Source organism: Esox lucius, chromosome 5 (genome assembly GCF_011004845.1).
Source record: "Esox lucius isolate fEsoLuc1 chromosome 5, fEsoLuc1.pri, whole genome shotgun sequence".
NCBI lineage: Eukaryota > Metazoa > Chordata > Actinopteri > Esociformes > Esocidae > Esox > Esox lucius.
The window spans coordinates 37,801,313-37,945,491 of record NC_047573.1 but is presented as its reverse complement, the minus strand read 5'-3'; the positions used below and the strand labels follow the sequence as shown (position 1 = coordinate 37,945,491).

The 144,179-nt window shown below is 42.2% G+C and overlaps 1 protein-coding gene across 4 annotated transcripts; it reads left to right on the top strand.

Annotated features, from left to right (window-relative positions):
* The first annotated feature begins 45,857 nt into the window (after positions 1-45,857).
* Positions 45,858-143,973, top strand: adgra1a (adhesion G protein-coupled receptor A1a). Of its 4 annotated transcripts, XM_034292051.1 has the most exons (8): positions 45,858-46,249; positions 46,746-46,933; positions 83,417-83,544; positions 102,374-102,497; positions 135,771-135,919; positions 137,537-137,632; positions 138,759-139,360; positions 139,441-139,648. In XM_034292051.1, the coding sequence occupies exons 2-8, from the start codon at positions 46,931-46,933 to the stop codon at positions 139,554-139,556; spliced, it is 1,218 nt and encodes a 405-aa protein (XP_034147942.1). In that variant the 5' UTR covers positions 45,858-46,249; positions 46,746-46,930; the 3' UTR covers positions 139,557-139,648. The 4 variants fall into 4 exon arrangements, with proteins under 4 accessions (XP_034147942.1, XP_034147941.1, XP_019900293.1 ...); XM_034292050.1 differs by having other exon boundaries at positions 45,858-46,115; positions 138,759-143,973; XM_020044734.3 differs by having other exon boundaries at positions 45,858-46,207; positions 138,759-143,973.
* The last annotated feature ends 206 nt before the right edge of the window (positions 143,974-144,179 follow it).

Below are 144,179 nucleotides of genomic sequence, written 5' to 3'. Positions count from 1 at the left end.
CTTCACCTTAATGTTACCTTAAATAGAAGCATTCATTTTAGGTTGGAAGAGTAAGTGCTTCTCTTTGGGGTAGTATTACTGTGCATTGCCACAAGGATGTGCTGTAGATTACCTAAAGCTAAAACACATTAGCTGCTCCCATGCTGTGTTTCTCTGTTTTTTACTTTTCTTGTAATAGAAACATGGATTTAGCTCCAGCAACCTGTTGCTCTTTGGGTTTTGCCTCTACTAAACATGTCACAATTGGTACCCTAACACGAGTATTGACTTGTCTATATAATGCAGTAAGTGCTACTTGTTGGGGTAGTTTGAAGTGACTTATTCTACAACAAATTATTGGATAATTCAAAAGTCATTGCAACTCAGTTTAAAACACATTCAGGTGTTTGAAACCATGAGTTGAGATCAATGCTTATGAATGCTACTCTGTGGGGTAGTGTTAACTTTGTAGCTTTGAGGTGATTTCACCTACTTGTTCTTTATTGTCTCTTTACATGTAATAACGACTGCACGAGATCCTTACCTAAGCATACTTACCTGTTTTGAAATGGAAAAAGTGCTTCTAAGTTGGGTCAACTGTTGGTATGTGTCACAGCTCACAAGGCAGAGGTACACATTGGGAGAAATCTTTCCAAACGTGCTTAATAATACTTCAACTTGAGCACCATTCTTTTATGAAGTCACAGAAAGTGCTATCAAGTTGTGGTATTATTCTGTACTGAATGTCAACAATTGTTTTATGAATAAACTCCTTTATTTAACTGTGGTTTTTAACACAGCAGCAATAAAACCATGAACTTTCACAGGACATTTATGCAGTAAATCATCAAGCTGGTGTAGCTGTTATTGGGCGGGTAGCAATTCAGTGTTTTCTGCGGGTCTGAAAAGCAAGTTTTCTCCAAGCCTCACATTATACTGAAAATGAAGTATTTGGATTTAGCTGGAAGATTGTCTTTCTGTTTGGGGAAATCATCACAGCATTTTGCCATCAGGACGTGCTGTTGATCATTTTGTTTGAGCACATTATGTGCTGTTTCGTGATTTCTTATTCAACCAGCCTAGCATCAGGATAATCTTTGTCCATGATCACAATGATGGCTCATCAGATTCAATCACAGGAGTCGTTAACAGGTTATTCACTTCAGCGCAAAGACCAAAACTGATCCCAATTGCTCTAGACGGGGGAATGGCTGTGAACGACACAGCTCTTAGTTTGCTGGACTTGACTATTTAAAACAAGCTCACCAGAGCTCAGTCTATTTCCTTGAAGGACTCCCAAGCAGTCAAAACAGGACCTCCAGTGAATAGAGAAATCCTGCAATAATTCGTAAGTGGTCTTTACTGGACATCTTCAGCATTTTCTCTTTTAGGAATGACATGACTCATACAACATTTAGTCTTTGGGAAATAAATTGTACTTCAGTTTGTGACACACTCGGAATAGTTCAAACAAAAGCATTATTTGAATGCGATGCTTATAATTGCTAATAATTGCTTTTCTTTTTAACCGTATAACTTTTAGCACACTTTTTTGTAATGGGTTCCGGTGGACATGGATCCGGGCAGACGCATATTTTCCCAAAACATGCTGAATTGTACTTCAACTTGAGCACCTTTCTTTTCCCAAGCCACAGAAAGTGCTATTAAGTTGGGGTATGGTTCTGTATTGAATCACAGCAAATATATACACCAATCAGCCCTTGTGTTGGTGGTGAAAATTGAAATTTAACAGAAAAGTATTGTGTGTAGTAATGTCTTATGTTGGGATAGGTTCAACATGCATTTTAGCAGGTTTGTTCATGATCTGGATCTTTTCCCATAACTTCACCTTAATGTTACCTTAAATAGAAGCATTCATTTTAGGTTGGAAGAGTAAGTGCTTCTCTTTGGGGTAGTATTACTGTGCATTGCCACAAGGATGTGCTGTAGATTACCTAAAGCTAAAACACATTAGCTGCTCCCATGCTGTGTTTCTCTGTTTTTTACTTTTCTTGTAATAGAAACATGGATTTAGCTCCAGCAACATGTTGCTCTTTGGGGTTTGCCTCTACTAAACATGTCACAATTGGTACCCTAACACGAGTATTGACTTGTCTATATAATGCAGTAAGTGCTACTTGTTGGGGTAGTTTGAAGTGACTTATTCTACAACAAATTATTGGATAATTCAAAAGTCATTGCAACTCAGTTTAAAACACATTCAGGTGTTTGAAACCATGAGTTGAGATCAATGCTTATGAATGCTACTCTGTGGGGTAGTGTTAACTTTGTAGCTTTGAGGTGATTTTACCTACTTGTTCTTTATTGTCTCTTTACATGTAATAACGACTGCACGAGATCCTTACCTAAGCATACTTACCTGTTTTGAAATGGAAAAAGTGCTTCTAAGTTGGGTCAACTGTTGGTATGTGTCACAGCTCACAAGGCAGAGGTACACATTGGGAGAAATCTTTCCAAACGTGCTGAATATTACTTCAACTTGAGCACCATTCTTTTATGAAGTCACAGAAAGTGCTATTAAGTTGTGGTATTATTCTGTACTGAATGTCAACAATTGTTTTATGAATAAACTCCTTTATTTAACTGTGGTTTTTAACACAGCAGCAATAAAACCATGAACTTTCACAGGACATTTATGCAGTAAATCATCAAGCTGGTGTAGCTGTTATTGGGCGGGTAGCAATTCAGTGTTTTCTGCGGGTCTGAAAAGCTTCTCCAAGCCTCACATTATACTGAAAAAGAAGTATTTGGATTTAGCTGGAAGGTTGTCTTTCTGTTTGGGGAAATCATCACAGCATTTTGCCATCAGGACGTGCTGTTGATCATTTTGTTTGAGCACATTATGTGCTGTTTCGTGATTTCTTATTCAACCAGCCTAGCATCAGGATAATCTTTGTCCATGATCACAATGATGGCTCATCAGATTCAATCACAGGAGTCGTTAACAGGTTATTCACTTCAGCGCAAAGACCAAAACTGATCCCAATTGCTCTAGACGGGGGAATGGCTGTGAACGACACAGCTCTTAGTTTGCTGGACTTGACTATTTAAAACAAGCTCACCAGAGCTCAGTCTATTTCCTTGAAGGACTCCCAAGCAGTCAAAACAGGACCTCCAGTGAATAGAGAAATCCTGCAATAATTCGTAAGTGGTCTTTACTGGACATCTTCAGCATTTTCTCTTTTAGGAATGACATGACTCATACAACATTTAGTCTTTGGGAAATAAATTGTACTTCAGTTTGTGACACACTCGGAATAGTTCAAACAAAAGCATTATTTGAATGCGATGCTTATAATTGCTAATAATTGCTTTTCTTTTTAACCGTATAACTTTTAGCACAATTTTTTGTAATGGGTTCCGTTGGACATGGATCCGGGCAGACATATTTTCCCAAAACATGCTGAATTGTACTTCAACTTGAGCACCTTTCTTTTCCCAAGCCACAGAAAGTGCTATTAAGTTGGGGTATGGTTTTGTATTGAATCACAGCAAATATATACACCAATCAGCCCTTGTGTTGGTGGTGAAATTTGAAATTTAACAGAAAAGTATTGTGTGTAGTAATGTCTTATGTTGGGATAGGTTCAACATGCATTTTAGCAGGTTTGTTCATGATCTGGATCTTTTCCCATAACTTCACCTTAATGTTACCTTAAATAGAAGCATTCATTTTAGGTTGGAAGAGTAAGTGCTTCTCTTTGGGGTAGTATTACTGTGCATTGCCACAAGGATGTGCTGTAGATTACCTAAAGCTAAAACACATTAGCTGCTCCCATGCTGTGTTTCTCTGTTTTTTACTTTTCTTGTAATAGAAACATGGATTTAGCTCCAGCAACATGTTGCTCTTTGGGTTTTGCCTCTACTAAACATGTCACAATTGGTACCCTAACACGAGTATTGACTTGTCTATATAATGCAGTAAGTGCTACTTGTTGGGGTAGTTTGAAGTGACTTATTCTACAACAAATTATTGGATAATTCAAAAGTCATTGCAACTCAGTTTAAAACACATTCAGGTGTTTGAAACCATGAGTTGAGATCAATGCTTATGAATGCTACTCTGTGGGGTAGTGTTAACTTTGTAGCTTTGAGGTGATTTCACCTACTTGTTCTTTATTGTCTCTTTACATGTAATAACGACTGCACGAGATCCTTACCTAAGCATACTTACCTGTTTTGAAATGGAAAAAGTGCTTCTAAGTTGGGTCAACTGTTGGTATGTGTCACAGCTCACAAGGCAGAGGTACACATTGGGAGAAATCTTTCCAAACGTGCTTAATAATACTTCAACTTGAGCACCATTCTTTTATGAAGTCACAGAAAGTGCTATTAAGTTGTGGTACTTATTCTGTACTGAATGTCAACAATTGTTTTATGAATAAACTCCTTTATTTAACTGTGGTTTTTAACACAGCAGCAATAAAACCATGAACTTTCACAGGACATTTATGCAGTAAATCATCAAGCTGGTGTAGCTGTTATTGGGCGGGTAGCAATTCAGTGTTTTCTGCGGGTCTGAAAAGCAAGTTTTCTCCAAGCCTCACATTATACTGAAAATGAAGTATTTGGATTTAGCTGGAAGATTGTCTTTCTGTTTGGGGAAATCATCACAGCATTTTGCCATCAGGACGTGCTGTTGATCATTTTGTTTGAGCACATTATGTGCTGTTTCGTGATTTCTTATTCAACCAGCCTAGCATCAGGATAATCTTTGTCCATGATCACAATGATGGCTCATCAGATTCAATCACAGGAGTCGTTAACAGGTTATTCACTTCAGCGCAAAGACCAAAACTGATCCCAATTGCTCTAGACGGGGGAATGGCTGTGAACGACACAGCTCTTAGTTTGCTGGACTTGACTATTTAAAACAAGCTCACCAGAGCTCAGTCTATTTCCTTGAAGGACTCCCAAGCAGTCAAAACAGGACCTCCAGTGAATAGAGAAATCCTGCAATAATTCGTAAGTGGTCTTTACTGGACATCTTCAGCATTTTCTCTTTTAGGAATGACATGACTCATACAACATTTAGTCTTTGGGAAATAAATTGTACTTCAGTTTGTGACACACTCGGAATAGTTCAAACAAAAGCATTATTTGAATGCGATGCTTATAATTGCTAATAATTGCTTTTCTTTTTAACCGTATAACTTTTAGCACACTTTTTTGTAATGGGTTCCGGTGGACATGGATCCGGGCAGACGCATATTTTCCCAAAACATGCTGAATTGTACTTCAACTTGAGCACCTTTCTTTTCCCAAGCCACAGAAAGTGCTATTAAGTTGGGGTATGGTTTTGTATTGAATCACAGCAAATATATACACCAATCAGCCCTTGTGTTGGTGGTGAAAATTGAAATTTAACAGAAAAGTATTGTGTGTAGTAATGTCTTATGTTGGGATAGGTTCAACATGCATTTTAGCAGGTTTGTTCATGATCTGGATCTTTTCCCATAACTTCACCTTAATGTTACCTTAAATAGAAGCATTCATTTTAGGTTGGAAGAGTAAGTGCTTCTCTTTGGGGTAGTATTACTGTGCATTGCCACAAGGATGTGCTGTAGATTACCTAAAGCTAAAACACATTAGCTGCTCCCATGCTGTGTTTCTCTGTTTTTTACTTTTCTTGTAATAGAAACATGGATTTAGCTCCAGCAACATGTTGCTCTTTGGGTTTTGCCTCTACTAAACATGTCACAATTGGTACCCTAACACGAGTATTGACTTGTCTATATAATGCAGTAAGTGCTACTTGTTGGGGTAGTTTGAAGTGACTTATTCTACAACAAATTATTGGATAATTCAAAAGTCATTGCAACTCAGTTTAAAACACATTCAGGTGTTTGAAACCATGAGTTGAGATCAATGCTTATGAATGCTACTCTGTGGGGTAGTGTTAACTTTGTAGCTTTGAGGTGATTTTACCTACTTGTTCTTTATTGTCTCTTTACATGTAATAACGACTGCACGAGATCCTTACCTAAGCATACTTACCTGTTTTGAAATGGAAAAAGTGCTTCTAAGTTGGGTCAACTGTTGGTATGTGTCACAGCTCACAAGGCAGAGGTACACATTGGGAGAAATCTTTCCAAACGTGCTGAATATTACTTCAACTTGAGCACCATTCTTTTATGAAGTCACAGAAAGTGCTATTAAGTTGTGGTATTATTCCGTACTGAATGTCAACAATTGTTTTATGAATAAACTCCTTTATTTAACTGTGGTTTTTAACACAGCAGCAATAAAACCATGAACTTTCACAGGACATTTATGCAGTAAATCATCAAGCTGGTGTAGCTGTTATTGGGCGGGTAGCAATTCAGTGTTTTCTGCGGGTCTGAAAAGCTTCTCCAAGCCTCACATTATACTGAAAAAGAAGTATTTGGATTTAGCTGGAAGGTTGTCTTTCTGTTTGGGGAAATCATCACAGCATTTTGCCATCAGGACGTGCTGTTGATCATTTTGTTTGAGCACATTATGTGCTGTTTCGTGATTTCTTATTCAACCAGCCTAGCATCAGGATAATCTTTGTCCATGATCACAATGATGGCTCATCAGATTCAATCACAGGAGTCGTTAACAGGTTATTCACTTCAGCGCAAAGACCAAAACTGATCCCAATTGCTCTAGACGGGGGAATGGCTGTGAACGACACAGCTCTTAGTTTGCTGGACTTGACTATTTAAAACAAGCTCACCAGAGCTCAGTCTATTTCCTTGAAGGACTCCCAAGCAGTCAAAACAGGACCTCCAGTGAATAGAGAAATCCTGCAATAATTCGTAAGTGGTCTTTACTGGACATCTTCAGCATTTTCTCTTTTAGGAATGACATGACTCATACAACATTTAGTCTTTGGGAAATAAATTGTACTTCAGTTTGTGACACACTCGGAATAGTTCAAACAAAAGCATTATTTGAATGCGATGCTTATAATTGCTAATAATTGCTTTTCTTTTTAACCGTATAACTTTTAGCACAATTTTTTGTAATGGGTTCCGTTGGACATGGATCCGGGCAGACATATTTTCCCAAAACATGCTGAATTGTACTTCAACTTGAGCACCTTTCTTTTCCCAAGCCTCAGAAAGTGCTATTAAGTTGGGGTATGGTTCTGTATTGAATCACAGCAAATATATACACCAATCAGCCCTTGTGTTGGTGGTGAAATTTGAAATTTAACAGAAAAGTATTGTGTGTAGTAATGTTTTATGTTGGGATAGGTTCAACATGCATTTTTAGCAGGTTTGTTCATGATCTGGATCTTTTCCCATAACTTCACCTTAATGTTACCTTAAATAGAAGCATTCATTTTAGGTTGGAAGAGTAAGTGCTTCTCTTTGGGGTAGTATTACTGTGCATTGCCACAAGGATGTGCTGTAGATTACCTAAAGCTAAAACACATTAGCTGCTCCCATGCTGTGTTTCTCTGTTTTTTACTTTTCTTGTAATAGAAACATGGATTTAGCTCCAGCAACATGTTGCTCTTTGGGGTTTGCCTCTACTAAACATGTCACAATTGGTACCCTAACACGAGTATTGACTTGTCTATATAATGCAGTAAGTGCTACTTGTTGGGGTAGTTTGAAGTGACTTATTCTACAACAAATTATTGGATAATTCAAAAGTCATTGCAACTCAGTTTAAAACACATTCAGGTGTTTGAAACCATGAGTTGAGATCAATGCTTATGAATGCTACTCTGTGGGGTAGTGTTAACTTTGTAGCTTTGAGGTGATTTCACCTACTTGTTCTTTATTGTCTCTTTACATGTAATAACGACTGCACGAGATCCTTACCTAAGCATACTTACCTGTTTTGAAATGGAAAAAGTGCTTCTAAGTTGGGTCAACTGTTGGTATGTGTCACAGCTCACAAGGCAGAGGTACACATTGGGAGAAATCTTTCCAAACGTGCTTAATAATACTTCAACTTGAGCACCATTCTTTTATGAAGTCACAGAAAGTGCTATCAAGTTGTGGTACTATTTTGTACTGAATGTCAACAATTGTTTTATGAATAAACTCCTTCATTTAACTGTGGTTTTTAACACAGCAGCAATAAAACCATGAACTTTCACAGGACATTTATGCAGTAAATCATCAAGCTGGTGTAGCTGTTATTGGGCGGGTAGCAATTCAGTGTTTTCTGCGGGTCTGAAAAGCAAGTTTCTCCAAGCCTCACATTATACTGAAAATGAAGTATTTGGATTTAGCTGGAAGATTGTCTTTCTGTTTGGGGAAATCATCACAGCATTTTGCCATCAGGACGTGCTGTTGATCATTTTGTTTGAGCACATTATGTGCTGTTTCGTGATTTCTTATTCAACCAGCCTAGCATCAGGATAATCTTTGTCCATGATCACAATGATGGCTCATCAGATTCAATCACAGGAGTCGTTAACAGGTTATTCACTTCAGCGCGAAGACCAAAACTGATCCCAATTGCTCTAGACGGGGGAATGGCTGTGAACGACACAGCTCTTAGTTTGCTGGACTTGACTATTTAAAACAAGCTCACCAGAGCTCAGTCTATTTCCTTGAAGGACTCCCAAGCAGTCAAAACAGGACCTCCAGTGAATAGAGAAATCCTGCAATAATTCGTAAGTGGTCTTTACTGGACATCTTCAGCATTTTCTCTTTTAGGAATGACATGACTCATACAACATTTAGTCTTTGGGAAATAAATTGTACTTCAGTTTGTGACACACTCGGAATAGTTCAAACAAAAGCATTATTTGAATGCGATGCTTATAATTGCTAATAATTGCTTTTCTTTTTAACCGTATAACTTTTAGCACACTTTTTTGTAATGGGTTCCGGTGGACATGGATCCGGGCAGACGCATATTTTCCCAAAACATGCTGAATTGTACTTCAACTTGAGCACCTTTCTTTTCCCAAGCCACAGAAAGTGCTATTAAGTTGGGGTATGGTTTTGTATTGAATCACAGCAAATATATACACCAATCAGCCCTTGTGTTGGTGGTGAAAATTGAAATTTAACAGAAAAGTATTGTGTGTAGTAATGTCTTATGTTGGGATAGGTTCAACATGCATTTTAGCAGGTTTGTTCATGATCTGGATCTTTTCCCATAACTTCACCTTAATGTTACCTTAAATAGAAGCATTCATTTTAGGTTGGAAGAGTAAGTGCTTCTCTTTGGGGTAGTATTACTGTGCATTGCCACAAGGATGTGCTGTAGATTACCTAAAGCTAAAACACATTAGCTGCTCCCATGCTGTGTTTCTCTGTTTTTTACTTTTCTTGTAATAGAAACATGGATTTAGCTCCAGCAACATGTTGCTCTTTGGGGTTTGCCTCTACTAAACATGTCACAATTGGTACCCTAACACGAGTATTGACTTGTCTATATAATGCAGTAAGTGCTACTTGTTGGGGTAGTTTGAAGTGACTTATTCTACAACAAATTATTGGATAATTCAAAAGTCATTGCAACTCAGTTTAAAACACATTCAGGTATTTGAAACCATGAGTTGAGATCAATGCTTATGAATGCTACTCTGTGTGGTAGTGTTAACTTTGTAGCTTTGAGGTGATTTCACCTACTTGTTCTTTATTGTCTCTTTACATGTAATAACGACTGCACAATATCCTTACCTAAGCATACTTACCTGTTTTGAAATGGAAAAAGTGCTTCTAAGTTGGGTCAACTGTTGGTATGTGTCACAGCTCACAAGGCAGAGGTACACATTGGGAGAAATCTTTCCAAACGTGCTTAATAATACTTCAACTTGAGCACCATTCTTTTATGAAGTCACAGAAAGTGCTATCAAGTTGTGGTACTATTTTGTACTGAATGTCAACAATTGTTTTATGAATAAACTCCTTTATTTAACTGTGGTTTTTAACACAGCAGCAATAAAACCATGAACTTTCACAGGACATTTATGCAGTAAATCATCAAGCTGGTGTAGCTGTTATTGGGCGGGTAGCAATTCAGTGTTTTCTGCGGGTCTGAAAAGCAAGTTTTCTCCAAGCCTCACATTATACTGAAAATGAAGTATTTGGATTTAGCTGGAAGATTGTCTTTCTGTTTGGGGAAATCATCACAGCATTTTGCCATCAGGACGTGCTGTTGATCATTTTGTTTGAGCACATTATGTGCTGTTTCATGATTTCTTATTCAACCAGCCTAGCATCAGGATAATCTTTGTCCATGATCACAATGATGGCTCATCAGATTCAATCACAGGAGTCGTTAACAGGTTATTCACTTCAGCGCAAAGACCAAAACTGATCCCAATTGCTCTAGACGGGGGAATGGCTGTGAACGACACAGCTCTTAGTTTGCTGGACTTGACTATTTAAAACAAGCTCACCAGAGCTCAGTCTATTTCCTTGAAGGACTCCCAAGCAGTCAAAACAGGACCTCCAGTGAATAGAGAAATCCTGCAATAGTTAGTAAGTGGTCTTTACTGGACATCTTCAGCATTTTCTCTTTTAGGAATGACATGACTCATACAACATTTAGTCTTTGGGAAATAAATTGTACTTCAGTTTGTGACACACTCGGAATAGTTCAAACAAAAGCATTATTTGAATGCGATGCTTATAATTGCTAATAATTGCTTTTCTTTTTAACCGTATAACTTTTAGCACACTTTTTTGTAATGGGTTCCGGTGGACATGGATCCGGGCAGACGCATATTTTCCCAAAACATGCTGAATTGTACTTCAACTTGAGCACCTTTCTTTTCCCAAGCCACAGAAAGTGCTATTAAGTTGGGGTATGGTTTTGTATTGAATCACAGCAAATATATACACCAATCAGCCCTTGTGTTGGTGGTGAAAATTGAAATTTAACAGAAAAGTATTGTGTGTAGTAATGTCTTATGTTGGGATAGGTTCAACATGCATTTTAGCAGGTTTGTTCATGATCTGGATCTTTTCCCATAACTTCACCTTAATGTTACCTTAAATAGAAGCATTCATTTTAGGTTGGAAGAGTAAGTGCTTCTCTTTGGGGTAGTATTACTGTGCATTGCCACAAGGATGTGCTGTAGATTACCTAAAGCTAAAACACATTAGCTGCTCCCATGCTGTGTTTCTCTGTTTTTTACTTTTCTTGTAATAGAAACATGGATTTAGCTCCAGCAACCTGTTGCTCTTTGGGTTTTGCCTCTACTAAACATGTCACAATTGGTACCCTAACACGAGTATTGACTTGTCTATATAATGCAGTAAGTGCTACTTGTTGGGGTAGTTTGAAGTGACTTATTCTACAACAAATTATTGGATAATTCAAAAGTCATTGCAACTCAGTTTAAAACACATTCAGGTGTTTGAAACCATGAGTTGAGATCAATGCTTATGAATGCTACTCTGTGGGGTAGTGTTAACTTTGTAGCTTTGAGGTGATTTTACCTACTTGTTCTTTATTGTCTCTTTACATGTAATAACGACTGCACGAGATCCTTACCTAAGCATACTTACCTGTTTTGAAATGGAAAAAGTGCTTCTAAGTTGGGTCAACTGTTGGTATGTGTCACAGCTCACAAGGCAGAGGTACACATTGGGAGAAATCTTTCCAAACGTGCTTAATAATACTTCAACTTGAGCACCATTCTTTTATGAAGTCACAGAAAGTGCTATCAAGTTGTGGTACTATTTTGTACTGAATGTCAACAATTGTTTTATGAATAAACTCCTTTATTTAACTGTGGTTTTTAACACAGCAGCAATAAAACCATGAACTTTCACAGGACATTTATGCAGTAAATCATCAAGCTGGTGTAGCTGTTATTGGGCGGGTAGCAATTCAGTGTTTTCTGTGGGTCTGAAAAGCAAGTTTTCTCCAAGCCTCACATTATACTGAAAAAGAAGTATAATTGCTCTTCTTTTTAACCGTATAACTTTTAGCACACCTTTTTGTAATGGGTTCCGTTCGACATGGATCCGGGCAGACACATATTTTCCCAAAACATGCTGAATTGTACTTCAACTTGAGCACCTTTCTTTTCCCAAGCCACAGAAAGTGCTATTAAGTTGGGGTATGGTTTTGTATTGAATCACAGCAAATATATACACCAATCAGCCCTTGTGTTGGTGGTGAAAATTGAAATTTAACAGAAAGGTATTGTGTGTAGTAATGTTTTATGTTGGGATAGGTTCAACATGCATTTTAGCAGGTTTGTTCATGATCTGGATCTTTTCCCATAACTTCACCTTAATGTTACCTTAAATAGAAGCATTCATTTTAGGTTGGAAGAGTAAGTGCTTCTCTTTGGGGTAGTATTACTGTGCATTGCCACAAGGATGTGCTGTAGATTACCTAAAGCTAAAACACATTAGCTGCTCCCATGCTGTGTTTCTCCGTTTTTTACTTTTCTTGTAATAGAAACATGGATTTAGCTCCAGCAACATGTTGCTCTTTGGGTGCAATAATCCTGCAATAATCAGTAAGAGTAGTTAATGTAGGATATAATGTGTCAGAATGGTGATTTATGGCCCTGGAGGGCGGGACTTTCACATTGATGTGATAGTTGGGCGGGACATCCGGTTTGTTGGGTTGGACATCCGTTGTGACGTATGTTAGGGTGGGACACATACAGGATATGACGTGTTTTCGGGCAGGACTTCAGGAGTGACATATGCATGTCCGGTGACTTACATTGCTGTCTCCATTGATGTGTGTTTGATGTTTTACAACTTCTGTTGAGCAAACCTGACTAGTGTTATAACAGGTGGGTTATCTATGACCCTGGTGTTTTATCTTCTGACCAGTGGTGCAACAGATGACCTACAACCGGTGGTTGTTAACCTTTCATGTTTTATGGGGTGATCTGTGTATTTTTATCACGCAGACATCGGTGATGGTCATTCAGTCTTGCCTGAACAAACTTACCTATACAATACAAAACATGGAGGATTGTGCTGCGATCAATGTTATGGTTGAAACACCGGTGAAAGCTAACATCTTAAATGCCGCCCATCGATTTGGTAAGAAATTACAAATGGACCTCAGAATAGGCCTGTAGCTATACATTTTAAAAGAAATAGAGTTATTGTTCATGATATAAATACACAATGTCAGCTGGATTGGTTGACATGAGTGCTTATAGTGTGGAAAACGATAACATGAAATTTATGTTAACATGCATAGATGTATTAAGCAAATACGCATGGATTCGCATGCTGAGAAATAAAAGCGCTATCGAGGTAAAGCAAGCATATGAAGACATATTAAAAGAAGGAAGAACACCACAAAAAGTCCAAACAGACAAGGGGAAGGAGTTTTTTAATTCACATTTTGAAATGTTAATGAAGAATTACAACATAAAATATTTTGCTACAGGAAATTATGTCAAATTGAGTATCGTTGAGAGATTTAATAAAACAATTAAATCACGAATGTGGAGGTATCTCACAGCTGCCAACACTCATCACTATGTTGAGGTTATTCAAGATTTAGTTCATGTATACAACCATAGCTACCATCGGTCTATTAAGATGAAGCCTGCTGATGTTTTATAAGAAAATGTTAGATTAGTTCTCAAGAATTATTGAAAATAAGTATAAAACTGGAAGCTGTTTTGGATGAGAAAGTACAGAAAAGGAAGAAAAAGAGTCTTGTGAAATGGCTTGGTTGGCCTGAGAAATTCAACAGCTGGATACCATCGGACCAAGTGCTTGACCTAGAAACAGGATAAAACTCCAGGATTTTCAAGATCAGGATCATTTACATTGACTGCGATCAGCATGGGTGAAGATGGCTTCTACATAACGATGCCCAGTAACTCATCGAGACATGCCTATCCAAGGAATACGAGTTCAAGCTATACCACAACATTTGCCAAAGGTATAGATTTGAAAGGTGATTGGGAAGTATCTTTGATAGAATTCCAATACCCGCATATGTGGAAGACTTTTACATGGGGTGAAAACGCATTTGAACTACATGACTCGAATAACGACAAAACTTGGAAATATGAACTCAACACCAGTATTACAGTGGCATAGTAAAACTAGTGACAGAGCTCAACAGTTATATAAAACCACATTGTGTATGGGCAGGGTATGGTGAATTTAAAAATAGATCGTTTCTAAAAGGTGAGCCCCATTTTTGTTTGAAATTTACAGAACAGATATTCGGCTTAAAACCAGGCGAGCTGTGGTACGCCCCATGGTACGGAACATTCCCCACAGAAATTCTGTCTGGGTTTAACACCCTATACATCTACACATATTTAATTGATTATTAACGTGTTGGTGACAGTCATGTCCCGCTGTTGCAAACTGTACATATTGCAGGGAAAATGAACGAAGTTGTCTCAGTGACGTACGACAAGCCACACTACATACCTCTTAGTAAGAGTCAGTTTGATGAGATCTGTACTGAAGTAAAATCTGATCAAAACCAGCTGGTTTAATTTGTAGTGGGGAAGGTGATTACAAAATTACACTTCAGACCTGTCAAACAATCTTTTAGATTGTAAGATGCAGCCTCATACCAGATAAGCGGATGAAGATGAAATGCAGCCTCAGAAACTCTATGATGATCCTGAAAGGTATGTTGAATACTACACAACACAGGCCGGTAACAGTTTTCCTGGGTATCATGGTAGCGCTGCAATGTATGGGGCCGGTCTAGGGGGTCTTTTCCAGGGGCTTTTCCGGATGGCAATACCGTAGTTGAAGTGCAGGTTCACAATAGCAAAACCACATCTGAAGAATGCGGCTAGGAATATAGTTGGCAATGTTTTCAACAGTGTTATGTCACAACAAACAAAACAGCAGGACGGTTATAGATTGACTGTTATGACTCGAGGTGTTAGAAAGAGACCACCAGGTAGGAGGAGCCTACCAAAGAGTAAAAAACGCAGGAATGAGACAAAAACAAGAGTCACGGTTAAAAGAAGACATGCAGCTCGAAGGTGTTGTGGAAATTTCTCTAACCAATGTATTCTCACTGATTAAACAACTGAGTTCCATTGTTCAAATTGGGAAAGGAATGTGGAAGTGGGGGATCTGGTATTTGCATAGGGGGCATCATTGACTGGTATCTGCAGATGAAATGGTTACTCTTTATCTGCGCATCTGTATAACTCATCAGGGCATCTGTTGTCTGTCCAGATGCTGTAAGAACTTTTAGAATTTAAGAAGCTACCTATGGGGGGAAGGAGAGCTTGTCCTTTGTGTGAAGCTTAGGTAGTAACATAACAAAGGGAATGTGTTTTATTGACATAGGACAGATGGGCAACAACTTACCACACCCCTTTTTCACTGTAATAAATACTGTTTGAATGACCTGTATTGAGTTAGACTCCTCGGACGATTATGTTTGTAAGCGTTTGACGCGTCTCTCTTATTTGCAAATAATAATAAAATGGTTAAATTGTGCCAAGAGAATTTTGTCTCTGTTTCTTACCACTTGACGCGTACGATCACACCAGTGTGATCAGGCTAGAGTGGTCCCTGAAACGCCAACAATAATACAAAAAACTAATTATATTAGCGACTACTGTAGAGCATCTTAACATTTCCTGGAAGAGCTGACAACCGATCAAAACCATTGTAAAAACCTTCTAGAAGTTACGTTACCCGTTGTATGCTTTTTATATAGTTTATTCATTTTCACTGCACTGAATTATTGGTCACGCTTTGTTAGCTAGCGGTTAGCTCTGCAAGCGGTTAGCTGACGTTTGCTAGCCAGCTACAGTTATACATCAACCAACTATTGCAGCTCTTAGAATTTGAGTAAACGAGAGAAACTTGCAATGTATGTAGTGTTCCTTACCTGGCAAGGTGACTGTTCAAATGCTGGAGTGAGTTCAAATGCTGGAGTGAGTACTGAAGTCACGCGCAAAAAAACTCACGCTGGGGGGGTCGGTAAGGAATATTTAAAACTCACACGTTAAACGGTTAAGAGTGTCAATCGATGGAATTGCCATCACAGAGGACACTCAAAGGGAACACAGCAAGACTGTGAAAGATGGCACTCCTACACCATATGTCTGGTGAATGTATGAAAACTGAGTTGGATATATTCACTGTTCCCTTCACACAGACATCTATTGAGAAAAATACATGCTTTGAAATACCAACCCTATCAGCAATATCAGACACAGCCCCTCTGGAGTTCTTTATTGCCGGGAATGGCGAAGACTACGTTGATCTAAACAATACTTTGTTGTACCTACGTGTAAAAGTCACTAAACCAGACGGAACTAATATTGATGCCGGAGCAAGTGTTGGGTTGGGTTATCAACTATCCGATAGCCACCCTATTTTCACAAGAGGATGTCTCTTTGGGTGATCGTTTAATTAGTCAGAGTAGCAACACATACCCCTACAGAGCATTCTGAATTATGGATGTAATACATTAAAGACAGTTTTCAGCTGGTTCAGACAATCACTACCCCACACAATTAATTTGGTTGTTTATTCAATCTTTGACTCTATTATCGAAGGGTCATGGTCAGTGTTGGTCAAGTTACTTTGAAAAAGTAATTAGTTACTGATTACTTATTACTTCTCCAAAAAGTTACTTTACTAGTTACTTTACTAAGTTACTTTTCAAAAACATGATGCACGACCTGAATACGCAATAAAGCAATACCTTTCAGCCAATTTCTATTATTTCTGCATATTCCATAATCTAAAATTGAAACAAATGAAACATTCTATTTTTTTTTACCTGTTTTATTAATTTCAATATTATGCACATTGCATCAAGCAAAAATTTAATGCAAGTCTCAGACTTGAAGTCTCAGACCACAGGTATGTCGCCCTTTCAGTGCCTCTATGGTTACCAACCACCACTTTTTCCATCCCAGGAGAAGGACCTGTCGGTACCCTCCGCCCAGGCACACATCCGCCGTTGCCACCGGACCTGGCACTGCGCCCGAGCCGCCCTGCTTTGTGCCTCTGGCCAATACCAGTGCCAGGCCAACCGCCGCTGCGCTCCTGCCCCGGCCTACGCCATTGGGGACAAAGTGTGGTTGGCCATGAAGAACCTGCCGCTATGGGCCGAGTCGAGAAAACTGTCCCCCAAGTTCATCGGGCCGTTTGTCATTGACAAGATCATCAACCCCATGGTGGTACAGTTTTCAGCTGGTTTGTTTTACAAGGACGCCGCAGGTCACACAGATGTTAGGGACCCTGACAGCGAGAACGATGGACTCACGAAAAGGGATGCCTATTCAGCGGATAGTACAACATTTGAAATGATTGGCCCTGTTCATAGCGATATCTTCTTTCAAGAGAAACTCATGTTAAACGTCGTTGACATAAAGGTTAGGATGGTCCGTGGTAAAGATGAGTTCTGCCTTATGGGGGCCTGGGATGTGCGTTATCGTTTGCATATATTATCTGCATCACTATTTGTCAAGAAAGTGTCTGTTTCGCCAGCTGTGAAACGTGGACACGCTCAAGCAATACTCTCAACCAATGCCAAGTACCCAATTGAAAGAGTGTGTATGAAGACATTTAGTTTACCGGCTGGGGGTTGCATTTGCAACCAGGAAAACCTATTTTTAGGACCTCTGCTAAAATGTATTGTCATCGGATTGGTGGACAATGACAGTTTTACAGGAAGTTACACAAAAAATCCATTTAATTTCAAACATTATAATTTGGAGTTTATGGCTATGTATGTAGATGGTCAACAATTTCCAAGCAAACCATTCCAACCAAATTACACAACAGGGTCAGCAGTGCGTGCATTTTACCAATTGGCCTTAGCTTCAGGAAAACACCTAAAGGACCAAGCCTTGGCTAATGACAAGTCAGACTTTTTACACGGCTATACCCTTTATGCATTCAACCGGACAAGGAAAGTGGTCAGCACCTATCCTTGATCAAGTCAGGGAATGTATGACTTGAGATGAGGTTCAGACAACCACTACCCCACGCAATTAATTTGGTTGTTTATTCAATCTTTGACTCTATTATCGAAGTGTCATGGTCAGTGTTGGTCAAGTTACTTGGAAAAAGTAATTAGTTACTGATTACTTATTACTTCTCCAGAAAGGTAACAAGTTACTTTTCAAAAACATGATGCACGACCTGAATATGCTATAAAGCAATACCTTTCAGCCTAATTCTATTATTTCTGCATATTCCATCATGTAAAATTGAATCAAATGAAACATTCTATTTATTTTTACTTGTTTTATTAATTTCAATATTATGCACATTGCATCAAGCATGGCTTCCAGTTCCATGTCGACTGGGAGGGTTACGGTCCTGAAGAGCGGTGCTGGGTCCCCAACGCCATGTCCTGGATCCTGCTCTGCGACTTCTTTCTTTGCCACTCCGACGCTCCGGGTGGTCTGCCCGGGGGTGTCCGTCAGGGGGGGTGCTGTCACTGTCCCTCCCCCGTGATTATGTGTGTGTGTGGATGCCCGTTCCCCTCTCTGTCTGTGTCTCTGTTTTGGTCGTCCTGGCAACCTATTAGGGGGCGTGGCGTCAACTCCGGGGTGATCCCAATTCCACCACTCACCGGCAGCATTTAAGCGGAGCTCTGACGTCTCGTCCCTGCCGGATCGTTAAGTTGTATCTTGTACATTCTGCTCGTTCAGCTCAGTCTGAAGTTCTGCCTAGTCACACTTAACTGCTTGTTTCGTGTTCTGACTCAACCTGTTCTCCGCTGTGTCACAGGATTCCGCATCTCCGTACACCTACCTGGATTCTGCCTCGACAACCGGACCATCTACTACATCCTGACCCACATTCTCCTTCCTGTCTGCCTGGACTCCTGGAACCCCCTTCACGCCATCTCCCCTACCTGCACTCTGTCCATACTCACCTCATACACTTTGCTGTTCGCTAATAAATCACCCTTCACGGTCTCTACTTGTCCGTGTCTGCTTTTGGGTTCCGCCCAGGCCCTGACACCCCGGGGTGATCAATCAATCAATCAAATTTATTTATAAAGCCCTTTTTACAACAGCAGTTGTCAAAAAGTGCTTTACAGAGACACCCGGCCTTAAACCCCAAGGAGCAAACAACAGTAGTGTTGAATTTCAGTGGCTAAGAAAAACTCCCTAAGAGGTCGAATTTTAGGAAGAAACCTAGAGAGGACCCAGGCTCAGAGGGGTGACCAGTCCTCTTCTGGGTGTGCCGGGTGAGATATTAAGAGTCCAATTGGAATAATAAATACATTTCTCTGGGCTAAATCCAGAGTCTATTTGATTTTAGACTGAGACTGAGAAAAGTTAGTAGTGCATTCTTCATATCCCCCAGCACAATAATATAGCAGCGTAAGTAGTTAGTGTAGGGTATAATGTGTCAGAATGGTGATTTATGGCCCTGGGGGGGCGGGACTTCCATATTGATGTGACAGGTGGGCGGGACATCCGGTTTGTAGGGTGGGACTTCCGGTATGACATATGTTAGGGTGGGACTTCCTGTATGACGTATGTTAGGGTGGGACTTCCAGTATGATGTATGTTAGGGTGAGACTTCAGGAGTGACGTATGCATGTCCGGTGACTTTGTGATTTATGATTACATTGATGTGTCAGTGTTTGATGTTTTACAACGCCTGATGAGCAAACCAGACTAGTGTTATAACAGGTGGGTTATGTTTGATGATTAACAAATGGGGCTTAGGGTTCCGGAATGTTAATTTCCCAGGCAGTAAATAAGTGTTGTGTCAGCGGTAAGGTGTTTGGTGTACCGCAAATGGTGTTCGACAAATATAAAACCCCGGTGTTTTATCTTCTGACAAGTGGTGCAACAGCTGGCATACAAACGGTGGTTGTTAACCTTTCATGTTTTATGGGTTGACTGGCGTGGTATGTGTATTTAAACCACGCAGACATCGGTGATGGTCAGTCAGTCTTGCCTGAGCGAACTTACCAACACATTACAAAACATGGAGGATTGTGCTGCTATCAATGTTTTGGGTGAAACACTGGTGAAAGCTAACAGCTTAAACGCAGCTCAGGGATTTGGTAAGAAATTGCAAATGGACTGCAGAGATGCAATCAACACGCCAGCCCAAAAGAAACCGATGCAGAGTTTAACCCGAATCCATCAACTACACCAGGGTATGTTGACACAGGAGTGGAAATTGGACAATGGTCGGATCGGGGGATACATCTTCAACCCAGAGCTACCGGAGGTTGCATTTTATGAATTACCCTAAGGCCAAGTGTTTAAGGCTGGTGTTACCGATCAAATGGTTTTTAATGGCAGTTTATGGGTCACCTTTCGAAAAGTGTTTTATTTGGGGCCAAAACAAGGCCCACATAATACAGTAGATGTACTGTTTAAAGTTGTCGAGGGGCTGAAAGAGTATGACTCTGTCAGATTGGAGTTATTTCCGGAAAATATCAGCGTGTCAGTTTGTGACTGCGGACTGATCGACTGACCTAAGACCCTGAAGCCCCGCCTTAAGCCAACACCTTCATCAGCACAGCATAAAAACTGACAGACCGCCGGTGACATTCAAGCAGTCGGAAGAATTTATGAAACATGTGTCAAGATTACAACCAAGCGGTGATTGAAGAACCCAAGGCTGAGGACTGGCTGTGTGACGCCTGGGATGACAACGCTGAAGCCTTCTACGGAACCCCTGACCCAGACAGCTTGATTCCACCGGCATACCCAACAAGGAACTACCATTGGATTGACAGGGTTGGTGATCAACTAGGTCCTCTTAACCTGTCATACCTTTCAAATGCTAACAAGAGTTATTACAAAATGGACAAACAACTTGCACCAAAAATTTTAAAGATCATCAAAGCAACAATGGGTATGATTCTGGAAAACGTTGTTGGGGCTATTCTACACAAAGCATGCATCGGATGCGAAGTGGACCACCCGAGCCAGACAAGACATTCATGTATTTTTTTGAGGCCCATTATGATGACATTGTGGCGACAGTTTTAACACCGCGACTGAAACATGTGTTGGTCAAGGCTTTGAACGCATCTGGTTTTCACACACCGATGACTGATGTTCACGAAGCCGCTGAGAACTTTCTGCACGAGCTCAAGTTGGAGCCGAACATCACACAGAGACTGAGGGAGAACAGGGATGAGTACATGGACAAATTTAATGAGGATGTTGTATGCAGCGGGGTCATGGTGTGATGAAAGCAAAGTTGTCTAAGGCCAGGGTAGCTTCAGTTCTCATATTAACATGTATATAAACAAAGACTATGAGAAATCTGAATGTTTGTGTAACTTTTCTGAATATATTGGTTGTGTAATTTCGAGAACTCAAATAAAACATTGTTAAACATGTATTAATTCTCATTATTGCTCGAACACTCTACGATGTCTGAACAGGTTATGAAAAGTATTTACTATGACCCGGCAAACCCTGGTGCTTATGTGGGTAGAGAGGGTTTGAAAAGAGCATACTTGGAAAAAACCGGGGAGATCTTCAAAAATGGTGAGGCCGATGACTGGCTGCTCGCCCAGGATACATACACGCTGCACAGGCCTGTAGCTATACATTTTAAAAGAAATAGTTATTGTTCATGATATAAATTCACAATTTCAGCTGGATTTGGTTGACATGAGTGCTTACAGTGTGGAAAACGATAACATGAAATTTATGTTAACATGCGTAGATGTCCATCCATCCATCTTCTTCCGCTTATCCGGGGCCGGGTCGCGGGGGCAGCAGTCTAAGCAGGGATGCCCAGACTTCCCTCTCCCCAAACACTTCCTCTAGCTCTTCCGGGGGGACACCGAGGCGTTCCCAGGCCAGCCGGGAGACATAGTCCCTCCAGCGTGTCCTAGGTCTTCCCCGGGGTCTCCTCCCGCCCAGGAAGGCGTTCCGGAGGCATCCGAAAAAGATGCCCAAGCCACCTCAGCTGACCCCTCTCGATGTGGAGGAGCAGTGGCTCTACTCTGAGCTCCTCCCGGGTGACCGAGCTTCTCACCCTATCTCTAAGGGATCGCCCAGCCACCCTGCGGAGAAAACTCATTTCGGCCGCCTGTATTCGGGATCTTGTCCTTTCGGTCATGACCCAAAGCTCATGACCATAGGTGAGAGTAGGAACGTAGATTGACTGGTAAATCGAGAGCTTCGCCTTGCGGCTCAGCTCTTTCTTCACCACGACAGACCGATACATTGACTGCATTACTGCAGAAGCTGCACCGATCCGTCTGTCAATCTCTCGTTCCATCCTTCCCTCACTCGTGAACAAGACCCCTAGATACTTAAACTCCTCCACTTGAGGCAGGCACTCTCCACCAACCTGAAGTGGGCAAGCCACCCTTTTCCGACTGAGGATCATGGCCTCGGATTTGGAGGTACTGATTTTCATCCCCACCGCTTCACACTCGGCTGCAAACCGTCCCAGTGCATGCTGAAGGTCCTGGTTAGAAGGGGCCAACACGACAACATCATCTGCAAAGAGTCCAACATGCACTGGGAACAAGTCTGACTTACTGCCGGCAATGCGGACCAAGCTCCTGCTTCGGTTGTATAGGGACCTGACAGCCCTTAGCAAAGGACCCAGGACCCCATATTCCCCAAGCACCCTCCACAAGATGCCGCGAGGGACACAGTCGAATGCCTTCTCCAAATCCACAAAACACATGTGGATTGGTTGGGCAAACTCCCATGAACCCTCCAACACCCCGTAGAGGGTATAGAGCTGGTCCAGTGTTCCACGGCCCGGACGAAAACCACACTGTTCATCCGAGGTTCTACTATCGGCCGTATTCTCCTCTCCAGAACCCTGGCATAGACTTTCCCGGGGAGGCTGAGAAGTGTGATCCCCCTATAGTTGGAACACACCCTCCGGTCCCCCTTCTTAAAAAGAGGGACCACCACCCCGGTCTGCCATCCCAGAGGCACTGTCCCCGACCGCCACGCGATGTTGCACAGGCGTGTCAACCAAGACAGCCCCACAACATCCAGAGACTCAGTTGACAGCTCCGCCCCTCTCTTCACCCGAGTGTCCAAGACATACGGCCGCAGGTCAGATGAGACGACAACAAAGTCGATCATCGACCTGCGGCCTAGGGTGTCCTGGTGCCACGTGCACTGATGGACACCCTTATGCTTGAACATGGTGTTCGTTATGGACAAACTGTGACTAGCACAGAAGTCCAATAACTGAACACCGCTCGGGTTCAGATCAGGGGGGCCGTTCCTCCCAATCACGCCCCTCCAGGTGTCACTGTCGTTGCCCACGTGGGCGTTGAAGTCCCCCAGTAGAACAATAGAGTCCCCAGTCGGAGCACTTTCCAGCACCCCTCCCAGAGACTCCAAGAAGGTCGGGTACTCTGCACTGCCGTTCGGCCCGTAGGCACAAACAACAGTGAGAGATCTATCCCCGACCCGTAGGCGCAGGGAAACGACCCTCTCGTTCACCGGGGTAAACTCCAACACATGGCGGCAGAGCTGGGGAGCTATGAGCAAACCCACACCAGCCCGCCGCCTCTCACCATGGGCAACTCCAGAGTGGTGAAGAGTCCATCCTCTCTCAAGGAGTGTGGTTCCAGAGCCCAAGCCGTGCGTAGAGGTGATCCCGACTACTTCTAATCGGAACCTCTCAACCTCACGCACTAACTCAGGCTCCTTCCCCGCCAGCGAGGTGACATTCCACGTCCCTAGAGCCAGTTTCCGTGTCCAGAGATCGGGTTGTCTAGGCCCCTGCCTTCGACTGCCGCCCGATCCTCTTTGCACCGGCCCCTTATGGTCCCTCCTGTGGGTGGTGAGCCCACGGGAGGGCGGCCCCACGTCACCCGTTCGGGCTGAGCCCGGCCGGGCCCCATGGGGGAAGGCCCGGCCACCAGGCGCTCGCATTCGAGCCCCAACCCCGGGCCTGGCTCCGGGGTGGGGCCCCGGCTGCGCCATACCGGGCGACGTCACGGTACTCAAAATTGTATTCTTCATTAAGGGGTTTTGAACCGCTCTTAGTCTGACCCGTCGCCTAAGACCTGTTTGCCTTGGGAGACCCTACCAGGGGCATATAGCCCCAGACAACATAGCTCCTAGGGTCACTCGGGTACTCAAACCCCTCCACCACGTTAAGGTGGCAGTTCTTGGAGGGGTATATGCATAGATGTATTAAGCAAATACGCATGGATTCGCGTGCTGAGAAATAAAAGCGCTACAGAGGTAAAGCGAGCATTTGAAGACATATTAAAAGAAGGAAGAACAACACAAAAAGTCCAAACGGACAAGGGGAAGGAATTTTTTAATTCACATTTTGAAATGTTGATGAAGAAGTACAACATAAAACATTTTGCTACAGGAAATGATGTCAAAGCGAGTTTCGTTGAGAGGTTTAATAAAACAATTAAATCACGAATGTGGAGGTATCTGACAGCAGCCAACACTCACCGCTATGTTGAGGTTATTCAAGATTTAGTTTGTGGGTACAACCATAGCTACCATCGGTCTATTAAGATGAAGCCTGCTGACGTTTGTGAAGAAAATGTTAGATTAGTTCTCAAGAACCTGTATGGCACAACATTAACGAGAAATGGTAATCAAAGCTACAAGTTCCAGGTTGGGGATACTGTGAGACTTTCAAAGCTGAGAGGTGCGTTTACAAAAGGCTATGAAAAAGGGTACACAGATGAATATTTTACAATAACAGAATGCATTCCTCGGGTACCTCCTGTATATAGAATAAAAGATTACGATGGTGATGTGATAGTTGGGACCTTTTATGAACAGGAATTGCTGAAAATAATCGTGGCTAAGGATAAAACTTTTAAAGTGGAAGCAGTTTTGAATGAGAAAGTACAGAAAGGGAGGAAAATGTGTCTTGTGAAGTGGCTTGGTTGGCCTGAAAAATTCAACAGCTGGATACCATCGGAACAAGTGGTTGACCTAGAAACTGTATAAAACTCCAGGATTTACAGGATCACGTCACATTGACTGCGATCAGCATGGGTGACGGTGGCTTCTACATTATTAAACATTTCTACCAATGTGTGGAAAACAATCTTGCATTGATCTCTGTTGTACAATTTCAAAAGACGCCTTTACGAATGTTTTAATTACCTGAAATAACCTATCCTTACCTGTCAACGATTCGCCGTTGTTCATGCAAATTTATACGCGACCTTGCTGGTAACTTTGTAACGTTTTGCCTTATAATGCAACTTAGAAGTTAATGCTGACTTAAACAACCATTTTTATTACAAAACTCACCATTGCTCATACATACACTTGTTTTTATTCATAACAATATTTTAAAACCCCAACCGTGACACAATCCACCTTTGCAAAATGTGTGGTTGGCCCTGGGCCATGGATACTCCTTCAAAATAATAGCATTGCTCATGCAATGTTAGTTTGCTGTAATGCTGTGTTGGACTACAAACCGTGAGACACAGGATGATTTCAACCTGCATATATTACAGTTTGTATTAGTGGTTATTTAAGGACCATTACTACTGGGCAGATATAACCTTGAAGCCCATCTCTTGTTAAAATGAATGTTGGGCTGAAAACTATCCAAAATCGTAAGTCCCTCCCCATCCTCTTCTTTATATCTTACAGAAAAAACATGTCTCTCACGTGTAACTCCGTGCTTGTGGAAAAACACCATGTTACAACCACATTGTAAAACATGGAAGTTTACATCTGTACCACATGGCATTGGAACCCTGGCACTCTTTTGTTTAACACCAAACGACTTACCGCTGACACAACACTGGGAATTTAACATTCCGGAACCCTAAGCCCCATTTGTTAATTAACATTCCGGAACCCTAAGCCCCATTTGTTAATTAACATTCCGGAACCCTAAGCCCCATTTGTTAATCATCAAACATAACCCACCTGTTATAACACTAGTCTGGTTTGCTCATCAGGCGTTGTAAAACATCAAACACTGACACATCAATGTAATCACAAATCACAAAGTCACCGGACATGCATACGTCACTCCTGAAGTCCTGCCCTAACACACGTCATACAGGAAGTTCCACCCTAACATACGTCATACCGGAAGTCCCACCCTAACATACGTCATACCGGAAGTCCCACCCTACAAACCGGCTGTCCCGCCCACCTGTCACATCAATATGGAAGTCCCGCCCCCCCGGGCCATAAATCACCATTCTGACACAATATACCCTACACTAACTACTATGATAACAGAAATCAACCAAATGGCCCTGATCAAAAGTTTACATACACTCGAATGTTTGGCCTTGCTATAGACACGCAAGGTGAAAATGGAAATTAAAGGTGAATTTCCCACACCTGTGGCTATTAAAATTGCAATTAGTGTCTGTGTATAAATAGTTAATGAGTTTGTTAGCTCTCACGTGGATGCACTGAGCAGGCTAGGTACTGAGCCATGGGGAACAGAAAAGAAGTGTCAAAAGACCTGCGTAACAAGGTAGTGGAACTTTATAAAGATGGAATATAAAAAGATATCCAAAGCCTTGCAAATGCCAGTCAGTACTGTTCAATCACTTATTAAAAAGTGGAAAATTCAGGGATCTCTTGATACCAAGCCAAGGTCAGGTAGGCCAAGAAAGATTTCAGCCAAAATTGCCACAAGAAGTGTTCAGGATACAAAGGTAACCTCTGGAGAAAAACAGGCTGCTCTGGAAAAATACAGTGTGGTTGTTTCAAGGAGCAGAATACGACGATATTTAAACAAAAATGAGCTACATGCTCGAGTTGCCAGAAAGAAGCCTTTACTGCGCCAATGCCACAAAAAAGCCTGTTTACAACATGCCTGACAACACCTTGACAGGCCTCACACCTTCTGGCACACTGTAATTTGGAGTGACAATACCAAAATAGAGCTTTATGGTCATACCCATAAGCACTCTTTGGAGAGGGGTCAATAAGGCCTATAGTAAACAGAATACCATCAACACTGTGAAGCATGGTGGTGGCTCACTGATGTTTTGGGGGGGTGAGCTCTAAAAGCATGGGGAATCTTGTGAAATTTGATGACAAGATGAATGCAGCATGTTATCAGAAAATACTGGCAGATTTTCTGATAAGTATTAAGAACTAAGACTTTTGAACAGGGGTGAGTAAATGTTTTTCTTTGTTGCCATGTTTTGTTATGTTTGTGCCATTCTGTTATGACCAACAGTTGAATGTGAATCCATTAAGAAATAAAATACGTTTTGCCTGCTCACTCATGTTTTCTTCTATCTATTACAATTTCTCCAAGGGTATGCAAACTTCTGAGCACAACTATATGTGGATCTGCTCTGGCTGATCTGTCGATCGCCTAATGTCACATCCACTTGGGAGAAGCTGGTATCTATAGCAGGGGTGTCCAAACAGTTCCACAGAGGGCAGAGTGTCTGTAGGTGTTTGCTCTCACTTTGTACTTGATTGACTAATTAGGTTACAAATTGGTTCGTTTCTACCCTTACCTGTTTATGTAGGTGTGAACTGGGAACCAATTTATAGGAAAAACCAAAAACCCACAGACACTCGGCCCTCTGTGGAACTGTTTGAACACCCCTAATCTATAGAAACTGGGTCAGGGGACCAAAAAAAGGTCAGGTTCAGTCTTTGTGGCTTCAATTGACATACAGTGTAAAAGAGCCATTTTTAGAAAATACTTTCCAGTATTCGTTTTGCAGTCCTCCTACCTTCACCTCGCTTCGGACTTATTGATTTTATTTTGACCGTTGACCTGCGCTTTTTAGGAAAAGGAAACACTAGGTAGCCTCTTTTTAGATCTGCAAGCAAACATCATGAGGCCGCCAGTACCTCTGTTCAGGATCTGATGCATTGAGATTAGCTATAGCTTTAGAAATGACTTCACCCACAATATTTTTTGCTGCAATTTTTAAATATGGCTTGGCGATGCTAAATCCTCTCTTCATGAACGGGATCACCATCCTAAATAGATTATGGAATATACCGCCCACTCAGTTTGTACATGGGTTGGTGGATTCCAATTTCAATTGTTTACACGCAATTTTGAAAACAGAGTTCTTTTTGTCAAAATATAATCACAATTATCCAAACACCACAATCAATTAGCAAAATTCCTAGATTGTTTGCAAAATGACACACTTCAGTCAAAACATACACACTTCAGTCAAAACATATACACATATTTGTGAAAATGCTATTTGTTTTCATTTAACCAACACAGTCATCAATGATCATACACTATTGCAGCCAGTTTCACACTGCTGTGATGAATAAAAAACACATTTGTAAAAAAAAAATAAAAAAAAAGATTTTTGGCCAGACATTCTTACTGTAAGAGATAATTTAGGTGACAAAAAATTGTGAGAAACTCACAACATTATTCATGATTTGTTTTGAGATATAAGGAGAATGTAGACAAATACTGTAGGCCTACTATAAACTTACCAAGCACTGCACAACACTTGATGCTGCAGACTGAATATTTCAAGTATTTATTTCAATACAGTATTTCTTACCATAATCAGTTACAGTAATCAACCAACAATGATATCAATTACTGTAAACAAATAAAATCCATAGACAAATAAAAATTACTGCATGAATTACAGTACATACACTTTGACTCTGAAGAAAAGTAAAGTAAAAGTAAACAGAAATGAAAGAAAACTACTGTAAAAGCAACAAGAATACTGTAACTATCCATCTCTCCGTCTGGCTGGATCAGGCCATAAGATTTCATCCACATCACAGGCTGTCTTCATTGGCAAGGCACCGTTGGAAGAATCGCCTTGTGTGACGAAACTACCCCTGCACTGAAGCTGCTTCAATAAGATCACATGCCTGTTCCATGGCCTGAATGAGGGGCAAACGGTCATAAGGCCGCAGGTCATATACCTTCCACCGCCACGCTGAAAAAAATTCTTCTATAGGATTCAGGAAGGGGGAGTATGGGGGAAGGTATAAAACTTCAAAATCAGGGTGATCATGGAACCAGTTCTGGACCAGAGCAGCCCGATGAAATGAGACATTGTCCCAAACGACAATGTACCGCATCTGGTCCACTTGGTGTAATGCTGTGACAATCTCATGCAATTGGTCAAGAAATGCAAGTATTAGATTTGCATTATAGGGTCCCAGATTTGCATGGTGGTGGAGGACCCCATTTTGTGTGATAGCAGCGCAAAGGGTGGTGTTACCCCCTCGCTGCCCTGGCACATTGGTGATTGCCCTGTGCCCAATTACATTTCTCCCTCTTCTTCTTGTTTTTGCAAGGTTAAATCCAGCCTCATCCACATATATAAATTCATGTTGAATTTCAGCAGCATCCATTTGCAAGACTCTCTGAAACAAAATTAAATAAAATAAAATAGGATGCTATTCAATATCTATAGCACAGTATTTTTTTGTGACAGAACATTATGAGCAGTGCATGATACCACACCATAGTCAGATGAACAATGCATACCTCCACATACTCATTGCGCAGATGTTTCACTCTCTCTGAATTTCTGTCAAATGGTACCCGATACAGTTGCTTCATGTATATTTGATTTTTCTTTAGGATTCGACCTAATGTTGACAGAGAGACTCGTTGGATGTTATTGAAAATATTGTCATCATTGATGATATTGGCTTGGATTTCTCGTAGGCTGATACAATTATTGGCCAAAACCATGTTCACAATGGCGGCCTCTTGTGCACGACTAAACATAGGGCCCCTTCCACCTTGGTGTCCTCGACCCTCAATCCTATGTAAAAACTAAATAAGATAAAAATAAATATATATATGCAGCCTACTGTCAAATGTCACAGTAAACAATATTGATTATACAAGCTTCAGTTTCAATGTATACTGTGTGGTTAGCTTACCTGTTTTCTCGATGAAATGTCCGAATTACTGACGCAACAGTATTTCTGCTGAGATTTGGTTGAACTCTTTGTCCAGCTTCCATCAGTGTCAGTCCATGGTTGATAACATGGTCAATAAGTGTTGCACGGATTTCTCGAGTCAAATTTGGTCCTCGTCTTCTTTGTTCAGGTTCTATCAACTCTTTAAGTCCTTCTCTACCTCATCCTCTACCTAGGTGTCTTCCTCTACCTCCTTCTCTTCCTCTACCTTCTTCTCCTCTACCTATCCCTCTTCGTCTACCTCCTTCTCTTCCTCTACCTTCTTCTCCTCTACCTATGCCTCTTCCTCTACCTCCTTCTCCTCTTCCTCTACCGCCTTCATCTCCTCTTTGAGCTCCCCCTCTCATTCTCACTCTTCTTCTTCTTCCATTTTTGTTGAAGACAGGTGAACTCACCTGCTGCCTTTTATAGCACACCTGAGTGCTGCGTTTTCAAATTAGCACATATGTGCTTCCACACCTGGTAGATGTGTTTATCCAATTCGTTCATTAGTGTGGTAATTGGCAATCCGGTGCTTTGTAATTACAAGGAAGTAACCTCACGATCCTTATCTGTGTCTAAGGTGTGAAAATGTGTGTAGAGTTTTACAAATCACTGTGTATAATGTTTTGCAAAAAGGGTGAAGCGGACATTGTGTGTAATGTTGTGCAAATCTGTGGAGGTGTTTTGCTCATTGGAGTAAAATTTTGCTAATTGTGTGGAAATTTTAATTTTAGTGTGTAAACAATCGTAAAAAACTGTAATATAAATGAACACCGAGCACTCAAAAAAACTAAATTGAAAATAAAGGCTTTAACGAAAACGGAACACACCATGTACACAAAAAATGCAGAGACAAGGAACAATGACAAATGATGGAAGCAGAGGAGCAACATTTAAACACAGATTAATGACTCAATTGGGACCTGGTGTGAGTGACAAGTCCGGGATGTGTTCATGGATGAAAAGAAAACCGGGAAAAGTGGAAGATGACGGGGCTGTCCGTCACCTCACCGTCACAAGTGCATGAATGTCATCCCTATCAACTCTCCCCTTAGAATTAACGGCCTGGATGGAAAACCCTTGGGAACCGGTCAAGTAACCCACATGATAGAAGATCAACCTGCAGATCGGTGGTCTACATTCTGACCCCATTCAATTACTCATCCTAACTGCCTGTAATGAACCACTCATACTCGGCCACCCTTGGATAAGCCTGCACGACCCCACCATCTCCTAGCATAAGGGGGAACTTTTAGCTTGGCTCTCCACTTGTGCTGACCATTGTGCCCGAATTACCTGCAGAGCCACAACCACAGAAGACCCTACTTTGGCTGACCACACGCCCATTCCCCCCCGAGTATTCCCCATTTGAAGATGTGTTCAGCAAAAGGAAATAATCTAGCTTGCCTCCTCATCGTCCCGGGGATTATGTGACTGATCTGTTGCCAGGGGTGTCACTTCCCCGAAAAAGAAGCATTGGACAAATACGTTGAGGAGTCAATAAGGATGAGAAGAAGGTTACTGCCGTGTGTGACTAGCCTAGACCCACAACGGTAAAGAACTGCACCGAGTCATATCCCAGTTACACACACAATCCAAGATTTCCTCCATTCTTTGCACACGTTCAACATTAACAAACATTTTGTATGTGTCATTCACTTTTCTTTCAATAATTTGCATAATAAGATCTGTAACATTTCTCAAAAGAAAATATTTGGCTGTTCTCTCAAATAACCTACATAAACATTCATCCATTAAATCAATTAAATACTACAATAGTGATATCAGTTAAACACTATATCAGTTAAGACTTAAAGATTTTAGACATATTCTATTGGAGACAGATTTTCTTTATCTTCAGGTCTGTTCTGCAAGAAAGTCACAACTTCATTTACCAGAGTTTGTTGCCCAGCAGCAACTCAGAGATTTTATTAAGGGTCTTCATGGTGGAGTTTGATTCTTTCAACTAGTTTAGAAGAACCTCTGAAATTCCACAAATCTGAGGTAGTTCAATTTGAAATCCCAAGGATTTCAGGGCTCTGGCCAATGCAGGTATAAGTCGATCAGACCACTGTCGCTTGACCAACACTTCAGATTTGCAGCTAAAGTAATATTTGGGACAATCACAGAGGCACTGATGCTGTTGCTGACTTCTCTGGCCTGTAAGTCAACTGTTGCTGTTTTCTTTTTTGTGCTTGTCGATCACAATCCCTAAAAGTGTTAAAATGGAGGCTTTTATGGTATTTACACCATAAAAAACTTCTAAAGACTGCAGGTGAAGTGGAGTGGTTGTGGGTGGTGTAATAGGTGCGTAGGTCGGAGGACTGCTAGAGGAAACGTTCACGCATGAGGGACTTGCATCCCAATACTTATCCCAGTCATCTTCAATGTTATTATGATACGATGTCTTCACCGTTGCCTTTGGAATGCGTGTAATAGGTAAAAAGGAGAGAGGTCTTCTCTGAGGCTGTGATATGATGACTGGAATAGGTTCACCTTTGGAGTCCTCTGATGCAATGGAAGCCACAATACTTGACTGAAATGGTGTCCGGCCTACTTTCGGCCTGTCCTTTTATTGCTACATTGCTCCTTTGGCAGAAGGGCGTGGTTACCATTTTAACATCAATAACTTGACATTATTGGCTCATCAAAAAACCTCTCTTCATAGGGTCTTTTAGTTGAAGGTTCTTTATGATCAACGTTGTCTACTTTAATACATTTCTTTAGTTTAACAACGCTCTGCCATTGTTGAATCTGTACAAGTAGCTCATCAAACCTCTGAAACATACTGTTTTATAGATCGCACCAAACGTTAACAGGTATCCGCACTTAGCTTGTTACGGTTCTTTTGCAATTCCATTTCTTCTCTGGATGTTTAATCTATGATGCATATTCTCTGAGGAACTTGATAGACCTTCCAATTTGATCTCCATGCTTGTATAGCAAGTGTAGCCTTTCATACTTTTCTTAATTTTAGGACACACCTCATGACGAAATACCTTCCAGTCGTTGATCTGGTATTCAACCCCTACTGTTGCATTTATATATTCAGTTCCCTTGGCTTAACTCAACAGCTTCACTTTAGAAGCACTGTAATCAAACACAAACTCCAACATACTACCATTAAGACGGCACTAGAGTTCTAGACAAATTGAGGAAACACTTCTTTGGAGCATCATAGATCTCTGGTTCATCTTCTCCCAATTTCTATCCTCCATTCTGCAAACTGCTTCATAAGTCAGGGCTACCACAGGTGTATCACTCAATACTGAAGCCAGTGTTGCTCTCACTGTTCACTCACTTTAAAATCCTACGATTTACACAGATTGTTTTAGCCAATTCCTAATGTATTATACGTTTTGGTAGCTCATTGTAATGTAACCTAATGTAACGTAACACATCATATGATATTGGGTGCCATGGATTTACGTAAAATAGTCTACGTAGTGCCCTGAGACCATGTTGCAGCAATAGGTACAGACTGGGATCATAAATTGTCCCTGGCATTTCTAATACACATGCTAATTGTCCTTCTCAATGCCTCCATTACTAGCCAAATAATGATAATTCTGAGCAAAACACTCAATTTAGACTTACTCACTGGGCTAAAGATAAACCAGCTCATCTAGCATTTGCCAGATTATGGCCAGTCAGTTTCAGCGAGATATTTAGCTATTAATACATAATTTAGCTTCCTCTTTTAGTGTCTCATTGTACTGTAGCTCCTTACCCTTGTTCTAAATACAGTATGTCGTTTTTTTTCTACCGCATACCCAGTCCTTGACACACCTTTGTTATGACCCATGTGGCCATTCAGCAAGAAGCAAGTGCTGCCACAGTGGCACAACAACTCACTAGTGAGAATATAAACAGTGACTCATTCCATGTCAGTCATCTCCTAGTCTTATGCCACCCACTGCTCTTCAAATCCCCCACTGCCCATGTTGCTGCCAGTGATATCACTAGTGCATTTTAGTTATTTATTGTAAAATTGTCTGTCAGCACAAGACATCAGAGGTATGCAAAGACGTGCACGCTGGCAAAATAATTACTGAGAATTGTTTAAGCTAACGTCTTCATTTGTCCAATGACAAAATTAGTTACCTAGCTACTGACCCTCTCAACCCTACCCAAATACTGCTTGAGAAGATGCCTTTCATGGCAAACTGCTAAATAGAATCAAACTCTGAGTCAGTGAGAATCCAACCAAGCCCACTTGCTGTATCAAGCTAAACAACAAATGACATAACGTTTTTTTTTTATAAACAACAACAAATATAAATAGCTGTAGATCTGAATGTGCAATTAAAAAGATTACACAATATGTAGCTACAAACATCATATATAAGGATTGTAGTTGTGGTTGATATACATAATTCAACAGTCTGACCTATATAGAGCTATGTTCACTGAGCTGTGGCATAGTACTTACATGTATTTGAGTTTGTGTGTTATCTTTAAAAATATTTTCACATCTAAATGGTCCATGATGTAAACACAGCAGTTCTTCTTGAAATTCTTGAAATTGACATTCAAATATGGCTCAGTTGGTGAGTGTTGTTCTAGCAAACCAAAGTTGGAGGTTCAATTCCCAATTATCAGGCATGTTATTAAAAACGTATGGAATCATGTACTGTTCATTCACTTTGTATGAAAGCAACTATTTTTGTTTCAAATTTGAAGATTTACTTGGTTGTAGCTCAGACAACAAAAATAACCAATAAGAGATGTTACATACAGCTCCGGAAAAAATGAAGAGACCTCTGCACCTTTTTCTTTCCTTTCCAAAAAAGGAACAGAAGGGTTAAAATTAAGAGACCACTGCAAATGTAACGCTTCTGTTCCTCCCTCCAAACTTTCCTTTTCAACTTTTTTGTAAAGGATAGAAAAATGTTCAGTAGTCTCTTATTTTTTTCCGGAGCTGTATGTAAACCATAGGGATTTGTTTTTAAGATTTATTTTTTGAAAAGACAGGAGAACAGTAGAGGAGATAGTTTGAACTGGGAGTCAAGCTACTTGGACTTATGGACCCCCTAGGCCACAAATCTTTTTACGGCAATGGGCTCGGACTAGCCTGAGATCAGATCTTTTTGTGTTGTTTTCCCAACTGACCAGAAAAATTGGCAAAGACAACACAAATGGATCTGGGACCTGGCTAGGCTGGCTATAATTGGGTTTAGCCCTGGATCTGCCACTCTCAGGCAAGTGGAGAAATCGTTGATCTTGACCGAGGGTGCTCCAACAGTTACAACTTTCTGTATTCTAACATGAGGACAACACACATTCTCACCCAACAGTGATTCGTTTCGACAGCCAGCTCAGAGAATTGGTGACAAATATTTAACAAGGCCCTAAATTTCATCTGACAGCTGCCAGGCACTGGCTGTCTCGAACAATGCTGTCAGTCACCCTGTTGTGGGATAAAGGGACGCCTTCACAAAGGGCTGTCTGAGTAGAGACAGAGAGGTTTGCTTCTATTTTTCCCCATGTACACTTACTTAACCAGGGTCTCCATTTAGAGAAGAGAGGATCTTGTTGGTGTTTCTAATGTTTGGGGTGAGTTGAATGAGACCAGGCAGTTTGGGGCTATAATACAGAAAAAAATCTAATTTATCATCGGATGTGACTAAAAGATGTACCCATAGTGACTTAATTAAATTATATGGAACCCTTTTTTGGTAATTTGTACACTGAATAACACTATATCACACACTGTAGTACCCCTCGATTGTGTAGTGCTTACTATGTAATTGTACTGTCCAATGGAGAATACTACACTTAACATTGTAAAACACTGTCTCCAAAATGTTGCGAGAAGTGATCGCAAAACAGTTAATATCAAGGCAATATAAAGAAAAAAAACTTTTGATTTAGACAGATTTATTTAGACAAATTCCATAAGTGCGTGACTGGATGACAATGTAATATAATGCAACCGGTCAACTGAGGATAAAGAAAACATAAGTAAATCAAGAAATAGGCTAATTAAGAAAGGGTTCAAAATTAACCGTTCATAAGTCTGAAACCCTGTATCGTACTGGTACTATATTTGATAGATAGGTGCTGGTGCTCAGAATGTATGTTTTCTCTTGCGTTCCATTTGTATTCCAAAACAATTAGAATATATTTATCCCACTATGCTTTATATTCCCAGTTAACCAATCATGTGTTGATTGCTATGTGACTTAGTAGAAGCGAGGCGAGGCGAGTAGAGTTGAACCGGTACCACGTAGTGGAAAAGAGACATTATTCTATATAGCTACCGGAGTAACTGATAATTGGATGTCACTGATCGATTTCTGGAGATATGCTTTTGATTGGCTGAAGTCCACCCCATTGGTTGCAAATAACAGTTTCGCACACCATACATTTCTAATGGATAGGTCCCCCTCGACTATCCGTGGATATGTGTCGGCCATCTCTGCGTGCCGTAAGGGTGTTGCTGGAAACACTGTTTTCAGCCACCCTCTCCTCCGCCGTTTCCTTTTGGGTATGTGCCGTCTGTGCCTGTTGGCCAGGCTGGGCGCTCCACAATCAATCAATCAAATGTATTTATAAAGCCCTTTTTACAACAGCAGTTGTCACAAAGTGCTTTTAAAGAAACACCCGGCCTTAAACCCCAAAGAGCAAACAACAGTAGTGTTGAATTTCAGTGGCTAGGAAAAACTCCTAATTTTAGGAAGAAACCTAGAGAGGACCCAGGCTCAGAGGGGTGACCAGTCCTCTTCTGGCTGTGCCGGGTGAGATATTGGAATAATTAATAAATGAATGTGGGCTGAATCCAGAGTCCATTTAAATTTAGACTAGGTCAGAAGTATGACCAGATGGACAAGGACTGGGACAGCAATGGGCCCCCCAAACCAGGTACTCCACAGGTGTGGACCAGGATCTCATGTCCTCCTAAAGTTTAAAATGGGTGGAGACTGGGAAAATATTACAGCAGCACAATAGTATAGCATCGTAAGACCTTGGAACTGAGACGGGAGGGTCCGGTGACACTGTGGCCCTACCCGGGGGAGGCCCCGGAAAGGGCCCAACAGGCAGGAAATCAATCAACCCACATTGCCAGGCATCAACCAATCCTGACCGCAACCACCCTGAATGAGGGCCGAGTATTGCCAGCAGAGTACAGCCCACAGTGGGACCTTGCTACGGGGCTGGGCACCCTTTGTGACCCCCTATTCGAGCCCTTACAACAGTGTTCTCTTAGGTGGCTCTCCCTTAAGACTGACTTGCACCTCGCTTTGTGCTCTGCTAAGCGAGTGAGCGATATCAGTGCGCTCAGGCTGTCTGGCTGTCAGAGAGGACTAAGGGTGCGCTACGCTGAGACCTAACCCGTCCTTCATACCTATGGTTATCACCAGCTATTTCTGATCTAGAGTTATCGATTTACAGGCCTTCTTCCCCACTCCACACGTGCGTGAGGAGGACAAGAGGATCCACCGTCTGTGCCCGGTACGCGCTCTGGCTCTGTACGTAGAGCGCACCAGATCTATCAGACTGATTCCCCAGCTGTTTATCTGTTATTCAGATTCCTGGGTGGGTCGTCCGCTTTCTAAGCAGCGTCTATCCTGCTGGCTTCGTGACTGCATCACTTTGGCCTACGAGACGTCTGTCGTTCAGAAGGGTCTCCGTGCACACTCCACGCGTGGTGTTGCAGCCTCCTCTGCCCTTTTCCATGGAATCGCAGTAGATGACATCTGCGCCACGGTGTCGTGGTCATCGCCTCCGGCGTTTTTCCATTTCTATTTACAGGACGGTTTACTATTTACTAGAGTAGCGACACTGTAGTGACACACGTGTCGCTCTCACAGACGGATTTATTTATCCATGTCAATTTGTTAACTAGCCAGCTATCCAACCAGCCATCCTATGTTGTGATAGTTTTACTTGTAGCTCTCGCATAGTAATTTCACTTTTCCTAGATGATAACGACAATTGCTCCTGGTTCAGCTTTACGTAGCACAACTACTTCAACCCAAGTTCAGACAACATGGAATGATATCCTGAGGCCTCAGCATTTTTGTTGACACTCCATCTACAGTGTGTTTAGTCTTCAAGCAAATACAGCAAAATGCAGGCATATGCAATGTGCATGTGTTGATCTTAAATGAACAAATTTGCCAGCTTCATTTGGACCACCACATGACCTAGCTGGTTTTGATTTTTTTGTATATCCAGGGTTGAGTACGCTACTTTATAAATGTAATCCGTTAAAGTTACAAGTTACCTGTCCACATCTGTCATAAGTAACATAACCTTTTGATGACTCAAATTCAGTAAGTAATCAGATTACTTTTAGTACTTTCATATTAAGAGGCATTAGAAAACAAATAGGAATAACCTATAACCAGTTGAACAACTTTTGCGTGATCAATCAAGGTTAGACGTTACATAGTTGGCCAAAAACGTTTTATTCATGTTTTTAATTGCTTCAAAACATTGTGTCAGGGAAATTTCTCTAACAATGTATTCTTACTGATTAAAGGACTGAGTTCCCTTGTTCAAATTGGGAAAGGAATGTGTGTGGGGGATCATTCAATGGTATTGGCTGGTTATATGTATACTCATTAATCTGCGCATCTGTATAACTCATCAGAGCATCTATTGTCTGTCCGGGTTCGGTTGGAACTCTTAGAACTGAAGAGGTTACCTGTGGGGGGAAGGACAGCTTGTCATTTGTGTGAAGCTTAGGTTGTAATAAAACAAAGAGAATGTGTCCTGTTGAGTTGAGGCAGTTGTGCAGGATTTTACCACACCCCTTTTCTCCCTTTAAATACTGTTGATTGTCCTGTATTCATTTAGAGATTATTCACTGTTATTTTGTAACCTGTGTATTCTCTCCTTGCAAGAATTAAACTGTTTATTATGCAATTGAGTTTTCCTGTCTTACCTACCATTTTCGTAAAATCGTTTGGACTTCAGAAATTGCCATCACAATTGTTGAAAAATAAATGGCAATTTCTCAAAAAGGGTATTGACATTGTTGTATATAAAAAAATCAAGATATCTGTAGCTTTTCACATGTACACTAAATCTGCAGTAGTCAGATGTTTTGCTCCACAACCACCAACATTGTAAAAACCTGCAGAAACCCTAGGCAGGTGAAAGCACATTTGCAATTGTGAACATCCGCACAGAAATACGTTTTACCCACATGAACGGAACATGTGATTATTAGGGACACCAGCGATGGATTTTCAAAACACAAATGAAACAAATGAACTGTGATTATACACCTGGGGGGCAGATAAAGGAATATTCAGGCTTATTTCAATAAGTCTGGCTAAATCCAAGCATTTGATTGCCGTAACTTGTTATTGCAAATGACAAATATACCTTTTGAACTAATTTAGGTGAGAGTTCCGTTCCATTACTGTGGCTGCTCCCTCGCAGGCTAACTGTCAAGCTTAATTTAACTGTGTTTTAAGGAATGTCCAACAGGCAGAAACCGAACCCCAAAAAACTGTTCTGTGTATGTTCTCGCTCACATTACATTTGTCCTGTCCATGTTCGTAAACATAAATTCAGAATTTTCTGTCATTGTGACCAAGCATGAATTGACGTTCCAAAGAACATATTAATAAAAATAAACAAGTTAAAAAAACCATGTCTTACCACTTTGTCTTCAAAAGCCAATAGTTAAATGACATAGGCCTAGACTATGGCTGAATCTCAAATCGCTTACTACATTACTACGTAAAACAAGTACTATACGTACTTTGCAGATGATGGTAAAGTACGTACTGTTTAGTATATAGTAAGCTAGTATGCCAGTAGTGGGACTGATTGAGACCTACATTGTCATAATATGGTGCCTCAACAATTTTGTCATGCATTAACATCACACCAAGTTTGAGTATTTTGCTTGACACCATTATACATTTTGTTAAATTAAAGAACATTTCTTATTAATTTTATTTCCACCACAAATAGCATCCATGAACTGTATGGCTTTTGCCATTGGCCGTTTTAAAAGCGTATAAGCCAGTAATATTAGTATCTTATTGCTTGAAAAAGTCATGAGAATAGAGCAATTGCTAGCGAGACTGAAGACGAACTTTAAACTGCCAAAGTTATTTCATTTCAGGGCACAACAACGTTCAACATTGATGCAGTAATTATCAATATAGGTGATGATAACTAACTGTTTCGTCAAGTGAAAAGATAAGAGAATCATGAAAACCCCTCCTCTTTCACTGTGCAAGATGTTGTGGTCTACATTACCCCAACAAGCATGAATGGGTGCGTATTTCAAAAATCCACCAGAAATAGTAGACAATTGGCATTTCAGCGTACTATGGTTTGAGACATACTAATCTTCTAGCAAATATATATATATATATTTATATAGTATGCAAGATTTAGCCTATAAGGAGTGCATATAAAGACCAGCCAGTTGCAACCAAATATGGCATTTCCATTCTTCAACAACCCTATGGATGCTCAGATTCTACACAAAGCGTTTACACCACCAGCCCCAGGGGCCTTCTGAGACAGAGGTTCTCCACTGGGCTTCCCTGATGAGTATCTGTGGGAGAGGTACAGGTTCAGTAGGGCCAGCAAAGTTTACCTATGCAGTCTGCTGGAAACACACATAAGGAAGCAAACTCAAAGTACCCAAGCTTTGACCACTGTTTAGTCTGCCTGCATAGCTTTGTGTTTCTTTGCATGTGGGACATTCTTGTACAGTGTTGGTGATGCAGAAGGTCTTGCGAAGGCAACTGCATGCTAGGAAATAAGGGTATGCCTTGGTCTAAAGCAGTACCTGAACATTTTCATCCCTTTCCCTAGTAGTCTTGAAACACAAAGGAGGCATTTTATTCAACTGTGGGTATGTGACCATTAAAATAAATGTAAAATAAAGGGTATGTGACCATTAAAATAAACGTAATAAACAGTATAAATCTGTATTAACGTAATCCTCTTTTTCAGGCTTCCCCAATGTTATAGGCACAAATGACTGTACCCTTGGGCATGCCAGTCCCCATCTGGACCTGTGGATGCAAACTATGTCAATTGGAAATCTTTCCATAGCCTAAACGTACAGGCATCTACTGGGGGCATCTGTCCACAAACAGTCAGGCATAACAGTAGCAATTGGATTTGGAAGAAATGTGCATCTGTAAAAATAGATCAAATATGTTTTGATGCCAACAATTCTTTGGATTTAAATCCTATTACCCAGGAAGATGTTCACAGAAATGTCAATTTCAGTTTCTGCCTCATACAAAGTAGTATCTGTACTGTGCAGAGATAATATTTCACTTTACCTTATCAGCACAGATCAATCAGTAAAAAATCTGTTATTTCCTTTTCTACAGTAACTTCATAGTACTAACATGAAGCTGCAGAAGGCCTATGCAAAACCAGATTTTAAACCTCACACAATGTCAGATCCAAAGTTCATAATATTATTCTGGAATGTGAGCAATGTTGAGATGATTCTGATCTGGAATTTACATTTTGAAAGACCTCACTGCATCGACTTTTCTTAGTCAAGCAATTTAAAATGAATGCTCAGCCAAGCAAAATGTGCCACATCATTGGTTGGTTTAATTTGTTTTCTTTGCATTATTTTAGGTCTGGAAACCATGCATATTTTTTGGGTATTTTGACCAGTTGTTATTTTCTCCAAATAAATACCCTAAATGACAATATATTTATTTGGAATTTGGGAGTAATGTTGTCAGTAGTTTATAAAATAAATTTATTTTTATTTTTGCTCAAACACATACATAATAGTAAAACCAGAGAAACTGATAATTTTGCAGTGGTCTCTTAATTTTTTCCAGAGCGGTATAATAGCTGTTGTCACATTCTTTTTTGGCTATTCAGTTGGCCCTTGTTGAAATGTAACCGTGGAGAATGAATATAAGCTAAGGGTTACTAGGTCAGAAAGGCTTTAAGCCTAACCGAATTAGGCTAATTAACAGTAAATGCATTGTAGTTATGTCAGTTCACATAAGTTAGCCTAATAATTTTTATTGATCATAAATCTTATATAATATAGCCAGTCTTACTTATCTAGTGATCTGAATGTTAATTTAATTAAAATTAAACAATGAGTAGGCTAGTATGACTTACGCATTTAACAAATATAATGTGATTCGCAAAATGAATTCACTGTTCAAAGGTGTGAGGGGCAATCAACAATAATCTTTCATATATTCAAATCCTTGCTTTGAGGTACAAGTTTATTTACGGGTAGTGAAATATATTTGTGGATCGTGTTTTGTATTTGCAGATCATGAAAAATATTTGATCCCCGGCTGATTTTGTAAGTTTTCCCAAAAAAAAAGAAATTATCAGTCCATAATTTTAATGGTAGGTTTATTTGAACAGTGAGAGACAGAATAACAACAACAAAATCCAGAAAAACGCATTTCAAAAATGTTATTAATTTATTTGCATTTTAATGAGTGAAATAAACATTTGACCCATCTGCAAAACATGACTTATTATTTGGTGGCAAAACACATGTTGGCAATCAAATAGATCAGATGTTTCTTGTAGTTGGCCACCAGGTTTGCACATATCTTGTTGCATCACGTTGCAGAGTTGTTGTGAGATGTCCATAATGGCAAATTGACAATTGAAACCCAAACCAAGTTCAAAATAAAAAAAAATATTAGATTGTTTCTGCATGAGTGTGATCAGGGACTGTATCCTGCTTGCAACACAATGAAAGTGCTCTGGACTCAGATGAAAGGGAAATACAAAGTGTCTCAGCAGCACCTGAGGGTTATAGGATATGGTTGCCTTAATGAACTGACTTCCAGCAACTACTTGTGGCGGGGTTAAGGCGCCTACCTGCTCATTCTGGTGGTCATCTGTTATAGCGTTTTCCTCCAAGTGGAACATTTTCAACATGTGGTCTGACAAAGAAGCTTGGATTCACTTAATTACTAAATAACCTCAGTCAATGCATTAAAATAGCATATAACGGCATACCTACACCAATGGATGATGAACATGTTTAGCTATGCTCTCAGTTCACTTTTGTATGGCACTTCAACACTACTGATTTGATGGTGCTATCTGTATGATTCTTCAGTTTGGGAGATTAATACAGGACATTAATACAATGCATCCAAGCCAATTTTATATTATTAAAACAGCCGTACGTGATTTGTAATGCCAATTGGAATTTGACGGATGTGAAATCATTGTATACATTGCTTGACCTCATCCCTTAGTTGTTTACAGAAACAACAAATCCCCAATCTTCCTATTAAACTGAACAGTCTGGGGGTGGCAGTTCAGTTGGCATAGAAACAGAGTTTGCAGGCATTAATACTGCTTGGTTAGTAATGCTCTTAACACAGCAATGACTGGATCAGGAACCTCTCTGCGTTCTCTTGAGTAGTAATGGTACTTAGAAATGTAAATTATAGGAAAACCCTATGGTAGGCCCTGTGAAAAAAAAGTATAATATTCCACTGTAAATTTTACATCTTCGCCACTAATTAGTGAGTATAGATGTGTATATACAGTATCTCACAAAAATGAGTACTCCCCTCACATTTCTGTAAATATTTGATTATATCTTTTCATGTGACAACACTGAAGAAATGACACTTTGCTACAATGTAAAGTAGTGAGTGTACAGCTTGTATAAATTTGCTGTCCCCTCAAAATAACACAACACACAGCCATTAATCTCTAAATTGCTGTGAGTACACCCCTAAGTGAAAATGTCCAAATTGGGCCCAAAGTGTTAATATTGTGTGTGGCCACCATTATTTGCCATCACTGCCTTAACCCTCTTTGGCATGGAGTTCACCAGAGCTTCACAGTTTGCCACTGGAGTACTCTTCCACTCCTCCATGACGAGGAGCAAGGCAGTGGTCGTCTTGGAGGTGTGTTTTGGGTCGTTATCATGTTGGAATACTGCACTGCGGCCCAGTCTCCGAAGGGAGGGGATCATGCTCTGCTTCAGTATGTCACAGGACATGTTGGTATTCATGGTTCCCTCAATTAACTGTAGCTCCCCAGTGCCGGCAGCACTCATGCAGCCCCAGACCATGACACTACCACCACCATGCTTGACTGTAGGCAAGACACACTTGTCTTTGTACTCCTCACCTGGTTGCCGCCCCACATGCTTGACACCATCTGAACCAAATACGTGAATCTTGGTCTCATCAGACCACAGGACATAGTTCCAGTAATCCATGTCCTTAGTCTGCTTGTCTTCAGCAACCTGTTTGCAGGCTTTCTTGTGCATTATCTTTAGAAAAGGCTTTTTTCTGGGACGACAGCCATGCAGACCAATTTGATGCAGTGTGCAGCGTATGGTCTGAGCACTGACAGGCTGACCCCCCATCCCTTCAATCTCTGCAGCGATGCTGGCAGCACTCATAAGTCTATTTCCCAAAGACAACCTCTGGTTATGATGCTGAGCATGTGCACTGAACTTCTTTGTTCGACCATGGTGAGGCCTGTCCTGTTAAACTGCTGTATGGTCTTGGCCACTTTGCTGCAGCTCAGTTTCAGGGTCTTGGCAATCTTCTTATAGCCTAGGCCATCTTTAAGTAGAGGAACAATAATTTTTTTCAAGTGTGTTGAGTTATTTTGGTGGGATAGCAAATGTACCCTGTTATACAAGCTGTACAGTCACTAATTTACATTGTAGCAAAGTGTAATTTCCTCAGTGTTGTCACATGAAAAGATATAATCAAATATTTGCAAAAATATGAGGGGTGTACTCACCTTTGTGAGATACTTGTAAGTAGCTAAAAAAGCCATTCTGATCTGTTATTAGCTATATAGAGCTCCGGAAAAAATGTAAGAGACAACTGCACATTTTTCTTTCTTTTCCAAAAAAGTTGAAAAGGAAAGTTTTGAGTGAGGAAGAGAAGCGTTCAATTTTCAGTGGTCTCCTAATTTTAACCCCTCTGTTGATCACTCAAAACCTTCCTTTTCAACTTTTTTGGAAAGGAAAGAAAGAGGTGCAGTGCTCTCAATTATTAGGATTTCATTATTTTAATTTTCAATCATACAAGCCACGAGTTATACTGACCACTAGTCTTTAATAATCTAAGTATATGCTAGAATAAAAGGATATATACAGGTACACAAGGAACTGACTAAGTAAGCTTGAATTGTTGCCTGCACAGCCTATTTAAGAGAAGGTGTGTCTTCTTTGGTCCAATAACGTAATTTCTTTAAATATAATGTGCAAGTAAAAATGTGGTATACTGATTTTAAGGAAGTATGTCCTAACTAGTCCCCTGTTCAGAGAGCTTGCAGTCTCCGGTACCTTGCTGTTTATCTATGAATATCTGTTATGATGTTAAGGACTCAGCATACATAGATATGGGCTAGTTTTCTTGACCAGTGAGGTCATTGCTTGGCCGGCATCAATGCAGGTTAATACAGCCAATATATATTCAACCAGTTTCAACTGAGTCTTCTGAGCATTGGAAAAGCACATTTACCCAAGAAGCCAAGGCCTTGGGATTGGCTTGCAGACAGCAACATGGCAGTATGATATTCAGCAACCCTCTTAGGCACAGCCACTCTGCACTGCAAGCCCAGAAGATAAGTACATGCTGGCCAAGGGTAAGTTAGAATCCTAGAAGACTATTTGGGGTTCCCTTATAGAAATGTTTCCACCTTTTCCCTATTGACCACTGATCTCTGTATGGCTAAGGAGAGAGATGCCAAATATATATAGGTGAAAATGTATAAGATCAACATGTATACATTTTTTCAATGCATTTCCCATTTAACACCCTTCATTAGTGTTATATTTTATTCACGTGGACCCATTTCCCACATATTGGGAAAGCTGGACACAGCAATTGAACTCCGGTCTGAGCATTTATGACTGGCAGTGACTGATACCACTAGATCACAATGATCAGTTAAAAAGATCAAGGTAAATTATACTTCGTTAAATAAGTGAATAGGCTGGGCAGTCGGGGGAAAAAGTACAGTACAGAGAGAGCCTTAGGTTTTCCAGAATCTATAAATGGTAGATTCGCATATTCCTATAGTAGCGGGAACCCATAGGCCTAATGCGCTTCTCTCGACTGCTCTATAGGAAGGGTAAAACCTGGGATGTCTCTCCACATCAACGCCCAGGCGCTGATGTGCCCTCGAGCGCAAACAGGAGGAACCATTTCCACCTCTGCAGTTGGGAGCTATACCAAACGCGCTCTGCCTCGTCTACGAACCGGCGAGTTAAGCTACATTGTTTTTCTCTGGCTATGTGTTCGATTCCAAACCTTTTTGCTTGAAGTATTCAAAGGCAAAAATATCACAATTGCCTATGTACTGAAATCAAGCTCAGCAGTTCTTAGCGCCGGAGTATTGGCTCCATTTGCCTTAAATGGGATTAGCGATTTCTCTAAACGTAAACTCTTGATGACCAGCGTTGCGAAAACTGGATTTTTCTCAGATGGTAATTATTATACCAGCGCATGTATTTGTCTAATCTCACAGATGATAGGACACACGGAAGCATTTCCGCACCAGCTGCTATCATCAAATCGGGTAAATGGATGCTGCTAACAGGCTCGCTATACTATTAGTCTGGTATGTGATGTATTGCATAACCACACTGACAAGCTGTACTAATAGTCTATATTTCCCAGGTTTGGAATGAGAAACGAATTATTGCTCCTAAGAAAATAATTACTATAGTTTTATTCAAGCACTATTAATAATATATGGTATTATTATACTATAACGAGGTTGAAATGTGATTAAATATTTTAATATATTTGAAAGTATATAATGTCATACGGTGTTCTTCGACTGCAATAGCTACGCTATAACCAAACCTGCGTAGCTATATTACAAGATTTGTGGAAAAAGCTTCCCCACACCAAAACCCATGTTTTTTCAACCTCCCCTAGCTGAACTGACGTCAAGTTCAACCACGCACTGTCAGGCAACCGCACGTTGAAGAGTGCGCACGTGTATAAATACATTTAAATACTAATAGTTAGGATTGCGTTTTCTATTAAGTATAAAAAGCGCTTGCTTTGAAACGGCTTCTACTCTGTTTCACCCATTCGTCTTTCCTCAGATGGATCGGGCTTCAGTCGCTTTACGCAGCCCTTCTGCACTACTTCGGAACATTTCGCGCTAGAGGATGACCCGACGTTAACCCGTTGGAAAGGCTGAGCCTCTGCATGGGCAGTCCAGACTCAAAACTGGCTCTGGCTAAACGGGACCTTTGCTTTCCAACTAAAGTGTAACTTATCCAGGCTAATGGTGAGTAGGTTACTTTGCTTGTTTGTGTTCGCCTATCCGGTTTCACAAGTTTCCTCAGTTCACAAGCTATGCATCTCGTGGTGAAGATTAGTTAACGGGATTTCAGTTCCATTTTAAACATAATCCTTCTACATAAAGGCGTGGTTTATATACAGTATTCATGGGTGTTTTGGATTTATGCTACAAATAAGCACATATGTTGAAAAGACACATTTTAGACATTTTCCTTATGTTGGTTTATTCTCTGTATTCGGAATGAAATTATATATATATTTTCCAGATGTTTGGTAACTGATTCAGTTGTCAAGTTCACATTCCTAATTAACCCTATTGTATGGTATCTTATTATTGTTCTCAACTGCCACATTAAGGTATGTTAGCAACTACAAAACTACAAAAGAGATAACCAAATACATTTTCAGCTGCAGTAATAATGAAGCATATAATAGGGTTTCACCAGTTTCACTGCCAAACCCCTAATAACCATTACAAATGTTTTATTTTTGCGGACCGTGTAAGCGGAGCCGGCAAAGAAGACCGAATAACACTGATTGACCAACCAACCCACTCACCAACCATTGTTAAATAGCGTAGTGGTTAGAGATGCGGTCTGTCATGCAGTGGCCTGGGGTTCAATCCTTGCCTCTGACCAAACAAAGTAGTCATTAGGATTTGTTCAGGATAAACTAAAACTTCACTGGCTACAAGCTTCTGTGGTTCTATAGTAAGCTTAAATAAAAACAAGAAGTCATAAAGTGAGAACAATAATGGGCCTAAAATTGAGTCTTGAGGATCACCAAAACATACCTTTGATTTGTCAGAGGATATGCTATCCACACATACAATCTGATATCTTTCAGAAAAATAAGATTGAAACCAGGCTATAACATGTTTTTGTAAAAGCACTTTGTGACAACTGCTGTTGTAAAAAGGGCTTTATAAATACATTTGATTGATTGATGTCCACATTGCCCAATGTGTGTTTCCAGTCTCTCTAAGAGAAGGGAGTGATCAATATTTTCAAAGGCAGCACTAAGACCAAGAAGCAACAGGATGAAGGCGGAACCTTTTTCTGAGGCCATTAGAAGGTAATTTGTTACGTTCACGAGTGCAGTCTCAGTGCTGTGATCGGGTCTGAAACCGGACTGGAGCATTTCATAAATGTTATTTGTCTTCAGGAAGGCATTCAGTTGTTGGAAAACACATTTTTCTAAGATTTTTGAGAGGAACAGAAAGTTTGATATCGGCCTATAATTGTTTAATATGTCTGGGTCTAGATTAGAATTTTTCAGAAGAGGCTTAATTTCCAAAAATGTTTGTGAATTTGGAACACATCCTGAGGATAGGGAGAAATGTATTATGTTCAACATTGGCTAACCTAGCATCAGAAATAGCTCCTAAATAAATGCAATATGGGTTCCTGGACTTGTAGGTTGATGTGTTACAGTTAACAGATTAGACAGGTTTACTTTATACATTGCATGCACTCGATTCCTTCTATTTCTAATCAACACAGGAATAGAGATACCGGGTCCTAGCTTGTACTCAAATCAGTCTGCATTGAGTAAACTCTTTTTAGCATGAGTAAGCAAGCATCAAGGATGACTGAAAATAACGCTAGTGGGGTTGATTTCCTTCTAATCGTGGTCTGGCTGAACTAGGCTTAACTGGATCCTTTTTTTGTTTTGTTTTTGTTGCACTGACTGTATGTAGCTCTAGATAAGTGCCTGCTTACTGACCAAAGTGTACAGTTAGGTCTAGAAATATTTGGACACAGACACAATTTTCATTATTTTGGCTCTATAAGCCACCACATTGGATTTTAAATGAAACAACTGAGATGCAAGTGAAGTACAGACTTTCAGTTTTAATTCAAGCGATTGAACAAAAATATATTGTATGAACTGTTTAGGAATTGCAACCATTTTCATACACAGTCCCCTTACTTCAGGGGCTCAAATGTAATTGGACAAATGAACACAATCTTAAATAACATTTTCATTTTTAATACTTTGTTGAGAATCCTTGGCAGGCAAGGATTGCTTGAAGTCTGGAACGTATGGACCTCAACAAACGCTGGGTCTCCTCCTTTTGTGATGCTTTGCCAGGCCTTTACTGCAGTTGTCTTCAGTTTGTTCGTGGGTCTTTCTGCCTTAAGTTTTGTCTTCAGCAAGTGAAATGTATGCTTTATCGGGTTGAGATCAGGTGATTGACTCAGCCAATGCAGAATATTCAATTTATTCAATTGCTCTAAAAAACTCCTGGGTTGCTTTTGCAATATGTTTTGGGTCATTGTTCCAAACAACTTCGCTGAATATGGCAGAATCTGAGCAGACAGGATATCCCTATACACTTCTGAATTCCTCCGGCTGCTTCTGTCTTCTGTCACATCATCAATAAACACTAGTGACTGTTGTAGAAATCTAAAGTCAGAACCCTTTAAGGCAAGTAAGGTAGAGATCAAAATAGTCTTTGACACAAATACAGTCTAATAGTTGCAAATAGAGACAGAAAGACAAGATCGGTGACAGTCTGTCTGCCATACAGTTCAGAAACACATTTTGTATGGGAAAAGTGTGACAAACATCTCAAAATAACTGATCTTTGAGCAACACATAACTATGGTCTCAATCAGCCTAGTCTTGTTCCTTTGATTAGTTTAGCGCTGTATTAGCACATTGTGCATTTTCCAAATGTCTAAATACATGGATTTAGTACTTTACTATCAACACAGTAGGTAGCTAGTGATTTTTTTTTTTAATCTTATACAATGGTATAATAAATCAATACATAAGCTCACCAAATTTCCCCCATATGATCCACTGCCATCGGAAGCCATGAATGTCCATGTCATCACACTACCTCCACCGGGTTTTACAGAATTATGTGGTATGCTTCAGTTTTTGGCTCAGTCTAATCTGGTCTTTCTATTCTTGAGGCTTATGAATGGTTTGCACCTTGTGGTGAACCCTCTGTATTTGCTCTCATGAAGTCTTCTCTTTATGGTGGACTGGGAAAATGATATGCCTACTTCCTGGAGAGTGTTCTTCACTTGTTTTGTGGGTTTTTTCTTTACCATGGAAGGGATCCTATGGTTCAAAACCCCTTAATGATGAGAAAAATTTTGAGGTCCTTGACGTCGCCCGGTATGGCGCAGCCAGGGCCCCATCCTGGAGCCAGGCCCGGGGTTGGGGCTCGTACGCGAGCACCTGGTGGCCAGGCCTTTCCCTATGGGGCCCGGCCGGGCTCAGCCCGAAGGAGTGACGTGGGGCTGCCTTCTCGTGGGCTCACCATCCACAGGAGGGACCATAAGGGGCCGGTGCGGAGAGGATCGGGCGGCAGTCGAAGGCGGGGGCCTGGACAACCCGATCCCTGGACACGGAAACTAGCTCTAGGGACGTGGAACGTCACCACGCTGGCGGGGAAGGAGCCTGAGATCGTGCGTGAGTTTGGGAGGTTCCGACAAGAGGTAGTCGGGATCACCTCTACACACAGCTTGGAAACCACATTCTGAAACCACATTCCTTGAGAGAGGATGGACTCTTCACCACAGGTGGAGAGTGCCTGCCTCAAGTGGAGGAGTTTAAGTACCTAGGGGTCCTGTTCACGAGTGAGGGAAGGATGGAATGGGAGATTGACAGACGGATCGGTGCAGCTTCTGCAGTAATGCGTTCGATGTATCGGTCTGTCGTGGTGAAGAAAGAGCTGAGCCGCAAGGCAAAGCTCTCAATTTACCGGTCAATCTACGTTCCTACTCTCACCTATGGTCATGAGCTTTGGGTCATGACCGAAAGGACAAGATCCCGGATACAGGCGGCCGAAATGAGCTTTCTCCGCAGGGTGGCTGGGCGATCCCTTAGAGATAGGGTGAGAAGCTCGGTCACCCGGGAGGAGCTTAGAGCAGAGCCGCTGCTCCTCCACATCGAGAGGGGTCAGCTGAGGTGGCTTGGGCATCTGTTTCGAATGCCGCCGGAACGCCTTCCTGGGAAGGTGTTCCGGTCCCGTCCCACCGGGAGGAGACCCCGGGGAAGACCTAGGACACGCTGGAGGGACTATGTTTCCAGGCTGGCCTGGGAACGCCTCGGTGTCCCCCCGGAAGAGCTGGAGGAAGTGTCTAGGGAGAGGGAAGTCTGGGCATCTCTGCTTAGACTGCTGCCCCCGCGACCCGGCCCCGGATAAGCAGAAGATGATGATGATGATGATGATGATGATGGGATCCTACGATCATCCACCACTGTTGTCTTCTGTGGATGTTACAGACTTTTTGTGTTGCAGAGCTCACCAGCGCATTCTTTATGTTTCTCAGAATGTACCAAACTGTTGATTTGGCCTCTCCTAATGTTTCAGCTCTCCATCTCCCTGATGGATTTTTTTTGCAGCCGAAGTATGGACTGTTTCGCTTGCACTGAGAGCTCTTCTGACTGCATGTTGTGGGTTCACAGCAACAGCTTCCAAATGCGAATGCCACACCTGAAATCAACTCCAGACCTTTTACCTGCTTAATTCCTGAAGAAATACTAAAGGAATAGCCCACACCTGTCCATGAAACAGCTTTTGAGTCAATTACCTTTGGTCCCTTGAAAGTGGGGGGGATACAAATTAAGGAGCTGTAATTCCTAAAACCTTCCTCCAATTTAGATGTGAAAAGCTGAAAGACTGCACTTTAAACCCATATTCATTATTTTACTGTAACTTTAATATATTTAGGTAAATAGTGAAAATAGCAAAACTTGTGTCAGTGTCCAAATATTTCCGGACCTAACTGTATATCTAATTTAAAAACAAACATTTCTTAAGGAGGCTGCGTGTTTTTCTTTTATACTCTGTCAAAAAAACAGTACACATTTGGTTGGTCTGGACCAGACCAAATGAAGGATACATGTTTAGGCTATATTTTGACCAGCACAGTAAATAACGGCAATGTTCAGTACAGAAGAGCTAAAGGAGTACAGTTTAACTAGCTCAGTTGACTCCAAGCAGATCACAATGGCCCTCATTTATCATTCTTGCGTAGAAACGGGCGTATATGTTGGCGTAAGATTTTGCTTACACTCTTCTCACCGCCTGATTTATGAAGCTGTGCGTACCTTTAAAATCCAGGTGTACGCAATACCTGCCCTTGATAAATGCCGCGGCTGAAAACGATCGTCATTAGAATAACACGCCCCTATATATTCAAGTCTCCGCTTCCCCCACGCCCTCATTTTACGCCATGGACACATGGAAGACGGCAAAAAAGAGAAACTTCTCTGACGTGGAGATTGAGACGATCACCAGAGAGGTAGAAATAAATAAAATTGTTTCATTTGGCAGTTTAAAAAGCGGAATAAAAGATGATGTGATGTGGAGTACCATTCATTCACATTAATAATTGCATGACAATTTGTAATATTCGTCTTATTATTTCATGATATTTATTATTAATGACATTTATTGTTATTTAGAAGAAGAATGTAATTTTTATTATTATTTCTATTATTATTTAAAAGAAGAAGAATGCCATTTTTATTATTTTGTCAGTCTGAATTATAATTTGGTAATTAAAAGCCATTTATTACTGAACCCAGTCCGTGCCCAACTGCCGGGCCTAACCCTGAAACGTCATGTAAAGTGCACAGGCTCGCATCTGAAGGAATACATATAAATCAAGTCACACAAATTAAACCTTGAAGTCCATGTTGCACAAAAATAAACACTGAAGTTTGTAATTATGTTGTTGTTATATATCATATCTTTTAGTTTGTCAGTGCGTTAGGAATTTTTTTTCTGCGCATTTCCGCACTAACTCAAAACGTGCGTACACCACCTCCTGAGCTGGCGTAGGATTTGAGAGTGCTGTACACCAACGTCCATATTGATAAATTTCAAAGTCACCATGGTTTTGGGTGTACGCCAGGTGTACGCTGGAAATTTGGTGTACGCACTTTTGATAAATGAGGGCCAATGTGTGGATATCTCAATTTAAACTTTTCTCAAACTGGCACCTTTGCATTTTCGGTGGAATACAAAATTTGAAGATTTACTGAAAATACTGACCACTGAAAATTGAATGCTTCTTTTCCTCTCTCAAAACCTTCCTTTTCAACTTTTTTGGAAAGGAAAGAAAAAGGTGCAGTGTTCTCTTAATTTTTTCTTGAGCTGTAGAAAGGGCACTGGGATGGGACCTGCATTTAGGATACTCAATTGACTACAGCCCAAGTGATTCTTGAAGCAGTGGGGGCTGTGCTTTGCATATCAATATAGTGTCAGTCAGCTAATCATTGCACAGGGATGTCATGTGCGTGTCCATGATAATCCATAGATTAAGTGTGTTTCTCCAGTACAGAAGAAGTCCTACCTTGGGGCCACTGAAAGTTTTGCTATCTTACACAGAGTTAGTGGAAATACCTGATAATTGGCTTGACTTACATAATGTACATAATATCAATACCTATAGGCATTATCAATGTTATTTGCTGTTGTTGTGAAACCCACAGATTCAGCATGGTTATTTGCAAACCTGTCAGAGCTCTGCAATTTGCCTCAGAGTCTCTAGACAGGAACAAGTGTGTAATGCTGTTGGTTGTTATTACTTGCAGTTTTGAGAAAGGACAGGATCTAGGGTTGCACGACATTGACAAATATTCTATCCTCTCTTTTCTTTCACTCCTCTGACCCGTTTCACTGTCTCCTTCTTCCTTCCTCTGACCCGTTTCCTTCTTTCTCTTCACACACACGCTGTCGAAGCATGCACACATGTCATGTGGTATGCTCCATAGGGTATGTTCGTGTAGTGGACCAGATATCTGCATGTGACAGGGCAAATGGCCAATGAAACATGATCATTCTACAGCGGTTTCAAACGGCCTCTAAATTGAACATAACTAAGCCACACAGCAAACGGATGTATGTTCAAGATGACTACTTCTTAGCAGGGAATCTTGTGTAGATCAGTGATTTTCAACCACTGTGCCACGGCATATTAGTGTGCAGTGAGAGATCGTCAGGTGTGCTGTGAGAAATTATCCAATTTCACTTAATTAGTCTTAATACTTTTTTTTTTTTTACATTTACTAATTATCATCTGCAAATAATATGCCATTGTAGAGTGGTTGTGCTGTAATATAGTGACTGGCAGAGTAATATAATATTTGTCCGGGTGGCAGCAGGTAGCTGAAAAATGTCCCTGGACAAGATTCTGAGTGGTAAAAAGAAAGCAAAGACAGTGAGCTCAAGGCAATACAGCGAAAGCTATCTTTCGTTCAGATTTACTTTCACTGGGGATGAGACAGCACCGACACCATTATGCTTGGTGTGTGACGAGAGGCTGTACAACAGCGCCATGGTGCCAAGCAAGCTTAAACGCCATCTCCAAACTAAACACCTGTCGCTTCAAAACAACCCGATGGACTATTTTGTTAGCTTGCGTGAAAACACAGCAAAACTGGCAACTTTTATGAGAAAAATGGTAAATGAGAAAGCCTAGTTACCTAGTAGCTGAACTCGTAGCTAAATCAAAAAAGTCCCACACTGTGGCAGAGACAATAATACTATCTGCCTGCAAAGCCATTGTCAACGAGATGCTCGGCCCTGACGTGGTTAAAGACATAGCTAAAGTCCCTCTCTCAGATAACACAATTTTCTAATGTAAAAAATGTGCTGTGGCTCATAAAAGGTTGAAAAACACTGGTGTAGATTATCAGTTTTTTGCATGCGCATGAAATTCCCTTTTCTTGCCCTCGTTGTTTTTTAATAAAAGTCAAAAGATAGCTCGAGTTTAATTAGCGATCAGAGGCTAGACAAGCACCAAGTGGTCACAAGGTCTCCAATCGCTGCAGTGTGCCACAGCCATTAGTCTTAACCATGTGTCCAACAACAAAGATGGCTGAATTTCTCTGTTATCTTAAAACAATAAAACACGACTTAAACAACAGACTTTGTATATTTACTTGCAAAAACAAGGGGATAGTATCCCATTTTGCTTCCAGAACAGCTTGTATTGTTAGCGGCATGGATTCAACAAGATGCTGGAAGCATTCTTTGGGATTTTGGTCCATGCTGACTTGATAACATGACAAACCACCAATTCCACCTCATCCCAAAGGTAGGGATGCACCAATACTGGCCCGATATTGAGCTCGTACTGTACTTGTAACCATAGAAATATGCAGATACCACGCATTGATACCATGTCATGGAAACATTAAGTGAAACTCAATGGCCTCTGGCCACATAAGTATAGAATGTAAAATTCAGATTGGTAGCGCGGGAGTCCAAGCTCTGCTCTGCTAAATTGTCAAGAGGAAAGGGAAAAACACTAATTTGTCACACGCAATTTGATCAAACAGACAACAAAACAGCGCAGAGTTCAAGGAGTATGATAATGCTAGCAGCGCAGAACCACAACAGCCACTTTGTGGCAAACAATGGGAGCACAATAAAATGTCCAGAGACAGCCCATGGGCAGAAATAAATGAGAGAGCAGAGGCTCTTGCTGCGATCAATTCAATTGATGACCAGCCGTTGTCGGTTGTTGATAATGTGGAATTTTGATGTTAAGTCATTTTTATAGGAGAATGCTGCCTTATCAAAGCTGCACTAGTTGTTTTCAATAAAAAAAACAATTACAGCATCTTGCAATTACTCACCTGTCATAATGTGGCACCAATGCCAGATAGAGAATGAAGTTCATAATAATAATAATATTAATAATAATGTGAAAAATAAAATGACCAGTTCCAAAAAAATATAGGCGCTAACTCAGAGTTTGACGTTATTTTTAGCCTGGCTAATTTTAGCTTAGGGTTCCGGGTTGCTAGCTATAGAGAGCTAGATTAAGCATTTTGCTTCTTTGCAGTTTTCTTAGTGTATGCTGTAGAAGACAAGAGTGGAATCTTTCACAAAAAAGAAACTTGAGCCGCGTTGACTTGGGGCCGCGTTTCCACCTCAATAACTATACCCAGGAACTAGGAACGTTTCCAGGAACTAGCTGTGTTTCCACTGCAGGAACCAGGGTCTAGAACTCAGAACCAGGAACTGCATTTTACCCCCAAAACAGTCCCTGCTCAAGAGGTAGGACTTTCCCAGAGTACCAGAACTTTTGGGGTGGGGCTTGCAGTGGTGAACATTTCTGATTGGTCCAGTAGTAAAAGAGTTTACTTGCAGAAGTTTTCAACCGCCATTTTTAAATGTCCTCAGAGGAGTACATTTACAGGAGTTGTTATAAAGGAGTTTATTTTGCTTACAAAAAAAATTAAAGAACATGTTATGGAGAGGAAATAGAGCAACAGATGGACTGACGACAAAGTCGTTTATGCTAACGACCAAATCCAGCGAGAATTCTAAAAGGTGATTCGTAATGATAAGGAGTACATGAAAATATCCTACAAGTTAGGTGAGCTGAACATTATTCACACGGGGAAACAGTGCCGGGAGAAGCTTAAAAAACTAAAACCAGATTAAAAGAAGATCGAGGATCACAATTATAGAAGCGGTTCTGACCGGCGGAGCAAATAATTTGACCGTCTACATGTGTTGCTGGGTCACAGGCCGGCCTTCTATGGCGCTGCGGCAACGATTGACTCGGCTGCTGCGTTGCTGGAAGCTATGGTGGAAGACACAGAAACTGGATAACCAGTCGGTTTAAGGTAAATCACAATGTTTTACATGAGGCATGTTAAATTCAATAAACGTTATGTTTTGGAAAAGTCAGGATATTTGTATACAACATGTTAGTTTGTCATGCTATTGTTCCTCTAGACAAAAATCAACGTTAGCTACAGGAACATCAATGATGTTAGCCTAGCTAACACCCCCTATTATCGGCCACCCCCTATTTGGTAATGTAATGTATGGAGGTTAAATAATAAAATGTAATGTATGGACGTTTTAGATGCAGATCGTGAACTTAGATTTCAGTGATCTGACTTTTTTCCCTTCTTCATCAGAAGGCATGAAAGGTAGCTAAAACTTTCTAGTAAACACGTAATTGAAACTGTGATCAGGCATTTGTAACACAAATAAAGAGGAAATGAAAGGTTACTGGACAAAGTAGTAAGACGGCTGATAATAGAGGATGGTGGGTCGTATTTTTTAGCCATGTCGCTAACCAACTAGCTGAAAATAGTAATATTTCCACTAGAATTTCAGAAATGATAATTAATGACATGCTATTTAACATTTGTATGTATCTAATAATCACTAAACATTAACAACTTGATCAAATGATTACTCATTACAAGATATTTTTGAAAAATGCTGTTGGCTATGTGTATTAATTTATTGTGGTGTGTTTGTGTTTATTGTTCTTTTTAGGAAAGAGGAAAAGAGACAGACTTCCTTTACACGCTGAGGGACATGGACGACGCTAACCGGACTGTTCTGCAGCGAGGACCAGTATATGCAGCTGCTATACTGAAGAAGAGTCAGGCTGAGGAAAGCCGCATAAAGAGTGATAAGGAGGCGATAGTTGGCGTTCCTCGAGTCTTAGGCGGAAGAAAACGTTTTATGTATATTAACCATGTACAGTGTTATGTATATTATTTCTTTATCTTCTTGTTATATTTTGTAATTCTCACTACGTAGTTGAAGTGTACTATGCCACCATTTATAAGCATATTATACTCATGTATCTATAATATTAAAAAATACTACCAATTGCTGCTAGTTTACTAATGTTACTGCCATATCTAAATGTTCAATAATACTACCCAGATTGCTGCTGGTTTACAGTACTCTTTGTATTTTGCACCTACATTTTTGCAGATAAATACATTGTTGTGGAACCAAACATGTGTGGCTGTTTGTGTAAACCTGAAAACTTCCACCCCACTGTCTTGCTCACTGCTGAAATATTTATTAAATCTCACTGTTTGCAGAAATTGTGTTTAGTGACACACTGTAGTAATGCCGAATCCAAATGAGAAATGCTCCTGTACTGAATTGGTTGCAGGTTTTCACAGTGCAATGGCAATCCTTTTTTGAATGGGAACACGATGGCGATGTCATGGTTGCAATTATGGTTGCAATAATAATGGTTTCAATCGACAGCACAGGTACAGAAATGTGAAAGGCCTCAGTGAAAGTTGAAACCATGGTTTCCCACTGTTTGTGTACCCAAACGGATGGAGTAACATGACATATTCTGTAGTACTCTCATATCAGAAATACACACAAAAATGTGCCAATAATAAGTTGATGTAGTTTACGGTAACATTATTCCCAATTGTGATTTACTTAAACTTATATAGGCCTACTAAAAATAAAATTACCGTTCTCTTTTTTTGTGCGTGATGACGCGAATCCGTCTCATCAGTCATCTAATGGTCAATCTCTGCGATAACTCGTAAAATCTGTTCACTTTATTTGTATTGTAACTCTAAAAGCATTTCGGGGATTTTGAATCCCCTTTGCTACTACTGCTCGTCTCTGCCACCATTGACTCAATGACCACATTTGCAAACAAATAAATTATGATCAACAGCAACACAAATTGAATCTCCTCCCTGGTTTCTGTGATGTTGCAGTGTCGCATAAATAATAAAAAAAAAATTATTATTATTTGTATGGCGTATGGTGCGTACGTCAGCGGACTAATTTGCGTAGTCTTCACATGGGCTGAAGGAACCCTTTAGTTCCTTGAATAGCAGTTCCTGGGACTCAAAGTTCCGTGTACTTTTTGGTGGAAAAGCGGCTTTTGAGGGACAAATGTACCCCTGCTGCAATGCTTCATCGAAAAAAGCTGTCATGGCTGCCGTCTTGGCTTGTGACAGGGGATACACATGTGACCCTTAGGGAGTTTGGCTCCCTCTGAGGTTTATCACGCAATCCCCCGGCCTGGGCAGCCTGTGGGAAACCGGAACAGTGTACTGAGTGTGTTGGGAAGCAATAGGTGAGCGAACATGGGCTACCTGGGTTGACATGGTAGGGCCTTGCCTGACGCCTCCGGACCCAGTGGAGCGAGAACGGCACAGTGCAGTGGGATGCCCTCCGCCTCCAGGAGGCACTCCGAACCTGCCGTCTGCGCCCTCTGCCCAGTAGTTGCAGCCACCCCCAGGTCCATAGCGACAGCGGTGTCCTGATGTTGGGGTGGAATGGGCAGACCCTTTCCCAGACTGGGATCAAAGACACACTTGTCATAAAAATGCGTCTCAACATTAGATCATTTGGTCCTGCATTAACAAGTTTTAAAATTTAGCCAGACTCTACTAAGCATTGTGTTCAACTGAATCTCATTTCTTACGAAGTTTACTTCCATCACAAGTAGCATCTATGAACTGTATGGCTTTTGCCACTGGCTGTATTAATAGCTTATTAGCCTGAGATAGGCCTACTACTATCTTGCTACTTGAAAAAGTAATAAGAATTGAGCAATTACTAGCGAGATTTAAGACATACTTAACACTGACAAAGCTATTTTATTTCATGGCATAATGTTCAATTTTCTTTCATTTGTGAATGCCATTGATACAGTAACTATCAATATAGGTGCTGATAACTGACTTTTTTATTAGATGAAAAGATGAGAAAATCATGAAAACCCCTATTCTTTTAATGCCCAAAGGGTTTTGATCTAGGCTATATTACCCCAATTTTAGGCTTACTATAATCTAGCTAATGAAGGTGGTAGCAAGCAAAGTTTTTGGCTATCCTGGGTTTTGATCTAGCCTATATTACCCCAAAAAGCATGCACTGATTCGTACTTCAAAGATCCCTCAGAAATAGTCACAATATATCTGTAAACCGTTTTATTCTAGGCTTACAATAACGTGGTTATTGAAGGTTGTAGGAAGCAACGTTTTTGTCTGTCCTGAACAAATCCTAATGCATAATTAGTTTTGACTGTGACAAGCCTTGAACGCAGGACCTCTTGCTTGATAGTTCGCCTCTCTAACTACTACGCTATTTAACAAAGGGTGGGTGGGTAGTCTGTCAGTCACGCACACACTTACTAATAGACATTTGCTCTTCTTGGCCGACACTGCTAAGCGGTCCGGCAAAAACTAACATTGTTGTGCCATGAAATTAAATAGCTTTGGCAAAATATCGTCGTCAGTCTTGCTAGCATGGGCACAATTCTGATAACCATTCCAAGCAGTAAGATACTAGTATTACTGGCTTGTAAGCTAAAACGGCTAGTGCCAAAAGCCATACAGTTCATAGATGCTATTTGCGGTGGAAGTAAACTTGTTAGTCAGTTTAACACAATACTTCATGATGTCTAGTTTAATACTCAAACTTAGTTTGATGTGAATGCGTGACAAATTGATCTAATGTTGAGACAATTTCATGACGAAATAGTATGTCCCATTCGGTCCCAATACTGGCATACTAGCTTACTACACTACTCAATAAAGTTAAGGGAACACAAAATCATCACAGTATAACACCAAGTCAATTAAACTTCAGGGATATCAATCTGTAAATTTAGAAAGCATAAGCCATTGTGAATCACTGTCACCTGTTTTGGTGCAAATAAAAGTGAGAACAGGTTTAAGACAACGCCCAAAAAGGGAATAGTTTTGCAGGAGATGGTTACAGACAATTGCTCTCTCCTTATCCTACCGGACTCATTCTTCTCTAATTCTGCGTTTTGCTAGTGTCCTTGTCACAACCTTGGCTCATAAGTCATGACAAAGACGGAGTCCACACATAGAAATTAGTTACAAAGGAAAAATGTATTAACTAAATAACCCAATAGATAATCTAGTGAGATGTGATAGTCAGCATATCAGTAATGTAGTGTGGATGGTGGGAATGACTGGGTGAAAGCATATGTTGAAAGGTGAAGAACAAAACCAAACCAACCCTAAGAACAACTCAAAATCACATGTGCTTCAAGAAGGGAGGCCCCTTAATGACTGAGAAGGTAAACCTAATAAGCCCCAGCCACATGTACTCCCAACATCACCGACAACCCTCTCCGCTCCACCCACCAACCTGCAACAGTTAAGCAGACAGAGCGAGAGGGCCGTTAAATTGCTCTCTCCTTATCCTTCCCGACTGATTCTTCTCTAATTTTGCGTTTTGCTAGTTTCCTTGTCACTGCTGGTAGCATGAGGTGGTACCTGCAGCCCATTCTGGTTGCACAGGCAGTCTAGCTCCTCCAGGATGGCACATTCATATGTGCTGTTGCAAGAAGCTTTTCTGTGTCTCCCAGTGCAGTCAAGAGCATGGAGGACATAGCAGGAGATGGCTGTTACACGAGGAGAGCTGGAAGGGCATCAACTCAGCAGCAGGACCGGTATCTGCTCCTTTGTGCAAAGAGGAACCGAAGGAGCACTGCCAGAGTCCTAGAAAATGATCTCCAGCTGTCAGAAACAGACTCCATGAGGGTGATGAGGGCCCAACATCTTCTAGTGGGACCTGTGTTCGCTGCCCAGCACCGTGCAGCTCAATTTGCCAGAGAACACCACAATTGGTAGGTCTGCTACTGGTGCCCTATTCTCTTCACAGATGAGAGCAGGTTCCCACTGAGCACCGATTTCTGACCTGTGAGTAATTTTATTGAAAAAAAATTATTCCTAGTGCAGCTTTAACAAATAAAATTTTAACCAGACGGAGTCAGAAATTAGCAACATAATTTGTAAGCAGCATGGTGTTTCTGGGCAGCTGCGGATGAAATGTGCTGTTTTCTCATAATCAAAGTCTGGAATATTCAGCGGATCATGACATCACAGAACTCATGCTGAGTTAAAGAAGGTTCAAAGTTACAAGTGAAGGTTAACTTCAGCATTCTGGCAGAGGGCAACAGGGTTTGAGAAAAAATATGTTAAAATCTTAAAATCTCGATCCCCCTGTACCGTTCAATAATATGATCCTGTAGAACTTTAGTTGGCTCTTTATGGAAAATGGCTATCTATGCAACCAAAAACCATTATAGAAATCACCCTGGTGAACAACGGTGGTCAGGGAAGCCGTCCGACTGAAGAAGGAGGTCTTCTGGGATATGTTATCCCGGAGGACTCCGGAGACGGTTGCAGTGTACCGACAGACCCAAAGGGCAGCGACCTCTGCTGTGAAAGAGGCCAACGGGGAAAACGGGGAACTATCCAAGCTGTGTACAGTAAGGATGGGACACTGTTGACCTCAACTGAGGAGGTAATTGGGCGATGGAAGAAACACTTTGAGGAACTCCTAAATCCCACTAACATGCCCTCTATAGTGGAGGCAGAGCTGGAGGCTGATGGGGAAGCATCGTCAATCTCCATGGCAGAAGTCACTGAGGTAGTCAAACAACTCCACAGATGCAAAGCTCCGGGGATTGACGAGATCCGTCCAGAAATGTTGAAAGCTTTGGGTGTGGAGGGGATGTCTTGGATGACACGCCTCTTCAACATTGCGTGGGAGTCTGGGAAACTGCCTAAGGAGTGGCGGACCGGGGTGGTGGTTCCCCTGTTCAAAAAGGGGGGGACCAGAGGGTGTGTGCCAATTACAGGGGTATCACACTTCTCAGCCTCCCTGGGAAAGTCTACTCAAAGGTACTGCGGCAGATAGTCGAACCTCTGATTGAAGAGAAACAATGTGGATTCCGTCCTGGTCGCGGAACAACCGACCAACTCTTTACTCTTGCAAGGATCCTGGAGGGGGCCTGGGAATATGCCCATCCAGTCTACATGTGTTTTGTGGATTTGGAGAAAGCGTATGACCGGGTCCCCCGGGAGATTCTGTGGGAGGTGCTGCGGCAGAATGGGGTGAGGAGGTCCCTTCTGAGGGCTATCCAATCCCTGTACGTCCAAAGTATCTCGGGGTCTTGTTCGCGAGTGAGGGGACAATGGAGCGGGAGATTGGCCGGAGAATCAGAGCAGCTGGGGCGGTATTGCATTCGCTTTACCGCACCGTTGTGACGAAAAGAGAGCTGAGCCAGAAGGCAAAGCACTCGATATACTGGTCAATTTTCCTTCCTACCCTCACCTAAGTACAAGCGGCTGAAATGGGTTTTCTCAGAAGGGTGGCTGGCTTCTCCCTTAGGGATAGGGTGAGAAGCTCAGAGTAGAATCGCTGCTCCTTTGCGTCGAAAGGAGCCAGTTGAGGTGGTTCGGGCATCTGGTAAGGATGCCCCCAGGACGTCTCCCTAGGGAGGTGTTCCAGGCACGTCCAGCTGGGAGGAGACCTCGTGGTAGGCCCAGGACCAGGTGGAGAGATTATATTTCGACAGACGGAAAAGGGTGGCTTGCCTACTTCAGGTTGGTGGAGAGTGCCTGCCTCAAGTGGAGGAGTTTAAGTATCTAGGGGTCTTGTTCACGAATGAGGGAAGGATGGAACGGGAGATTGACAGACAGATCGGTGCAGCTTCTCCAGCAATGCGGTCGATGTATCGGTCTTGTGTCGTGGTGAAGAAAGAGCTGAGCCGTAAGGCGAAGCTCTCGATTTACCGGTCAATCTACGTTCCTACTCTCACCTATGGTCATGAGCTTTGGGTCATGACCGAAAGGACAAGATCCCGGATACAGGCGGCCGAAATGAGCTTTCTCCGCAGGGTGGCTGGGCGATGCCTTAGAGATAGGGTGAGAAGCTTGGTCACCCGGGAGGAGCTCAGAGTAGAGCCGCTGCTCCTCCACATCGAGAGGGGTCAGCTGAGGTGGCTTGGGCATCTATTTTGGATGCCTCCGGAACGCCTTCCTGGGAAGGTTCCGGTCCTGTCCCACCGGGAGGAGACCCCGGGGAAGACCTAGGACACGCTAGAGGGACTATGTCTCCCGGCTGGCCTGGGAACGCCTCGGTGTCCCCCTGGAAGAGCTGGAGGAAGTGTCTGGGGAGAGGAAAGTCTGGGCATCCCTGCTTAGACTGCTGCCCCCGCGACCCGGCCCCGGATAAGCGGAAGATGATGGATGGATGGATGGATGGATAATGTCAATAATGCTTATACAAGGGAATTTACATATTGCCTGGACAGTTTTGGATTGGAGAAACATATCAACTTTCCCACTCACTCCCAAGGTCATGTTTTGGACTTGATATGCTGCTCTGGTGTTACTCCAACTGGTTGTACTGCAGATGATCTTCCCATCTCTGATCACATGTTAATAACTTTTAATATTAACTTAACAGGATCCAGAAGTGCAGGCGTTTTCTCTGGGCCAAGAATCATTTAAAATGGACTGTGACAAAGTGGAAAAGTGTTCTGTGGTCAGACGATTAAAAATTTGAAGTTCATTTTGGAAAACTGGGACACCATGTAATCTGGTGTCACGGCTTCGGGGGTTGAGAGGAGCAAGGAGGAACCGGAGAAGGCGTGATGGAATGAAGGTTTAATGTTTCTCAGCGAGAGAAATCAGTACAGGTATATAACAAAGCGTTGAACAGCTCTTCCATTAAGTAGAGACAATTACACACAAAGACAGGGGGAGCAGAGGGAACATATATACCGGGGGAAACAGCGATGATGAGGAACAGGTGCACAAACGAGACACAGGTGAAATGTATGATGAAGACGGTGGCGTCAGAAAGCAGGTGACGTCGACCGCTGGGGCCCGCCCGCTGCAGGGGGAGGTGAACCAGCAGAGGTCGCAGTTGTCACAGTACCCCCCCCCTGACGCGTGGCCCCAGCCGCGCGACGACACCGGCCTCGGGGCCGACCCGGGGGGCGCGGAGCAGGGCGGTCCGGCCGACGCTGATGGAAGTCGCGGACAAGGACGGGAGCCAGGACGTCCTTCACCGGAACCCAGCTCCCCTCCTCCGGGCCGTACCCCTCCCACTCCACGAGGTACTGGAGGCCCCCCGCCCGGCGCCTCGAGTCGATGATGGAGCGGACAGAGTACGCCGGAGCCCCCTCGATGTCCAGAGGGGGAGGGGGAACCTCCCGCACCTCACACCCCTGGAGGGGACCATCCACCACCGGCCTGAGGAGAGACACATGAAACGAGGGGTTAATACGGTAGTCGGGGGGAAGGCGTAACCGATATGTTACCTCGTTGACTCTCCTCAGGACTTTAAAAGGCCCCACAAACCGCGGGGCTAGCTTCCGGCAGGGCAGGCGGAGGGGCAGGTCCCTGGACGAGAGCCAGACCCGGTCGCCCGGCCGATACACCGGGGCCTCCCCGCGGTGGCGGTCAGCAGAGGCCTTTTGACGGCGGACAGCGAGCCGGAGGCGGGATTGTACTGCCTCCCATGTGCCCGCTGCCCGCCGGAACCAGTCGTCCACCGCAGGGGTACCGGTCTGGCTCGGCGTCCACGGCGCCAGGACCGGCTGGCAGCCCAGGACGCACTGGAAAGGCGTCACGCCCGTGGAGGAGTGGTGCAGAGAATTTAGTGCATATTCTGCCCACGGCAGAAACTCTGCCCACTCCCCCGGCCGGTCCTGGCAGTAGGACCGGAGGAACCTACCCACTTCTTGATTGACCCGTTCCACCTGCCCGTTGGACTGGGGATGGTAGCCCGAGGTCAGGCTGACCGAGATCCCCAGGTGTTGCATAAATGCCTTCCACACTCTAGACGTGAATTGGGGACCCCGGTCAGACACGATGTCCTCGGGCACCCCATAGTGCCGGAAGACGTGTGTAAACAGGGCCTCCGCGGTCTGTAGGGCAGTAGGAAGGCCGGGCAGAGGCAAGAGGCGGCAGGACTTCGAGAACCGATCCACAACGACCAGGATGGTGGTATGGCCCTGGGAAGGGGGGAGATCCGTCAAAAAATCAACAGAAATGTGGGACCATGGTCGTTGTGGAATGGGCAAGGGGTGCAACTTGCCCACAGGTAGGTGCCAGGGTGCCTTACTCTGGGCACACACGGAGCAGGAAGAGACGTAAACCCTCACGTCCTTGGCTAACGTGGGCCACCAGTACTTACCGGCCAGGGCGCGCACTGTTGGCCCGATGCCAGGATGACCGGAGGAGGGAGATGTATGCGCCCAGTAGATGAGGCGGTCGCGGACAGACGCCGGCACATACGTACGGCCCTCAGGGCATGTGGGCGGTGAGGGCTCGTCGCGCTGCGCTCCGGCGATGTCCGCGTCCAGTTCCCATACCACCGGTGCCACGATGCATGACTCCGGGAGCACGGGAGCATCATCCACTGGCCTCTCCTCCGTGTCATGCTGGCGGGACAGCGCGTCAGCCCCGACGTTCTTACTCCCCGGCCTGTAGGTGAGAGTAAACACAAACCGGGTGAAGAACATAGCCCACCTTGCCTGGCGAGGGGTCAGCCTCCTCGCTGCCCGCATGTACTCCAGGTTCCGGTGGTCAGTCCAGACGAGGAAAGGGTGTTTAGCCCCCTCTAACCAGTGCCTCCACGCCGACAGGGCTCGAACCACGGCCAGCAGCTCACGATCACCTATGTCGTAGTTCCGCTCCGCCGCACTGAGCTTCTGGGAGAAGAAGGCACAGGGACGGAGCGTGTTACGACACCCCGTCCTTTGGGAGAGGATGGCACCGAGCCCACAATCGGACGCGTCCACCTCCACGATGAACTGGAGCGACGGGTCGGGATGGGCCAGGACCGGAGCGGTGGTGAAACGGTGTTTCAGTTCCACAAACGCCCGCTCCGCGTCCATGGTCCACCGCAACCGGGTCGCCCCCCCCTTCAGAAGGGAGGTGATCGGAGCCGCGACCTGGCTAAAGCCCCGGATAAACCTCCTGTAGTAATTAGAGAAGCCTAAGAAACGTTGCACGTCCTTAACCGTGGTCGGGGTCGGCCAATTACGCACGGCATCAATGTGAGGCTCCTCCATAGCCACACCTGCGCTGGAAAAGTGATATCCCAGGAAGGACACAGACGACTGGAAAAACAGACACTTCTCGGCTTTCACGTACAGGTCATGCTCCAGCAGTCGAGCCAGCACTCTGCGCACTAACGAGACATGTTTGGCGCGGGTGGCAGTGAATATCAAGATGTCATCAATATACACCACCACGCCTTCGCACAACAAGTCCCGGAATACGTCGTTGACGAAGGACTGGAAGACTGAAGGAGCATTCATCAACCCGTACGGCATCACTAAATACTCGTAATGGCCGGACGTGGTACTAAAGGCAGTTTTCCACTCGTCTCCTTCCCGGATACGCACCAGGTTATAGGCACTCCTGAGGTCTAATTTGGTGAAAAAGCGGGCCCCGTGCATCCTCTCCACCTCCGCAGAGATCAAAGGGAGAGGGTAGCGGAACGGAATGGTGATTTTGTTCAGCGCCCGGTAATCAATGCACGGGCGCAAACCACCGTCCTTCTTTTTCACAAAAAAGAAACTCGAGGAGACCTGTGACTTGGAGGGCCTAATGTAGCCCTGTTCCAACGCTTCCGACAGTGGATACACGTGACCCTTCGGGAGTGCGGCTCCGTCAACGAGGTCTATCGCACAATCCCCCAGCCGATGTGGTGGCAACACAGCAGCCTTGGCCTTGGAGAAAACCGTAGCCAAGTCCCTGTATTCGGGGGGAATGGGCACGGCGGGAGCACTGTCTGGACTTTCCACCGAGGTCGAGCCAACGGAAACACCCAAACACCTACCCTGGCACTTCCGCGACCACCCCGACAGACGTCTACTAGACCAGGAGATGACGGGGTCATGTAGGGACAACCAGGGGAAACCTAAAACCACTGGGAATGTGGGTGAGTCGATCACGTGGAATGAAATGGTTTCACTGTGTCTGTTGTCGGTGACCAGGAGGAGGGGTACAGTGCAGCTTGTGACCAGACCTGACCCTAGTGGCCGGCTGTCTAGAGCTCTCACGGGCAGGGGGGTGTCGAGGGCCTGGAGGGGTATGCGTGACCGCAGGGCAAAGGATCTATCCATGAAATTCCCGGCTGCGCCTGAGTCTACCAGCGCCTTACACCGGGAAAGCAGCGGAAAGCCGGGGAACCTAACAGGGACAGTGCACATAGAAAGGGAAGAGGTTAGTGGCGAATGTGCATGTGCTACCTGGGGTGATGCGGAAATGCCATGCCTGTCGCCTCTCGACTCAGGGAGGGAGGTGCGGTGTGGTGCAGTATTACGGCCTCGTTGCCCCTTGGAGGCCCTCCGCACCTGTCCTCCCCGACGTCTGCCCGGCAGTGCAGCCGCCCCCAATTCCATGGGGACGGCGGTGTCGGGTTGGTAGGGTTGGTAGGGTGGAACGGACGGGCCTCTTCCGGGACGTCCTCGGGCAGCCAGCAGGTTGTCAAGACGGATGGACATGTCAACCAGCTGATCGAAGGAGAGGGACACGTCTCGACAAGCCAGCTCCCTCCGGACGTCCTCGCGAAGGCTGCAACGGTAATGGTCGATTTGAGCCCGTTCGTTCCACCCTGATCCCGCTGCCAGGGTCCGGAACTCCAGTGCGAACTCCTGCGCCGACCTCGTCCCCTGCCGTAGGTGGAACAGCCGTTCACCCGCCTCTCTTCCTTCGTGTGGATGGTCGAACACGGCTCGGAAGCGGCGGGTGAAATCGGCGTAGCTGCCCTGGGTGGGCTGCTCGGTGTTCCAGACGGCGGTGGCCCACTCCAGGGCTTTTCCGGACAGGCAGGAGACGAGCGAGGTGATCTTCTGTGCCTCGGTCGGCGCAGGGTGCATCGCCTGGAGCGCGATGTCCAGCTGTAGAAGGAATCCCTGGCAGCGGTCCGCCGCCCCGTCGAAATCCCTGGGTAAGGGGAGATGCAGTGCCCCCATGCTCGGCGGCACGGCAGGGGCAGGCGGAGAAACGGCCGGTGCTGCGGGGGTCTGCTGGCTCAGCTCTAGGCGCTGCACCGCTTTTAAGACATTGTCCATTGCAGCGCCTAGGCTGGCCAGCATCGTTGAATGTACCTGGACCGCCTCCGCAACACCGACCTCGCCTGTGGCTCCCGTGGGCGCCATATCCTTGCTGTTGTATATTTGGTGTGTAATTCTGTCACGGCTTCGGGGGTTGAGAGGAGCAAGGAGGAACCGGAGAAGGCGTGATGGAATGAAGGTTTAATGTTTCTCAGCGAGAGAAATCAGTACAGGTATATAACAAAGCGTTGAACAGCTCTTCCATTAAGTAGAGACAATTACACACAAAGACAGGGGGAGCAGAGGGAACATATATACCGGGGGAAACAGCGATGATGAGGAACAGGTGCACAAACGAGACACAGGTGAAATGTATGATGAAGACGGTGGCGTCAGAAAGCAGGTGACGTCGACCGCTGGGGCCCGCCCGCTGCAGGGGGAGGTGAACCAGCAGAGGTCGCAGTTGTCACATCTGGACTAAAGAGGACAAGGACAACCCAAGTTGTTATCAGCGCTCAGTTCAGAAGCCTGCATCTCTGATGGTATGGGGTTGCATGAGTGCATGTGGCATGTGGCATGGGCAGCCTACACATCTGGAAAGGCACCATCAATGCTGACAGTTATATGCAAGTTCTAGAACAACATATGCTCCTATCCAGACGTCGTCTCTCTCAGGGAAGGCCTTGCATTTTCCAACATGACAATGCCAGACCACATACTGCATCAATTACAATGTCATGGCTGCATAGAAGAAGGATTCGGGTACTGAAATGGCCAGCCTGCAGTCCAGATCTTTCACCCATAGAAAACATTTGGTGCATCATAAAGAGGAATGTGCGACAAAGAAGACCGAAGACAGTTGAGCAACTAGAAGCCTGTATTAGACAAGATTGGGACAACATTCCTATTCATAATCTTGAGCAACTTGTCTCCTCAGTCCCCAGACGTTTGCAGTCTGTTATAAAAAGAAGAGGGGATGCCTCACAGTGGTAAACATGGCCTTGTCCCAACTTTTTTGCAATGTGTTGATGCCATGAAATTTAAAATCAACTTGTTTTTCCCTTAAAGTGATACATTTTCTCAGTTTAAACATGTTTTCTATGTTGTATTCTGAATAAAATATTGAAATTTGAAACTTCCACATCATTGCATTCTGTTCTTATTCACAATTGTACAGTGTCCCAACTTTATTGGAATTGGGTTTGTACATTTTCACTGTTATGCTGATGACACACAGCCATTTAGCATGGAGAAGCGCCAAAATGTTCTACTTTTGAAGCATGGGTTTCAGATATTAGGAAGTGGTAGACAGAGAACTTCTTGCTCTTAAACTGAAGAAAAACAGAAATGCTTGTTTAGGACCCAAGAAACAAAGAGCGTTGTTAGCAGATCTCACTGTGAACCTCGACGGCTGCATGGTCGTATCCCAAAAAACTGTAAGAAACCTCAGCGTTACCCTTGACCCTTGACCTTTGATTTCCTGCCTCTTGGGCCCTGTCTGGGGCCTCCCCCGGGTAGGGCCACAGTGTTGCCGGACCCCGCCGTCTCAGTTCCAAGGTCTTATGCTGCTATACTATTGTGCTGGGGGATTGGGTCAGTTCTCCTTCCCCACTAAGTTCTCCTTCTCCACTATAAATCATTGTTGATATGAGAAATGCATTTTCTGAATTTTCCCAGTCTCCTCCCGTTTTAAACTTTAGGAGGACATGAGGTCCTGGTCCATATCTGCAGAGTACCTGGCTTGGGGGGCCCATTGATGTCCCTGTCCTTGTCCATCTGGTCATACTTCTGACCTAGTCTAAATTTAAATAGACTCTGGATTTAGCCCACATGCATTTATTAATTATTCCAATTAATATCTCACCTGGCACAGCCAGAAGAGGACTGATCACCCCTCTGAGCCTGGGTCCTCTCTAGGTTTCTTCCTAAAATTCGGCCTTCTTAGAGAATTTTTCGTAGCCACTGAAATTCAGCACTACTGTTGTTTGCTCCTTTTATCATAGGTACATTTCAACTGTGAGAGACAGAATCTTAAAATCTTGAAAATCACATTGAATATCTCATCTTCATCCGCTTATCCGGTATCGTGTCGCGGGGGCAGCAGCTCCAGCAGGGGACCCCAAACTTCCCTTTTCCAAGCCACATTTGCCAGCTCTGACTGGGGGATCCCGAGGCGTTCCCAGGCCAGTGTCGAAATCTCTCCACTTGGTCCTGGGCCTACCCCGAGGTCTCCTCCCAGCTGGACATGCCTGGAACACCTTCCTAGGGAGACGTCCTGGGGGCATCCTTATCAGATGCCGGAACCACCTCAACTGGCTCTTTTCGATGCAAAGGAGCAGCGGCTCTACTCCGAGTTCCTCACGGATGGCTGAGCTTCTCACCCTATCCCTAAGGGAGAAGCCAGCCACCCTTCTGAGAAAACCCATTTCAGCCGCTTGTACTCGCGATCTTGTTCTTTTGGTCATGACCCTGCCTTCATGACCATAGGTGAGGGAAGGAAGGAAAATTGACTGGTATATCGAGAGCTTTGCCTTCCGGCTCTCTTTTCGTCACAACGGTATATCACATTGTATAATTAATTTGCATTTTATTGCATGACATATATATTTGGACACCTACCGACCAGTAAGAATTCTGTCTCTCACAGACCTGTTAGTTTTTCTTTAAGAAGCCCTCCTGTTCTCCACTCATTACCTGTATTAACTGCTCCTGTTTGAACTTGTTACCTGTATAAAAGACACCTGTCCACACACTCAATCAAACAGATGCCAACCTCTCCACATTGGCCAAGACCAGAGAGCTGTGTAAGGATATCAGGGATAAAATTGTAGACCTGGGATGGGCTACAGGACAATAGGCAAGCAGCTTGGTGAGAAGGCAACAACTATTGGCGCAATTATTAGAAAATGGAAGAAGTTCAAGATGACAGTCAATCTCCCTCGGTCTGGGGCTCCATGCAAGATCTCACCTCGTGGGTTATCAATGATTGTGAGGAAGGTGTGATGGCAATTCCATCGATCGACACTCTTAAAGGAGTAACAGAGACAAAATTATCTTGGCACAATTTAACAGTTTATTAATTATTTGCAAATAAGAGAGGACCACATTCCCTTTGTTCTATTACTACCTAGGCTTCACACAAGGGGCAAGCTATCCTCCCCCACATGGGTAACATCATCAACTCTAGGAGAAGACTCACAGCATCTGGACAAACAACAGATAGACACTGATTGGTTATACAGATTTACCGATTAACGAGTAACTCTATAATCTGCTGATACCAGTCAACAATGACCCTAAACACCAGATCCCATTCTCCTACATTCCTTTTCTTATCCAAACATAGGTACTCAGTTCTTTAACTAGTAACTCATTCATACATGTATAGAACCAAGTATACATCAGTTCAAGAATTTCCACAACAAAGGTGAGGGATCAGCCCAGAAATACACGGCAGGACCTGGTCAGTGACCTGAAAAGAGCTGGGACCACAGTCTCAAAGAAAACCATTAGTAACACACTATGCCGTCATGGATTAAAATCCTGCAGTGCACGCAAGGTCCCTCTGCTCAAGCCAGCGCTTGTCCAGGCCCATCTGAAGTTTGCCAATGACCATCTGGATGATCCAGAGGAGGAATGGGAGAAGGTCATGTGGTCTGATGAGACAAAAATAGAGCTTTTTGGTCTAAACTCCACTCACCGTGTTTGGAGGAAGAAGAAGGATGAGTACAACCCCAAGAATACCATCCCAACTGTGAAGCATGGAGGTGGAAACATCATTCTTTGGGGATGCTTTTCTGCAAAGGGGCCAGGACGACTGCACCGTATTGAAGGGAGGATGGATGGGGCCATGTATCGCGAGATCTTGGCCAACAACCTCCTTCCCTCAGTAAGAGCATTGAAGAGGGGTCGTGGCTGGGTCTTCCAGCATGACAACAACTGAAACACAGCCAGGGCAACTAAGGAGTGGCTCCGTAAGAAGCATCTCAAGGTCCTGGAGTGGCCTAGCCAGTCTCCAGACCTGAACCCAATAGAAAATCTTTGGAGGGAGCTGAAAGTCTGTGTTGCCCAGCAAAAGCCCCGAAACCTGAAGGATCTGGAGATGGTCTGTATGGAGGAGTGGGCCAAAATCCCTGCTGCAGTGTGCGCAAACCTGGTCAAGAACTACAGGAAACGTATGATCTCTGTAATTGCAAACAAAGGTTTCTGTACCAAATATTAAGTTCTGCTTCTCTGTTGTATCAAATACTTATATCATACAATAAAATGCAAATTAATTACTGGATTTTTGTTTAAGATTCCGTTACTCACAGTTGAAGAGTACCTATGATAAAACTTACAGACTTCTACATGCTTTGTAAGTGGGAAACCTGCAAAATCAGCAGTGTATCAAATACTTGTTCTCCCCACTGTATCTAATAATACCATTCAATGATGACCATAAACAAATAGACAGGGACCAGATCCCCCTCTCCCACAATCCTTTTCTTATGTTAAAATGGAGATTCAATACCATTTCATGAACCTGATACTTAAACCAGTAATTCCTTTATACATTTATAGAATTAAGAATGCATCAGTTCAAGAAATTCCATAACAGTATCTAGCTAAATGTACAGGAACGTTTTACTTCACTACTAGCTACGATAATGTAGCTACGTATCTAACGTTAGCTACTAGCTGCTTGTAGCTGGCCATCCTCAAAACCACCAGATGAAATGAGCTGAATTAGCTACCACTTTGATTAGCTCTGAAGATAATTAATAGTTAAGGCAGTGCCGCTAAGGCATGTGGTAGTGTAGTTTTTGGGCCTTTAGAAAAATGTAACTGAAGGTAAAACACCAATTTAAACAGAGAAGTTGAAACATTTGCCACTACATGGTCATGAATTGTTTCACCATCTTGAAAAAGAACAGAAAGTCTGCATTCCACAGTAATATAGGAATCCTTAATTTTTTGTATTTCCATGACTCAAAACATGGATATATTCCTTCCAGAACCTGACTTTCCAAGTCTATTCTGCCCATGATCCGAAAAAGGAGTTTGTCAAGAGATTGGCTAGTGGACAGCAAACTTCGCTCCCTTTTACTGTATTCCTTAAAAAAATCATGCATATTTTCTTACCGAAGTATGGGTTGATCTCAATGTTTTGTCGTCATTTTCTTCTTTGGCAGGCTGATAAAATGTTTAGGCGGCCTGCCCAAGGGTTTCTATTGCAGAAAAATCCCTGCTGCCTCAAAACGAGCACTGAAGGCATTAGGCATAGTGATGGGCTGCTCGTCATAGAAGTATTCCACAACACTTATGGTTATGTGACGCCAGCTCTATACCTATTCAGATTTAACTTGGGGTTATCAAGGAAAGTCAGGATTGACAAACTCTGCCCAAATTGGTGTTAAATGTTGATTCTGATGCCGGTTGGTTGATTTGTTGTTAATTTATTTGGAGTTTGTGTGTATTCACTGCCAGAGCCAAATGGCATTCGGCGTCATTAGCATACTAATCGTCCTTATTAGCATACACATTATCCTCTGCAGCGTCACCATCAAGCCAGAGCATCAATTCATCTATTGGGTCGTTATCAAACTATATAGAAAGTCTTGATTTTGTTTAAAATTTTGCTGAATTTGAGGAAAACAAGAATATGTTTGTATTGCAAGTCTTATCATACGGAAAAAAAACGATTAAGAAAAGAATACAAAGAAAAATTATTTCTAAGAACACAGGTATTTTCAATTGTTTATTTGGCCCTACAAATGTACAAAATGAAAATTACACAGCCAATCTATAGGTGACATTGTCTATACAGCTCCGAAAAAGATTAAGATCACTGCACCTTTTTCTTTTCCAAAAAATTTGAAAAAGAAAGTTTTGAGTGAGGATCAGAAGCATTCAATTTGCAGTGGTCTCTTAATTTAACCTTTCTGTTCCTCACTCAAAACCTTCCTTTTCAACTTTTTTGAGGGCAGTGGTGCAGTGTAAATTTTTTCCGGAGCTGTAGGTGACATGAATAAGTTATCGAAAAGAAGAGTTCCAAAATGCATTGGCTATGTGAATGGCGCATCTTTCCAGGTCCCTCCCGGGGGTTGTAGTAGGGTAAAGAATATCATTGGTATTTCGTTTGGTGAATAATTATTTACCATAATACATTAGTAGATTTACATTTTAGATATACATTTGATGAACTAGCCTACACAATAAGCTGATTCTCCTATTGAAAAACGATAACTAAGTAGCCTATATCGTTTGTATTATGTTTCAATAATTAATAGCCAAATTAAGTTTTTAATGGTCACAGAAATCTTGTATATCGTTTGTATGTTCATTCAAATTCAACCAAGGCTCTGATCATTCACCTGGGCGTATCGCGCATTCATCCATTGATGTCATGCATTCAAAGAGGGGTGATTAGTGCCTGGGTACCATTTGGGTGCCAACGTTATGTGCTGTGGGCTGTTGACGGATTAATTGGAAAATGGGGTAAAAAAAACAGGTAAATAGTCTCTAAATAGTTTTCAGTTTAGAATTCTGACAATGGAACAATGTAATATACACCATATATTAGGAAATGTCATGGAAGGAGGAGGGTGCCAACTGGCGTAGGCATTTTGTATGCATAATGGTTAGTGCTTTATATTTTTTCCCGGAAGAATGCACATTTGTAATGTCAAAATATGAGTTTAAATGTTAACGGCTAAATGTAACACTATGGAAGCCAACAAAGCCAGGGAGGCTTGTTGGCAGCGCATTTCCGACACAGTAAATTTGCAAGAACAGTGTACTTGTAAAAAATTCTCTATTTTGTCAATAAGGCCTCTTCTCGTACGTTTCAAAGTAACATCCACATGAATGGCAGGACCCAAGTTTCCCAGCAGAACATTTCCCAAAGTATCACACTTCCTTCACTGGCTTGCCTCTTTCCCATAGTGCATTCTGGTGCCATGTGGTCTCCAGGTAAGCGACGCACACGCATCCAACCATCCACGCAATGTAAAACGAAATGAGCTTCATCAGCCCAGGCCACCTTGTTCCATTGGTCCATGGTCCAGTTCTGATGCTCATGTGCCCATTGTAGGCGCTTTTGGCAGTGGAAAGGGGTCAGCATGAGCACTCTGACCGGTCTGCAGCTACACAGCAAACTGCAGTGCACTGTGTGTTCTGACACCTTTCTTTCAGTTCAAGCATGAACTTTTTCAGCAATTTGAGATACAGTAGCTAGGTCTGTTGGATCGGACCACACAGGCCAGCCTTCGCTCCCCGCGTGCATCATTGAGAGTTGGCCGCCCATGTTGCCGGTTCAACGCTTTTCCTTCCATGGACCACTTTTGATAAGTACTGACCACTGCAGACCAGGAACACCTAACAAGGGCTGCAGTTCTGGAAATGCTCTGACCTATTTGTCTAACCATCAGAATTTGACCCTTGTCACAGTTGCTCAGATCCTTACGTTTTTTCCTGCTTCTAACACATCAACTTTGAGAACAGAATGTTCACTTGCTGCCTAATATATCCCATCCACTGAGAGCTGCCATGATAATGAGATTATCAGTGTTTTTCAATTCACCTGTCAGTGGTCATAATGTTATGGCTGATCGGTGTATGTACATACTGTTGTGCTTATAAGTTTGCATACCCTTGCAGAAATTGTGAAATCTTTGTATTGATTTTGATATTCATGCAAAAAAAACATTTAGTTAGTCTTTTATTTAATGATATTGATCATATGAAGCCATTTATTAGCACATAGTTGTTTGGCTCCTTTTTAAATCATAATGATATCAGAAATCACCCAAATGGACCTGATCAAAGGTTTACATACCCTTGAAAGTTTGGCCTTGTTACAGACACGCAATGTCATGGTGCGGTGAGCAGCAGCGCCACCGTGCCATATTTCCACGAACACATCCCGGACTGTCACATGTTTCCCATCTTCCACACCAGGTCCCAATCTAGCTCGTTTGTATGTGTATATGTTTCCCCTCTGCTCCCCACATTGTGGATCATTGTTGCTGTTGCTGTCATTGTCGCTGTGTGCGCGCATTTAATTGGTGAGTGTTATTGAATGTACTGTTTGAATGTTAATTGTTAAGACGCATGTTGCGCACTTTTATTTCATTCAGTCATTAGTATTGTTTTTCCGTTCGTGTTTGGTTTGTTTGTTGTTTTAATAAATCCCACGAACGAGAGTACTGCCTGCGCCTGGTTCCCTCCAACACTACACCTTGACAAGTTGTTACAGAATGATCCACCAAACCTGGAACCAGCAGGCAGTCCCTCCAGAGAGGGTATATACCTGGAGGGGCGATTGGGGATCTGACTCCCTCTCCTCAGATGACGACGAAGCGGTCTATGAGAGAGTGGAGGAGGATCCCCTTGGGGAGCAGTGTTGGGGGTTGCCCCAAGACGGGTTCGGGGTGCCGCTGTGGGGCATGGACCAGTATGGAGTGGTCAAGCCCCTCACCAAAGAGCAAGGGGAGCTGGTGAAGGGTCTCCTGCAGGACATGCAGGAGGCAGGAAGGACAGGACGCAGGCGAGGCCGGAGGAAGAAGAGGGCGAGGTGCCCAACGCTTGGTCCGAGGTCCCCCCAGGAAAATTTTAGGGGGGGGCTGAGTGGGTGCCCGGGGGAAGTCCCGACGGCGCCCCCTCTATGTCCGGTGCCTCCTCGACCCCGTGCAGGCTGGCCAGGCTGTAGGCTGGCAATTAGGCGCACACCGCTTCCTGCTCCGCGGCCTTCCGCCGCCCCTGTCCCTGCGCCACGGCGACGATTGCCCACTGCTGCTTTGGAGCAGCAGCCAGCGCCTCCTACCTGCCAGCAGCGGCAGTCAGCGCCCCCTGCTGCATTGGAGCAGCAGCCAGCGCCTCCTTCCTGCCAGTGGCAGCAGCCTGCACCGCCTGAGGCCGAGGAGGAGTGGCCTGCACCGCCTGAGGCCGAGGAGGAGTGGCCTGCACCGCCTGAGGCCGAGGAGGAGTGGCCTGCACCGCCTGAGGCCGAGGAGGAGTGGCCTGCACCGCCTGAGGCCGAGGAGGAGTGGCCTGCACCGCCTGAGGCCGAGGAGGAGTGGCCTGCACCGCCTGAGGCCGAGGAGGAGTGGCCTGCACCGCCTGAGGCCGAGGAGGAGTGGCCTGCACCGCCTGAGGCCGAGGAGGAGTGGCCTGCACCGCCTGAGGCCGAGGAGGAGTGGCCTGCACCGCCTGAGGCCGAGGAGGAGTGGCCTGCACCGCCTGAGCTTGCCGGGGTTTGGCTGCCACCGCCCTCTCCTGTCCCGGCCGCCCCGGCACCTCCTTCGGCTCTTCCGGCTACCGACCCTCCTTCGGCTCTTCCGGCTACCGACCCTCCTTCGGCTCTTCCGGCTACCGACCCTCCTTCGGCTCTTCCGGCTACCGACCCTCCTTCGGCTCTTCCGGCTACCGACCCTCCTTCGGCTCTTCCGGCTACCGACCCTCCGCCGGCCACCGACCCTCCGTCGGCTCTCCCGGCCTCTGACCCTCCGCCGGCCACCGACCCTCCGTCGGCTCTCCCGGCCTCTGACCCTCCGCCGGCCACCGACCCTCCGTCGGCTCTCCCGGCCTCTGACCCTCCGCCGGCCACCGACCCTCCGTCGGCTCTCCCGGCCTCTGACCCTCCGCCGGTCACCGACCCTCCGTCGGCTCTCCCGGCCTCTGACCCTCCGCCGGCCACCGACCCTCCGTCGGCTCTCCCGGCTCCTGACCCTCCGCCGGCTCCTGATCTTCGGGCGGTTCTGCCTCCCCGGCCTGTCCCGACGGCTCCGCCACCCTGGTTAGTCTCGGCTGTTCCGCCCCCTCGGCGGGTTTGTGCCGATGGGGGTACTGTGCTGCCCCGCCCCCCCTCCCTTGGGCTGGGGTTCGTCTTGGCCCGTCCGGTGGCCGGGCCTTTGGGGGGGGGTACTGTCATGGTGCGGTGAGCAGCAGCGCCACCGTGCCATATTTCCACAAGTTCCCATATTCTCACGAACACATCCCGGACTGTCACATGTTTCCCATCTTCCACACCAGGTCCCAATCTAGCTCGTTTGTATGTGTATATGTTTCCCCTCTGCTCCCCACATTGTGGATCATTGTTGCTGTTGCTGTCATTGTCGCTGTGTGTGCGCATTTAATTGGTGAGTGTTATTGAATGTACTGTTTGAATGTTAATTGTTAAGACGCATGTTGCGCACTTTTATTTCATTCAGTCATTAGTATTGTTTTTCCGTTCGTGTTTGGTTTGTTTGTTGTTTTAATAAATCCCACGAACGAGAGTACTGCCTGCGCCTGGTTCCCTCCAACACTACACCTTGACAAGTTGTTACACGCAAGGTGACAAACACAGGTGAACATTTTAATTAAAGGTGAATTTCTCACACCTGTGACTTTTTAAATTGCAATTAGTGTCTGTGTATAAATTGTCAATGAGTTTGTTAGCTCTCACATGGATGCACTGAGGAGGGTAGATACTGAGCCATGGGGAGCAGAAAAGAACTGTCAAAAGACCTGGGTAACAAGGTAATGGAACTTTATAAAGATGGAAAAGGATATAAAAAGATATCCAAAGCCTTGCAAATGCCAGTCAGTGCTGTTCAATCACTTATTAAGAAGTGGAAAATCCGAGGGGTTTCTTGATACCAAGCCAAGGTCAGGTAGGCCAAGAAAGATTTCAGCCAAAACTACCACAAGAAGTGTTCAGGATACAAAGAAAAACTCACAGGCTGCTCTGGAAAAACAGGCTGTTTTTGTGGTTGTTTCAAGGAGCACAATATGACGAAACTTGAACAGAAATTAGCTGCATGGTCGAGTTGCCAGAAAGAAGCCTTTACTGCGCCAATGCCACAAAAAATCCCAGTTACAATATGCCCGACAACACCTTGACAAACCTCACAGCTTCTGGCACACTGTAATTTGGAGTGATGAGACCAAAATATATGGCGTCACATCAGTCTCAAACCTCATGCACACGCACTTGCCACTTTGAGAAGAAAATATTTAGAAAATATATAGTGATGGGAAATTTGAGTCTTTTTAGACTCAAGTTATGCATTTTAATCACTGAAAATTATGCATTTTAATCCTAGCATGTTCCATGCACCAAAATAATAAGTTCAACATCCTAACAATGCAATTAATAACTCTTCATTGTGTTGAATTTTTTTAAATAATTAAATAACAGTAGAAAAGATCACAATAGAATACAATAACAAAACATTGTAACACATTAACTAATAATGTCATCTAATCATTGGCCGAACTATAAACATGTCTCAGGGTTCAACTAGCCTATTCTTATCCAGTGTGTCACAAAGTAGATGGATAAGGAAATCCTTCTTCAGGGAAGATTAGTGTTTGAAAAAACAAGTTGTGTCACTTGCATGGCTGATTCTGTTCCTCCTTTCGGTTATAATTTGTCCCGTTTTGTACACAATCTCTAGGTTATGACTCTGGATAGCCTGGGGTAAGCCAAAGCCTGACTTTCCCACAACTCAAGGGGGTCAGCAGATCTCTGAAACAGGGGCTCCCCCAGATGAGAACTCACCTCCATGATGGCATTTGCAGAAGGATTTCTTCTTGCAATATCTCCAGTTACCTTTTCATCAAACATGCTCCAAATTGTAGACCTCTCCTCTGGATCCACTGTGGCTGCTGCTCTCTGATCTGCATCTGACTGCTGGCTGCTAAGATTGACTATCCCTGCTGCTACAGCAATGTGCTGTAAGGCCTCGTCAGCAGCTCTAACCTCAACAAATGTTTGCTTTTTGAATCTGGGGTCCAGTATTTGCTGCCTCTGATAGTGGTGGTTGTATTCCATCTTGTGGAACCTGTGCCATTGATTCATAGAGACTTCACTATTTTTGTTATTTGTGCAGTGGTTGTTGTTGTGCTCTGGACATTTGCAGTGACTCCCTGCAGACCCTTGGCGAGAATGATGACTTTAGATGCTGTTACATAGCTGCAAGAAGGAGAAAAAAGTGTTATCAGATAACATCATACTATGCCACTAAAATAAGAATATATGTGTATGTATTTGTGTGAGTAGATAGATACAGTGCTTTGCTAAATAATATAGACGGACACATTAGTATTTTAGTTTAAAACAATAAACATTTTAATATTTTTTGGGGAAAGATTTGTTTTGTGCTGGACCATATTTTTAAGAACAATAAAAACCTGAAATATGTTGCGTGTATTTTACCTATATGTTGCTTGTATTTCCCCTATACGCTTCAATTTAAGAAATTGTCTTAACATAGACACAAATAGAATACAGAAAATAAATCTAATGTACCATTTACCCGTTTGTATTTGCAGTTTATATATGTACTATGACACAATACATATTACTATTATATTGTTAATACACCAAGGAATTACCATTGTATAATTTTCTGTTAGTATTCTGTACCTTTCTGTGCTAACTTCAACAGTGACCTATTTAAATGGTTGTAAAACCTTGCATGCTTCCTGTACAACATCCCATTATTTTGGGGTCAGAGGGTCAAGTGATGAAATCATGAAGGCCATGGTGGAAATGACTGAATCTTTAGATTCAAGAAATCGCTTCAACATGTACTAGGTTGAATTCCACTTGCTGGGGCAATCTTGCTTTTGTCGCAACTCTGACATCCCCATTTGGCATTGTGTTGCCTTCAGTTTCTCTGCAGCTGCTGTGCTTCTGTGGAAATAGTCTACTGTTGCCTTCAATTTGTCCACAGTTGTTTCAATTTCTGCCAAGCATCTTTAACTACCAGACATGGATGGAGTGCCCATGGTATTTTCTGGATTGCAGCTGTTATGTTGCTTGCATTGTCACTGACACAACTGGCCACGTTCTCCGTGACCTTCCATTCTGTTGCAATTCTGATAGTTCTTTTGCTATGTTATCAGCAGTGTGCCATTTTAGCCAATTCTTCATCTATCATCTTCTTTTTGATGAGGTAATTGCCTTTGGCATGTATTGGCCTATGGATGTCTGGGTGGCAGGTTTGGGGATGTTTGTCTGGTAACTGTATGCACTTGCAGCACTGGATGTAGTTGCAGAGGTTTTAGCAGTGGTCCTTGACTCAGTCGTGGTAGAGGCATCGCTAGTTGTTGCCATAACTTTCAGCTGTGGCAACAGGACTGTTGGATGTTTCGTATTTACGTGCCTGCTGAGATTGTTGGTCGAGACAGAACAAATTGAAAGTGTTGCTTTGCAAATACTGCATACCACACAGTTTTTTTTATATAGGCTATATAACAAACTAAACACATATTCACAGAATGTGTAATTTACACAATGGTAATACAAATTAACAATAAAAAAAAGTGTTTTACAAGTTTAAAAAAATATATTATTAAAGTATATTTGTACATTTATGAATATCTTTTCAAATTCTGTCATTGGCCAATTACAACATCGGTAAAGGGTTAAGTCTTACTGGGTTCACGATTCAGGCTGTTGCTTTGGAATTATATTTTTGTTGAACATGTTTTTAACAGTAGCCAACATTTTGTACAACCAGTTTATTTAAATGATTGTGGTTTACGGCAAATGCCTTTTGTAAATGTCTTCTCTTAACAGAACTTGCCTCAAAAATATATAAGAGCCAAAAAAACTTCTCTTTATCGTTTGTGAATCGGCTCCCATTGTTCACCAAAAATGCCATTCGTTTTGCGATTGATCCATCACTAGGGGGGCAGGGGGTTTCGAGAAGGTGCAGGTGAATTTTAAGTTGCGGAGAAATTCCACGCCACGAAGTCTGTGCTCTCACATTGTTTATATTCTCGCGCGACTGGTCCTTTGCTCACATGGCTTGTGTTTCTACTCTCTCAACGTCACTTTCTGCTCTCTTGACTGAATCTTTTCTTCCCAAAGTGGCACCCGCGTCCCTGCGAGTTTGGTCCTCTGCAAGCAAAGCTTGTGTTTCTGCACTCTTGACTCTATCTTGCGTGCACATGAGATTTGAGACTGATGTGACGCCATAAAAATAGAGCATTATGGTCACAACCATAAGCCCTATGTTTGGAGAGGGGTCAACAAGGCCTGTAGTGAACAAAATACCATCCCCACTGTGAAGCATGGTGGTGGCTCACTGATGTTTTGGGGGTGTATGAGCTATAAAGGCATGGGGAATCTGCATGAATGCAGCATGTTATCCGAAAATACTGGCAGACAATTGCATTCTTCTGCATGAAAGCTGCGCATGGGACGCTCTTGTACTTTCCAGCATGACAATGACCTTAAGCACAAGGCAAAGTTGACCCTCCAGTGGTTACAGTAAAAAAAAGGTGAAGGTTCTGGGGTGGTCATCACAGTGTCCTGACCTTAATATCATCGAGCCAATCTGGGGAGATATCAAACGTGCAGTTCATGCAAGACAATCAAATACTTTGCAAATCAACTGCCCTGACTGGCACAGAGGAAAATCACTACTGATTTTGAATGGGGAATCTCACAAGCTAACATGTCCTAAACACCTAGTAAATAAAGAATTTCTTGTTAGTATTCATACATACATGTTGTGTAAATAAAAATGAAGTACAGTTTTGAAACTATCCAAAACATCAAAAATCATGCCATCCAAAACATTTTCACAGATGGGCATAGATCAGACAGTTGACTACATAAATGTTCATGTCCCTTTTTCAATTATACAAATCAAGGTTCCCACTCTCATAGATCACTCTCTGCAGTCTCTGGGGTTTTAGCGAAACAGCAACAAGTTTTTATTGGGCTAGACCAAGATAAGCAGAATTATGTCATACCCAGATACTCAGTATTAAATCAAATTATTAGAGATCATGTAAAAATACCCACTGTCTAGTTAGAATGCATACAATTAAATGTCCCTACCGGTTCTGTGTTTCTGTTTCAGGATCTGAAGAGGGTGCTATCTTTTCCACCATACCCAGGGGATTACCTGCATCCCGTTGTGTATGCATGCACGGCAGTCATGCTGCTCTGCCTGCTGGTCTCCATTATGACTTACATAGTGCATTTCCGGTAAAGACACATTACATTTTACACCACTTATTAGTAAGTGTATACATATTCATACTGGCGCCCTGTGGGAATTGGCAACACACTGTTGGTTAAATAGCAGATAGAACACATTCTGAGTTACTTTGACTGAGCCAGTTTGGGTTGCATGAATAACTCAACAGTTTGGGTTGCATGTTGAGTTGTTTGATGTACCCAAAGATAAGATTACATTTAGCAGTATTTAGTATTGTTTTACCATCAGTTGTAGTATTGTTTTACCAAATTTTACACTCAACAAAATTATAAATGCAACACTTATGTTTTTGCCCCCATTTATCATGAGCTGAACACAAAGATCTAAGACTTTCTCTATGTACACAAAAGGCCTATTTCTCTCAAATATTGTTCACAAATCTTTCTAAAGAATGTGGCACTTCTCTTTTGCTGAGATAATCCATCCACCTCACAGGTGTGGCATATCAAGATGCTGATTAGACAGCATGATTATTGCACAGGTGTGCCTTAGGCTGGCCACAATAAAAGGCCACTCTAAAATGTGTCTGAAAACCTGGGGGGGTCTGAAAACCAGTCAGTATCTGTTGTGACCACCATTTGCCTCACGCAGTGCAACACATCTCCTTTGCATAGAGTTGATCAGGTTGTTGATTGTGGCCTGTTCAATGGCTTTGCGAAGTTGCTGGATATTGGCAGGACCTGGAACCCGCTGTCGTATATGCCGATCCAGAGCATCCCAAACATGCTCAATATGCTGGCCATGCAAGAACTGGGATGTTTTCAGCTTCCAGTAATTGTGTACAGATCCTTGCAACATGGGGCCGTGCATTATCATGCTGCAACATGAGGTAATGGTTGTGGATGAATGGCACAACAATGGGCCTCAGGATCTCGTCACGGTATCTCTGTGTCAGGTCGAGACCCCAATGAGGAAGGTGAGCATGCAGATGAGCTGACAGTTTTCTGACAGATGAGCTGACAGTTTCTGACAGTTTGTATAGAAAATCTTTAGTTATGCAAACCAATTGTTGCAGCAGCTGTCCGGGTGGCTGGTCTCAGACGATCTTGGAGGTGAAGATGCTGGATGTGGAGGTCCTGGGCTTGTGTGGTTATACGTGGTCTGCGGTTGTGAGGCCGGTTGTATGTACTGCCAAATTCTCTGAAACGCCTTTGGAGACAGCTTATGATAGAGAAATTAACATTCAATTCACGGGCAACAGCACTGGTGGACATTCCTGCAGTCAGCATGCCAATTGCACGCTCCCTCAAAACTTGCAACATCTTTCTGGTTCATTAGTGTTTCAGCAGTTCACTGGTGAAACACTATTGTTTTTCTACCAGTTCATTTGGTTTGCTTGCCGAAGGCAAAGCACAACTATACAGTGAGGGAAAGAAGTATATCATCCCCTGCTGATTTTTACGTTTGCCCATTGACAAACAAATAATCAGTCTATAATTAGATTTTTATAATTTTATTTGAACAGTGAGAGAGAGAATAAAAAATAAAACTCATGTCAAAAATTTTATTAATTAAATTAGCATTTTAATGAGTAAAATAAGTATTTGATCCTGTAACGGTCCAGGCCTGAGGGGACCGTTCCACTTCGTGTTTTCTGTTTGTCCTTGACTTGTCTTGCCCTTGTATGGTGTTTGTTAATCTGTATATTCCTTTCACCTGTGTTTAGCCCCCACCGGTTTCTTTTCTCCTCGTTAGTCTGTGTATTTAGTTCAGCCATTTCCTCCCTGTCCCTGAAAGGTCATTGTGCTTGTCTGCGTGTCATGTTTTACGTACTCCTGAAACTCCTGAGTATTTTGTAGTGCCTGGCACTCTGCTTTGCTTTCTTTGTTTTTGTTTATTAAAAAGGAAACCCACCAACATTCTGCGCCTGCTTCCGTCTCCCTTTCTAAAACGTGACAGATCCCCTCTCAATCAGAAAGATTTCTGGCTCCCAGGTGTATTTTATACAGGTAATGAGCTGAGATTAGGAGCACACTCTTAAAGGGAGTGCTCCAAATCTCAGTTTGTTACCTGTATAAAAGACACCTGTCCATAGAAGCAAGCAATCAATCAATCAATCAATCAGATTCCAAACTCTCCACCATGGTGTTAGAAATCGGCCGTTTCGTATAGTGGTTGTAATAATTAGCATACCCGTTTGTCAAGGGAGAGAGAAAGTATATTATTTATTGCAACATTAGAAAGTCTGGTTCATGAGGTTACAGACCTGGTCTTCCTTACACAACCTCAATCTCATCTCACTGTAATGTTGGTTACAAGCTGATATATATATATATATATACATTGAAGGGTGTGTCTACCTAGCAAAGATCAGGTTTCCAAGACAGTAACCCCCATGCAAAATGGCCATCGTAAACATTCCATTACATTAGACCACAACCTGCACAGAGTGGTTTCTGTTGTTCTCATTATCTAGGCACATTTACTTCCAATGAAACGTACATTCATATTGTAATCGTTAATGCTCAGATTCTACAATGGCCAAGACCAAAGAGCTGTCCAAGAATGTCAGGGACAATATTGTAGACCTACACAAGGCTGGAATGGGCTACAAGACCATCACCAAGCAGCTTGGTGAGAATGTGACAACAGTTGCTGCGATTATTCGCAAATAGAAGATCTCACCTCGTGGAGTTGCAATGATCATGAGAACAGTGAGGAATCAGCCCAGAACGACACGGGAGGATCTTGTCAATGATCTCAAGGCAGCTGGGACCATAGTGACCAAGAATAAAATTGGTAACACTACACCATGAAGGACTGAAATCCTGCAGCGCCTGCAAGGTCCCCCTGCTCAAGAAAGCACATATACAGGCCCATCTGAAGTTTTCCAATGAACATCTGAATGATTCAGAGGAGAACTCGGTGAAAGTGTTGTGGTCAGATGAGACCAAAATTGAGCTCATTAAGGTCCTGGTGTGGCCTAGCCAGTCTCAATCTTAATCCCATAGAAAATCTGTGGAGGGAGCTGAATGTTTGAGTTAACAAACATCAGTCTCAAAACCTTGATGACTTGGAGAAGATCTGCAAAGAGGAGTGGGACAAAATCCCTCCTGAGATGTGTGCAAACCTGGTGGCCAACTACAAGAAACGTCTGACCTCTGCGATTGCCAACAAGGGTTTTGCCACCAAGTACTAAGTCATGTTTTGCAGAGGGGTCGAATACTTATTTCACTTATTAAAATGCAAATCAATTTATAACATTTTTGACTTGCGTTTTTCAGAATGTTTTTGATGTTATTCTGTCTCTCACTGTTCAAATAAACCTACCATTAAAATTATAGACTGATAATTTCTTTGTCATTGAGCAAATGTACAAAATCAGCAGGGGATCAAATACTTTTTTCCCTCACTCTAAGTTTCTTCCATACTTCTTCTTATCAATATTTTTCCTCCAGCTCTACAGCCTACAAAGTAAAAGCTATAAACACGAAACCTTCTTTTTGATAGCTATTATACTTTTTATACTATATCAATACGTAAATTAGCCATCAATGTATTTCAATGGAGAAAAAGTGTCCATAGTAAAAACATTTAAAATGGTAAAAAAGTCAAAAAGTCTAGACGCATCTCCTCCTAAATTTTTTATGCTATCAAGTACAAACCAAAGCCAAGCTGTTCAGTCTCGCCCAACTTGAGTTGATTGTAATCAGATTTTTGATACTATGTTTACTTTTGTAATTATAAACATTTAAATATTGCATAAATTAACATGTGTTTCAAGGAGAACCTAGTCTAAAATTCTAGACGCATCTCCTCCTCTAATTTTTAAGATATCAAGTCCAAACCAATGCCAAGGTGTTCAATCTGGGCCAACTTGAGTTGCTTGTATTCAAATTTTTCATACTATGTTTACTTTTGTAATTATTAACATTCAAATCTTGTATAAATTAACATGTGTTTCAATTAGAGCCAAAGTAATACTGAGGTTTCACTTCATAATGTTTCATGCTTTAGGGCAAATCAACCTTTGATAACAACTTTAAAGGTTTGAGGCTATCCTAAATAAGATTTATATTACATGTTACAAACAATTTAGTGTATAATTGCTAATTTACATCGTTAGGATATAACTGAGAATAACTCTTGAACCGTTTGTGCTACAGACATGAAACCAACTTTGTTTCACACGTTTAGGCTATTCCTACTGCAAACTATGAAACAATTATTGATATTACAAATACTAATTTGCATAATTACCGTTAATTAACGGTAAGGTTGTATCTTTTAAAACTTTGGAGCTACAGCCACGAAACCAACTTTGTGACACCAGTTTAGACTATCCCTACTTCAAATTTGGAAACATTTAGCGATTTTACATATTCTAATTTGCGTAATTAGAATTAATTGGCAATTAGACTGTATCTTTTGAAATGTTTGAGCTACAGACATGAAAACAAATTTGCTTCACCAGTTTAGATATACCCTGTTCAGGTTACGATTTACGCATGCAATTTGCATAATTAGCATGAATTATCTATTAGGATGTTTCTGTTGAACCGTTTGTGCTACAGACATGAAACCAATTTTGTTTTACACGTTTAAGTTATCCCTACTGCAAATTAAGAAACTGTAATTCATTTTACATATGCTAATTTGCGTAATTTCCCTTATTTTACTATTAGGCTGTATCTTTTGAACGGTTTGAGCTACAGACATGAAACCAACTTATGTTTTACCAGTTTAGGCTATCCCTCCTTCAAATTAAGAAAAGTTATATGATTTTACATATGCAAATTTGCGTAATTAGCATAAATAAACTACTAAGCTGTAACTTTTGAACCGCTCAAGTAGCATACACAAAACTGACTGTTTCACACGTTTAGGCTATCCCCACTGCAAACTATGAAACGATTATTGATATTACAAATACTCATTTGCATAATTACCGTTAATTGACTGTAAGGTTGTATCTTTTAAACCGTTTGAGCTACAGCCACGAAACCAACTTTGTGACACCAGTTTAGACTATCCCTACTTCAAATTTGGAAACATTTAGCGATTTTACATATTCTAATTTGCGTAATTAGAATTAATTGGCAATTAGACTGTATCTTTTGAAATGTTTGAGCTACAGACATGAAAACAAATTTGCTTCACCAGTTTAGATATACCCTGTTCAGGTTACGATTTACGCATGCAATTTGCATAATTAGCATGAATTATCTATTAGGATGTTTCTGTTGAACCGTTTGTGCTACAGACATGAAACCAATTTTGTTTTACACGTTTAAGTTATCCCTACTGCAAATTAAGAAACTGTAATTCATTTTACATATGCTAATTTGCGTAATTTCCCTTATTTTACTATTAGGCTGTATCTTTTGAACGGTTTGAGCTACAGACATGAAACCAACTTATGTTTTACCAGTTTAGGCTATCCCTCCTTCAAATTAAGAAAAGTTATATGATTTTACATATGCAAATTTGCGTAATTAGCATAAATAAACTACTAAGCTGTAACTTTTGAACCGCTCAAGTAGCATACACAAAACTGACTGTTTCACACGTTTAGGCTATCCCCACTGCAAACTATGAAACGATTATTGATATTACAAATACTCATTTGCATAATTACCGTTAATTGACTGTAAGGTTGTATCTTTTAAACCGTTTGAGCTACATCCAAGAAACCAACTGTGCGACACCAGTTTAGACTATCCCTACTTCAAATTTGGAAACGTTTTGCGATTTTACATATTCTAATTTGTGTAATTAGAATTAATTGGCAATTAAGCTGTATAATATTGAACCATTTGAGCTACAGACATGAAACCAACTTTGTTTCACACGTTTAGGCTATCCCTACTCAGACTATGAAACGGTAATTTATTTTACAAATACTAATTAGCATAATTACCATTAATTAACTGTAAGGTTGTATCTATGAAACCATTCGAGCTGCAGACACGAAACCAACTTTAATTCACCAATTTAAGCTATTACTACTTCAAATTAGGAAACATTTATCGATTTAACATATGCTAATTTACGTAATTAACATTAACCCCTCCATGAACTGCCACCTTAACGTGGTTGAGGGGTTTGAGTACCCGAGTGACCCTAGGAGCTATGTTGTCTGGGGCTATATGCCCCTGGTAGGGTCTCCCAAGGCAAACAGGTCCTAGGCGACGGGTCAGACTAAGAGTGGTTCAAAACCCCCTTAATGATGAAAATAATTGAGTTCCGTGACGTCCCCCGGTATGGCGCAGCCGGTGCCCCACCCTGGAGCCAGGCCCGGGGTTGGGGCTCGTACGCGGGGTTGGGGCCCGGCCGTGCTCAGCCCGAAGGAGCGACGTGGGGCCGCCTTCCCGTGGGCTCACCACCCACAGGAGGGACCATAAGGGGCCGGTGCGGAGAGGATCAGGCGGCAGTCGAAGGCAGGGGCCTAGACAACCTGATCCCTGGACACGGAAACTAGCTCTAGGGACGTGGAACATCACCTCGCTGGCGGGGAACGAGCCTGAGATCGTGTGTGAGGTTGAGAGGTTCCGACTAGAGGTAGTCGGGATCACCTCTACGCATGACTTGGGCTCTGGAACCACACTCCTTGAGAGAGGATGGACTCTTCACCACTCTGGAGTTGCCCATGGTGAGAGGCGGCGGGCTGGTGTGGGTTTGCTTATAGCTCCCCAGCTCTGCCGCCATGTGTTGGAGTTTACCCCGGTGAACGAGAGGGTCGTTTCCCTGCGCCTACGGGTCGGGGATAGGTCTCTCACTGTTGTTTGTGCCTACGGGCCGAACGGCAGTGCAGAGTACCCGACCTTCTTGGAGTCTCTGGGAGGGGTGCTGGAAAGTGCTCCGACTGGGGACTCTATCGTTCTACTGGGGGACTTCAACGCCCACGTGGGCAACGAAAGTGACACCTGGAGGGGCGTGATTGGGAGGAACAGCCCCCCTGATCTGAACCCGAGCTGTGTTCAGTTATTGGACTTCTGTGCTAGTCACAGTTTGTCCATAACGAACACCATGTTCAAGCATAAGGGTGTCCATCAGTGCACATGGCACCAGGACACCCTAGTCTGCAGGTCGATGATCGCTGCTCCTCCACATCGAGAGGGGTCAGCTGAGGTGGCTTGGGCATCTGTTTCGGATGCCTCCAGAACACCTTTCTGTTGCTCAAGCAACAAACACAAAACTGACATTGTTTCACATGTTTAAGCTATCCCCACTGCAACTTCTGAAACGGTTATCGATATTACTTATGCTAATTAGCATAATTAGTGTTAACTACTAGGCTGTATATTTCGAACTGTTCGAGCTACAGAGACGAGATCTGTCATTTATAAATTTTTTATTAGCTTTAACTATGTCATGTATGCTAATTAAACCTAATTATCCTCACTAACAGTACTTTTTAAACAGCTAGCAAGATCACCACATTTCTTCAGGAAATGTACTTGTCTAGTTATCTATTATTATAAGTGTGTTTTTTGCAAATTCTCGTGAGATTAAATGGCTTAAAGCTTCCCAATTGTTTATGGTAGTAAAGGGCCAAGGGCTGCAACTTCTGGTGCAGTGGCATGCATGTCGGCCTCATGGTGGCACTGTCACAGGCCTCCAAAATGGCGCATTTTGCAAGCTCACCATGCCCACCCCTTGTGACCTAGAGTCTTAAAAATACATAGGTGTATCTCCTCATGAAATGTTTTGTCATTGGGACCCATAAAGTCTGCCATGATGGATTTTCCGCCATTTTGGAAAACACACAAAAATGTACTCCTCTGGCACCAAATGTCCGAACTTCACGTACTTTGATATTTGGCATCTAGGGACCATGGTCTTCAAAAGTTATATCAGCCAGACCATTATGTCAAAAAACATAGATGCTATTGACCAATGAACATGTGAGGGGGCATGGTTTTTCACATATATAGACATCTCCTACAAGGATAATGGTATAATATATCTACTTGGTATGTATGTTAACAAGGACCATATTTAAAAAATTACTGCAATTATTATTTTATCAACCCCCCACAACCATGCCACGCTCAAAATTGCTTAAATCACCTTTCTTTCCCATTCTGACATTCAGTTTGGAGTTCAGGAGATTGTCTTGACCAGGACCACACCCCTAAATGCATTGAAGCATCTGCCATGTGATTGGTTTTTTAGATAATTGCATTAATGAGAAATTGAACAGGTGTTCCTAATAATCCTTTAGGTGAGTGTACGTCACAATGCCGTACTAGCCCATATAGTCAATGAGCTATAAATGCACCATAGCTTTGCCTCAAAACATTTCCTGCAGGAAATAATAATAATAATCCTATCTCTGTATTATTTGTCTAATTCCGTGAATTTTAAGCCTTCATCGTAAAATTTTTGCTAACCAGTACAATGCTTTTTCTTTGCTTAATTGTGACAGGTAATTTACATTGTCATGTTTGTTAGTAGGTTTAAGATCGAGCGTATGGTACACATTGATGTACTAACAAATCGTATGGTCAGTCATTGCTTAGCTGCTGGCACTCATTTTTAGATCTGAAGCAGTTGCTGAATTAAGTTATGAGCCCAGCACTGGCCAGCTGAAAGATAAAGTGTAATACCCAACAATGGCAAGTGAGGGGAGCAAGTGAGCTCATTAGGCTACACAGCAATACGATAATAATGGTAATCGGCTACACTGCGATACGACATTTAGGGATGGGATTAGGGTGCAATATTAGCAAGAATAGTGACCTTCTGAAACGTCTTGTATCTATAGAAAAGTGTTAAATTAATAACTCTGCAGGGCTCTTTGTTAATGGAGAATATTTTGGCATGAAAAATGCACTCTTCACTGAAACTCATACATAGACTGATATTGAAGGGTACAGAAAAGAGCATGCCGGGGGGACAATTTGTTTGAGGGGGGAGTTAGGTGGTAATGTAGAAGTGAGCGAAAATGTCATGCAGCAATGTTCTTGCTATGCTCCCTTTTCACGGCTACCCAGCCTCACAAGGGTCTTTATTTGTAATACACCAACAGATTACATGACAAGTTATGAAAATTGCCTCACCAATTGAACCTCATCTACGCAGGTTTTTCTCTAATTTGGTATGAAAATACCTGAGGATTTTCATTTGTCATCTTCATGCTACCATCTCTTGGAAGTGTATATAGTACCTTCATTTGGAAAATGTCTCTACAATGTCACTAAGTTTACGGACATCCTTACTTAACTGCTAATCAGAATTGTCCTATAACATCTAACATTTGCGTTCACCATTTCAGAAATACACATTACTTTCTGATCACTGAACCTGCCTATGTTTCCCTATGGAACAATGCTATACAGGCGGATGACGCTGTCTACTTCAGATCTCTCAAATGTATATTTTCAGATTTCTTTTTAAGTTGGGCACCAATCTAATCAGGAGGACCTCCCCTTTTAAATAAGATAAGACAGGCCAGCAGGCTTTGCTGCCATAAAACACTAGTCACAAAAATGTTTCCCCTATGGATCTTTAAGCTCCACCCATTGGTTTCCTATGGAGGAGCATGTCGGTCTTCAGAGACAAATATCCTAAAATGTAAATTATATAAGTGGACATTATTTTAATCAGGAGAATGCTAGCTTTTTAATAAGATATGACAGTCCAGCAAGCTTTCATGTCATTAAACGCTATACAAAAAATATTTTTACTACCAATAATTTTTTTAATACTTCCATGTAATGCAACACCATAAAGGACCAGATGTTTACTTCCTATATCAGCTGTTATTTTCAGTTTCGTCACAAAATAAAATTACAGAAAAATAATAGAAGAGGACACCTGTTTTGGTGCCATTTTGAGGAAATTGAATTTTAAGCTTCAGTCAGGTCAGAAGAGGCTCAACGAAGGTTTGATTCAATTAATTGGCTATGGGCTCACGCTAGCGTTACAGATCAGCCAGGGTTCTTTGGCCATTTTAGAGGCTTGGGTGAATTTTTATACGTTCTATTGTCCAGCCTAACAACAGTTTATTAGTGGCTAATGACTTTCAGGAGGGGATGATTACTTTGTCATTTAAATTAGACTATATGGGCTTAGGAAATACACTGACATGCGGATATAGGGGTGTACCAATTTCAATTCTAGTTCGCAAATGTTTAGGTTACATTCTGAACTGGGAAATTTAAAAAGAACTTGCAATTCTGTGATTAAGTAACTGCACGTTATTGATTGTGGCCAGCTTTTAACACCTCCACGATATCCATGCAACGGATCGTGTATGGTTCATGTAAAGGAGTGTAAAGTTAATGTAAAGATAATATGACAAAAATGACTGAAAGTAATTTTGTCAACAGTACGGGGCTGTTTTTGGGGTTATCCATGTTTGCAACCTCACCACGCTCCGGCCATTTGACTTTAGAGCCCTGAAAAGTGTTTAGTTTAGATTAGTACAACTCCTCACTATGAACATATTTGCAATTGGGACCCATTAGCTCATCCCTTATGTTTTTTCGGCCATTTTGAAAATTAGAAAAATGGTTCATGAGCTACTCCTATAGCATGGAATGTCCGATATTCAAATCATTTCACATTTGGCATCTATTGACTGATATCTTCAAATGCTCTATAAGCCAGGGAAGGGTGGCTGAAAACATGGCCGCTGTTTACCAATGAACTTGTGCGTGGGCATGATTTGGAACATAAATGCACACAACTATTACAAGAGTAATGGCATTATAATTCTACTGCGTGAATCTATGGGCCGATGTCAGGCAAGTGTGCCAAAAAACATGGCCGCTATTGACCAATGAACATGTGCTTGGGTGTGGTTTTGAACATATACACGCACACTACTACCACAAGGATAATGGCATAAAAATTGTTCTTGGTCAAAAAGTTGACAAAGTTGATACAACAAAAATGACTGAAACCTATTTTATGTGAACCACACAGGGGCGCTATTGAGGTTTTCCATGTTTGCAAGCTCCCCACGCTCACCCCATTTGAGTTAGAGCCCTTAGAAGAGGCAGATTAGTCCTCCTCCTCATGAGGAATATAATTGAAATTAGCTTAGCCCTTATGGGTTTTAGCCATTTTTAATATTTGAAAAATGCTTCATAAGCTACTCCTATAGCATGGAATGTCTGATATCCACGTACTTTGACATTTGGCATCTATTGACCGATATCTTCAAATGCTCTATAAGCCAGGAAAGGGTGGCAGAAAACATGGCCGCTGTTGACCAATGAACTTGTGCGTGGGCATGATTTGGAACATAAATGCACACAACTATTACAAGAATAATGGCATTATAATTCTACTGCGTGAATGTTGAAAAAGTTTTATCAACCACATAGGGACGATGTTGAAACAGAAATTTGCAATATCATGCCACTCACTCCGTTTGCCATAGAGAATGAAAAAATGGTGGACAACTCCATATCCTCACAGGGAACCTGTTTGATATTGGAACCCATTAGCTCTGTCTTGATGAATGGGTGCAATCAGCATTTGAATTTGGCTCTAACTTTGGAAGGCTATTCATTCCAAATGGAATATCCCAGAGATATGCTGCTTGCTATACTGGTAATCCACTAGGCCAGGAAGGAACCCTCAAAGGTATGTACGTCTAACCCTCATGGTGGCGTTACAAACGTCACCGATGTTAGGAAATTCACCAATAATCAGCCATGTAACTCAGGGTCATGAAATATTCTGGAGATATTAGTCACTGTATTGGGTGTCTGAGACAGTCATTGTCTGACAGTGTTTTATTATGCCAGAGCCAATGATTCTTTGTTTTAACAAACTAAACCATTTCTCATTCAAAGTCAATGGAATTAGGAAACCAACCCGGGTATCATATCATTTCGGCCACTGATTGGGAGTGTGGCGCTAGAGGGACCTTTTCATTGGATTACTCTGACAAAAAAGACAACTTTTAAATTAACACATTCTACTAACCTATTTACAAACAATACAGTGATGTTACCTTACGTTAACTATTTAGTTAGCATTAGCTAACGTTGTATTAGCTAAAGTATACATGTTGCTAAAACGTTTGGCTGATACTGATATAAGCATTAGCTAAGGCTAGGTAGCTAATCGGCGCTAGCATCACTGTTTGTAATACCTCCAGTAGTGGAACGTTGTAACACTAAACAGGAACGTTGCTACTAATTAGTACATTAGAACCAAAGAGCATGACTAGGATATGCAGTTGGCTGGGGGCCCTGGAGCTGAGTGGCTAGGTACAGTGTGACTTAGTATGCTTGATGATTGCATGATAGCAAGTCAAAAGTTGAAATGTTTAGCTGATGCTCCCACTTCCTTTGTACTGCAGTGTTTCCACATTCACTGAAAGAGTAATAGTTCACATTTACTCATTCAAGTGTATTTCTTTATTTTTCATAATTTACACATTGTAGGATAAAAGTGAAGACATCAAAACTGAAAAAAACACATGGAATCACATAGTAACAAAAACAAGTGTTAAACTGCTCAAAATACATTTGTGTAAAGTAGCCACCCTTTGCCTTAATGAAAGCGTTGCAAACTCTTTGCATTCCAGAGTTACCTCAGCTGCAGAGTTCATTAGAGTTAATTGCCAATTTTAGAGTTAGCAGTCTCAGAAATTGGCAATTAACTGCACCTCAGATTGCAGTCCAAATAAAAGCTTCACAGTGGTCAAGTAACAGACACATCTCAACATTAACTGTTCAGGGGAGACTGTGTATCAAACTATTTGACCAAGAAGGAATGGTGCTGCAACATCAGATAACCTGGTCTCCATAATCACAATTGAGATGTTTTGGGATGAGTTGGATGAGTGAATGAAATGAAGCCAAAAGTGCTTATGCGGGAACCCATTCAAGACTGTTGGAAAAGTATTCCAGGTGACTACCAAATAAAGCTGGTAGAAAGAATGCCAAGAGTGTGCAAAGCTGTCAACAAGGCAAAGGGTGGCTACTTTGAAGAATCTAAAATATAAATGTATTTTGAGCAGTTTAACAGTATTGGTTACTACATGATTCCATATGTGATATTTGTTTTGTTTTGAAGTCATCACTATCATTCTAGCATGAGAACAATATTGAAGATAAAGATATACCTTAAATGAGTCGATGTGTACAAATGTTTCGCTAGTGTTAGAAATCAGCGGCTACGTATAGTGGTCAAATAATGTAGAACCCGTATCAAATTGAGGGAGAAGTTCGGTCAAGTTTATTGGAAAATTGCAGCACGGATGTCATTCAGTGTACGTTCCATTGTCTTCTCACTGTAAATATAGTGGCTAGCTAACTTATACATTAAGGGTGTTTCTACCTAGCACATATCACATTTCTGGAAGTCAACCCCCATGCCAGATGGCCATTGTAAACATTAATGTGGTTATCAGAGCAGAACCTACAGAGAAATAATCTAAACAGAGATGTTTCTGTTGTTCTCATTATCTAGGCACATTCACTTCCAATGAAACGTACATTCATATTGTAATTGTTAATGCTCAGATTCCACACTCCCCCCTTCTCAATATAGAAAAACAAGACATATTGATAACACAAACAAGAAAAAGTAACATAACCCACACCTTAGTGCGCAAAAACATAGTCCAAAAAGATAAACAGTTACACAAAAAATAAAACAGAATGATCAGAATGGAAGAGGTCGAGAATAGCACAGTCACGCACAGGAGCACGAGGGCAGTGATTACACAACAAGCAACCTCGGCGAGAGCACATACCACAAACAGAAGAAAGGACAGCATAAAGGTGGCCGTCCCGCAACCGACACCCCCCAGTGAACACCACCTACAATCATCATATGGGCATGGTTGATGTGAATGGGGACGCAGTCCTGATACGACAGCACGACGGACACTAGCAGCAAGACACAGAGAGACAGAGCAACAGAACAACTGAACAAGGAGGCAAAAGACCAGTCTAAACAGGAAGCTACCCCATTTACCAAACACTGATGACAACCATGTCACAAGCCCCATATCATCGAAGGTGTAATTATGATATTCAGCACCCTCATCTGGGATCTTACCAGCCAAATCTAAAACACCATCAGTCTTATCAGGAATATACATACAACATTCAGTACCTATAACAGCACACGTACCCCCTGAGTCAGATTGGCAGACATCGTGCATAAAGAAAAATCGCTACCATCACAAGCAGAAAGGTCAGCAATTTGACTACATTGACTCCAGCCCACCTTGACAAACATATACATCCAGTGACGACGTAGTGCAACAGATGGTGTCCTTCTAATGCATAACCATCCATCAGGAGGTCTTGTGACCACTAAACGTGGAGGTAGGCCTAAAAACGAAATGCTTGTAGTATTAAATGGAGGCAGGTAAGCACCCCTCCACGACTCTAACTCTACACCTAATTTGTCAATATTGGTCTGAATAGTAGTGCACAGTGGACTAGAGACATTCTTTTAACAGATGTCAGTGGGGTCAGCCCCTCTATAACCAATGGCTGGACCCCAATTATTAGACGTAACTCTTGAACCAATCGGCATGTTTCCAAACGCCCAACATTTCACTCTGAGTAAACGGAATGACACCTAAGGGAATACCACCTATAGCTGTGAAGGGAGTGTGAGTACACACCCAGCAGCTGCTTCGATTCACAGTCTGTGCATACTGCAACGATAATGCCAAAAATGTGTTGAAACCAAAATGCCCATCCACATGGCTAGAAGCACTGCTGTCCCCTGCAGACCCAACCACTCCTGTCATTTAAAATATCAGAAAACACAACATCATCGACAAATTAATACAAATTAATCACAAAATAAGAAAATTCTAAGAAAACAAATATGACAATGACTAAACAATTGTCCTTTTGCAAGATGCTCAGTAATGACATAAGAGAAGTCAACTACACCAATCACGCTATACAGTGGGGAAAAAAAGGATTTGATACACTGCTGATTTTGCAGGTTTTCCTACTTTAAAAGCATCTATAAGTCTGTAATTTTTATCATAGGTACATTTCAACTGTGAGAGATGGAATCTAAAACAAAAATCCAGAAAATCACATTGTATGGTTTTTAAATAATTAATTTGCATTTTATTGCATGACGTAAGTATTTGATCACCTACCAACCAGTAAGAATTCTGTCTCTGTCAGGCTTCGAGTGAAAAGGAGGAGCAGGAGCACAATGGCCAAGACCAGAGAGCTGTGTAAGGACATCAGGGATAAAATTGTAGACCTGCACAAGGCTGGGATGGGCTACAGGACAATAGGCAAGCACCTTGGTGAGAAGGCTACAACTGTTGGTGCAATTATTAGAAAATGGAAGAAGTTCAAGATGACGGTCAATCTCCCTCGATCTGGGGCTCCATGCAAGATCTCAACTTTTGGGGCATCAATGATCATGAGGAAGGTGAGGGATCAGCCCAGAACTACACGGCAGGACCTGGTCAATGACCTGAAGAGAGCTGGGACCACAGTCTCAAAGAAAACCATTAGTAACACACTATGCCGCCATGGATTAAAATCCTGCAGCGCACGCAAGGTCCCCCTGCTCGAGCCAGCGCATGTCCAGGCCCGTCTGAAGTTTGCCAATGACCATCTGGATGATCCAGAGGAGGAATAGGAGAAGGTCATGGTGTCTGATGAGACAAAAATAGAGCTTTTTGGTCTAAACTCCACTCGCCATGTTTGGAGGAAGAAGAAGGATAAGTACAACCCCAAGAATACCATCCCAGCTGTGAAGCATGGAGGTGGAAACATCATTCTTTGGGGATGCTTTTCTGCAAAGGGGCCAGGACGACTGCACCGTATTGAGAGGAGGATGGATGGGGCCATGTATCGCGATATCTTGGCCAACAACCTCCTTCCCTCAGTAAGAGCATTGAAGAGGGGTCGTGGCTGGGTCTTCCAGCATGACAATGACCCAAAATATCTCGAGGTCCTGGAGTGGCCTAGCCAGTCTCCAGACCTGAACCCAATAGAAAATCTTTGGAGGGAGCTGAAAGTCCGTATTGCTCATCGACAGCCCCGAAACCTGAAGGATCTGGAGAAGGTCTGTATGGAAGAGTGGGGCAAAATCCCTGCTGTAGTGTGTGCAAACGTATGATCTCTGTAATTGCAAACAAAGGTTTCTGTACCAAATGTTAAGTTCTGCTTTTCTGATGTATCAAATACATCACGCAATAAAATACGTCATGCAATAAAATGCAAATTACTTAAAAATCTTACAATGTGATTTTCTGGACATTTGTTTTAGATTCTGTCTCTCACAGTTGAAGTGTACCTATGATAAAAATGACAGACCTCTACATGCTTTTTATCGATAATTATTGAATCATAGATACATCAGTGCACTAAGCTTATGAATGGTGAGAACTACAGTCAGAATAAAGAACATTCACACAGAGCTATAAATATATTAAGAGGACAATGCAATCATATATATAACTACAGCAGTGAAAAATAAATAAAAATTGAGTACTGTAGCTTAGCAGCAATATTGGTTGTGCTGGATATGTCATTCATATTCACGGCAGGTCCCTTGTACCACCGCGACATCTTCTCCCACCTGCACGGTCAGCTGCCCCTTTCTGGTACCTGGGGACCTGGTTCTGGACAGCCTCGTCAGTGGCATCCCGGTTGGAAGGATTCTTCCTCATGGCTCCTGTAATACAGTAATCAGATATTGTACTTAAAATGGTCTGACATGATTTTGAGAATTGCATGATATTCAAGACAAATGAAATGTTTCATGAAGACAACATGCTAGTGCAACTATAGTCTTGTTTTTACTTGATTGTAGAGCCATCTGTGCCCTTAGCTTGACATTCTCTTCAGTCTGACGTTTATCAGAAACTAAAAAGCACAATGAAATGTCAATAGCGTAATAGTGAAATAAATAAAACTGCCATATACATGTCATTTCAGAAAAGCTGAACAGTATTGCATTTTAGTAAAGGGCACACGTTCAGACAAATGTAGTTTCATGAAGACAAGACGCTAGCGTAACTATAGTCTCGTTTTTACCTGATTCTAGAGCCAGCTGTGCCCTCAGCTCGACCTTCTCTTCAGTCAGCCGCTTGGTCTTCTCCAAATGTTCTGAAAGTAAAGACAGACAGTTAATTATTCAGCCCTACATATCTGGTTTTACAATCAGAACTCAAATCGCAGTGTCCGCCAAAATGTTCATTCTTATCTTCATGTGCAGATCTAAAACTTCCCCCTACCTCTGCCTTCTTGCCCTTAAAAATAAATTGAAATTGACAAATAAAATTGGAAGCAACATGCTTTAATAACAAGTAAAAATTCTGGGTTAAGTGAATGAACCCACACTTACCTATGTATCAATCCTCTACATGGTGGCGTGGAGTACCTTTCTAGTGCCTTGGAGTACTGTGCTTGTTCCATCCTAAAAATAAACAAAAGTTGGTGAACAAGTAAATATGGTGAAGCCAAGTAAACATTGCAGGAATTACGAGATCAACATGTAATTCACATACCTCCAGGGCTGCAATCCACAGGGTGTTGTGGTGTAGATGTGCGTCCTTGGGGTGGTAGGGGCCCGCGCTGGAATGATTTTCGCTCCTCTGGCGATACACACGTCCGGTCTCTCACGTGTCTAGGAAAAGTTAAGGTTTTGTAAGCATTTACCCTGCAAAACATATTTTCATTCCAAGTTTCAAATTGTAATTACATTTTCAAATTCACCTGCATGCTTGATGGGCTTATAAGGGACAGCCTCCCAGGTGTCTTCAGGTAGTGAACAAATTCTGGCAAACTTGTCGTGGCTGAAGGACTTCCTGCTGGTGATGCTGTGGGGTGGCCAGTAGCAAACTCCCCCTTTAAGCCAAAGGCGTGGAACTACTGCCACACAGTCATCCTCCTCTGGGAACAAAACTACAGAAAACCTGAAAGCAATGTTTAGAAAAGAGGTTTAAAAAACCGTAAGACACACGAAGGCTAGCTAAGAACAATGTGGATACACAAAGACACCTCAGTAACAGAATTGTAACATGCGCATCTCTGTTGCGCACTTGTGCAATTGGGTTGTACTCTTTTGGCAATACTCGGCCCTCATTCAGGTTGGTTGCGGTTGGTGGATTTTCTGAAGTTTAGGAGGACATGAGGTCCTGGTCCACACCTGCGGAGTACCTGGTTCGGGGGGCCCGTTGCTGTCCCTGTCCTTGTCCATCTGATCATACTTCTGACCTAGTCTAAATTTAAATAGACTCTGGATTTAGCCCACATGCATTTATTAATTATTCCAATTGGACTCTTAATATCTCACCCGGCACAGCCAGAAGAGGACTGGTCACCCCTCTGAGCCTGGGTCCTCTCTAGGTTTCTTCCTAAAATTCGGCCTTCTTAGGGAGTTTTTCCTAGCCACTGAAATTCAACACTACTGTTGTTTGCTCCTTGGGGTTTAAGGATGGGTGTTTCTGTAAAAGCACTTTGTGACAACTGCAAAATGTTGACCAAAATTATGTACACTAAGTTTAACAATATTAAAATAAAGTTAATACAAATAATCAGTACAAGAATAAAAGGGGTACAATAGCATCTCTGCTGTAAGAATATGGCAACACAAGCAGATACAGCAAATCACAGTGCAAGCCCTCTAATCGGCGGCTAGCCGCCAGCATAACGCAGTCGTGGCACTGGTGGAAAGCCGCCTGAGATGCAAATAAGCTTTTGGAAATTGAGGTCAGGAGAAAAGCGGCAAAAGCTGGTGGCTGTACAGCATTATAGCCTCCTGTGGCTCGCCAGCAACAAAATGCCAGCGGGCTGCCATCAATTGCTCACTGGGTTACTGCGTTAAGCATTTTTTATTAATCGCATGCATTAATGTGTTAACTTTGATAGCCCTAATTATTTGTAATTCCTTGTTTTTGTGCAGTGTGATCCGCATTAGCAGAAATGGATGGCACACACTCCTCAACTTCCTGTTCCACACAGCAGTGACATTCGGTGTGTTCGCAGGTGGTATTAATCAGATCAAAAACCCATTCTGCTGTCAAGTGGTAAGTTGGGCTCCCATTTATGATACACCTCAGAAATGGTTAAATGTAGTATGTTTTCACAGTATATGGAGTCTATAGATGAGGAGTGACTGCAATGCAAACGTTGATTTACTGCAGTCACTTTTGTATCATGGTATAGTAAATAAATATAGTAGCAAAGTATGTACACCCCCTGGACATTTTGGATATGTGGATTTTGTAATCTTCACTTCAACATTTTTGACATTTAATGAAATTAACCTAAAGACACTGAAAGATTATAATTTGCAATCATTTATTCATAAAAAATCTATTTCATATTTCATCGTATTTCGTAGTGCATCCCTAGTTTTAATAGCTGGTGAAATAACTTTGTATTTTTAACTTTTTCTTTGTATCCATTTCTTGTAACTTTCTATCAGTATCTCATACTGACTGGGAGGAATTTAATAGTAGTGATGTAATTATGTCATGTTCAAAGGCAGTATTTCGATAGGATTCAGATCTGGGCTTAGATTCGGTCATTCCCTAATCCTCAATATCTTCTTTTTGAGATATTTTGTTGCAGCTTTACTTGTGTGTTCTGAACAAATTCCTGTTGCAAGATCAATGTTCGGTTTAGCTTCACCGTTTTGACTGATGACCTCACATTCCAACAATATGGAAATCAAGGTTTATTCAATAATGGATAGTTGGCCTGGCCCTGAGTCAATGTATATACACTCACCTAAAGGATTATTAGGAACACCATACTAATTGGGTTGAGATCTGGTGACTGTGGGGGCCATTTCAGTACAATGAACTCATTGTCATGTTCAAGAAACCAATTTGAAATGATTCAAGCTTTGTGACATGGTGCATCAGAGGATGGGTACATGGTGGTCATAAAGGGATGGACATGGTCAGAAACAATGCTCAGGTAGGCCATGGCATTTAAACGATGCCCAATTGGCACTAAGGGGCCTACAGTGTGCCAAGAAAACATCCCCCACACCATTACACCACCACCACCAGCCTGCACAGTGGTAACAAGGCATGATGGATCCATGTTCTCATTCTGTTTACGCCAAATTCTGACTGTACCATCTGAATGTCTCAACAGAAATCGAGACTCATCAGACCAGGCAACATTCTTCCAGTCTTCAACTGTCCAATTTTGGTGAGATCCTGCAAATTGCAGCCTCTTTTCCTATTTGTAGAGGAGATGAGTGGTACCCGGTGGGGTCTTCTGCTGTTGTAGCCCATCTGCTTCAAGGTTGTGCGTGTTGTGGCTTCACAAATGCTTTGCTGCATACCTCGGTTGTAACAAGTGGTTATTTCAGTCAAAGTTGCTCTTCTATCAGCTTGAATCAGTCGGCCCATTCTCCTCTGACCTCTAGCATCAACAAGGCATTTTCGCCCACAGGACTGCCGCATACTGGATGTTTTTCCCTTTTCACACCACTCTTTGTAAACCCTAGAAATGGTTGTGCGTGGAAATCCCAGTAACTGAGCAGATTGTGAAATACTCAGACCGGCCCAAAATTGCTTAAATCACCTTTCTTTCCCATTCTGACATTCAGTTTGGAGTTCAGGAGATTGTCTTGACCAGGACCACACCCCTAAATGCATTGAACCAACTGCCATGTGATTTGTTGATTGGATAATTGCATTAATGAGAAATTGAACAGGTGTTCCTAATAATCCTTTAGGTGAGTGTATATATATATATATATATACAGTGGATATAAAAAGTCTACACACCCCTGTTAAAATGCCAGGTTCTTGTGATTTAAAAGAATGAGACAAAGATAAATCATGTCAGAACGTCTTCCACCTTTAATGTGACCTATAACATGAACAATTCAATTGAAAAACAAACTGAAATTAAATTAAAAAAACACAATAACCTGGTTGCATAAGTGTGCACCCCCTTAAACTAATACTTTGTTGAAGCACCTTTTGATTTTATTACAGCACTCAGTCTTTTTGGGTAGGAGTCTATTAGCATGGCACATCTTGATGTGGCAATATTTGCCCACTCTTCTTTGCAAAAGCGTTCCAAATATGTCAGATTGTAAGGACATCTCCTGTGCACAGCCCTATTCAGATCACTCCACAGATGTTCAATTGGCTTCAGGTCTGGGCTAAAACGTTAATCTTCTTCTGGTGAAGCCATGCTTTTGTGGATTTGGATGTGTGCTTTGGGTCGTTGTCGTGCTGAAAGGTGAACTTCCTCTTCATCTTCAGCTTTCTAACAGATGCCTGAAGCTTTTGTGCCAAAAATGCCTGGTATTTGGAACTGTTCATAATTCCCTCCACCCTGACTAAGAAATTATTTTGTACCCTTCTCCTGACTGATATCTTTCAACAATGCGATCCCTCTGATGCTTTGGAAGCTCTCTGCGGACCATGGCTTTTGCTCTGAGATGCAACTAAGAAAATTTCAGGATAATCCTACTAGAACAGCTGAACTTTATTTGTGATTAGTTAGAATCACTTTAAATGGTGGCAGGTGTGTGATGGCTTATTATATATCCTATTTAACATGAGTTTGAATGTGATTGGTTAATTCTTAATGCAACCACATCCCCAGTTATAAGAGGGTGTGCACACTGCATTGTGGGATTGTTGACGTGCTGTACTCTGCCTGCTGTTACCTACCTGGCTACCTGCCAAACTTTTTCGAATTTACTCGATATGAACTAATTGGTAAAAATTCTATTTTAGAGTTTTACCAACGCAATATTTATCTGTTGACCTCTTACCCAACTTTTCTACACCGGGACTCTTTTTGGACATAATTAACAGAACTACTCACCCCTGAACACCGGAGGCTAAGTATCATTACAATGCCTTTTCACTGTAATTGTTGTAGCAACAACACGGAGGAGAATGTTCGTCTTAAGTTAAAGATAGCAGAGTTAGAGGCTCGGCTTCTGACGCAAATGCCAGGCAAGGATTATGCTAGTGTAGAAATAGAAAAATCTGCGTCAGTGCCACCAGGTAGAAACGATAGTTTTGTTAGCCCCCCGGCACAGCTCCTGCAGCCGGGCAATAACTTTCTCTTGGTCACTGGGAAGAAATGCCGTCGACCAGTTAAACCTGTCTCAGTTGCTAAAACCAACTGAGACTTTGAACAGGTTTTCCCCACTGGAGTCGGAGTCAAGGCCCGAGCCGTCTTCGGAGGGGAATGGTCGGCAGGCATGTTCTACCGGTGGACTTGAAAAACTGAAAACTTTAGTCATTGGCGATTCCATCACACGTAGTATTAGACTAAAGAATCAGCCGGCGATCGTACATTGTTTACCGGGGGGCAGAGCCACCGACGTAGCCGCAAATCTGGGGTTGGTGCTAGCGAAGTCTAAAACTGGCAAGTATAGAGAGTACAGAGATATTGTTATCCACGTTGGCACCAACGATGTTAGGATGAAACAGTCAGAGGTTACGAAGCAGAACATAGCATCAGCGTGTAAATTAGCTAGAAAGATGTGTTGGCATGGAGTAATTGTCTCTGGCCCCCTCCCAGCTAGGGGTGGTGACGAGCTCTACAGCAGACTTGCGCAACTCAATCGCTGGCTGAAAACGGAGTTCTGCCCGTCGCAGGAGGTAGAGTTTGTAGATAACTGGCCTTCTTTTTGGGACTCTCCCAGAAATAGGGCCAGGCCTGATCTGCTGAGGAGCGACGGACTCCATCCTAGCTGGAGTGGTGCTCTTCTTTTGTCTAGGAACATTGACAGGAGTCTCACTCCTATAGCTTTAACATGAGATAGGGTGCAGGTCAGGCTGCAGGCTGTTAGCCAGCCTGCTAGCATAGTGGAGTCTGTCAATAGCATAGCCAGAGTAGTTAGTACAGCTTTACCTATTGTCACTGTGACTTGTTCCAGGCTGAGAAAAGTTAAACAAGGTAGTGCTAACAAAAACAACCTTATTAAGATAAAGCCTTCCTCCACCTCGGTCAAAAATAAAAATGACTGTATCACCTCGCATCTCAAAATAGGACTCCTAAATATTAGATCTCTTGCTCCAAAGGCAGTTGCGGTAAATGAATTAATCTCTGATCATAAACTAGATGCTATTGGTTTATGTGAAACGTGGCTAAAGCCTAATGAATTCACTGCCTTAAATGAGGCCTCTCCTCCTGGCTATACTAGTGATCATATCACTCGTGCGTCCAGAAAAGGAGGGGGTGTCGCTAATATTTATGACAGTAAATATAAACTTACTCTCAAACATATCACAGAGTTTCATTCTTTCGAAGTTTTACTCATGAAAGTTAACCAGGCCGATAAATCATTTTACATAGCTACTATTTATAGGCCCCCCGGGCCATACACATTGTTCCTCAATGAGTTTCCAGAATTCATGTCTAACCTTGTAGTCATGGCAGATAGTATTCTAATTTTTGGCGATTTCAATATCCATATGGAAAACCCCAATGATCCTCTTCAAAAAGCCTTTCAAGCCATAATCGACTCAATGGGTTTCATCCAACATGTCTCAGGTCCAACACATTGCCACAATCATACCTTAGATTTAGTCCTGTCACGAGAAATAGATATTGTAGATCTAATAATTTACCCCGAAAATCCTGGATTATCGGATCACTGTCTTATTACATTTACCGTTAAAACAAGAAATCCACTTGCCCCCCAAACAATGAGTTTCAAAAGCCGTACTATAAATTCTCGGATTACAAATAAATTCCTTGATATTCTTACTAGTTCGCTCATAAATGACAGACTAAATAAATCTGTAAACGATCAAATCGAGGATCTAAACTCAATACTGCGAAATACATTAGACATAGTTGCACCACTAAAAACTAAAGAAATATGCAATAAGAAACTTGCTCCTTGGTACACCGACAATACTAGAGCACTTAAGCAAGCCTCCAGAAAATTGGAGCGAAAGTGGCGCTCCACCAAGTTGGAAGTATTTAGACTAGCCTGGATAGACAGTACAGTACAATACCGAAAATCACTCACGTCTGCTCGATCAACTTATTTCTCCAACCTGATTGAGGCGAACAAAAACAATCCAAAATTTCTCTTTGATACAGTTGCAAAGTTAACAAAAAAGCAAAGCTTAGCAAGTGAAGTGGGTCTTCACTTTAGTTGTAATGAATACATGAACTACTTTGATGAAAAGATCGTCACCATTAGAAAACAAATAACTGAATCCTTAAATAGTTATGGTCCTAAAAATCTCAGTTGTCCAAAAAATTTCCAGAACCTCCCTGATCAGGTGTCAATGGGGACACTTGAGTTTTTTGATACTGTATAGCTCGACACATTTACAAAATTTGTAATGAGTTCTAAACCCACAAACTCTCAGCTAGACCCGATTTCTACAAAATTACTTAAGGAGTTATTTCCTGTGCTAGGTCAGCCAATGCTGAACATAATAAATTGCTCCCTTTCCTCCGGATGCGTACCAATTCATTAAAAATTGCGGAAATTAAGCCTCTTCTAAAAAAATCTAATCTAGATCCCGACATATTAAACAATTATAGGCCAATATCGAACCTCCCGTTCCTCTCAAAAATCTTAGAAAAATGTGTTTCCCAACAACTGAATGCCTTCCTAAAGACAAAAAACATTTATGAAATATTCCAGTCTGGTTTTAGATCTCATCATAGTACTGAGACTGCACTCGTGAAGGTAACAAATTACCTTCTAATGGCCTCAGACAAAGGTTCCGCATCCGTCCTGTTGCTTCTTGATCTTAGTGCTGCTTTTGACACTATTGATCACTCCCTTCTCTTAGAGAGACTGGAAACCAATATTGGGCTACGTGGACATGTTCTAGCCTGGTTTAAATCTTATTTATCTGAAAGATATCAGTTTGTTAGTGTGGATGGCATATCCTCTGACAAGTCAAAGGTATGCTTTGGAGTTCCTCAAGGCTCGGTTCTGGGCCCATTACTTTTCTCACTATACATGCTCCCTCTGGGCGATGTAATCCGAAATCACAATATTAACTTTCACTGTTATGCTGATGACACACAGTTATATATTTCAATGAAGCATGGAGAAGCCCCTAAATTAGCTATTTTGGAAGCATGCGTTTCAGATATTAGGAAGTGGATGACAGAGAATTTCTTGGTCTTGAACTCAAATAAAACAGAAATGCTCCTTTTAGGACCCAAAAAACAAAGAGCGTTGTTAGCAGATCTCACTGTGAACCTCGACGGCTGCATGGTCGTATCCCAAAAAACTGTAAAAAACCTTGGCGTTACCCTTGACCCTGACCTCTCTTTTGAAGAACATATAAAATATGTCTCAAGAGTTGCTTTTTTTCATCTTCGAAACATCGCAAAAATTAGAAACTTTCTATCAAAAACTGATGCAGAAAAATTAATTCATGCTTTCGTTACTTCTAGATTAGATTACTGCAATGCTCTTCTCTCTGGTTATCCAGACAAATTAATAAATAAACTTCAATTAGTGCTGCACACAGCTGCTAGAATCCTAACTAGAACAAAAAAATTTGAACACATTACTCCTGTCCTGGCATCCTTACATTGGCTGCCTGTTAGGGTTAGGGCTGATTTTAAGGTTTTACTCTTAACCTATAAATCAATACATGGACTTGCTCCTACTTACCTTGCTGAAATGATCCAGCCATACATACCTACACGTAACCTTAGATCGCAAGATGCAGGCCTTTTAATTGTACCTAGAATTTCTAAACAAACAGTTGGCGGCAGGGCCTTTTCTCATAGAGCTCCACTCCTGTGGAATGATCTGCCAATTAAGGTTAGAAATGCAAACTCAGTGCAAACTTTCAAGTGTCTACTAAAAACTCATCTCTACAGCACGGTTTATAATTAGGTGTAGCCTGGCCCGGGGGCGTGAAGGTGACCAGTAGGCTTGATACTGTCCACCCTTGCTGTCTTGCCAGGTGGGCTCTCGTCGCCACTGGGATGCCCTCCCTCCAATGCCCTTCGGGGGAAGAGTCACTGGCTTGTTGTTGACTCTCTATTGCGCACTTGTGCAGTTGGGCTGTACGCTGCTAGCAATACGCGGCCCTCATTCAGGGGGGTTGCGGTTGGTGGGTGTCCCTTTGGTTGATGCCTGGCAATGTGGTTGGATTGATTTCCTGCCTGTTGGGCCCTGTCCGGGGCCTCCCCCGGGTAGGGCCACAGTGTCACCGGACCCCCCCGTCTCAGTTTCCAAGGTGTTACGCTGCTATATTATTGTGCTGGGGGACATGAGGGATGTACTACTAATTTTTCTCAGTTTCCTCCAATTTAAAATTTTAGAAGGAGATGAGGTCCTGGTCCACACCTGCGGATTACCTGGTTTGGGGGGACCGTTGCTGTTCCTGTCCTTGTCCACCTGGTCATACTTCTGACCTAGTCTAAAATCGAATATACTCTGGATTTAGCCAAGAGAAATTTATTTATTATTCCAATTGGACTCTTAATATCTCACCCGGCACAGCCAGAAGGGGACTGGTCACCCCTCTGAGCCTGGGTCCTCTCTAGGTTTCTTCCTAAAATTCGACCTTCTTAGGGAGTTTTTCCTAGCCACTGAAATTCAACACTGCTGTTGTTTGCTCCTTGGGGTTTTTAGGCCGGGTGTCTCTGTAAAGCACTTTGTGACAACTGCTGTTGTAAAAAGCGCTTTATAAATAAATTTTGATTGATTGACTTATGCAGCCAGGTTATTGTAAGCTTTTTATTTTTCATGTTTCCCCCTTCAAGATTTTTTTTTTCAATTGAATTGTTCACATTATAGGTCACATTAAAAGTGGAAAAAAGTCAGACATGATTTATCTTTGTCTCATTCTTTTACATTGTTTGTGCAGCAGCCTCAACATCACCACGACATGAGCCACTGTCATGAGCCTGAGTAGGGACATTATCGATCGAACCAACACTGTTCATGGAGGATGACAACAACCAAGGGGAGAGAGAAGACTCTCCACTCGTTTGTCTGATAGGCGAGCCCTCATTAAATCTATGTGCAAATGGAGACTGAGATGGAGCACTTGCTGGCTGATCCAGAGGCTGATGATGCCAAAATCAGGCGAGATTGTCTAGATACGCTAGGATTCTGATCCCTTGGCGCCGTAGCTGCTCCAAAGCAGCCTCCACGCACTTGGACAATGTGTGCGGGGCCAGTGCATAACCAAATGGCACTCTCGTGTATTCGTATGCTCTGCACTGAAAGGCAAACCAGAAGAACTTGTGCTGTTCTTGTGCTGAGGGACAATCGGAACATGAAAGTAAGCATCCTTCTTTGGAACCAGGAAGTACAGGGAGTAAAACCCCATCTCCCTCCGGTCCAAAGGAATGGTTTTGATATTGCCCTTCTCCAGAAGTTCTTTTATCTCTGTGAATAGGGCTGACATCGGTGTCTCCCGCATCCCTGAAAAAGGAGGTTGGGACTAAAGAAACTGAATCGAATACCCCTTCCGTATTGTCCTAACCATGTTTGGAGCGCACAAACATTTCTCCAATCCCAATAGCATTGAGAGAGCTGGGGCTGCATTAAGTTGCAGCCCTCGCCTCCTCCGGCGCAGACCGGTCCGTCGATTTTGGAGGCACAGCCCAAGAAGGACAAGACTCAAAAGGGATTGGGAGGAGCGATCAGGGCAATAGAAAGCACGATCGCAACCAACATAGGTGAAGGTGGTACATCATTGTCCATAACAGGGAGAAGGGAGGTGGGCTCAGGCACCTGCCCTTATATAACTGTGTGTGCCCTACACACAGCCTCCCTTTTTTTTCAGCAACGCTGATCATCACTCCTTTATTTTGCACTTAGACGAGTCACCATTGTTTTTAAGGATCGATAATCTCCTCACGGCTGGATGCTGCTGCTCTTCTCTGCGTGCATCTGCACACCCCCACGACTCCTGCATATAATTTAAATGTCCTTGATTACGATACCACTTAGTGCGAAGCGGTTGGGATGAGGATTAGCACTTCTAAATCTGAGGTCATGGTTCTCAACAGGAAACCGATGGAATGAGGCGTTACCCCAAGTAAAGGAGTTCAAGTATCTCTGGGTCTTGTTCGCGAGTGAGGGGACAATGGAGTGGGAGATTGGCCAGAGAATCGGAGGAGAGGGGGCGGTATTGCATTCACTTTACCGCACCGTTGTGACGAAAAGAGAGCTGAGCCTAAAGGCGCTTGGGGAAGTAGGCTTTGTTTTGGGGACGTGGGGTGTGAACTAGAGCGCGTACTCAAGACAGACCTTACAGATGCCAGATTCCAGGAAACAAACATATTGTCACATCCAAATTGTAACACGGGAAATATATGAAAGGCATTATAATAGGTCAAAGGAATTCTGCAGTAAAAATGTACTCATTGATATAAAAATGTACAGTTATTTTCCTACCTTATACAAAATGTCAGAGGCAGATATGAATTATGTAATACAATTCACCCTCCATATTAGATACTGAGATTCATCACATGCCATCAGTCTGGGAATTAAATCGTCAATACTTAATTAAATGTAACTAATACATAGTTACTGTCCACATCCATTTGTGTAGCAGCAGTGTGAGGCAGGCCCACTCTGTAAACGTTAGTTGAGAGTCTATGGTAATAGCCTGACGTGTATCTTAGGTTGGAGTATTTAGACCCTAAATGTCCTTCCATACATTGCAGATGAAATAGCGTGTTGAGGGCTAGAGTTAATTTGTCCTTAAGCCATATGTGGGTGATTCTCATGAACATGTTGGTATCTTTTGAAAAGCCTCAAGCCAATGCTGGGTGGGAATAGAATCAGAAATAGAATCCCAAATTATTTTCTGTTAATAAGTCTATTAACTTTTTTGTCACTTCTGTCATTACTGTAACATGTGGCTTACTCATTACCATAACATGTAGCTTGCTCATAGCATTGACGTTTAAATTATTTCTGTCTTAATATTATAATTACCCAAAACATTTGCACAAATATGTAAAGCAAAATATACATTTTATGCAGAACTTTTTTCCAAACATTTTGCTAGATTATTTTAGGAATATTTTATCATATATCATTACTAAGCAAGTGAGCAAGCAAGTTTATTTATATAGCACAATTCATACATCGAAGCAATTCAATGTGCTTTACAAAGAAAATCATGATAAAAAATACAATAAGAGAACATATAAAGATTAAAAATGGATAAACAAAACATAGCTATAAGGCTAAACAGTGTGGTTAAGTTCAAATGGTCAGTCATAGGCACGTGAAAAGAGAAGTGTTTTTAACCTGGATTTAAAATTGATATGTTTGGGGCACGACTAAAATCTTCTTGTAGTTTATTCCAGTTGTGTACAGCATAAGTGCTAAACGCAGCTTCTGGATCTAATGGATCTAAGAGCCCTGCTCGGTTTATATTCTTCAAACATATCAGAAATGCATTCGGGTCCCAAACCATTCAGAGATTTATAAACTAAAAGCACCACTTTGAATTCTATTCTGTAACTGACTGGAAGCCAATGCAAAGATTTAAGAACCGGAATGATGTGCTCTGTTCTCTTGGTCCTGGTTAACATTCTAGCAGCAGCATTGTGAATGAGCTGCAGCTGTTTTACAGTCTTTTTCGGGAGTCCAGTTAAGAGGCCATTACAGATAAAAGCATGGATGAGCTTCTCTTGGTCTTTTTGGGACAACAAGCCTTTGATTCTGGCTACATTTTTTAGAAGATAGAATGCTGTTTTGATGACAGCTTTGATATTACTGTTAAAAGTGAGGTCTGAGTCTATCAAAACACCAAGATTACGCACTTTATCCCTGGTTTTAAGGGCCTGAGAATCCAGCTCTTTACTAATACTTATTTTATTTTTGTTGCCAAACACAATAATCTTGGTTTAATTGTAGACAATTTTGGTTCATCCAGGTATTTATATGCTCTATACAGTGACTGTTATCAACCGATGGTTGCGCTATTATCATATGGATCGAGAGCCATATATATTTGAGTATCATCCACATAGCTGTGGTAGTTAATGTTGTTGTTCTGTAGAATTTGGCCCAGAGGTCCAAGAACTGATCCTTGTGGAACTCCGGATGTCATAGCCACCGTATCAGATTCATGATTACCAATGGTGACAAAGTAACTCGGGCCATCTAGATAAAATCTGAACCAATCAAGGACTTTCCCGAAGAGTCCTACCCAAATTTCCACGTTGGGAAAATGCTTGATTGCAGAGAGCTATTAACTATTTGCTGTAGGTCCATTGTTATTGAGTTAATATTTTTTTTTTAAGTCTGATGGCAGTGTCGAGACAGCAAGTGGAAGCTTTAAGATGTGGAACTGTTTCTTCTAGTGATTTTTCATCATTTGTATTAAAATGCGACATAATAACCAAGTTATGTCTTGATGGTCTTGGTGACGGTACAGAGTCCTTGTGAGACTTTGTAGTTCTGATGTTCCGTCTAATACTATTTTTTCACTAAAGAAACACACAAATTAATTAAATTTCACAGTGGACATGAGTTCTGATGCTATTTCAGGGTTTCTGCATGGTATAATCAGTCAAATGTATGACCTTTTAAGACCTTTCTATGACCATTATGATTTGAATTTATGACCTACATGAATTACAAAAAATAACTTCAGTCATTAAAATTCCTTTCAAAAGTATTTTTTTATTAGTGATTTTCATTTTATTTTATAATTGAAAAGTAACAAGTTTTATTATTTTAAGGTTCCAATTTCTTAAGAGTGTGAGTTGAGTATCAAGAACAACACTTAACAATTGTAACTTTGTAAAGCAACATTGTAAATTAACAATTATTTTACGGCATTACTTTCCAAAATAACAAGTCAGTCAGTCAGTGTCTATCTACATTTTTCTCAGTTCGTCCCCTTTAATGGTGATCTCCTCCTCAACCTTTTTCAGCTCAGCCAATTTCTCAAAACTGACGGATCGCCTGCACCCGCTGCAGGCCTTTAACAGCAACGATATTCTTTTCCGATTTAGCATGCGACTTCAAGGCTTTTAGGCCTAAACTAGACATCTCCAACGCCTTCTTACACAGAGTGCAATAGGCTTGATAACGATTGCTTGCGACGGGCTTGAGCCAACTACTAAATGCTAAGTCTTCGAGCCACAGATCGTTATAGGTACATTTTCCCATTGTGATAGCAAGGATGATTTCAGTTAAACTAAGCAGTGACTCGGTATGATACAGTATGTTCGGAGTTTGCGCGGGTCTGTTTGCTGCACCTTGTCACATGGACGGTGTGATACCACTTAGATTCCTCAGACAGAACTACAACAGGTGAAACCAATGAATGCCATTGCCGCCGCCTGCGCATTTTGATGGAAGAACAAATGAATGGACGAGCATATAAATTTAAGACGTGGCTAAATGTAATTTATGACCTTGTATGGAAAATCCGGACGTTTTTATGACCTTTTATGTCCTAAAATTCTTATTGTTAAATTTAAGACGTTTTATGACTTTTTATGACCCCGCGGAAACCCTGTATATGCTTTATTGGGTTTGTAAGCTTGTCGACCATGACAAATAGAGTGCTGATATTGATATTCTTGTTGATCATTCCCAATAAATGTTGCTGTCTGGCCCTGTGTAACTCATTATTGAAGCTACCAAGACTTTGTTTATAGATGTCATAGTGAATTTGAAGTTTAGTTTCCCTCAACTTATGTTCCGCTTTCCTACATTCTCTTTTCAGGGCGCTTACTATCATGGTGGTCCTCCATGGTGTTTTCTGTTTGCTCATAGTTTTCTTTACCTTTAAAGGTGCAACATGAGTCATGACATTCAATATTTTGACATAAAAATTATCCAGGAGTACATCAATTGTCTCAGCACATATTATTGGAGAGACAGCTATGGTCAATAAACTGAGCATTGATACTCTCATTAATGTACCTTTTCTTAACAGAAACAGAGTTTACTGGAACATTCGGGGTGATAAGTCAAAAAAGACACATAAATTATCAGACAGGGCCAAGTCTTTAACCATGACAGAGGAAATATCGAGACCTTTAGTGTTAACCATATCTAGAATGTGGCCTTGAGTGTGTGTACACTCTTTCACATGTTGAGTGAGATCAAAAGTGTCAAGTAGTGCAAAATGTGCTTTGGCATTATTGTCTTTACTATTATCTATGTGAGTAGATAGTGTAGGGTATAATGTGTCAGAATGGTGATTTATGGCAGTCGGGGCTTCCATATTGATGTGACAGGTGGGCGGGACATCCGGTTTGTAGGGTGGGACTTCCTGTATGACGTATGTTAGAGTGGGACTTCCTGTATCACGTATGTTAGGGTGGGACTTCCTGTATGACGTAGGTTAGGGCGGGACTTCAGGAGTGACGTATGCATGTCCGGTGACTTTGTAATATATGATTTCCTTGATGTGTCCGTGTTTGATATTTTACAACGTCTGATGAGCAAAACAGAATAGTGTTATAACAGGAGGGTTATGTTTGATGATTAACAAATGGGGCTTAGGGTTCCGGAATGTTAAATTCACAGGCAATAAATAAGTGTTGTGTCAGCGGTAAGCTGTTTGATGTTCAACAAATGGTGTTCGTCAGATCTAAAACGCCCAGTGTTTAATCTTCTGACAAGTGGTCCAACAGAAGGCCTACAACCGATGGTTTTTAACCTTTCATGTTTTATGGGATGATTGATGTGGTCTGCGTATTTAAATCACGCAGACATCGGTGATGGTCATTCAGTCTTGCCTAACCAAACGTACCTACACAATGTAAAACATGGAGGATTGTGCGGCGATCAATGTTTTGGGTGAAACACTGGTGAAAGCTAACATCTTAAACACAGCTCAGCGATTTGGTAAGAAATTACAGATGGACCGCAGAGATGCAATCAACATGCCAGCCCCGAAGAAACCGATGCAGAGTTTAACCCAAATCCATCAACTACACCAGGATATGTTGGCACAGGAATGGGGATTGGATGATGGTCGGATCGGTGGATACATTTTCAACCCAGAGCTACCGGAGGTGGCATTTTATGAATTACCCGAAGGCCGTGTGTTTAAGGCTGGTGTGACTAATCAAATGGTTTTTAATGCCGGATTATGGGGCACCTTTCGAAAAGTATTTTATTTGGCGCCGAAACAAGGCCGACATAATACAGTAGATGTGCTGTTTAAAGTTTAAAGCTGAAAGAGTATGACTCTGTTAGATTGGAACTATTTCCGGAAAATGTCAGCGGGGTCGATTGTGACTGCAGACAGTTCGACTGACGTAAGACCCTGAAGCCCCGCCTTACGTTAACACCATCCTCAACACAGCATAAAAACAGACAGACCACCAGTGACTAACGAAACATGTCTCAAGATTACAACCAAGCGGTAATTGAAGAACCCAAGGCCGAGGACTGGCTGTGTGACACCTGGGATGACAACGCTGAAGCCTTCTACGGAACCCCTGACCCTGACAGCTCGATTCCACCGGCATACCCAGCAAGAAACTACCACTGGATTGACCGGATTGGTGATCAGCTAGGTCCTCATACAGGTCTGTCATACATTTCATATGCTAACAAGTGTTATCACAAAATGGACAAACATCTTGTACCAAAAGTTTTAAAGATCATCAAAGCAACAATGGGTATGATTCTGGAAAACGTTGTTGGGGCTATTCTACACAAAGCATGCATCGGATGTGAAGTGGACCACTCGAGCCAGACAAGACATTCATGTCTCGAACCGCCTGAGTATTTTTTTTAGACCCATTATGATGACATTGTGGCGACAGTTTTAACACCACGACTGAAACATGTGTTGGTCAAGCTTTGAACGCATCAGGTTTTCACGCACCGATGACTGCTGTTCACAAGGCTGCTGAGAACTTTCTGCAGGAGCTCAAGTTGGAGCCAAACATCACACAGAGTCTGAGTGATAACAGGGATGAATACATGGACAAAATTAATGAGGATGCTGCATGCGACGCAGCGGCGTCATGGTGCGACAAAAGCAATGAGTCTGTTGACTAAGGCATGGTAACTTCAGTTGTCATGTTAACATGTACATAAACAAACACTGTGAAATCTGAATGTTTGTGTAACTTTTCTGAATATCTTGGTTGTGTAATTTCAAAAACTCAAATAAAACGATGTTAAACGTATTAATTCTCATTATTGCTCGAACGCTCTACGATGTCTGAACAGGTTATGAAAAGTATTTACTACGACCCGGCTAATCCTGGTGCTAATGTGGGTAGAGATGGTTTGAAAAGAGCATACATGGAGAAAACCGGGGAGATCCTCAAAAATGGCGAGGCCGATGACTGGCTGCTCACCCAGGATGCATACACGCTACACAGGCCTGTAGCTATACATTGTAAAAGAAATAGAGTTATTGTTCATGATATAAATTCACAATTTCAGCTGGATTTGGTTGACATGAGTGGTTACAGTGTGGAAAACGATAACATGAAATTTATGTTAACATGCATAGATGTATTAAGCAAATACGCATGGATTCGCGTGCTGAGAAAAAGTGAAAAGGTAAAGCGAGCATTTGAAGACATATTAAAAGAAGGAAGAACACCGCAAAAGGTCCAAACGGACAAGGGGAAGGAGTTTTTTCATTCACATTTTGAAATGTTAATGAAGAAGTACAACATAAAACATTTTGCTACAGGAAATGATGTCAAAGTGAGTATCGTTGAGAGGTTTAATAAATCAATTAAATCACGAATGTGGAGGTATCTCACAGCTGCCAACACTCATCGCTATGTTGAAGTTATTCAAGATTTAGTTCACGGATACAATCATAGCTACCATTGGTCTATTAAGATGAAGCCTGCTGACGTTTGTGACGAAAATGTTAGAATAGTTCTCAAGAACTTGTATGGTACAACATTAACGAGAAATGGTAATCAAAGCTACAAGTTCCAGGTTGGGGATACTGTGAGACTCTCAAAGCTGAGAGGTGCGTTTACAAAAGGCTATGAAAAAGGGTACACAGATAAATATTTTACAATAACAGAATGCATTCCTCGGGTACCTCCTGTATAAAGAATAAAAGATTATGATGGTGATGTGATAGTTGGGACCTTTTATGAACAGGAATTGCTGAAAATAATTGTGGCTAAGGATAAAACTTTTAAAGTGGAAGCAGTTTTGAATGAGAAAGCACAGAAAGGGAAGAAAATGTGTCTTGTGAAATGGCTTGGTTGGCCTGAGAAATTCAACAGCGGGATACCATCAGAACAAGTGGTTGACCTAGAAACTGGATAAAACTCCAGGACTACATTTACATTGACTGCGATCAGCATCGGTTACGGTGGCTTCTACATAACGCTGCCCAGAAACGCATCGAAACATGTCTATGCAAGCAATACGAGTTTGTGCTATACCACAAAATTTGCCAAAGGTATAGATTTGAAAGGTGACTGGGAAGTATATTTGATAGAATTCCAATACCCGCATACGTGGAAGACTTTTACATGGGGTGAAAACGCATTTGAACTACATGACTCGAATAACGACAAAACTTGGAAATATGAACTCAACACTGGTTATTACAGCAGCATATTTAAACTAGTGACAGAGATCAACAGTTATATAAAACCACATGGTGTATGGGCGGGGTACGATGAATTTAAAAATAGAATGTTTCTAAAAGGTGAGCCCCAGTTTAGTTTGAAATTTAGTGTAAAAGTGGAACAGATATTGGGCTTAAAATCAGGCGAGCGGTGGTACGCCCCATGGTACGGGACATTCCCCACAGATATTCTGGCTGGGTTTAACACCCTATACATCTACACAGATACAATTGATTATCAACGTGTTGGTGACAGTCATGTCCCACTGCTGCGGGGAGTTATCAACCAGTCGTGTCAGCGTCTCCAAATTAACAATGGTTGTGTTGTAGCTGTTGAGCGTAATGCCTTTTGCTTTGAGACAGGTCAGACCTTTAACGGTTTTGTAATAGTATGTCTTTGGCCCACCACTAACAAATTGAGCTATGCTGTCACCATCTGGTAACTCATCGGTCAAGTCACCCAAGAACGGACCCAGTGGGGGCACCCAATCCCCAAGGCGTATGACAAAGATCATGGAATCAGTGTCTGTGTAGAGTACACGTCTATCCAACTTTTCCAAGAGTGAATTTAGTATAAGCGGTTGTGAACGCGGCAATACAAATGTTGCTGTTACGTGGTTTGATTGGTGTCTGTTTTGTTTAACGCCACTGTACCATCGCAACAGTGTCTGAGATGAACGACAAATAACCAACATCTATTTCACTGGAAAAATGGTAGTGGCTAAACTCCTCCGGATCTGTAATTAGCAATATGTTCATAAGGTTAGTCCGCTCACCTATCTTACCCCAAATACTATTCATAGCCAATTAAGCTAAAGATCACCTAGCACTGTTTACAACAATGTTTTCCTTGTCAAGCTCCTTTTCATGATAGTCTCCCCTTCTCAAGCCGTAAATTTCAGATGATTTGCATTAGTACAACCGCCAAAAAGAGCATCCCGAGGGTCAAGGCGCTCTGGAGCATCAAAGGTCTTCAAGAAAACTTTGACATCTGTGGATGTGTTTTTAAGCTGATTCCACTCACACTCCCATATGTATTGAACATGTACGTTGTGTTGTTCTTTCAAAGCCTCTAGCTTTGTCAACCATTGCTGGTGCATCAACCCGTACTGAATCTTTGTCACTGGATTGATGCTTGTTGAACAATGACACTTTGGGTGACCGTGCCAGAAACAACATAGAAATTCATAGACCGTGCTCAACCCATTGCGTTCAGCATATCCATCAACGCAGTAGGCACCGATTTTCACTTCACCCTTGTTCAGGGCGTGTTATATTGATATATTCTCATCGGAGGCCACATATTCAAGCCACTGGATTGAGCTGTTTGAGAATGTCTTCTGACAATGGTTGTAGTTGTGTGAGGAGACCAATGCAATGGTGTCCTTGGTGAGGAATCTGTTGCAAAAGACTTTCATGCAAGCTGAAGCAATCGTAATTGACCGGAATGGGTCAACACCACCACACTCCAGGAACTCGAGTCTATAGCGCATACAACCCTCTCTCAAGATGACCACATCATTCATGCAGTAAGCCTTTATTTCATTCTGCATGACAAAGGGGTCTGCGGAAACAGTTGCATACCATTGCAAAAACTCATCTTTTTCTTTAGCCATCATGGTATTCATACCATAGTAATGCGCTTCCAGGTGGGGGCCAACATAGTTATCATTCTCCTTGATGGTAAACTTGTAAGGAAAGTAGCCTTTTTTCGAATCCTTAAAACCCATAGCATGTGGCAAGGCTGACAGCTTCATAGGTAGGAAGCAATGACTATCAATGTATCTCTGATTGAATGTGCGGTCTGTAAAAATCATGAGCTTGCTACCATTAGCAATAAGTGTCGTGCCAATACCATTGTTAGCAAGGTATTGCATCAAGATGTAACCATCAAAACCTTTAGAGTTGTGTGCTATAAATGTGTAGTCATTTTATTTCGGTTGCCTAAACTTTTGGAAAAAAGCAGCGACACAACCATCTCCAGCTGAACACCACGTCTTGTTATCATAGTTTATTGCACATACAAAATTTGCAGTGTGTACACCATTCACCAGATTGGCAATTGTCTCGAAATCATAAAATATGTAGCGCTCACTGGGGTCCTCGGGCTTGAAGGGTTTTATAAAACACTGATGATTCATTTCAACCGCCAAATCCACGTTACAATTGTGACACATGTTAGCCATGCACCTGTGCGCTTTATAGTTGGTAATACTAACATTGTAATAACGGCCGCAATCGACACAGTATTTCTTCTGGTCACACCTGCTAACCCAACGATCCACACTTTTGTGGTGCTTCAAACGTTTATGCTGGCTATAACAAAAATCTGAATAACGTATCCATTTACAGTCAGGGCACTGCTTTGTGTTACGGGTGTGGGTATGACAGTCTTCATGAAGACAGACACTACAGCTATGTTTACAACCATGATCACCACGTGTGTTGAAACCGGTATAGCACCAGTCACAGACATAAGACACACCTAGAAAACCCTTCAGATTCATGATGCCATAGAAATGGTTATCGTGTAAGTAAATAAAGACAGTTCTAGGGTGGGTGTCCTCGCTGTTTTGAAACTTGGTGAAGTGACCATCCTGTGTTCGGTGAAAGACAACATTTTTACACCCTGTCATTTCTTCAAACCGAACAATATCTGTGAATGCCACACAATCATCTAAAGCTAAACCAGCGCCCTTATGTAACTCACGACCACTAACCAGGGCCTCAGGATATGTGTACTGTGGGTTCAACATACCCATCAAACAAACAGAAAAACATGTAGAATCATTATTCACAGCCACATATAAATGTCTTTTTTTATTGATAATCTGATCTATCAACAGTGTTTGAGCTTTACGTCGCGGGGCACCACCCTCACGGTTTTTGACAATTAGTACCACCAGTTCTAGTGATTCATCAATCATAATCTCGGCATTACTCTGTATAACACTTTCAAGTAAATTACCTTATATTCATCCACTATCATGGTCACATGTACAGGTTTATCAGAGATTCACCATTAAATTAAATCTGCAGACAATCACCAGGCCCGTGTACAAAGTCTGAAGCTCTTACAATCAAAGTATCCAAGCCTGCCATAATACTTGCGTAGAATGTACCAAAATCACCAACTTCACCAGTATTTTGTACATTTATCAACTGTCGTAATTCAACATTGTCAAACGCATTACGTTGTATAACTCTAACATCGCCATCACTGCACTGAGTTTGCATCAGAGAGCTTGAAGGAGAGTCAACTAGATTGTGTGAAAAATGTGGGCTACTAAGCTCGGTTAACAAGCCTTGTATCTGAGGATTATTGTGTGCCTCGTTGTGTAACAAAGTTACAAAGTTACACAGCGTCTTCGGAGGGGAATGATCGGCAGACATTTTCTACCGGTGGCCTTGAAAAACTGAAAAATTTAGTAATTGGCGATTCCATTACCCGCAGTATTAGACTAAAGAATCAGCCAGCGATCGTACACTGTTTACCTTGGGGCAGAGACACCGACATAGCCGCAAATCTGGGGTTGGAGCTAGCGAAGTCTAAAACTGGTAAGTATAGAGAGTACAGAGATATTGTTATTCACTCTGGCACCAACAACATTAGGATGAAAAAATTGCGGAAATTAAGCCTCATCTAAAAAAATCTAATCTGGATCCCGACATATTAAACAATTATAGGCCAATATCGAACCTCCCATTCCTCTCAAAAATCTTAGAAAAATGTGTTTCCCAACGACTGAATGCCTTCCTAAAGACAAATAACATTTTTGAAATACTCCAGTCCGGTTCCAGATTCCATCATAGTACTGAGACTGCACTCGTGAAGGTAACAAATGACCTTCTAATGACCTCAGACAAAGGTTCCACATCCGTCCTGTTGCTTCTTGATCTTAGTGCTGCTAAGATCAAGTCACCAACTTCATCAGTATTTTGTACATTTATCAACTGTCGTAATTCAACATTGTCAAACGCATTACGTTGTATAACTCTAACATCGCCATCACTGCACTGAGTTTGCATCAGAGAGCTCAAAGGAGAGTCAACTAGATCATGTGAAAAATGTGGGCTACTAAGCTCGGTTAACAAGCCTTGTATCTGAGGATTATTGTGTGCATCGCTGTGTAACAAATTTACAAAGTTACACAGCATCTTCGGAGGGGAATGATCGGCAGGCATGTTCTACCGGTGGCCTTGAAAAACTGAAAAATTTAGTCATTGGCGATTCCATTACCCGCAGTATTAGACTAAAGAATCAGCCGGCGATCGTACACTGTTTACCGGGGGGCAGAGCCACCGACGTAGCTGCAAATCTGGGGTTGGTGCTAGCGAAGTCTAAAACTGGTAAGTATAGAGAGTACAGAGATATTGTTATTCACTCTGGCACCAACAACATTAGGATGAAAAAATTGCGGAAATTAAGCCTCATCTAAAAAAATCTAATCTGGATCCCGACATATTAAACAATTATAGGCCAATATCGAACCTCCCATTCCTCTCAAAAATCTTAGAAAAATGTGTTTCCCAACGACTGAATGCCTTCCTAAAGACAAATAACATTTTTGAAATACTCCAGTCCGGTTCCAGATTCCATCATAGTACTGAGACTGCACTCGTGAAGGTAACAAATGACCTTCTAATGACCTCAGACAAAGGTTCCACATCCGTCCTGTTGCTTCTTGATCTTAGTGCTGCTAAGATCAAGTCACCAACTTCATCAGTATTTTGTACATTTATCAACTGTCGTAATTCAACATTGTCAAACGCATTACGTTGTATAACTCTAACATCGCCATCACTGCACTGAGTTTGCATCAGAGAGCTCAAAGGAGAGTCAACTAGATCATGTGAAAAATGTGGGCTACTAAGCTCGGTTAACAAGCCTTGTATCTGAGGATTATTGTGTGCATCGCTGTGTAACAAATTTACAAAGTTACACAGCATCTTCGGAGGGGAATGATCGGCAGGCATGTTCTACCGGTGGCCTTGAAAAACTGAAAAATTTAGTCATTGGCGATTCCATTACCCGCAGTATTAGACTAAAGAATCAGCCGGCGATCGTACACTGTTTACCGGGGGGCAGAGCCACCGACGTAGCTGCAAATCTGGGGTTGGTGCTAGCGAAGTCTAAAACTGGTAAGTATAGAGAGTACAGAGATATTGTTATTCACGTTGGCACCAACAACGTTAGGATGAAACAGTCAGTGGTTACGAAGCAGAACATAGCATTAGCGTGTAAACTAGCTAGAAAGATGTGTCGGCATCGAGTAATTGTCTCTGGCCCCCTCCCAGCTAGGGGTGGTGACGAGCTCTACAGCAGACTTGCGCAACTCAATCGCTGGCTGAAAACAGAGTTCTGCTCGTCGCAGGAGGTAGAGTTTGTTAGATAACTGGCTTTCTTTTTGGGACTCTCCCAGAAATAGGGCCAGGCCTGATCTGCTGAGGAGCGATGGACTCCATCCTAGCTGGAGTGGTGCTCTTCTTTTATCTAGGAACATTGACAGGAGTCTCACTCCTATAGCCTTAATATGAGATAGGGTGCAGGTCAGGCTGCAGGCTGTTAGCCAGCCTGCTAGCATAGTGGAGTCTGTCAATAGCATAGCCAGAGTAGTTAGTACAGCTTTACCTAATGCCACTGTGACTCGTTCCAGGCTGAGAAAAGTTAAACGAGGTAGTGCTAACAAAAACAACCTTATTAAGATAAAGCCTTCCTCTGCCTCGGTCACAAATAAACATAAAAATGACTGTATCACCTCGCATCTCAAAATGGGACTCCTAAATGTTAGATCCCTTGCTCCAAAGGCAGATGCCGTTAATGAATGAATCTCTGACCATAAACTAGATGTTATTGGTTAATGTGAAACGTGGCTAAAGCCTAATGAATTCACTGCCTTAAATGAGGCCTCTCCTCCTGGTTATACTAGTGATCATATCCCTCGTGCATCCAGAAAAGGAGGGGGTGTCGCTAATATTTATGACAGTAAATATAAATGTACTCTCCAGCAAATCACTGAGTTTCATTCTTTTGAAGTTTTACTAATGAAAGTTAACCAGGCCGATAAATTGTTTTACATAGCTACTATTTATAGGCCCCCCGGGCCATACACAATGTTCCTCACTGAGTTTCCAGAATTCTTGTCTTACGTTGTAGCCATGGCAGATAGTATTCTAATTTTTGACGATTTCAGTATTCATATGGAAAAGTCCAATGATCCTCTTCAAAAAGCCTTTGAAGCCATAATTGACTCAGTGGGTTTTATCCAACATGTCTCAGGTCCCACACATTGCCACAATCACACCTTAGATTTAGTCCTGTCACAAGAAATAGATATTGTAGATCTAAAAATGTCCCCCCAAAATCCTGGATTATCGGATCACTGTCTTATTACATTTACCGTTAAAACAAGAAATCTACAAATATATTCCTTGATATTCTTACAAGTTCGCTCATTAACAAAAGAGTAAATAAATCTGTATACGATCAAATCGAGGATCTAAACTCAACACTGTGAAAAACATTAGACACAGTTGCACCACTAAAAACAAAAGAAATACGCAACAAGAAACTTGATCCCTGGTACGCAGACAAAACTAGAGCACTTAAGCAAGCCTCCTGAAAATTGGAGCGAAAGTGGCGCTCCACCAAATTGGACGTATTGAGACTAGCCTGGATAGACAGTACACTACAATACTGAAAATCACTCACGTCTGCTCGATCAGCTTATTTCTCCAACCTGATTGAGGTGAACAAAAACAATCCAAAATTTCTCTTTGATGCAGTTGCAAAGTTAACAAAAAAAGCAAAGCTTAGCAAGTGAAGTGGGTCTTCACTTTAGTAAGGAATACATGAACTACTTTGATGAAAAGATCATCACCATTAGAAAACAAATAACTGACTCCTCCTTAAATAGTTATGGTCCTCAAAATCTCAGTTGTCCTAAAAATGTCCTGAACCTCCCTGACCAGGTGTCAATGGGGACACTTGAATTTTTTTTACCGTATCGCTTGACACATTTACTAAATTTGTAATGAGTTCTAAACCCACAAACTCTCAGCTAGACCCGATTCCAACAAAATTACTTAAGGAGCTATTTCCTGTGCTAGGTCAGCCAATGCTGAACATAATAAATTGCTCCCTTTCCTCCGGATGTGTACCAAACTCACAAAAAATTGCGGAAATTAAGCCTCTTCTAAAAAAATCTAATCTGGATCCCGACATATTAAACAATTATAGGCCAATATCGAACCTCCCGTTCCTCTCAAAAATCTTAGAAAAATGTGTTTCCCAACAACTGAATGCCTTCCTAAAGACAAATAACATTTATGAAATACTCCAGTCCGGTTTCAGATCCCATCATAGTACTGAGACTGCACTCGTGAAGGTAACAAATGACCTTCTAATGGCCTCAGACAAAGGTTCCGCATCCGTCCTGTTGCTTCTTGATCTTAGTGCTGCTTTTGACACTATTGATCACACCCTTTTCTTAGAGAGACTGGAAACCCATATTGGGCTACGTGGACATGTTCTAGCCTGGTTTAAATCTTATTTTTCTGAAAGATATCAGTTTGTTAGTGTGGATGGCATATCCTCTGACAAGTCAAAGGTATGCTTTGGTGTTCCTCAAGGCTCGGTTCTGGGCCCATTATTGTTCTCACTATATATGCTCCCTCTGGGCGATGTAATCCGAAATCACAATGTAAACTTTCACTGTTATGCTGATGACACACAGTTATATATTTCAATGAAGCATGGAGAAGCCCCTAAATTCGCTACTTTGGAAGCATGCGTTTCAGATATTAGGAAGTGGATGACAGAGAATTTCTTGCTCTTAAACTCAAGGAAAACAGAAATGCTCATTTTAGGACCAAAGAAACAAATAGCGTTGTTAGCAGATCTCACTGTGAACCTTGACGGCTGAATGGTCGTATCCCAAAAAAAAAACATGGCGTTACCCTTGACCCTGACCTCGCCTTTGAAGAACATGTAAAATATGTCTCAAGAGTTGCTTATTTTCATCTTCGAAACATTGCAAAAATTAGAAACTTTCTATCAAAAACTGATGCAGAAAAATTCATCCATGCTTTCGTTACTTCTAGACTAGATTACTGCAATGCTCTTCTCTCTGGTTATCCAGACAAATAAACTTCAATTAGTGCTGCACACGGCTGCTAGAATCCTAACTAGAATTTCTTTTTTTAACACATTACGTCCTTTCGTCCTTACACTGGCTGCCTGTTAGGGTTAGGGCTGATTTTAAGGTTTTACTCTTAATCTATAAATCAATACATGGACTTGCTCCTACTTACCTTGCTGAAATGATCCAGCCATACATACCTACACGTAACCTACGATCGCAAGATGCAGGCTTTTTAATTGTACCTAGAATTTCTAAACAAACAGCTGGCGGCAGGGCCTTTTCTCATAGAGCTCCACTACTGTGGAATGATCTGCCAATTAAGGTTAGAAATGCAAACTCAGTGCAAACTTTCAAGTGTCTACTAAAAACTTATCTTTACAGCACGGTTTATAATTAGGTGTAGCCTGGCCCGGGGGCGTGAAGGTGACCAGTAGGCTTGATACTGTTGACCCTTGCTGTCTTGCTAGGTTGGCTCTTGTCGCCACTGGGATGCCCTCCCTCCAATGCCTTTCGGGGGAAGAGTCACTGGCTTGTTGTTGTCTCTCTGTTGCGCACTTGTGCAATCGGGCTGTACGCTGCTGGCAATACTCAGCCCTCTTTCAGGGGGGGTGCGGTTGGTGGGTGTCCCTTTGGTTGATGCCTGGATTGATTTCCTGCCTGTTGGGCCACAATGTCGCCGGACCCCCCCGTCTCAGTTCCAAGGTGTTACGCTGCTATAGTATTGTGCTTTGGGATATGAGGAATGCACTTTCTAACGTCTCCTCCACTTTTACATTTTAGGAGGAGATGAGGTCCTGGTCCACACCTGCGGAGTACCTGGTTTGGGGGGCCCGTTGCGGTCCCTGTCCTTGTCCACCTGGTCATACTTTTGACCTAGTCTAGAATCAAATAGACTTTGGATTTAGCCCAGAGAAATGTATTTATTATTCTAATTGGACTCTTAATATCTCACCCGGCACAGCCAGAAGAGGACTGGTCACCCCTCTGAGCCTGGGTCCTCTCTAGGTTTCTTCCTAAAATTCGGCCTTCTTAGGGAGTTTTTCCTAGCCACTGAAATCCAACACTACTGTTGTTTGCTCCTTGGGGTTTAAGGCCGGGTGTCTCTGTAAAGCACTTTGTGACAACTGCTGTTGTAAAAAGGGATTTATAAATAAATATGATTGATTGATTGATTGATTGATTGATAATGGTTGGTTCATTTGTATTTTGGGGTGTGGTCAATTGATTATGTGTAGAGGTTGTTGGATGTTCCATGTCTCGTCTGTTGCTAGAATTATCTTTTGCCATTTCTCTGGCTTAACGTGTAAATAACAATGCACTTTTCAGGTTTAAATATTCTAACTCAAACATACATTTACATACAGCGCAGTTTTGAAGAGTTGGCTGTATTACCTTCAGCTTTCAAGCATGAAAGAAAACAATGAAACAAAAATCCCCTCACGCTGTGCAGCCACAAGGTAGGGTGTCCGTAACTGAATCCATTGTGGTAATGTACTTTGTATCATCACCAGGCTGTCCTCAATCTGTTGGAATAAAGGCATCCTTGACTCCCCCTATGCCACTTGCAAGTATAGTTTTCACTGTTTATAATCCTCCAGTTTTTTATTTAAGCGTGTTCAGCCTATCAAACTGATACCTTATGTTGTACACATGAGTACATAAACGAGGCTGGACTTCTTAAGTCAAAAGGACCAGTTTTTCAATGGTGGCAAACCTATTTTCAGGAGATTTTTATGTTGGTGTCCTTTCAGGAACTACTTGTGCTGGTTCCCCATTGCATCAGTCAGAAATATTTTTCTAAACACCTACAAACTTCTCCTTCCATCTCCAGCCTTACCATTGATAACAGCTGTGACATCATCACATTTTATGACACCCATTTTCCTCCTTTGGCTCTTTTGTCTTTCATTGTCCCCTGGTTTATTTTGTTAATTTGCATTATTTTAATATTTTTCTTCAGATGTTCAATGTGTTTCAATCTTTCTCTTCAACCCTGTGAAAAATCCTCTGCTTCTGCGGAATAGGTGTCACGTCATCACTTTAGGACATGCCAGCAATACCAACGCATAGTATTTCACAAACTCTCTTTTTTTTTATTCCTTAGCAAGGAATTCTTCTCCCTCAGTTTGGAAATGGCCTTAGTTTTTGGATTTGAAGTAGATGTCTGAGGTATCTGAGGCAGTTGAATGTTTTGGATGACAGGACTCAATATACGACGAGGTGGCTAAGGCGGCTTCTGGACTATAGGGTTCTCCAGTTCATTGATCATTGGTCTAAGGCCTAGTACTGTTGTTGACATTTCCCTTTAAGAGGAAATCTGCCACAGACTTTATTTTGATACCTGCAGAAATATGGAAACAAATCAAATTATAGTTCATGATATCCATGAACAATACCATCCAATTTCTCTTGTCTAATTGGCTAAATAGCTACATTAGATTATTGCTATTTAATTACACTTACAACACCGGTATAAAAACAAGATACACTTACCTATTCAGGACAAGTGATAAAAAGAAAAGTACTCAACCAATCTGGGCAACTCTTTCTATGAAGGCCACACATATTTCATTATACATGTACTCATAATGCAATATGATGGATTAAAATAAGCAATAAAAAAATTATCTTATGGTGCCTTGTGAGTAAATGTTAACACACCGTAACAAGGATTACAATACATAAATACAGATTTTAGCAAAGATTATGCGTATGGTCTTCTTTACCTTTCTCTTTCCCTTCTATACTCCACAAGCTGCTCGAGTGCTGTATATTTTCTATCTATGCTTCTACACCCTAGCTTTTGTTTCTGCTCTCCGTCTTTCCTTATCGTAACAACAAGAAATGTATATACAAAAACGTTTTTATTTTTATTTTAGAGTGTATTAAACATTTGATAATAAATTGTGAAATATGGTAACAATAGGATCTAATAATTAACAAAAAATACCCATTGCATGCATTTTTTAATTACTGTAACAGACAATCATATGACATGGTAATGAGAAATGTTTGTTACAGTAATATGCTGCCCTTAGCTTATTTGGCTAGCAAGCCAGGGGCCATTATGATTCATCTCATCTTCTTCCGCTTATCCGGGGCCGGGTCGCGGGGGCAGCAGTCTAAGCAGGGATGCCCAGACTTCCCTCTCCCCAGACACTTCCTCCAGCTCTTCCGGGGGGACACCGAGGCGTTCCCAGGCCAGCCGGGAGACATAGTCCCTCCAGCGTGTCCTAGGTCTTCCCCGGGGTCTCCTCCCGGTGGGACGGGACCGGAACACCTTCCCAGGAAGGCATTCCGGAGGCATCCGAAACAGATGCCCAAGCCACCTCAGCTGACCCCTCTCGATGTGGAGGAGCAGCGGCTCTACTCTGAGCTCCTCCCGGGTGACCGAGCTTCTCACCCTATCTCTAAGGGATCGCCCAGCCACCCTGCAGAGAAAGCTCATTTCGGCCGCCTGTATCCGGGATCTTGTCCTTTCGGTAATGACCCAAAGCTCATGACCATAGGTGAGAGTAGGAACGTAGATTGACCGGTAAATCGAGAGCTTCGCCTTGCGGCTCAGCTCTTTCTTCACCACGACAGACCGATACATCAACCGCATTACTGCAGAAGCTGCACCTCACTCTGTCAATCTTCCGTTCCTTCCTTCCCTCACTCGTGAACAGGACCCCTAGATACTTAAACTCCTCCACTTGAGGCAGGCACTCTCCACCAACCTGAAGTGGGCAAGCCACCCTTTTCCGACTGAGGACCATGGCCTCGGATTTGGAGGTACTGATTTTCATCCCCACCGCTTCACACTCGGCTGCAAACCGTCCAAGTGCATGCTGAAGGTCCTGGCTTGAAGGGGCCAACACGACAACATCATCCGCAAAGAGCAGAGACGAAATCGTGTTGTCCCCAAACCTGACACCCTCCGGCCCCTAGCTGCGCCTAGAAATTCTGTCCATAAAAATTACGAACAGAAACGGTGACAAAGGGCAGCCCTGCCGGAGTCCAACATGCACAGGGAACAAGTCTGACTTACTGCTGGTAATGCGGACCAAGCTCCTGCTTCGGTCGTACAGGGACCTGACAGCCCTTAGCAAGGGACCCATGACCCCATATTCCCGAAGCACCCTCCACAGGATGCCGCGAGGGACACAGTCGAATGCCTTCTCCAAATCCACAAAACACATGTGGATTGGTTGGGCAAACTCCCATGAACCCTCCAGCACCCTGTAGAGGGTATAGAGCTGGTCCAGTGTTCCACGGCCCGGACGAAAACCACACTGTTCCTCCTGAATCCAAGGTTCTACTATCGGCCGTATTCTCCTCTCCAGAACCCTGGCATAGACTTTCCCGGGGAGGCTGAGAAGTGTGATCCCCCTATAGTTGGAACACACCCTCCGGTCCCCCTTCTTAAAAAGAGGGACCACCACCCCGGTCTGCCATCCCAGAGGCACTGTCCCCGACTGCCATGCGATGTTGCACAGGCATGTCAGCCAAGACAGCCCCACAACATCCAGAGACTTGAGGTACTCAGGGCGGATCTCATCCACCCCCGGTGCCTTGCCACCGAGGAGTTTCTTAACCACCTCTGTGACTTCAGCCCGGGTGATGGACGAGTCCACCTCTGAGCCCTCATCCTCTGCTTCCTCAATGGAAGACGTGACGGCGGGATTGAGGAGATCCTCGAAGTACTCCTTCCACCGCCCGACGACATCCCCAGTTGAGGTCAACAGCTGCCCACCTCTACTGTAAACAGCGTTGGTAGGGCACTGTTTCCCTCTCCTGAGGCGCCGGATGGTTTGCCAGAATCTCTTCGAGGCCAGCCGATAGTCCTTCTCCATGGCCTCACCGAACTCTTCCCAGGCCCGAGTTTTTGCCTCCACAACCACCCGGGCTGCAGTCCGCTTGGCCTGTCGGTACCCGTCAGCTGCCTCAGGTGTCCCACAAGCCAACCAGGCCTGATAGGACTCCTTCTTCAGCTTGACGGCATCCCTTACTTCCGGTGTCCACCACCGGGTTCGGGGATTGCCGCCTCGACAGGCACCGGAGACCTTACGGCCACAGCTCCGAGCGGTCGCTTCGACAATGGCGGTGGAGATGTTCCACTCGGACTCAATATCTCCAGCCTCCCTCGGGATCCAGTCGAAGCTCTGCCGGAGGTGGGAGTTAAAGATCTCTCTGACAGGAGACTCTGCCATTATGATTCAGCTGAATCTTATACAGCATCAGTTCATGTTCTTTAAATGTATTATCCTGAAATGAAAATTATCAATAATTTCAAACAAACACCAAGTATTATATTGTTGCGGTAATGATAACCTAAAATGTGTTTTTTGGGGTGTGCAAGGGCAATAAGGACATTTAAACAATGAAAGGGAAAAGGCTAACTTACTTTAAAGCCATCTTTGATCCTGTTCTTAGTGATGCATTATGAGTGGAAACATTTTTATTTAAAGAAACAGTGTCATTTTTACACGATCTCTAGAAGTGTTAAGGTAATTAGAATTAGTTGTTCAGACACAGGTTTCTTTTGTTTGGAATCTATATACCCAGAAGTTTTAACTTTCTTTAAATATGTTAATTAATAAGTATTACCCAAATTAAATACACAAATTAAATAGTTTTTAATTACATATGTTAGTTTTATTTGTAAGCTAAACACAACTACAACAAAATTGACCGGACGCATTACTGTAATGAGATTTTGAGTAAATATTTTATTTTAATATTTAAAAAAAAAAATGAAGCCCAAAACAAGTTCATGTGGCAGATACCTGGCATTTTTAGTTTTAAAAATATATTAAATGATAAAGTTTTTTTTAAGTTATATGGCTGAAATCAGCACAGATATGGTTTTAGTTGGTTTCATGTGAATCACTCATCTTCCCATGTAGCATAATCATCACCTTTTACATCAATGATGTATGTTAGAAAGCAGTACCGTTCTTCCTCTTTTGAAGCAATCTTCTATTCTTTTTGATCTCTTTTAGGCCACCTAGTTTCCCCTCAATCCTCTTCTGAATGACATATACAGTATCTTCAAAATGTCTTTCTCAAGTTGCCCCCACAACGTTTATAACTGCAATCTTCTGAGAGTTCCTTCAGCTTCTTGGTTAGCTCTTTTGAAGGAAGTTTCGTTTTTGAGTCTGCCTTTTTGGACGTTTCTCAAAGAAAATGTGTCATTAATATATGGTAAATAGGATAACTATTGCAGTGCCTGCTATAACTTTAGGCAGCTATCTTCCCGAATGCCCAGTGTGACCTATCTATTTGAATATTGTAATTCTTTGTGAAAATAAATGTGCCAGTCTTTAGTTACCACACCCGATAGGATTTAGATTAAATCAGACCAAGTTCAAATCTTTACGGAAAGCTTGACCCATTTTATGTGATGGTAATGGTGGGGTAGTAATCATTCCCACATAAGTAAATAGCATTTTTGTGTATTTTAGTTGCATAAATGATTTTAAAGTAGATTTATTTTGTATGATTTGTTAAATTGGATTACCCTTAGTCTTGTGAATATGGAATCTATCCAAATATTTTTTAGTGGGTGTCCTTACTTTTTCACTTTTTCAAATATATGTCCCTTTAACTTGTAAGCCTTTATTGGTTGTCATTGTATTGGTTCTCCATCCAGTGTTATTTCTAGCACTGTAAAATGAAGACAGACCATGACTTTATCAATGGTTAAATTTTGTTTTCTATTGTAATGCCAACATTAGGTTGTCTTAAACAAGATTGACATGAAGGTAAAAACAGTCTTTTTCCCTAGGATATACAGTGGCAAAGGGACAGGTTGTCTTGGATACAGACATTTTAAAGGATTTCTTCAAACAAAATCTTCAAATGAGGCCAAAAATATCAACATTTAGTACAACAATTAAACAGTCTGTAATTGGGTGTAGGGCCCCCCCACACACACACTCACACAAAACACCGGTGCTTTCATATGGTACATAAATTATTTGCTCTGTTGGACATGAAGACACTTAAAATCAATAGTTTTTCATTGGTTTTATGTTGGTTGATATTTCTAAGGAATAAAAACAGAAATATGTTCCTTGCATAATTTTTCAATCCCTGTGCTAGGGACGTTTCTGGTTTCCACAAATGGAAGAAATTGCTGTAAAAAGGACACCTTACCATGGGCTTTTTTTTTATTATTGTCCAGGCTGTAAATCTGAAGTAAAATTAGACTGAAATGAATTAATACAAGTAGAAGTAAATGAATACAGATGCATAGATTAAGAAAAGAAGCCGCAGGGGGCCCAAAAATTACCTTAAAAAAGCTACAGAGTTAACCAGTACACAATTCAACCATATCAAGAGCACTCCATAAACTTGGCTTGAGTGTGAAAAGTGGCCTTTACTCAAAAATAAACCATGATAGTTACCCAGCTGCAAAGTGGGAAAATGTTTTGTGGTCATGAAAGACCAAAAAATACCTTTTTGGCCAAAAAGAAACGTTATATGTGTGGCTGGGATCTAACACTGCCAATGCCTCCATGAACAACATTCCTACAGTGAAGTGTGGTGGTGGCAGCATCATGCCGATGGGATGCTTTTCACCAGCAGGGACTGGGCATCTTGTTAAAATTGATGGAAGAATTGATGTGCACTATGCATAGCTGTTATATAGGGACTGGCCAGAGGTGGGACTGGAAGTGAGACAGGAAGGAGGCATCATGGACAGCAAGGAAGCAGTGGGTTGGTCCCCCTCGGTGGCTTCTGCGGCCCCCATAGCCCCCCAAAATAAATTGTATACAGCTGCTGGGATGGCTACTGGGGTTGCTGCTGGGCTGCCCCCCGGCCTGGCTGCAGGACTGGCCAGCCCTCCAGCGGGTAACAGTAGGGATATACTTCTGTCATCATCCAGCAAGCAGAGGAGCTCCTCGGTTCACCTATGCTTTGTCCTTTTTTGGTCAGTCATGGTGTAACATCTTAAGGCAGGACACATGCACAGAGTGTGTGGAACAACGTAGTTTAATCGAAAGACTTAATCGAAAGACCTAAACCCAAACCAGACACATCACACGAAACAATGACTGACCAAGACACATGAAACTGGGAAAACGTAATAGGGGAATGATGAGGGGGAAAAAGACAGGTGGTATAAGACTAAACTAGGCACAGGTGAAAGCAATAAACATAAGGGATTGAAACAACAGAATATAGATTAACTTGAATTGAAATACACTGAACATAGAAATGCACAGTAGTACACAGGTCGTGCCCTGCTTTTAGAAAAACATTTAAAGCTGTTATGGAATCAAAAGGTGAATCTGACAAATATGAATGTTTTGGGGTTGAATAGTAATGCAAGGAACATATTTCCTTTTTCTTACAAATATTTCCCAACATAAATGTCTCCTTACAAGAATTAAGTTTGAGTGTCAGGGTTTTCAATTACAATTACAATTCAAAGTACCATTTGTAATTCAATACAATTAGAGGATGGGTCAGGGGTTGAAATACTTTTGTAGTCACTCTAGTATTTGTGTGTGTATGAGTCAGCACACTGCACTATAATGATCATCTTTTATTGCCATTACGAAACACAGCTGTCATGGAGGCACCTTGACAGATAACCTTTTGTAAAGGCTTTTGCTGGTGGTAGTGTGACTTGTTACGTATGTGTGACACATTTCTTTCACTCACTCAGGTTGGTATTGTGCTCCACTACGCTTCCCTCTCAACTATGCTGTGGCTGACATTCACTGCCAGGAATATCTGTAAAGACGTTTCCAAAGCGCCACCACCGCAGGACAGAGATGTGCCGAAACGGGCAAAATCCAAGACTACTATACTTAGGTACGACCCAGATTCATCTTGATAAACAATATCCAAAAAACAACAAATAAATGTACATTTTAAGTTACAAGTTTGTGATGTTCACACAGCTTTTGAATGGAAATGATAACATTTATACATTTTTCAATATGGAATTATATTCCTGTAGTTCAGCTCAATCAATCAATTAATATGTTTATCATATTAATTTTATGGAAGAGATCATATTAATGTGCAGTCCTGATAAAGCACCTACATTTTGGAACATATTTTTTTTGTATACAGAATTAAGGAAAGGGAAGACTGAATTTCATCAATGTAACCCTAAATGAATAATAGCACTATTATGGCTATTTAGTCTATGGCATAGATTATTTTGGAAATACTGCTTGTTATCCTCAACAATCCGGTGGTAAATGTTCTATGATGTACCAGGAACACCCTTTGTACTCAATCCATCAATAGTATTTATAAAGCCATTTTTACATCAGTAGTTGTCACAAAGTGCTTTTACAAAACACCCAGACTGAAACTCCAAGGAGCAAGCAGTGGTGAAACACAGTGGCTAGGAAAAAGTCCCTAAAACAGGCCAAAATTCAGGCAGATACCTGGAGAGGAACCAGGCTTGGTGAGGTGACATGTCCTCTTCTGGCTAGTTGAACATTTTAAGAGTATAAATTGTAATAAATAATAAATGCAGAATCTATAAAACCTAATCCAGGTCAGAAGCATGACCAGATGGACAAGGACATGGACAACCTGGGAGGGGAACAGTCAGCAGAGTGACAGCGGGAATCGTCAAGCATTGTCTTGATATGCAATTGAAACAGGAGGACTTAGGATAGGGACATCAACAAGTCTTTTGAGCCTGGTACTCTAGAGGTGTTGGCCAAGAGCTCATGTCCTCGTAAGTTTCAACGGAGCAGGAGAAAAGGAATTTTATTATTTAAAAATCATACAATGTGATTTTCTGGATTTTTGTTTTAGATTCTGTCTCTCATAGTTGAAGTGTACCTAGGATAAAAATCTACATGCTTTTTAAGTAGGAAAACCTGCAAAATCAGCAGTGTATCAAATACTTGTTCTCCCCACTTTAAATCGGCCAGAGGCAAAAGCCATACAGTTCGATGGTAGTTGTGGTGGAGGTAAACTTAATAAGAAACGTTAGTCAGTTTATCACAATACTTAATGGTTTGTGTGATCTAATGTCTAGACGGTATACCACACTTGAAAATCTGTTCCGTGGTATAGTGGCTAAGAATCAAATGTGGGCAACAACATTCATCACTTTTAATTGCGGGCCGGCTTAACTAGGCTTGCCTGGTTCCTTTTCTGGTTAATAATAATCTGAATTATTATTTTTAATTAAGCAAACAGATTCTAAAACGAAGTACTAATAAACTGTATACAAATATGAATATGATTATAGTGAGGAAGGCACACCGGTAAAAATAATGATTTGATTGAGTGTAAAAATAAAATAAAAAGCCAAAATCACAGCATTCTGCGTTTAGAAATCACACATGTTCAAATCACGATTTAATGATTTTGATTAATCGTGCAGCCCTACTCCCATGTACATAGAACTGATCTTGATATAACTTAATTCTTCAGCCTCTGCTCCCTCTCTCCCCTTAGATTTTATTTGGTCAGCGACGGGGTGCCTCTAATAATTGTCGGGGTCATGGCAGGCGTCAACATGGAGAACTATGGCAGTCGGGATGACGCCCTATAGTGAGTACGCCAGCCTCCACTCTAAGGTCCCATACTAATGCTCCATCACTTTTCTATTGATTTCCTGCAGCCCCTCTACCAATTTGTCACTAACTTTTGGCATTATTGTACAGTGCTAGTTTGAAAGTCTGAATATATGGTCAAGAAATGTTCACCGTGTCCCATTCAAGGAATATGAATTCAGAATAGTTTAATTGTTTAACTTTTGTCATGGATTTATTTTTGCAAAATTAACAGTATACTTCTTTCTTGAATTGCATTTGTATTCCTCACTTATGCAAGCATTAAACCCCTTGGAGATTATGCCTTTTATCTACTTAAAAGGGCACTGTGTAGAATTCTGCCTCTTAACAATAACATGACTTGCCTCCTCTTTGTCTTCCCTAACCAAATAGACCAGTATAATACTAGCTAGTGGTGGTTTAGGATGGGAAGGATAGTACTGCAAGTGTCTAAAGCGAGTATAAGGAGATGACAAGTCAATGCAAACTGATAGAAGGACCGATGAGAAAGTTTAAATGGGGAATATGTTAGTCACTCTGATTAATTTGGTAGAACATTTTTATTTGAAACATTAACCTAAAACATTAATTGCCGATGTCTACTGTTCATATTGCCCCTATGGCTGCACCAAGGGGTAAGCAAAATAAGCACACACAAAAAGGGGCATTCTTGTTTGCAAGTAGCTAGCTTAAAACGTCCTGCAAACTAGTAAAGATGATTTCTATGCAGATTAAAATGAGAAATAGCCTCCACACGGTTGATCCTTGAAATATATGTAATTTAAAGAACAAGTTGCAAAGTATCGGTCAAAGCATTCATCAGGCATAAAGAAACAGTGAAAACAGGGTTTACATACAGTGTATATGGTAACCTAACAAATCACATAACACAATCAATCATGACATTATCATTATATAATTACAGTAATGGAATTACTATGAGTTTTGGCCCAGCAATCAAAGGGTTGCAAAATTTTGTCGTTCACAATCAAATCACGTAATCCATTGTATAATAGTAGGACTCTAAACAGGCAATTAATTTGTTCCATTATGAGATTTATGTAAAACAAATTATATTATTGCCCAGTGGTGTAAACTGACATATCCCTTGTGCCTATATGCAGCTGCTGGATGGCGTGGGAGCCAAGTCTGGGCAGTTTCTATGGCCCCATGGCCCTCCTGGTACTGGTCATGTGCATCTACTTCCTGTGGACCTTCATCCAGCTCAAGCGCCACCCGGAGAGGAAGTACGAGTTAAAGCTGATGACGGAGGAGCAGCAACGTTTGGCCTCAGCCGAGACTCTCCACTGCCACCAGACGGGGTCCGATCCAGACGAGACAGGTGGTCACCACGACAGATGCCAGCCATTCAATGTCTCGGTGCTGGCCAATGAGCACTCCTTTAAGGCTCAGCTCCGGGCTACAGCCTTCACGCTCTTCCTGTACCTGGCCACATGGGCCCTGGGGGCACTGGCTGTGTCACAGGGTCACTTCCTCGACATGATCTTCAGCTGCCTCTATGGTGCATTTTCCGTCACACTAGGGCTGTTCCTGCTCATCCAGCATTGCGCCAAGCGGGACGATGTGTGGCATCGCTGGTGGGCCTGCTGCCCGTCGAAAAGCAAGGCACAAGAGGTGAATGGTGGCACGCTCACAGAAGGACAAGTGCACCAAGAGCACCCACAGCCATCGCAGGGCCACTGCCACGCCGACTCGCCCTGCTCAGGTAAACAGCCGCTGCTGTCGCCACACCTCTTCCACACACCCGCCACACACTATAAAACAACAACGTCCCCCTTTCTACAGCCAGCATCGAGTCCGGGTCAGAATCACTCAGGGCCCTGCTGCGTAGCAATCCATGGCAGCTCGACAGCACTCCTCGCCGAGGGCTCCCAGTCGATCCGTCCACAGTCACTCCCTGACGAGCTTCCGCGTCCCACACTGCCCCTGCAGAGCTGCCTGAAGGACAGAACTAAGTCGCGCTCGTTCAACCGGACGCGGCCCAGCCTGAGGGACTACAACTACCACATGGCCTCCACTAGCGTGGATGGCAGCATGCACAGTTCCCACCTGGACAGCCCACACAGTGTGCACCTGGACGGGCCACTGATCTGCCACAGCCCGCACCCAGATCTCCAGCTGCTCTGCCCCAGCCCTCATCTAGATAAACAGCTCGGTTGCCACAGCATGCACATGGGAAACTCCTGTCACAGTGTACATGACGCGCTCTCTTACCACAGTGAGCTAGGACTCTCCCGTCAAGGATCACTGCATCTAGAAGGCCCGCCCTCCTGTCACAAGGGGCAAACCTGTTGCAGGCAGGTGTGTTGCCCCAAGGTGGACTCTTTTGCCACTATCATGCGCTGTCCCACAGAATCTGAAACTTTTTCTGTGGCGGACCAGCAGCAAAAAGAAGACACAGACAAGTACATCTGCACCCAGATGGCTGACAAAGGAGGACATGAGGAGGACATGATTCTTCACATGGAGATGGAGCCGTCCAGACAGGCTAAGCCTGCGCCTCATGCTACTCTTAGCCGGAGAGGGACGATTAGCCGCAACGGGAGCCTACAGGAGGATTTTCTGTTTGGGTTGGACCCCACAGGTAATGTAAGGACCGGGCCCTGGAAGAACGAGACCACTGTGTAGCCCCTTTCCACTGTGATTAACTGCCAAACCCAAGACGTCCTGCTGAGATGGAAACAAGTCCTGCTTAGACTGAGGCTCTTTTAATATGGATCGTACCCCTCTTTCAGAACCAAACTACTGTGTAGTCATTAGGGGCTGTGACCATTTGTTTGCCTTTTGCCCCCTGAACAAAAACTACTGTGTAGTCCCTGTGCTGTGGCTTCCCTCAACACACCTCCCGCAACCCTTACGCCTACTACAAGATCCACCTTTATATAAATCTTTATGTGTGGACATTAAGAACCCACTCTTTGCAAACAACATTTCCCATAAAAGGTTTGCCCATCCATACAATGACTAACCTGTTTACACCTGTAATATATATATTTTTTCCTGTTCAGTGCCCTTTGTGGGAAGCCCATATGAAAGATGTCCTTGGTGTTCACTTCATATTTATAGTAGATTTATTTATTTTCTGCACGTGTTAACACTTGGTTGTGTACAGTATTCATGTGTGAGTGCATGTGTTTTGGTTTACATACACAGATATGCACATTTGTGTTATGTATCTATGGTACATGGGCTTTTGCAATAAGACAACGATGGCTGAGATTGGTTGTATCACTTTTGATATCCATCTAAATCACTACTGGAGGAAAATCTATATTGCACCAGCACCACCTACCACGTTTTCACATGAGAACAAAGTAGACATAATCACCAATAACAAATCACACTTTACCGTTATTCTTATTCCCATTTTCACCTTTGCCCTTGCTTATTCATGTAGTGACAGAAAGTACAAACACAACAAACCATAATGCAGGTTTATAAAGGTAACAAGCTATTAAAGAATCATTATTTACTGTATACTAGTATAAAATTGTATTTTTACAATACAGTACAAAGAATAGAATTGACCATCTGCAACATCTGAGTATGAAAGTTGCCTTACTGTAAACAGTTCCAAAACAATTGCTTGTCTGTACATCTTCTGTTTAAAATGTTGCTCCCTTCCCAATATCCTTACATCGGCTAGCTTTGATGACTAAACCTTGACTAACTTTGCATAGCCAACCTCACCAGATAATAGTAAGCTATATGGTGATAATGCCAGTGTTACCTGCCAATTCAGATTCATTGAAGAATCTGCCATATTGTTTTTATTGCTCCAATGCTATTAGGGTCTTCAACGTAGTAGGGGAGGGACAGCTTTCTGAGTGAAATCCAATCCACAATTAGCACTGCCAAGTCCATTCTTTCTTCATAAGGGCAGAAACATAGTTTTATGAAGTTTGAAAATGTACAACAGTTTCAATGCAGGACTGGTAAAGCCTGGTGAGAACCAGATGTCTGGGATGACAAAAAAATGTGTTTCCTTGCACAATGACAAAGCATGTTTACAAATATTTATTTTGGTTCCAGATTTTTTTTTATTTGTTTGGTACATGAATCTAACATGTTGAAAAGCCAGTCAACGTCTTGGAAATCCTGTCAAAGGGGCTGGTAGAGGGTTAGACAACAAACTCAACAAACTGGTTATTTTCTTTAGAAAACAAAGACAGTTGAATAGCCAACCTCTACACTATGTAAACCGAGAGCAACATCCTTAACAGTGCAGTTTGTCCATCACAAGCCAGCAAAGTTCTAGTCTATCCTGCACAAATCCTAATGCCTAATTTGTTTGGTCCATGGCAAGAAACAAACCCCAGTTGCATACATGACACTTTGCATCTCTAACCACTACGCTATTTTACAATGGGAGTCAGTCAGTCAGTCACTGAGTAAGAGACATTCGCTCTTCTTAGCCGGTTCAGCTTACGCGGTCCGGCAAAAAGTATGGATTTCATACAACAGTTCAAACATAGGGACATGGTTGAGCAGTGTTATTTTTAAAGTATCAACCAATCAGTGAATCAGTGGGCAATTAACACAATCATCCCCTCTTGTACATTGTACCTTGGAGAGTTGAGTTTAGTTGAGTTTAGTTTTCAAATAATAAATCAAGCCTCATGGTGCAAAAAACAGATGGTCAGAAAAAAGGTTCAAACCTAATGGCACCTTGGGCATAGAATGATTTAGGCTGCACATTTTTTGTAAAAAAACTAAACAAACATTTTTTTTGTCAGTAAGTCCATAAAATGTGTGCAGAGGGGTCGCTAGGATCACAATACATTCGGGGCTTAGCCCACCCCCCCGCAAAGCCAGGGACAGAAAGTACGATTTGAATGTACATGCGAAAACTACACGTCGGCCTACACGTCTACAATGTGTGATCGGAATTACAGATTAATTGATCAGGGGCTATTTTTATATTATTTCTTTTGGTCAATTTGAGATCCGGGGCTATTCATAAAAGAACCGGGGCTATAGCCCCGGATGCCCAGGCCTAACTATGCCACTGACTGTGTGTATTTGTGGGCTGGGAAACAATGTATCTGGGAGTGTATATATAGAATGGATGTCTGGCCTCTGTACAAAATGTTTTGCAACTTCCCATATTCACAGGACTACGGCATGTTTACATAATGCTAGTTTCCAAGATATGTCAAAGAACACTCAAGAAAATTTTTGGTGTAAATTTGCAGATGTCGCTAACTTGAGGTAGCGTGCGCCACATTTTTGTTAGAGCCCTCCAGAGGTTTGCTAGTTTGAATTGTCAGAACTGTATTTGTGTATACTGTCTGTGCAGTTTGCACGGATATAGCTTGATTTTACGGCCAGGCACAATCCTGAGTGGTACATATCAAACTTTCCAGTGTAAATTAAAATTCAATGGAAATTATTAATTATATCTAACATTTTATTCCCTCTCGTAGTGTAAACAAGCCCTATGTCTGCATCCAATGTGGCCCCATTCTTTTTGAAGCACTGCACTAAACAGGGCCTTTTTGAATGCAGTGTATTTTACCTCTATTTTTGTTGTAGTTACAAGGTTACATGTAAAGGGAGTCCTGATTCTGCATCAGCACATACTGATTATCTTTATACACCAATCAGCCATAACATTATGACCACTGACAGGTGAAGTGAATTATACAGATAATGTCGTTATCATGGCAGGGGGTGGGATATTGTTGAAGACTCAAAAGTCTTACACTAACTACAGTTGCTCTTAGTCTTATGGTTACAGGGACCTTATAACCTCTTAACCAAAAGGTGTGAAAACACAGGAGAACCAGCGCCAAATTCTAATGCCATCTTCCTTTGTTTTCTCCAACAATGAAAGAAAGAAACAGGCACTCCCACATTTATTCAATTAGTTTCACCCAAAACTAAACTCTTGGTCTCAACAATCTGTTGATATCCAGGAGAACATTTACTGGTAACAAAATATAAATTACAGTATATACTGTATAACTGGTCTCTCAATGCAATCAATGCACATGATAAAAACAATCAAGGTATACAATGTGAAATGACACCCCTTGATTAGGCTTTTGTAAGAATGGGGGGTGGGGTATGAGACCCCAAAATCATGATCTCAACAATATATTAGGCAGCAAGTGAACATTCTGTCCTCAACGTTGATGTGTTAGAAGCAGGAAAACTGGGCAAGCGTAAGGATCTGAGCGACTTTGACAAGGGCCAAATTGTGATGGCTAGATAAATGGGTCAAAGCATCTCCAACTACTGCAGGTCATGTGAGGTGTTCCCAGTCTGCAGTGTTCAGTACCTATCAAAATTGGTCCAAGGAATAAAAGCGGTGAACCGGCGACAGGGTCATGGGTGGCCAAGGTTCATTGATGCATGTGGGGAGCAAAGGCTGGCCCGTGTGGTCCGATCTAACAGATGAGCTACTGTAGCTCAAATTGCTGAAAAAGCTAATGCTGGTACTGAAAGAAAGGTGTCAGAACACAGTGCATCGCAGTTTGTTACATATGGGGCTGCATAGCGGCAGACCAGTCAGGGTGCCA

Coding starts and splice junctions, on each gene's coding strand:
- adgra1a (XM_034292050.1), top strand. Junction 83,545..102,373: donor ACTTACATAGTGCATTTCCG/GTAAAGACACAT, acceptor GTTTTTGTGCAG/TGTGATCCGCATTAGCAGAA. Junction 137,633..138,758: donor AGTCGGGATGACGCCCTATA/GTGAGTACGCCA, acceptor GCCTATATGCAG/CTGCTGGATGGCGTGGGAGC.